Source organism: Ciconia boyciana, chromosome 2, assembly GCF_034638445.1.
Source record: "Ciconia boyciana chromosome 2, ASM3463844v1, whole genome shotgun sequence".
NCBI classification, from domain to species: Eukaryota; Metazoa; Chordata; class Aves; order Ciconiiformes; family Ciconiidae; genus Ciconia; species Ciconia boyciana.
The window spans coordinates 64526803-64670511 of NC_132935.1; the positions used below are offsets into that span (position 1 = coordinate 64526803).

Genomic DNA, 143709 nt, shown 5'->3' on the forward strand with positions numbered 1-143709 from the left:
TCTGTTCCTGAGTGGGTCGCCCACGGCTGCAGTCCCTCGGTGTGTCCCGGCCCCAGGGTGCCTCTGTCCCTGCCAGCATCTCCCTGGCCAGGAGTGCCAGCCCGGCTGAGCCATGGCAGGCCCAGCTTTGCCTGTGGGCAGGTGTCCCTACGATGGCAGGACTCCCAGGCAGGACGATACGGCTGCAGCCCTGGTCGGGGTACCTTGCTTGGACAGCAGGACCCTCTCTCCCATCCCTCAGCCTCCTCCCTCACTTGAACATGGTTCCCTGTTCCTGCACCGGTGGTCAGCTGGCCACTGAACTCAGATCTGCCCCGTCAGCAGCAGCAGGAGCAGCGGGTGGCAGGGCAATGAGACTTGTGTGTGCCCAGGGCTCCCACGCCTGCAGCTGCAGAAGGCACCTGCCATGCTCCCGTTCTCAGACTCAGCCCTATGTCATTTTTCAGCAAGCCAGAGCTTCCCTCTGCCACTTTATACAGAGTCAGAAAAGACCTTAACAGGAATGGTCTTTGTTTGGATGCGATCTATTTGCTGTAAGGTGCTGACCCTGCTCAGTACCCAGCCCCTGGCTGGCTGCCTGCCTCCCTTGATGCCCCGACACCCACCCCTCCATTTCCCAGTCCCAGGCTTGCAATGTTTATCCAGGCTGGTTGATGGTGCTATGTGAGCCACGTGGAGCTGATTCTCTCCTGGGCCTGGCACCAGTTAGTTCTACCCATGAGTACATGCCAGAAACCTATTTCTGAGCAGCCTGGTGTGCCCCAGAATGTAAGACAGCACCAGCCTCTCCCACAAAGCTCGCTCTCTCCCACAGTCTTACCCCAGTCCGATGTTTCCCAGCCAGAAATCTCTGTCACTAGTCAGTGTTTTTCTACCCCTGCCTTGGCTTCCAAACTTGTATCAGCCCAAGCAAAGATCCAGGGAGGACCAAGAAGTTTGCCAGCTGTCTAGTCTTGCAAGATTTGCTTTGAAGGGACCTTTGAGAGGGGGACCTTGAGACTTGTCCTCTAGAGCAGTGGCTTTTCTGGGGTGCAAGGGTGAGGGAATGTGCTGCTGATTTCAGATGGATGATGCTTTTCACCTGACTGCACCACCATCTTTCTTCTAGCTCGTACATCCTTTTATGCCCAGTGATCAGTGGCCACTGCCAAGCAGTATATTCTTCCAGTTGTGTATATGGATATCTGGAAAGTGATCCTGTAGCATCCCAAGATGGGGTGACGGATATACCAGCAAAACCGCCCCACCCCTGCCAGAGCTAATGTTGACACAGAAGCCATCTACCAAGAAAGTTTGTGATGGCTGTGCCTACTGCACAGCTTGGCTTCCATTAGGCACTACCAGAACTACCCAATGAGTAGGTGTATGGTGGACATGAAGGCTAAGAAAATACAGAGAAGATGGATCTATGACTGACACTAATCAGTAGCCCTGCTCAGCTCTACAAGCAGCTAATTTCTCTGTTTTCAAGCTTTTACTCCTTCCCTCCTTGCCTTCTTAAAGGGGCCATCCTTCAGACTCACTCTTAGTGACACCCCCCCATCACAAAATGCCCTGCAGTGGGTTTCCTTGGGTTCAGCATGGTTTCTTTTGCCTTTTTAGAAAAACGGAGAGAGAGCCTTGTTTGTGCTTCTCCTGCCATGGCAAGTCTCATCACAGTCTTCACGGTGGACCTGGCTCCACAGTGATTTCCAGGACATCTCACACTAGACAGATTTCACAGGGCATCAAGACCATGAGAGTGTACTTATTTGTAGCCCTGTTGCATAGATATGAGCAAAGCATGGGAACAAGGAAAGCAAAGACATTTTTAACTGAGGCAATACCAATGGACTTTGACCTTTGCAATGGAATAAAGTCTACGTTCATGCAGGTGCTCAGGGAAACCTGAGGGTGCAAATGCTGTTTGGTCCATTCAACGCCAGCTTCTGGCTGCCGGTGGCTAGTGCAGGGAGCTCAGGACTGGGTTTCTCCACCTCTTTCCTTTTTGTGTTAAGTGACAGTGGTAAACAGTAACGTCAGCCAAGCAGAGCCATTTATGTAGGGCCAGATAGTTAGGGCCCTGGATATGTGTAATGTAAACAAGCTGGGAGAGAGCTGCAAGGGCTGGGGGTAGACCCCATGCTCAGGGTCTGCCAGGGTGCCCTAAAGGGCTGCGGTATGGATATAGGAGTGCTGCAGCCTTGGCTGCCCTCAGGATTAACCTAATAAAGGGGTATAGAGGTGGCCTCAAAGATAAATCCTGTAGATCTTGACTCTGCTAATCAAAAGTCATGGGAGTTTCCATATGTAAGATTTGGTGCAAAACTATTCTTAGCACTTGGGGAATACATTTTATCGCTTAGAGTTTGTGATTAAATGGGGAAGTAAGTTCTCATGCCCCTTCATCTCCCATTTATCAGCATGGCTGCATTGAAACTAAAATAAATGACCTTAGGAAGGAGAACTTTTTGTTACAAAAATACTCTTACAGTATGTATGGGAAGCATGTGAATATTCCTGAAATACGATCAAAACAAAACCCAGATGACTCAGAGAGATTGAAGTAACATTATCTTTCCTTTATTCAACCCAAGCAGAATTTAAATCTGCTGCAGGCAGTCTCTAGAAACAGCACTTAATGCGATGCCAGATTATCCTGAAGAAAAGGTGCAGCACATTAATGTATGTATGTGGATTGTCTTTGATTTCCTTTAGCTGTGTGAAAGGGCATAATCGGATAACTGCACTAATGGTAATTGTATAATCGATTCATTCACAACGATTAGTTAAGTGCAGTGTTGTTCTTCCGTGGTGGAGAACAACAAGAAGTTAGACGATTGTCTCAATTATTAAAATAAATCTTGGCTAGTTTGTTTTGTAGGGGTCTTTGAAACTCGTATTAGAAAGATGACAGTAACTTTCTAGAGTAGTACTTCGCAGGTTGTTTATTGGGTTTTTTTTAATATTTTACTTTTCCTGCCCTTGCCCCTGGCCTCTCTGCCTGATTTTACATCTCTGTGGGCTTCGAGGCTGGTGGATTTACAAAGCATTCTTGTGCTTGTCTCACGTTTTCAGTATGTCCTGATGGTGCCATCCTTTTGAACCCAGCCTGTAAACAGACGGCAGATGGACCCACCCCAGCACGGTGACATTGACATAGGGAGTGACATTAACAGTCCTTGAATCTGAGGGGACCGTGTAGAATAAATATTTCAGTCAAAGCAGTAAAGCATACGTTAGCATTGAGAGCAAAACTTCCAATGGATGCAGACCCAGATTTTTTTCTTCTTCTCTCTGCTGTGCTGCATTTTTGAGTATTTCCTGATTCTTCTGGGCATCTGAGGACTCAGTTTCTCTCTCCATCCTAATTTCAGGGTACAGTTGGCAGAGAAGAAACAGCTTTCTAATGAAAATACACCTATTGAATGCTATAGTTGGGTCTTTAAGGTTTTTCCCTATCAGTTTTGTTAGAGACAGGTGAAGCTTTGAGTTTTATTTCATTCTCTTTAGTCAGCCAGACCTTGGCTGGTATTTCTTTGGAGTTTCCAGTGCTGTTCTGGCCTACTCCTTCGACAGTAGATTTCTCCAACTTCATAAACAGACACTTCAGGTAGACAAGAATGCAGATGTTCATTATACAAAGCAGAAGAATAAATACGTAGGTTTTTTTATTTTGACAATTCTTAATAATACCTGCCTAGAGAAATATTAAAATAAAACCATATGCTCATACAGTGCTCAATGCCTTTTAAAATGCTATATAAAACACTAATTCACTGTGGGTTTTTAATTTCAATTCATTTAAATAAATCTATAAAGAGTTTATAATTTAAAATGCTAACAACTATTCTTGCAGAGCATTTTGCTTGAGCATACGTAGCTTGCCAGTGCCTGACCCTGACTTACCCAAAGCTGTCTTACTTCATAAGAAAGACATTGTAAGAATAGATGGCTGGAAGCCAGCATCAGACAGATTTAATTGAGAAACAAGTGAGAGTGATTAGCCATTGGAACAAACCACGAAGAGAAGTGGAGGGCTTTCCATGTCTGGATGTCTTCAAATCAACAATCAAATCTCACATGGAAGACATGAGTAATCAAACAAACATTTCTGGGGCCTCAACAAAGGGTAACTATTTGAAAGCCTGTGATCTACAGAAGTTTACAATATTTAATGATTCCTTCTGGGCTTAAGTCTGAGTTCAGGGCAAATTAAAATACTGATAACGTGAGTGTGACTTTCTGAACCCTGAATTCCCTTGCAGATCTTTTTCTCCAAGTCTGCCAAACTCCAAACATCCAACTACTGAGTGACGATGGAAATAATTTTGAAAAAGCCCAGTTTTGAAAAGTTGCCAAGAAAATCATGGGCCCACATGTTGGACAACTGTAGACAACTGTCTGTGGACAACTGTAGGTGAAAACTTCTCACAGCAGACAGAAGCTGGTTTTATCCTGATGGGCCATCAAGGAGCCCGCCTGAGGGACGTTCTGCCCACCACTGGCACTCTTTGGCCCAGAAAAACCCTTGGTGACCCCAAGTATCAGACTGAGAAAATTCTTAGACCCAGTAAGTTATTCTAGATAGATATCAAATATAAATGCTGCCAGGATTTGATTATCTTCATGCTTGACAAGTCCAAGGACAGAAAAACAGATTGAGCAAACTGACTTGTAAGTCATCACAAGTTCTCCCAAAACACATTTTCCATCTAAGCATTGACTCATGTGATAAAACATTTTATCATTTGATAAAACCGAGCTGTCAGGGGTTAAGGTACAAGAACAGGCTATTACATGGGAAACAAATCATTACAAGCACTTATTGCATTGGATGTTTTTGGTGATAGAGTCTCCACTCTGAGACCAGCAGGCAGACACCGCTTGGGACTGCTCGGGGTGCGCTGCAGCGAGCGCTGGGAGCACATGTAACCCACTGCAATCACCCCTCCGTGACAATAACTTCAACAGCAAGCATAGAGTTCATAATCAGTCAGTATGTAAAATACTCATATGAACAGTGGCACATCTTCTGTCCATACGTAACAAACTAATAGTAATTAGAGGAGGAAGAGCTCAGTAGCTTTTCTCTTTGCAGTAAATTATTGTTTGTGAGATATTAAAAGAGCTGCAGCTCTTTCAACCCATTTTTATAATGTTTCTCTTGCAAAATAAGCAGATACGTGTTTTAATTTCAGGCTAGCACTCTAACCAGTGGGGTTTTCTTTTTCAAAATTAGAAAGAAAAATTGGTTCCTTTACTGAGTGGATTCCTGTGATCTAAAGCCTCAGTGAGATATTTCCCCTGTTATCAATATGCAGCTGCTTGCTTTTAATCGCGAACTTCTGAAACACTTTTTCAAACATGCCTGAAATGGAATATTTCATGTGGAAATAAATGAGTTTGTGAAACCGTTTTAATTATTTTACTCCAGTGAAAAGATTAAAATCTAAGTCTCTCTCGCTCCACATCCATGTTGTAACTTAAAAGAATATAAAAGAGATTAATCATTTTCACGCCAAATACAGAACAAAGTCTATTTTTTCCCTTTCCTCCACACAGTCTGAAAGCCATCAAATTCCCCCACCCACCTACTGTGCGTATGAGTTGAACATTGTCAAGTACAAGTTAAGGATCTGATCTAGCAATTGCTTGTGAACGTAGTCTTACAGAGCCGTGCCGGCTGCGGTGGGGAATCACAGGCTTGATTCAAAGCCTGCAGAGCGCTTCCATAGTACGCTGGGGATCAAGCATCTCAGGGAAATAAAAAGGCTCTGAATCTGCAAACATGGCCCGTATCCAATTGTAACTGCAAAAAAAAAGTTACTGCCTCAATTTTAGAAAAATTTAACATCATTTAACAATAAAATGGCCTGGTGAGTTTTTAGAGGGGAGGATGTACTTGTCTTGAGGGGTTGTTTGGAAATCAAGTTGGTGAGTAACTAGACCTCAAGATTTGTATCTTTTTGAGTTCATATGGTCCTGTAGTGCTGTTTGCTCCCAGTGAACGTACGAAGCCCTCTGCCCCGCTCCCAGGGAAGCCGGTCACTGGGAATAAATTAAGGAAAGAGGCCTTAAATGTAGCCTGCTGGCCCCTGGGCTATAGCTGGTGAATACCATGCCACACACTGCAGAGCCATGAAAACTTTGATTGCAGTTTGGTTTGCTGTAATTTGCACTTTGTATTTGTACTACGCATTTTAAATTAGGTGTGCATTAATGCATCAATTACCAAGAATGAGCAGCACAGAGTGCTGAGTTTTTTATGAAGACTTATTCAAGGCTAGCTGATTTTTAATGTGTGTGATTATTTGCAACCAAAATCACAGTAATCGAAATAAAATTATACACAAAACAGAATAGGAGGCTTTTATATAAGAATGGGGCAAATGATACAACGAATGCCAAATTGATTTCTAATGCTGGTTCAAATAAAGTGTTTGTAAGAGTTACTTATGCTTTGATCTCAGTACTGAAAGATGTGAAGATTTTGTTTATTAAAAAATACTTCAAAGCTATTAAACCCTCTGTTAATGGAGGGCATGCCCATATGACACTAAAATTGGGAGTTTGTTTTACGCAACATAGTGAGCATCATTCACAGCAAGAGAGGAATCCCAAATGTTGTGGGGAGTTCTCTATCTCAAAGTCCCCTTTTGCTCAAAGTCTCCAGTTCCCAAATGGTGAGGCTGTTCTCTGAAAATCATCATTTGAGTGGCGGCTTCTACAATGTCGGTTTTGCAAAAGGGTTCTGGAAACTGTGTGGTCATAAGCTCTGAGGCAACTCACAAATTAGGGCTACTCCTAAGTATGAAAATTTTGACATCTGCAGGACCACTCCTTTTGCCGAGCAGCCACAGGACAACAGATCCTAGATAGTAAGCCTAGAAGATAACTTGGCAAAAAAAAAAATGCTAGTTCAGTGCCATTTTTGTGTTCCTGTGGATATTTCTCAAAGCAGATGATACGTTTTTTTGGAAAAGATTTGCTTTGATTAATTGGTATTTCTCAGTCATTAAAAAGTTACTAAAAAAATTCCCAAGCAGCTGGCTGCGCAGGCTTTACACAAGAAATACTACTCAATACTCAAGAAATAATTCAAGTACCCTTGAATCCAATCCTAAGAAGAACTGCACTTCTCTAGAACAATTTATCCCCAGAAACTTCTGTAATGTCTGGTCGATTGTTGTCTGTTTTTCCTGGCTCTGCTCCATGCCTTCAGGTAATTGCTCTCACCAGCTCACTCAGTGGCTTCACCATGAGCAGATTTCCTGCTAAGTTTCAGATTTTTCCTGTGCCTCTCAGGTATTCTGGGTTTCCTAACGGAATTAGCCTGGGCCCCCCGGCTGTGATTTGACTGATAGGAAAAAGGGTTTCTGTTCCCAGGACTCCGTATTTGATGTTTATTCACCTGATTCTCCGTTCGTACCCGCTGCGTATATGTTTCAACTCATTTCATCACCTCCTTTTCTTTGAAACACTGCCAAATGCCACCTCACCTTTACAGCCTGCAATGGAACGTAAATGAACTTGCACCGAACTTGCTCTTGACTCCAGGGAGGCTGACTTCAGCGTCTGAGCTAACCCGGCTACCTGACCCTCAGTCTCTGCAGCGGTAGTGGAGGCGTTGCTGCAACTCCTCTCCTCCCTTCTGAAAGGACTGAAGGAGAGAGGCACAGAGATCTCCACAGACATCCCACCGCCTGATTTTTTTCCCAGTGCTGCAGACCACAGAGATGGTTGGTGCTTTACAGCCGAAACCCCAGCACTAGCTTGGGCTTCAGGGCGCTTTGCCGGGCAGGCAGGATGCCAGCCCAGGGTGGTAATGCAAGGCATGCACAGGGGCTGGAGGCTTCGGGCTGAAAATGCTAGCCCAAAGGTCAGGGCTTCACTCTTACCTTTCCTCCAAGCATCTTGTGTCCTTCAGCATGTCAGTTCAGGCTAGGCTTAAAAGATACTTGTGCCGGGAGATGCACCTAAGTACTTAGCTGGAGTATCCACCTGCGACGTACCTAGCTCCCCATGACTGTTAATAATCCAAGTAACAGTGTAACTAACGACTCCTTTTTAACTCTAAAAATCGTTATAAATGAGAGCTGTTTGAAATACATGGAAAAATTAATAGTAGCAAAGCTCTGCTTTGTAGAGGTATTGCTCAAGGATAAATGCACTAATGTTTGTGGGGTTCTCAGCCTCTGTGTCCTGGGGGCTGTAACAGTGACAGAGGCAATTCAAGCATGGGAAAATACTAAAACGTGAAAAAAATCTAAATCAATAGGTTACCTTCACGTAATTTGGAGGTAGGATGTTTGTTGCTTCTTTCAGAAGTTGACTGTGAACTTGCTTATCAAGATAGCCCAGCCTATAGCAGAACTAATCCTTTGTACAGCTATAGACTCAGTTGTGGCAGTAAGTGGGATCCACTGGGTTGGCCCCTGGGGTGTAGGTGATACAGAAATGACCCTGTGCTTAGCAAGAACTGAGCATGTAAAAGCCTCCCTACGCCATAGGAATGAGGGTTTGAACCACTGAGGCTTGATTAAAGCCTGAAATCTGTATTTTTTGTAGGCTATTTTGGTTTTGTTTTTTAAGGAAGGCCAAACCCTCAAGAAGTTTGTTGTTAGTTGTCACCTGCTTATTTCTCATTATTAAAAATAAATTTACTGCTCTGCCCTGAGGTAACAAGTAACAAAATGAGGTAGTGCATAACAAATGCATATGCCAGAGCACAACTTGACTGTGTAATTTCACTTGCGACGCTAGGCGAGATGTTAGTCTGTCGCTAGAACGATGCCAGATTGCAGCCAGTGAGGATGTGACTGCTAATTTTCCTCTCCCAATGGTCTGTACTATTTTGAAAAGAAGTTTTCTTTAATGAAAATTCCATTAACATTATTCTCTTCCTCTGCCATTAGCCAAGAAGGTTCCATTTACTTTATTAAAAAATCATTTTTCAAATAAACTTATTCTGATGTTTTCTTGTTCTGATGATGAGAAAATCTCTGAATAATGTGAGAGGAATAAAAATGTGCTGCCCTTTTATTTCCATAAGGTATATATCGTAAACGATACTTACCAGCTCCACCAGAACTGTTTTTGTGAGAGCATTTGTGGCTTTCCTGATAGCAGGGCTGTTAGACAACTATTTTGTCTGACTCGGAGTGGCTCTCTGACATGTCCCATTTGATAACTGATGAGACTGCAAGCCAGCTTAAAATATTCAGTGCCAGATCCTCAGACTGTGTAAAAAGCCCTGGCTCCATTAACTTCACTGGAGATGTGTCTGTTTACACCAGCTGGCATAGTGTGAAATGCAGCTATTGTCTGTGGAGGGAAGAGGATATGAAATGTCGGCGAGGCAGCCACTGACAAATAGATTATATTTGACAACAGAAGAGGAGCACAATGAAATCTCCATTGCTTTTTTCAATGCTGCTATTAAATGCTCTCCCACTAACTAATGCCACAAATCTTTTTCCTCCTACAAGCAGCAGGCTTGTGTTAGCCCAGATCACAATTTATAATGTGCTAACAATTTCTGAGGACCCTTCTAAGGAAAGTCTTAAGGTAACTCTCAGATATTTGCAGGTTGCAACAAAATTAGACCGAAGATCCTCAAGTATTCATCCCAGATGTTAAAAAGTAAAAAATGTTGTTGTCAATGGTAACAAAACAGCTCGTAGCCAAATTCCTGGGAAGCCTGTGCACCTAGTGAAGAGTTTGATAGGCTTCTTTGCTGTGGCCACACCATGTTCTGGTCCAAGACACCAAAGCCCCGGGGCGCACCATAGACGCAGCAATACATGCCAGTGATTGCCATCTGCTTACCTGGTGGATGACAATGTCCCTAATTCCCAGCAACAAGCCTTTTCTCTCTCTCTAAGCTCACTGATTCAGAGGAGCCGGTTTTGTTTTCTTTTTAGCAGATGCCATTCTCTCTTTCTTCTGCCATGCAGCAGAGAACACATTGCTGATTAGAAAATAAAGGTTTTTATTGCCTCCTCTCTGCAAATGTGATAAGGTATGACAAGGTATACATTACCTTTATCTTTTCTGGCATTCTAATGAACTGCCTCTATGGTTTTTGGCAGTCCGAGCTGCCCCCTCACTGCCATGGCAGTGGAAGGTGAGGCAGGAGCATCCGTGGCTGCAGTCAGCTGGATGCCATTGCGGCTTCAAGCAGAGGAGGAATCCCAATCTGCCTGAGCTTGTTCCTACCCAGAGACCCATGGGATGCATTCAGTCCTCTCCTTCACCTGATATGGGTCAGATTTATGTAGAATTACTCTTTTTGCAGCATTGCAAGGGGTCAATTTCAAGGTCTCCAGCACTGTTTTATTAATGAAAACTACAATGGTTGAAAACTGTGCTAATTAGGAGATCTTAACAGCCTTTGACTTAATCTTCAGATCTGTTGTAGGTCATGTATGGGGGAATACAGTTTCATACAATTATAAACGAATGAGGAGTATGTTATTAGTGACAATGAACTCTTTGTGGTTTATGGTTTACTGAAGAATATTTTTTAAAAGAAGACTTTGTGCTCTCAGGGCAATTTATGTTGGAACAAGAGTGTCTATAAACTGCAGGTGTCTCATTAAATTCTGCTGGTGATTAGAAGAAGCAGCCATGTGCAGAGATGTTCAGCAGGGGCTCCATGATTTGTGTTGTCATGCTCGGTTTTTCCCTAATAGCTACACACTACTTAGCATTGATACTCAGCTGCTGTGAGCAGAACTCTGCAAAAATAGTCGGGTTCCACTCAGACGTGAATGGCATCGAGCCAGCTATTGATTTATAGACTGACACATACTGCTTTATAATGACCGTGAGAACGTTTGCTCCTTACCTGTTAGCTTTCTTCAGGAGTACATTAAAAATAACTTTCCACTTGATAAACAGAAGCACACAGCATGATATTTTTACTGGTCATTTTCATAGAGAGATCTGCAAAGGGCTGCTTTATACAATTGCACTGGAGAGAGAGAGAAGTTGAGAAAGTTTGTCAGTATTCCCAGTTCTGGTTAAATGGTTTGGCCTGAAGGCAAGATGGATACATGCCCATTTCTTCCCAGCATCAACATGTGTTTGAAAACAGCAACTTGGCATAATGCTTTAAAAAAAAAAACCCTAAACACAAACCAGCAACCCTGTTGTATCTGCCACATATACTACTTCTTTGGGGAGAAAAAGCAATAATATTCAAGCTTCTAACAATAATGATACATTATTTAGAATCTTGTGATGTCTTATTTATCTGAACGACTAAAAGGTATTTATTTTCGTATTTCTGTAGAATTTATTTTATAATTCTCTGCTAGTTACAAGACAGCTACTTTTTAAAATCTTTGTACCTCCAGTCCTTAGCTGGTCTCTTTCTGTCCTTAATCGTGCAATTGTGCCTAAGATAAAGGAGGAACAGTGGGGTTTTCCCAGCACTGAGGTTCTGTTTGGGAGGAAGAATCTAAGTCACACCAAAGGGCACCAAACTCTTGGGCTTGATTCCAATTTTTTCTCATGTTGAGGTCTTGCAGTGGACATAGATAATACTGATATGCACTCATGCCCCTGAAGGTCATTTACAGAGCAGGCCAGAGGGGTCCAAATACGAATGCAAACTCAGGCATTGTTTATTACTCTGGTCCTGTCCAGCACCTGGCACAATGAGGCCCTTATCCACTTAGCCTAATAGAGACAACAAAATGTTTAAACCATGATCATGTTGTCCTAGAAGTTCACATGGAGATTAAGTTTTGGGATTCAAGAATTTTGTAGAGGATTCATCCTGTTGGCAATGCAACTCTGCAGTTCCTTGACATTCATGAAACTCTTGCTCTCCCCATTCCTCAGCTTCCTCAGAGCCTGTGTTGGCTTTGGCTAGGCCAAAGCGTGAAATCAGTGCTTCAGCTTAGAGTAGGAGATGCCTGCAAACAACTGGATGGGCCACTTGTTAGGTAGAGACCAAATACGTGCTTTTGGCTCCTTCACATAAAGAATAGCCACAGTTACAAGAAACATTTGGGTGTTTTGAGTAATAATAGTTAAGGAAGACCATTATGTTTCTCTGATTTTTAAACTGTGGTTGACATTTTTGAAAGGCTGCATGCTGGTACTGAGACATGGAGGTCACCTAGTCCAAACTCCTGCTCAAAGGAGGCCCAATTAGACCAGATCTCTCAGGGCCTTGTCCCGTCAAGCTTGAATATCTCCAAGGATGGAGACTCCACAACCTCTCTGGGACCCTGTTCCAGTGCTTGACCCTCTTCACAGTATAAAACTTTTTCTTAATACTGAGTTGGAATTTTCCATGTTCCAGCTTGCGCCTGTTGCTTCTCGTCCTGCCACCGCACGCTTCTGAGAAGAGTTTGGCTCCATCTTCTTTACACGATCCCGTTAGCTGTACACAGCAATCATTTCCTAAGGCTAAACAAGCCCAGTTCTCTCAGCCTCTTCTCATAATAATCTTCCCTATTCCTATGCAAGAGAGAGGCTGTATTTTTTTGGTATGGCTTGCTTCTTCTAATGAAAAGACATCATTATCTTCTGCTTTTAATAGCTCTTCATAGTACCAGAAGTGTCCACAGAGATACATACAAGCACCTTTTAAAAGCCCATACCTATTGATTTGGCAATGCTCCAGCTCTGCTCTGCACTCCAGCATCATTGCAGCTTGAGAACACGCACTCAGAGCAGCTAGTTTAAATATTTATAGCCCTTGCAGTTGCACGCTCCAGCTACCAGACTTTTATCCAAATGCCCTAGCAGGTGTGTGTGCCTGCATTGAAATCCCTGTTGCTTCCAGAGACGGCATCTGACCTGGCTGACAGCTTTGTGAACTCCTGGACTACAAATTAAACACAGCCTTGCTGTGCTTTGCTGTCTATAATATGAAAGGGTGGAGCTCAACAAATTCTTTCTCTTCCTTTACGCTTTCCAGAAAAACTGCCTTATTTTGTACTGATTATTCAGACAAATCTGTTTCCCACATGGAAAAGCAGATAGTATTAAATTCATCCCTACAATCTTTTTGCAGCAGGCTACGTTGTGAGAGTAGGTCTTTCTCAGCAAAGTTTGTGTGAGGCTGTCAAAATCCTGGATCTGTGGCAACGGGGTGAAATCAATAGACGAGGAGCTTCCATGGTGCCGCGTTTGTTTTCTGTTCTTTCACTGCCCTTCTTGACATGAATGCGGCGTTCCTCTGAGGCACCAGTCTCAGCATGGGAAAGGCTCTTGCAGCCCATGCAGGAGGAGCAGGATGGCGAGCGGTGGCGTCACCAGCCCCATCACCAGATGCCATTGCTGAGCCAGCGTCTGTGGAGTGATAGTGATGGACCGTGCTGTGGTCCTTGAGGAGCATCCCTGGATCACTTCTGAGACGGCACAGCTGTGCGTTGCCCTTTCCACAGAGATTTCCGCTGGGGAAAGAAAAAAGCTCTGGGCTACAGCGAAACTTCTGTATTCTCACGTTTATTAAATTAGCTTATTGCTCATATTAGTCCCACCTCTGCCCATTTGAAATGCAAGGAGCTCCTGCTCGCCTGCTGACGTGAATCAAGAGCACACACTGAAATGCCAGTGAGTTATGCTGGTGTAAATCCAATTGAGCCTTAAAACACACTAAGATCACATATGAATTCATGTAAGTGCGTATGCAAGGGAAAATGAATGCAAAAAGAATGAGGTGGGACTGAAGATCTGTCCTTGCTATTTAATGTAGACTCCATTTGCAGGCATTTCAGTCGTGCTTATCACTGTCCTGTCCAGCTCTTGGCTTCATTTCTTCGCTTTTGAAAGTTATCTACCAAAATGGCAATGGAAATTCATGCAGTATACTTGCATTATTTAATGCCGCTTCAGCTATATTGGTTTGGCTAATATAATACTGTTCATCCAATATTTTCTAAGAGTTGGAGACTAGAATGTTATGCAAGAAATTTAACTCTTTAATCACTTAAGAAAGGTCAGTGAAATCAATGGGTAAAAATGCAGAATTTGATTAAGCATTCCATGAATTTTTCATTATTTCTCTACACTGTGTGATGCCCGTTCATGTTCCTAATTACTCTTGCATTTTCCCAATTTATATGGAATATAATAGGAAAAATAAAAATACCGGGCATTTGTGGACTATTCACTGAGCATTTGTTACAAGAAGTTACAGTTCAACAAACAGATGCATGAGTATCTGTGTGCACACCCACTGTCTTTACTCCACAAACAATTGAATATGATGACTAAAAGAAAGACCATGGATATAAGTTGGTAAGGGTTTGGTTTTGTTCCTCTATGCTCCAGTCCAGATACACAGTTTTGCCAAGAGTCAGTTGGAGTCTTAATCCATGTGAAAGCATATCTAAGCGTAAGTTTGGCAAAGCGCTTACTTGTACACATGTGATCTAGAATCAGATAGGATAGTACTGGTATTGTTCCATTAAAAGTGAAATTCTGAACACTGGAGTAATTACATGGGTATTTATTTTGTTGTTGTTAGACATTGAGTCCATTAATCAGGCCCTGGTTTCAAGTCATACATATTTAGCCACTGAGAACTCTCTGCAAGATTAGAATGGTGCTTAATAACCCTTGAACAAGAAAAAAAATAATTTTTGGAAACAGTATTTTTCCAGATATTCACTTTCTTGGGATAAAGGAAAAAATCCATTTCCTAAGGACAAAGATACAACCTGAAATGTCTGACATAGAAATGGGAAAGAAGTAATTGGTATACCTGTGAAATTTGGAGTAGTAAACACGTTCTGCTTTTTAAAATTTTCTTTTGAATGGGAAAAGAGCAGAGGGCTTTAGATTATGCAAATATAGACAAATGTTAATTCATAAATGTACATGGGATACTGGTTGAAACATCTATTTTTTCAGCTACTTGCATTTAGCTAGAGAACATCTTCTTTAGAAATATAAGTTAACCTCCGTTCTTTCCTACAGCTTTGCATGTCGTACCTTTAAGAGAATGAACCCATCCTGAACTCAATGCAGTTTGGTCTTTTCCTGCTGTAGCACGAATCTTGGAGAGATTATAACCAATTTAAGCAGGATGGGGGATTCTGTTTCTAACTAGCTACAAGCAAACCGCTAAGGAACCAGCAAGGGAAAATGAGAGGTATTCACAATAGTCTCCAGCTTGGATTACATGTATCTCGAAAGCACTAGCAGGAGATGCTTGTGGAAGTGATTATGCACTGGATCATATGCACATCCTTCTGGCTGCCGTCACCACTTAGGCACATTTGTAGTGTAGGAAAAAGGCCCCTCCAGTTTACAGTAAAAGGAGCTCAAAGTGTATTGCAGAAGGCACCAATAATCACGGAGTTTAAAGGAGCTCAGCAATCACTCTGCTGCTTAGGGCCCAAGCCTGCAGGATCAAAACTTTAAACAAACCACAAGATTATGGATCATAGCCTTTCAGGGATTTCAACATTTTGCCATACTTTAATTTATAGACATAACACTTTCATTGAGAAAAGCACTCTTTTCTCCTTTTTTGGCCAGCATAGGTTGTTACTAATTAGGACAGTTTTCTGCATTTATGTAAATAGTAGTGCTAAAAGCTTTTGCTAAGTTATGTTATTCTGCCTAGCCTTCAGGCTGCAGACGTCATTCTACAGCTCCACAGTCTACTTGACAGATCTTTAGACACGAACAACAAATGGCTTTGGGGATGCCTGCACTATATCCCCTGTGCTGCTGTTCTTTTTTATTTTGAAGAACTACAATAAAAGTGTTTGGGATTTTTTTTCCAATCAATTTATTGATGTTCTCTGATTTTTCAGTACGAGGTCTCTTATTAGCTCCAGTTCTGAGTCCAGTTGTCCTGTATTTTCATGCTTCCAGGCAACTCATTCTTTCCCTCTCTACGTGTTGCTGCCTTTTTCTGCTACTGAAAGCCTAGTAGCCTTTCTCCTGATTTCACTGAGGATTCTGGAAAGTGGCAGCGACTGAGGCTTCTGCAGAGTGACTCCGCTTATTGCTTGGACTGACTGCAAGTCAGCCCCAAGAGAGGGATTTCATCGCTCATCTGTACTGGGCTTCTGAGAGCATCTGCCAAGATGCCTAATCTGATTGTACGCTTCCACCGATACCGGCTATGGGTTTTGTTACAGTTGGCTGTTCAGATGTGTCAACTGATATTACAACCACAAGGCTCAGATGTTACAGCCTGATACTCATTAAAAGCTGCAATTTATCACCTTCCTGCCTGTTACATACAACAATATGATCTGCTGAAAGACAGGCAACATGGTGTGTGGCTTCTTTAATTCTTTTTTTCTTTTTTGAAAACTACATAAAAATAAACAGGGCAGCTTTGCTCTACACTTTTTAACCAAGGGAAAAAACAATCAGTGAGGAGTCTCTAACTCCTTCAAGTTCCTGATCCCATTTTTCACCTGTAGGAAGTGTTTTGTTCAGTCAATGTTTCTAATCAAAAGAATACAAACCCTTCCCTTTCTTCTCCCCCTGTCCCAAATACCTGTTGTTACATCTATTGCTGACTTGAGCAACGTAAGCGAATGCTCTCAGTGGACAGGGCATCAGTGAGTTCACACTAGGGAGTAGTGGGCTCTTTATGAAAAACTGTGGCTACAGCAATGACCTGCTGTTCTGGGTTAGTCGCCATTAAGGCAACCTCAAAACACAAGGGAGACCACATAAATCCTTTGGGGCAAGGAGTTTTGCTCTGTTTCACATCACCCTAGTGCAGGACTATTGCTTGCAGATGTTTTTGCAGAGCATACAATGCCAATTGGCCAAAAATCTGCATCTAAGAAGTAGTCATTCAGTGAAAATCTTGAGCAAAGGGTTGAATTTATCTTTCCTAAAGATTATGAAGCAGACCTCCAACTGGACTCACCTCTTGTAAAATGTGGGAACAGATAGTATAATGAGATTATTGCAGAGTTGAAGCACATGCTGCTAACCGAGATGCAAAGAAGGAATAAACAATGACTTAATGCCATTCCTGTTCCACAGAGAGCCATAAATATGGGGAGAAAGTTGCTGAGTAAGGCACTAATGCAGCAAGTGGCAGAAATGAATCAAGAGGTAGTGCCACTTTTATAGGGCGAAAAGGATTCAGGAACAGACTGACTGAGCAAAGAGATGGGGCTGAGATCAATTGAACGGGAACAGCCTTCTTGGATTAAGTGGCCATTCCCAGTGCAGCCAAATGTTATTAGTGAATCTATATAAGAGGAGTCATCTTTTATGCGGAGGGAATGAACAGTGTGAAGAATCTTACGTAGTCTATGATTTTGCAAAGCTGTGGCGAACTAGATACCAAACTGGGATGCCAGCAGGCAGGTGCTTTGGAGACACCTGAAAGTGAGAGAAAGCAAGCAGAAACCATTGCAGCCCAGGTTATGATCACAAACAGTACACAGAAATGAAGTGGGAAGCAAAGCTGACTTCAGAAACTATATGCGGACCTCCTCTTTCCCAGATCTGACCACTGGGGCTGGGTGAAAGAGTCTCTGCAACAGATTTTGAGCTTTCATGAAATTTCTCATCTGAATCGGGATGAAGAGTAAACATCAGAAAGCGATGAGGGTACTAACAAGCTGCACTGCGTAGACCAGACAAAGCACTGCTTTTTAAACCGTGATTCATTTCACTCTTCATCTTTTTATTTTGCAAACCTTTTCAGTATGAATTAACTAAAAGTGGGAAAATAACTTGCAGATTTTTCCAGATAGAAACTGTCAAAACTGAGTATGTTAGACATTTTCAAAATTGATTTAAAAGCATTTTAAATTGAGGGGTTTGGTGTCTTGGGTTTATTTAATTAGACTCTTGTAGTGCATGATATAATTTTTGACAAGTTTTCATTTTCTGACCATTCCCCAGGACTGTTTCGCTGCAGAATTTCCCAGCTATCACTGCCAGCTGTTGCATTGCAAGAAACTGTGCCCACAGCCCGGGTTCAACAGCACACAGGACTCTCATTCAATACCCGCCCGACCCGGCCATGCCCTCTGAAGTACGTGCCAGCTGGGTGTCTCCTTATGCCAGGGCTATTTTTGGCGGGCAGTGCTGCCAAGGCAGTATGAAAAGGGCTTTGTCGGAAGGGACATGTGAGCCTGGTTCTTCGTTGTCAAACACCTGTATAGATATTTCCACCATAAAACATGGGTGTAAAATAATGCAGGTCGCACTTGCCTCCTTAAGGCAAACGGCAACTAACCCGGTGTCTTCATTTTCTTTTCTTTCTGTCCCGGGGAGATAAAGGCATGACTACTGTTTTATTCCTGCTTTGGGCATTGGTACCTTTCTAAATAAGCTGGAATATTTCATTTGCTTCACTGGTAGAATTTTTTTCTCCCATTTCACAGGTCTGAGTGACTTTACAAGGTGCACGGGGGGCAGTGAAGAATAAAGCCCTGTCAGATGCTCCTTGTCTTTCCATTCACCGGTGAAGATGTACCAAAGCCAGCCGGAGCTGGCTGCACCACTGATATGCAATATCACAGGCCAGCCAAGTACAAATAACCCGTTTGTGTCGCTCTTGAGAGGTTTCTGAGGATTATTCTCTGTATCCTGAAAAGAAGAAGTGAAACGTAATGACCTGGGAAAGTGTGTGGTGGGGGGGAAGCAGGTCCCTGCCAGGTGGAGGTGGCTGCAGCCAGGCCCTGGGGGGGTTGGAGAAATCTGTCAAAGGCAGCTTCCCTTCCTAAATCCGGCCAAGAAGAAGGACCTTCTGAGCAGAGTGACATTCCACCAGCGTTTGGCTGCTGCCGGGTTTCATTGCGCTAGGTTTTTCCCACCCGTTTTAAAACTGAAACATCACATCCAACAGAAATTTAGCCTGTTTGAAATGCAAACCTGAAAATGGGAAGGGGAGTCCTGCCATGGTGGAGTGTAACACTGCTGCGAAGCACGGAGTGTCTGCATGATGCTTGCTCTTCCCTGATGGTACCCGCCGGGCTTGGGAAGGAGGAAAGAATTAATGGGACCAGGGAAACAGGAGAGGGATAATGTATAAGATCTTTGGGTTCCCCAGCAGTGTTTGGGGTGTATACCGCATCTAGCAAGGATCAGTGCCTTCTTCAGTAGGGAGGAACACACGAACCCTGATCACACCAGCAGGCTCTGTGGCATCATTTGCACAGTTGGAGATCTCTGTGCCTTCCCTTCCCAGGGGACCCCACGGATTTGCACATAATAAGGTGAGTTACCTATCCCTGTGTCTCAGAAGGGTGGATTTCGTTGTGAGGGAGTCACAAGAGCACAAACATAAGCTGGTAATAACAGAATCACAGGACTTGGAGACAAAAGGCTACCTCAAGGCAGGATCATGGACATTACTAGATGTACATCGCTCCTGACAGGCGCTCACTCTTGCCCGTAGTTCAGAATCACAACTTACGAAGACTGAAGTTTTCCCAAATGATCTCTGCCATATCTCCACTGTTCCTTACAGAAAGCCTGTAACAAATGTCTAGCCTGAATTTTCCTTGCTACACTCTAAGCTCATGGCCTGTCATATCCACGAAGGAAATCTGGACAGGGCAGTTCTCTCCTGTTCTCTTTTTATCAGCCTCTTTCTGTTTCTGAAGAGTGTTACTGTGCTTCTCTTCTGTCTCTTCTTCCTCAGACTAAATGCCACTTTATTCAATCTTACATCATAAATCATGTTTTCACAAAATGGGCCAATTTTTTTTTACTTCATTTTTCCTATTTCTCCTTCGCCTCTTTTTCCTCATCTTCTCTCTACCTGATACTTTATCTGTCCCCGACCCTTTACCATGATCTGATTCTATCCTTAATTATTTTCTCCTCTATCAGTTTCAGAACTTTGTGACAGGGCTTGCTCTGGAATTTGGGTTTCTTCTTATCCTGCTTTGCCTTCCTGCTTTTGCAAAGGATGATCTTAAAGTATAGAAACATTGTCTCCCTGGTTAGAGGAGAAGCGTGGACTGAGCACAACTTTACCAGTCAGGAGCCCCTAAGCTGTAGCTCTGGCTTAGCGGCAGCTTGTCTTCGGTACAGCCCCAGGCAAGGCAGCCAACCTTGCCCTTGCTATGAGCTTCTTGGGGGCTTGCGTGCTTTTTAAAATAGCAGTAGTCTGTTGCAAGAAATAGAAAAAAACCTAGCACTAGTCTGAAAATTTGAGCTAGTTTTGGGTAAGTGTCAAGGTCTCCTAAGCAGCTCGCATTTTTCTGGTCACAGGCAGTCTTTAACATCACTTTAAAGAACCACGCCAGAAATGGAAAGTTTATGTATAATTAGTGCTCACAGGCTTCAGGGCTGTCATAAGGCTGAGGCGTATAAAGATGAAAAGGATTAGGTGTTGTGTTGTGTCTCACATTCACAAACCAGTATTGTCAGTCTTAATATTGAAGACTCCTGCTGAGCTGAAGGCTGCCATAGGCTGTTGGTTTTTCTGTTTGTGGGGTTTTTAATGTCTTCATGCCAAAACCAGCTCATGGGTATATTGCCCAGTATTGGGCCTAAACACATGCAATGTCTTCTGAACCCGTGTGTTAGATTCTCCAGCCACAGCTACGCACGTTTGAAAGGCAAATTTAATGATTTTAAGTTAATATAGGAATCTTTATTTATGTAACTGATTGCAAGATAATGAATTCTTATGAAAAATTTCCTTTTGTTCACTAAAAAAATACTGTGTGAGAAAACTCTGGGTCTGGATATTGTTCTGTTCAGTGCAAAGGACAGATGGTTGGCATTTCTGGGGAATTCTGCTCTCTGGCAAAGGAGTGCTCCTTATGAAGTGCACTGATGTTCAAGTGCCTGAGGGCTTGTTCACATGGGAAAATTCAGTGGCATTATTCATACCTCTCCACTGCAGAATATGAGTACCCACATGGGAACTCAACAAGGCTACAATTATTTTGCTCTAGAAAAGTCCTAAGTACCTTCATATAGTTTCTCCCCAGAAAGTTAGCTATGGCACAGGTAATGCAACACACCAGATAAAATGCATTTGGGGACATCAGAAAGGACTGCTTTGTACAAAAGCCACTCTTCATTCATGTGACAATACATTTCCCTATTTGACATGATTGTTTTTTCACACAGAGCGCTCTGTCCCTACTTTAAAAAAAACTCATCCCACAGAGAAATTAAAACAAACACCATGCATGTACTTATCCGCACCCACCCACCCACTAATTATTGATATTAGTTTTGCTGCACTTACTTACACTTTTCTTCTGTAAAGGCATCCTCACTCTGAGCACCACACTCAGACAGATGCTATCTGAGCAGCAACTACAGCTCTTGGTAAGCAAACAATGTGCTGAACGCTGATGGAGAGGGCTCGCGCTAGCTCAGGAAAATAAGCAAGAACAGAATCCAGGTAATATAAAACAATTTCACACTTGAAAGGATATTAACAGGACGTGCTGCACCTGCAGCCATGAATTTCATTTGCATAGGAGAAAAACAATCTCTGTGCTGTAAATGTAATACAATGGGTAGGAGGGATGGAAGAGAGAAAGAAAACAAAGACTGCCTCATATACAGTGTCCCTTAGCAGTGGCTGGGATGTGGCCTCTGCAGTTCTGCCTTTTGTGTCTACTCTGCCCTTTGCAGTTCTCGCTGAGTGACCCGAAGCAGGTGGTATAACTCGGAGAGAGATTTCAGAGTCCTCTGGTGCCCGGCAGCATCCACGTGCCCCGGCTCGGCACACTCCTGCACAGCCTTCTGCAGCTGCAGCTGCAGGGGGAGGGAAACCAGCGGTCCTCTGAGATTTGGGGAAAACCAGCGACGGAATATTTTGTCACAAATTACCTGAGGAAAGAGAAAAGAGCAGATGGTTGTCTTTCAGGAGCCACAACGAATGCCCTGCTGCTTCTCTAGGACTGTAGCAAAATGTCATCTGAATCCAAAATGCCTCCAGCCATTCAAAGAGGAAGGTATAGAAAAGGAGCAGCCGCAAAGGCTATGCTCAGGCTGAGGAATCCCCCTTCTTCTCAGACTGCTCTCGCACTTCTGCATAACAAGTGGTGAGGGTGAGGGGGTGCGAGAAGCCGGCAAAAGGCCGCCAAGCTGCACTCCCCCAGCCTCTCTGCTGCCCTAGTGCCTCCCACCAGCACAAGGTGGGTGAGCTAAAGACACCCCATCCCAGGGCCAAGAACCCCACGGACTCCCCTTTCCACTACATCCACGTACTACGTCTGTAGAGTGGGGAATCGCAGCCCCCCTCGTGCTTACAGGTGGACAGCCCCGACTTTACCGTTAGTGCTAATGCTAATGCTAATGCTAATCCCCTGCCCCTACTTCCTTCACTCTCCTGTCTGAGGCACTGAGCTAACAGCTACACAAAAACACGGCAAATAAACACTAGTGAATATAAAGATCTGTTTGCATGCCCCAAGATGGGATCTCTGAACAGGACTGGCACTTACATGGTCACGTTTAAAAACCTGTCTTCGTCTCACAGTCTCCTAGTACATACCATGCATTTTACAGTCAATGTGATTTTAAAAGGAATGGATGCATAAAGCAGCTGTGTCTACTCACTTGCAAGTTGTTATTGGCTCTCTGTGCTCCGCATTTTCCGATTTTCAGATTGCATTTTGAAAAGCAATCAAAAAAATTACAATCTTCGTCCCCTGTGCAGTTCTGTTCGAGGATGTCCCTCATTTTGGGTTCAAAAAAGGCCATATCCACATCAATGGCCACCACCTGTGGATCAAAACAAGCCATCAGATCTGGCATGGCACAGCCTGCGGGACAGGGCTGAGCAAGCGTTCTTTGCTGCTTGCTTTTGGAAATGCTGTGCTGGGAGCATCTGCCAGTGGAGAACTGGGATCACAATGAAAGGGCTTTATTTTGCTAAACTGAGCTGCACTCGTCTTATAAATACCACTTTTTAAACAAAAACAACCACTGCTTATGACACCAGGAAAGGGAAAATTATTTGTGGACAATATGCGTCCCTGGGGTCAACTGGATTGATTTGCCTTAAACCGAGACTATCCAACTTGAAGATTGATTTTCAGATTATTACATTATGTAGATGACAGCTCAACCTTTTAATTATATGAGGGTGCAAAATTACCCACAGGCCAGACGGTATCATTTCACAATTCACCATTCAGACTAAACCCCTGACTTTAGCATTGTGGAGAGGAGCAGTGGGATGTGCAGAAGTACCTGCACCTGGTACAGCTCCTCCGAACCTGCCACGGCATTCAGCGGGTTTGAGTCTGCTCAGCTGTAGAGAGATCCCTGAGGCTGCGGAAAGTCGAGACTGGCTTTGCCCAGTCCTGTTTGCTATGGTTTGACTCATTTATTGTGCATGGTTCTTGTTCTGCTTGTCCAGAAATATGGTCCATAACAGAGTCCAGCCAGCAGCTGGTCTCAGCAGAAAAAGCAAGGACTGAAGGGATCAATCAGTTTTCTCGCCCTGACACAAGGCTTGCAAAATAGTGAATACGCAGCACAAAGAGGTCTGCAGAGCTGCTGGCTGTGCTAGGTTTGAAACCATTCTGGGAGTGAAGGGCTGTAGTCTGTTTCTGCCAGTGTCACTCCACCCATGAATACTTCACCTAAAAAAATCACAGCAATAAACAGGGAAAGAAAGGAAGCCAGTCATGGGATGGCAGCTGCTCGACATGAGACAAACTGTGGGTGACCACAGCGAACGCAGCCTGCCTTCAGCGCCATGGATGCAGCAATCGGCATACGTTCAGAGCTGCGCTTAACACTTGACGGTCGGGGTCAGAGACTCTGCCTTCCAACAGCTGACACACATTTTCACGGAGGGAAATGTCTGGGACCTGGGCAAAGCAGAGTTACTTGGGCTCAAACGATAGCCTCGTTTTTAAGATAAATAACAGGGGAAGCTGAACTGGGTGGCTGGAGCAGCAGCTGGATCAACCCCAGGAACTAAAGATGTCTGGTCTGGTAGAAGGCCAAATAAACCTTCCACAGGCAAAAGAAAGCACAAGGTCTAATCTTTGTTTTATTCTACTTCTTTTTCCCCAGGGAAAATCTTAAAGAGATGAGGAACAGCTTAAAACTTCAGTATTTTTAGCTTCTTGGAGAGCTTGATAATGATGAGGTAGCCTAAAGAATTTCACACGTTTGGACAGGCAATTTTTTTTTCTTTTCTTCTTTACTTCCTTAAGCTTTCTGCAGTTTTGCTGTTCACTTCTTTGGAGAAGAGACAGTAAAAGCGGTGCAGGGTTTCCCCAGTCCTAGGGTCGCTGCATCGGCACCCTGGTGGGGTCTCTGCCAGCACGGAGCACCTCTCACAATCTGATCAATTGCTCCGCTAGGAAAAAAAGCCCTGGTTCCCAAACGTGCGGCTGCCAAAGGGTTCGGTGGTTTCATCAAGTTCATCTGTTACAAAAACGTGTGGGCATCCAGCCAGACCCTGCGAAGATAGATCTGGGTGACACTCTACCTATAAACAGCTACGTTTTGGTGGGGTTTGTTATGATTGTAATTAATGAGGAAGGTGCCTAAGGAAACGCAGAAAGGACCCAGCTTGGCTCCTGACCTGACTTAAAGTCATGTTCAAGGTGCTGTAGTCTTTCTAGTTCTTTCTGAGGTGCTGGCAGAATAGGAAGCTCTCCTGGAGCACTGTATATTCACCCAAATCTCCTTCCAACTCTGCCCCTTATGTAGCTCCATGGTAGCTTAACATTCCCCTGGATGACCTACCAGGCAGTGATCTCTCCCCTCCGTGCTGCAGGAACAGCATGGGAAGGCTGGAGTGAGAGCCGGAGGCTTATCCCCACCATCTGAAAATAATCCTCAAAGTAAAACTATTGCACTCCAGGCACATTTCTTTGGGCACTAGCAGCCTCATTGCTGCGATCAGGAATAAGTGATACTACTAAAGGATAAGGAATACTATTACGGGTGTTCATTATTATCCTATACAGAGCACAAGAAACAAGCAAGTGAAAAAATCGCTTAAAACAAACATGAGGGGCAAAAAAAGAGGCTGCCTTGCTGTGTCCCTGTTCTGGAACTAGTTGATAAAAGTGCCTAGAATTTCTGCTTCTCACTCTCCTTCCTTCTTCACCGATCAGAAGTTCTCTCCGTTGTCGTGCCCCCGCAGCTTTCTGTCTGTGTGCATCTCCTGTCTCCCAGCCCAATGGGGTGAAAACAGGTGATACCAACAGGCTGTAACGTACAACTGGGAGAGCCATGAGTGAGCAGCAGCTCACGTTTTGTTTTTTAATGACTTCTCTTAGAAAATACTAAATTAGAGTACTTTCCTATAGCAGAAGGTGACTGCTGTCTCGTTGGACCCCAGAAGTCATGGGAGGATCCTGGAGAAGCAAGCCTCACCAAAAGCACTCATAAGGGAAGACACATCCAATATTCGTTCTTTTTTCCTGAATGAAATCCCTTTTCCTCTAAGCAGGTGGTAAAACAGATGCTCTGGTGGGTGCTCGGCCACAGGCAGTCACAGCCCTGTGTAACTGAAAAAGATGGGCAAAGCCTGCCTTGAGGAATCTCTGCCGTACCTCACTTTGCCTAAACACCAGTACGCATTTTTAGTTTCTTGCTGTAGCTCCTCACCCATTCCCTGTTCAGCTGCTGCGCTGCACCTGAATAAACAATGGAAGGGAAGGGAAGGGTGAAGGGGAAGCACTCTAATCGGTCTTAATGGCTATATGTTTAGGCAATGTTTGCCTAGCACTCTGAAGATGCGAGTGTTATATTAACAGTCAGTGAGTACTGAAAATAGCATTCAAGTCTCTGAAAATGCTTTATGTTGACTCAGAGTGCATAAACTCCGCTGATGTCACTGCAAATTGTGAGTCTGGTTCAAACACTTACTTACTGCACAGTGCCTCCAGTCCATACACACAATTCCCACCGAAACCAGTGGAATTTCTGTCCACGGAATGAATGCAAGATATGTTCAGCAATGCGGTGCTGAGCTACATCACTACTTAGAAAACATGCATAGCTATTCAGGTCTGAGTTACAGCTGTACAATGAAAAGTCAAAGAGTAACACTACCAGGGAGTTTCATGTCGCTGCCCTTGGATCATTTCCAGACCAGATAAGCTGAACACTAAAGCACAAAGATGCGTGTGTTTGTATGTGGGGAGGTCCCCTTGTGCCAGGTCAGGGAATTCAGCCTTAGCTTTCAAATTGAAACAGCTTTACCTTTCAGCATCACTACCAGAAATAGTTGCCATGACTCAAATTACAGCTTCATTTACAGCTTTTGAGATCTCCTTGCCTTCAGGAGGTATCCTTCACCACATTCAAGAGACCCTGTCGGTGCCAGTGCCTTTGAGGAGGTGAAACAAATCAGAACTGAGCAAACAGTTCTCGAAACAAGCAGCAGGATCTAACACTCTGAAACGTGGCTGCATGTACTACAAAGAGGAAAAGCAGTAGAGAAGCTCCCCTGTTACTTGTAAATGCATCGGTTTTGCAAAAACTTGGCCAAAAGCTGCACGAGGAGGGAAGTGTCATTTTTACACAGCCACTTTCAGACTAGGATTTGACCTCAAATTGCTGCAACACAAGCCCAAAGACTCAACTTACCGTAAGATCGTGCCTGATAGCAAAGTTTTCTGGTTTGATGTCACACAGGTGAAGTCGGTGAGAGAAATCATTATCAAAATGCTGCACCATGTCCAGAAAGCTGAGTGCAATGTCAGTGATGGCTCTCACCTTGCTTCTGTGGCCAGCAAGGGAGGGACTGACCATGTTTTCCAAGGGAAAAAGAGTTTTGTGCCAGGCATGTCCAGCTGTGAGATACTCCACAGCATAAAAGTGTCCACAAGAGCCAAGAATTCGTAGCACGTGTTTGCTGAAGTCCTGCAGCAAACTGAAGTAGATATATTCTTCCTGCTGGAGCAAGGACCACATGCTGGCCACCTGTGCTTTCCAACGCGGTCCCTTCTTCCTTGTCCACAGGGGCCCCACAGTATTGTTAGACAGTTCTAGCCCCAGGACATTTTTGACCTCCAAGGCTACCATCAGCAGAAGCTCTGTTTCAGGAATATCCTGTGTTTCCACCTCCTCTAGCATAGTGAGATGCTGGTAGCTGGAGAAGATTTCCTTTTTGGATTTCAGGATGATGGGCTGGCCTCTCCAGTCAGCCTGGATGACCTTCTTACCTCTGTCATAGTAAAGGCAGTGTTTGTACACCAGCTTCTGTGCCACACACAGGTCTTCACAGAGGTCGCCAGTCAGGGCTCCGCTGCTGTAGTCAAGACACTGGAGTGAAAGAGCAGAATATTCATAGCAGGACCATACACCCGTGGACCCCTTAGAAGAAAGGCAAAGAATCAGCAATAGTCCTAAGCTCAAGAGTCTTGCAGCAGTTGTGGTACCGCAAGCACACACCTTCTACAATCGTTGGGTTATTCAATGGTTTCTCAGAAGTCTCTAGAGACGTTTTACTAGGGGGAATCTTGCTTCAAAACAGGGATTCTTGGGATGGTAAAGGACAGGCTTTTTTGGGGCAAGGAAATGGACTAGATGACCTGTTACTCTTAAGTTCTCGCCACATAAGAATCCAGCAAGACAAGCTTTGAACACACTTGGCTGCGCTATGTGAGATTCTGGGCTGTAACATTTTCAGGCACAGGAGATAACTTCCAGTGTAATTCAGGACTTCTCTGGAAGGTTCAGGGCAGCGTAACTTCAATATCCCCACTTAAACTAGAGGAAAATCCATGGGTAGCTGGATTGCTGGGACCTTCCGCAGCCCTGCGTGTTTCAACCTTGCACTCAAGGGCACCCATGCCCTGAATGAAGCTGTAAGAACCTCCTTCTGCACTGCCAGGAAACACGGAGGTTGCACTCAATGCCTCTTGGACCAAGAACTTTCAGAATTTTTAAATATGTAAATGCTGTCAGACAAAATTACTTTTCCAGTTTTTATATGTACTTATCAGAAGTGACAGTCTAATATGAATTAAATACTTTTTTTTTTTTAATTGGAAAAAATCAGCCCATGGGAACATGGGAACTGCTGCTTCATAGTTAAGTGGTCACTGCAAATTCATACAAGAACTGCAAGGATTTCCTCACCAGTCCTTCCTTCAACCCATAATTGTTTCCATACCATAATTTCCAAAAGTGTAGGCAGTCAATATATTCCTATGGGCATTCAGAAGTGCAGCTGCAGGGACTGCTTTGGGCGAATCAGTAGAGGGGGTGATCAGAGGTCTCTGGTGAAAGGGGAATAGACTGTGGTGGTGTAGGAAGCCAAACATCTGGGAGGCGGCTTGACAGTGTCAGCCTTCTTCATTGCTTTCTGGCATTTGAACCTTCATTTAAACAAGTTGGCAGCTCCCACTGCATGTGGAGTACTTGCAACGGCTGCCTGATCCCCACCTCATTTGTGACTTGCTGTTACATACACAAGACACATGATCATAAAATTCAAGTGATGTATTTTCTTAGGACAGTCTCTGAGGTGTGCACCAGAGGAATACGTTCTGATGCCAGGCAACATTCAGCGTCCAACCTTAAACAACACACTGGGGAATGGGTGGAGGATTAAGTCCAAAATCAAGGAATGGTGATAAATTGACTAAAACAGCTCACTGACGGCAGTTCAGACACGCATAAAATTTATTTATACTCTGATGTTCTCACAGCCCAAATGAGAACATTCAATGCCAGCAAGGAGAGCCAGGTAGGCAAACTCTAGCATGAATGTCCTGACCCTGAGTCTAGGGTGATGTACATGTACGTGTGTGAAACACACACATCTGCATCCACATCCACGTCAGGATGGTCAAGCAGACTCACTGGGCTGTCCACAGACTTCAGAGCATGCAGATCAATGTTCTTGCTTTTGAAAATCCACTCCTATGAATGTAATACAAATTTATTTTCCCTTTTTTAAGTAGGAAATGTAATTTTCTCAACAGAAGTAGTTTAGCAGTTTTTACCATCTGGAACTCTAAGCAATTTTAGAAAGAAGATTACAAACAGAAGGAATTTTGGGGGTTTTCTTTGGAGCGTAAGTATAATCACATTTAAAATCATTGCTCTTGTATTGAGAAGACCACAACCTAACTCTTCTTCTGCTACAGTAAGATAATGTGGGACTTAGTCCTGTAACTGGGTCCACATGGGCGAACGCTTGCCCCTGTGGACAATTTTACTGTAGTCCATCAAGTTCACTTTTAGAGGGTCTGTATGCATGGACCTCTTGCATCTAGAGGAACACATGCCCAGAAGACCTGCAGTCAAACATGAATATGCAGCTTATTTTCTTGTGCTGCCATCATGTCATTCTTAACGGCATTCTTAACGGCATTAATGAGAAAAAGTAGTTGTGGAAAAAATAGTCTCGTTTACATTTCCCAGACATAGGAGATGAGTCATTTCTGAACCTGGCGGCTGTTTAGGATTTGTCCGCTGTTGCAGTTGAACCCATACATCTTTGATTATTAACCTAGTATCTGACAAAGAGTCTCTGAACCTGATTCTTCTTACACTGAACTTGCGCAGTGTTTTGCAAATGAGGATCTGTGAAACAGGACTTGACCAAGGAGTTCCTGGCCTCACAGTGATGAAACACAGATCTACCTTCCAGAATTAACATTCTCTGCTGGCCACCAATGCAAGCACGAATTTCAAAAACGCCTCTTCAAATAAGCAATCGAGAAGTTTGAACAATTTTCAAAGTGTCTCTCTCTACTCACAGAATGTAGTGAGTTGTGAGGCACTCAATGGCTTTAAAAACCTCCTCAGTTTCCTGTTCATTATAACCTAGAAGGCCAGCAAAGACTGACTGCACCTTCACATCCCCACTACTCCCCCCCATTATTCCAACTTTTAGTGTTTTATGTTTTGCCATAAGCATAATACACTAAGTGAGATTAGCTCCCCAGCCTTCCCTCTATAATCCTTATTTTTTCAGCCCCCAGATGATTTTTGTGGTTTTATTCCCTCTCTGTTTCTTCTCTCCATTTTTCCCTCCACCAACCTTAGAAGCACAGACATCAGAACTGAATGCTGTTGTCCAGTGCTGCCAAGACAGCCAACAGCCCTTCCCTAATTCTCCTTTTTGGAGACATTCAGAGGTCACCTCAGGCTTTTAGGCACAGATTGAACTGGTAGTTCATGTTGAAGCCATTATTTGACCTCTATGTCCTTTCCAAAGTCATACAGTTTTACAAGACAGTCTTCCATCCTATTGGCATAGCTTGTACTCTTGTGCTCCCCAGTGTACTAGCTTGCATTTTACTGTATTAAAACATATTTTGGTGGACTGAAAACATTTAACCAGGTGATTCAGATTACCCTGCAATGAAAAGATGGTCTGGTTATTATTTACCAACCCAGGAACCTTTGCACTAACTGCAAACTTCACCATACAAGATTTTATAACATCACGATGACTGCTGATGAAAGGAAGAATCAATTCCCCAAAGAAATCTTCCAGAAATGGTCCTCCACACTGCCATCCCTGTCTTAATGACTGCATTTTGAGATCTGTCGATGAGACAGTTTTAAATCTACCTAATGAGAGCCCTTTGAATGCCACTAAGTGCCAGATTTTTTTAAACTAAAATATGAAAGTGATACTAAGCCAAAAGCCTTAGAGAAAAGGAGCTATACTACACAAAAATGCAAACACAAGCATGGTTTGGACTCGCTCGTCTGTTTTTGTTTAAAATTGGCTACATAATTTTTAATATCCTTAGTACATTTATCAAGATAAGTTAAAAAAGATGGGTTTAAATTCATGTAAGAGTTTCAGTTAATGTAAACCCCACTAAGGATTTATATAAATTTAAATAACTTACTGTACCACCCTCACTTTTGTGTAGATCAGGCCTGAGACTGAGTCCTGCCCTGTTATCAAGGACTTCTCCTATGTAAACGCAATAGTGAGCAAGGTTTTGGAAGGCATCAAAGTTAATTAATTTCTCCAGAGAAAACAGAAATTGATCATTATGATTTAGTGTGTTCACTGTAAATGAAGATGAGACCGGTGTTAGGAAAGAGTAAGTGGCCTTCTAGAGAGTTAAAGTTGGTCTCTGCAAAATGCCCAGTGCTACTTCAGCCTTCCCAGTGCAGTACACATCTGCCCAGATGTATGTTTTACTCAGAAGAAGGAAATAAACCTTCAGAAATACCACTTGCAAGGGTATACAACCATGCAGTTTTCACCTACTTGCTTAAAATAGCTCATCTTCTACTGAAAGTATGACAGACTAGTAAAATAGTTTTTCTTGGAAGTTGAATTTTGCTTAATAAAAGGCGTGAGACTCAAGCTATCAGATTATTTGCTTCGTAGATCGATTGCACTTTCTACAACTGCGAAACTCGTGCCATGCTCAGAAGATGTATAAAGACTTATTTCAGGGCTGATGAAGACGAGCTCATTTTCTAATCGTTCCACTAGAAGGACGATCCCTTTCTAACGTCATCTGGGAAAACTGTCGCTTACAAGCCTTAACCATACTAGTGAAGACTCACCTACGGAAACAGATGAGGACTCACCTATGGAAACGGATGAACACAGCAATCTCAGCTACCCTTCCTCTGGAAGGGGGGTCTGAAACTGAGCTATAGCACAGCGACAGAGACACCTTTCCAAGCTTGTGCCTGAAATCTGATCCCTGCCTGGGCTTTTGAAGTCGTGCCTGATGCTCTCCAAACTGCAGAACAGCAAGCCTCTGTCCATCTGTTTACTAGCGAGCGTGATGGCAAGGGCCTGGACCTTCCTGAGCTCGGTGGCTCCTTGCAGGTCCACGCCTCTGTGCTCTTCCCAGCCATGTAAGGAACGGGCAGGATTCATTCTTTCAGCTGCAACCCTGAGAGCTCAGCTGTGCTTCAAGCTGACTGCTGGGGTAAAGAAACTGAATCTCACTGCCATTAAAAACGCGCTGTCAGGACTGCTGCCTATAGTTTCTCTTCCTTTATTATACAGAATTTAGGGGAAATCTGCGATCGGCTTTTGCTTGCTGCAGTAACAGATTATTTAATTTCCATTCGGATTCCTCCCTTCCCACCTAAGCATTGGCACTATAAATACCTTAATTACGAAACAAAATTAAACTCAAAGCATTAACCCACGCTGCTCCTCTTCTCGAAGTGTTTCCTACACAATTCTAAATCAGTTTCTTTTCCTTTTTTTTTTTTTAGGGAGATTTTAATGACTAGTCGCAAATCCTTTCTTGAATTTTGAATAACTACATCTTAACTGCCAGCCCCTGCCAGACGTAAAGGAGGCGTTGCGAGCTGTGTGGCATTTCTGAAAGACGACTTTCGCACAAACACCCTTGCGGCTCCACACCACAAAAAGACCCGGAGGGAGGCTTCCTCCCGCTTCGCAGCGTGCGGGATGCCGAGCTGCCCCTTCCGAAGCGCCGGGGAAGCGCCCCCGCACCCCACGCCGGGTGCCGGCCTGCTGCCTGCACCTGCCCTCGCCCCGGGGAGGGAGGAAGGCAGTGCCCGCCCGCCCGCCGAGGCAGCGCCGGGGCCGCCGGCAGCCGCCCGCCCGGGCGCACCGGGGGCGCGCCGGGGCTGCGGCCCCGCGGCGGGACGGAGCCGGGCAGGAGCGCCCGGGCGGCGCGGCCGAAATCGGGCGCTCGGCTCACCGCAGCCCTGACGGACGCCCGGCGCCTCATCCTGCCGGGCGGCCCCCGGGGATGCCCCGCGTCCCGCCGGGGCACGTACCAGCCTGGCCAGGATCCGGCGGCTTTTCTCGTCCGTGCAGCGCTCGGAGAAGACGCTCCTGTGCAGGAGGAACAGCAAGGCGCTCACCACCATCCAGCAGGCAGCCCACAGCAGGAGGAGCACCAGGGTGCATCGCCGCCAGATTTTGAGCCGCAGCCGCTTTAAGCCCGGGATGCCCCTCATCGTCGCGCCCGGGCTGGGCTTGGGCGGCCGCTTCAGGCGCTCCGGCCCCCAGCGAGCGGCGGCGGCGGCGGGGGCCGCCGCGCTCCCCCCCCCGCAGGCTTGTCCCGCTCCATCGCCAAGCGCCCGCCGCCCCCCCGCCCCGCCGCCGCGCTGCCCGCCGCCGCGGCACCGGCCCCGCTCCCGCCCCCGCCGCCGCCCGCCTCCCCGGGCCGGTGCTGCCCTTACGGAGCCCGGAGCGCCCCTTTTGAATTGAAGCCACGTAGTTCCGCCGGCTTTTGTCTGCTCGCCCCGGTGCCAAGCGGCCCCTGCAGCCTCTTGGCGGCTTCTGCCCGCGCCCCCGCCTCCCCCTCTGAGTTTCTCACCCGAGAATAAAAGGGGTTTTGAACGGTGCTGGAGGCTGCTGTGGGAACCCCCCCCTTCCCTTTCCACTTTGGAAGAGGCAGCCTGGAGACGGACGTTCCTCCTGGTGAAAGCTTCGCCTCCCGTCAAATGGCCGGGGGGGGAAGGTGCTTATTCTGGAGTAACTTCTGCAGTTGGACCCGCCCGGGGCTAAAGGAGGAAGAGAGAGAAGCGGCCCAGGTGCCCGTTCGCTAACGCACCCTCCAGGCCCCCCGTGGGGTCACCCCCTCACTCCCCAGCAGCTGCCCCAGCCTCCCTGCCCGCCCCCTGTCCCGGCCGCGGGGATGCGGCTGCCTCCTGCCCGGCACCCCGTGCCGTGGCTGCCTCGGCAGCCAGCGGAGAAAGCCAGCCCCATTGAACAGGTTGCCAAACCAGGGCAGGGTGTACCGGGTCCAAGGGGGCTGGGGACGATAAATTGCCTCCCTGCCCTCTGGCAGAGAGAGTTATCTGTGGCTACGTCCCTCTTTGAGGACGGGTCAGCTCCATGCGACGGTCTCTAAGATATTTGACTTTGTTAACGTTTCTAAGGGGTCAAAGACCCAGATGTTTGTTCCTGGGAGGCAAGCGAGATCCTGGCATCCTTTCCTCAGTCCAGGTGCCGACTGTCTCTCTTCCCTGTCTCTGTTTAGACCACTGCATTCACTTTTTTCTCCCTTGACTCCCACTGGATAGCATCTCACCATCACAGTTTTCAAAGGGAAAATTCATATTCTAAAGTACAGCCCAATGTAATGAGGGTATCTGATTCAAAGTTTACTGTCAGGTATGATGAAAAAGGACCCGATTCATTTTCTTTCCCTTACGTGGATGGTTACCTCAAGCTACTTGCAATCCCATAGCAGGAAGATGTATTGCAGTTAATGAAACTACTCGGAGGGTAAATTATTTACCCAAATGAGTAAGAATAGCAGAATCTGGCCCATGGATGGAGAACTGCAGAATAATTCAATAGACTTATTTTAATGCGCATCTTGTGTAAGTCAGTTGCTCTGGTGTGCATTTCGTTAGTAAATTAATGCGATAGGGGAAAGTTCACTGTTGGAGAGCTGAGTTCAGGGATATATGCTCTGTACCATCATGTCCGGCTTAATGAAAAATATCTCCCTGTACAAGTCATTAAAAAGAAAGATATGTCTATTGACGTGATCAAATTTTAACTCTCAAAACAGCGAGGGGATGAGCGCAGGTGCAGCAAACTTGCTGCTATCCACACCTCTTGCATGGCTAGTACAGTGCTCCCCTACATGGCAGAGCAGGGCTCAAAATACAGCTTCTAAGTAGGTGGCAGGCTGTGGCAGAAAAGCAAATGGAAAGATAAAAACATTGCTGAAAATACTACAGCTTTCTAGAGACTGGCAGTGGGGAGGGGGAAGAGCAAAACCCCTTTTATCTCCAAAGAGTCTCAGAGGCTGAATCGTTATCACTAGCCACATCTTCTGTCGTTAGTGTGTCCTGCGCTCTCTCTCCGCCATCTCATCTCTTCATCTGCAGAGGCTGTCTGTGGCCATCCTTTTTATACTTGCTTTGTTTCCCCCTGATCCTTTTCCCGAGAGGAGGCTTCCTTTTGAGGCACTGGCGATACAGTCTGTTTCTTGGGAACGTAGCAAGCGGGAAAGACAGACTGGGCAACTAGGAACTGAAAACTTTTAATCCTATTTCTCAGTCTGATACAGTCTTTCAGAAGCTGTCTCTGGTCAGTTTTGGGTGTTCATCTTGAAATTCCTAGGACAATAGGTGGGGAAGGGCAAGCGGGAGAGTTACTCAGCCGTTCCCCTGCAGGGAGTACCAGCTGGGCTTGAACACAGCCAACCTTCATCAGCTGCTGCTGCCACCTAGGCGGAAAAACTGCAGATCTGCCATAGCCATGTCTGGTGCAATATCGAGATGGAGAGATGTGTCCCACGTGGAAAAGGGACGCAGATGGTAGGGGAAACTCAGGCATCAGAATATCTCCCTGCACCTAAGCTGTCTCTGGGTAACAGTTTAGGCACTACCAAAACTATATCTATTTTACACTTTATTTTTTAAAGTGTGGATCTTGACTTCTCTGTGTGTCAGCATTCCCCAAAGGATATTATGCATTACTATTTAACGTCCATGAAATTCTCTATATGTCTTATTTGTGTTTTAATGAGAGTGCTGAAAACGAATCTTAACTACTCCTGACTTTGAGCTAGGAACAGAGTATGGAGACTTCAGGTCTGGTTAGGTGTCATAGCTGAGCTGCTCTAATTGCTACTGAAAGAAACAAGCGTGTTCGTTCCCTCCTCCTCCTCCTCCACCATCACCTCCCTGTTCTCCTCTTGGTCTTGCCTGCCTAGTGCAGTCCCTTCCCCCAGTGAAAGATACGTCTCGCTGCCCAGTGGGTTTTCTCAACTCACTAACAGGGCAGAAAACTTTAAAGCTGGTCTTTGCCGAGATTATTTTCAGATGGGTTAGAAAGGCCTGAGGATGCCAGCAGGCACGCTGGTAGAGCTGTTGCAGGGAGGCATGTTGCAGGGCCCGGCGCTCTGGGACGCTGGGGGCAGAACTCTCCGGCTGCCTCAGCTGTGCCACATGTCTGCACCTTAAGGATGCAATGTGATATGACGGATAAGGTGATCTAAATGGAAATGGTTGCTGAAAGGAACAGTCCTGTCCCCATTTTCACCCCAGCCATATGCTTCCACTGCCTCCTTGGCAGTTGGGTCAGGGTAGTTGGCCCAGCAGGCAGCACCTGTAGGTTTCTGAGTGCACTTTTCATTTCCTCCCAAGGTACCAGCTAAAATTCGCTGGATTTTGGGGTGTGTAAGGAGCCCACATCCTTCCCTTTCGTTTGGGAACAGCTGCTACACATAGCAAGTGCAATTCTACCTTTAACATACAGGTGTCTGCTGCTTTGAAATTATGCAATAAGAAGAAACAGACTAAGAAAAAATAATAGGTTTTAAGATAGTTTTAATAAAGTTTTTAACAGTTTTAATAAAAAATAAAAGTGCAACGTGAACGGAACCTAATGAAGCAAACGCAAGCTGCATGACACTCACGCTAGACTGTTTACCAGTTTCACTTTATGGTAAATCCCACAGGAGGCATTTGCAGGGAATAAAGCCCTGTCTTCCCAAAATATTTTGATATAGCACTCAGACAGGGAAAAGGGCTTGTATCTAGTTGTTCAGTCTCTGAACTTTCAAATATCCCACTGACTTTAGTAGGAGTGAAAAGTTGGACAAGTCTGGTAAATCTGTGTGTGTGTGTACACATACCTTCGTGTATGTACCTGTATACATACACAGATATACATAGACATCTTCAGAACAGATAAAGAATTGACCCAGAAAGCTTGGATTCAGTAAAAGATAAAAGCCTAGGTGTTTTAGGATCAGGGGGTTTAGCCTTTAATAACAATCTGTTGCTAGCTGCAAAATTCAAAGCCAGTTTTAGATTTTCCTAAACTTCAAGGTTCTTCAGACTAACAGAGTTAAATCTAGTCCATCCTCTGTAAAATATGTATCTAAATGTCTCTCTGTCCCATAGCAATTTTCTCTTGAAAAAACCCTCTGCATCAGAGAAACTTTGCTTCCTGTATATATTAAAATGTGACTATTTCACGTTATATTCCTGTATTCCTTAAGGAAGCTATATTCCTATTCTCATTTTATCTGAGAATTATGCTTGATGGAAATTAATTAGTAGAAGTTGAATTAAAGCAAGCAACATCAAGGGCAGTAAAAATAATCCTGGACTAACTGTATTAGTTCCTACCCAATTAAATTGCTGAAACGTTTGAATTACTGCTGAGAGCATGACGACAATATCAAGTTGGTCTCCTCTTCATTGCTGTGTTGGGCACATGACAAAATTGCGCATCACCGGTGACAGTTCAGAGCTGGAATAACCACAGGCTTCAGCGGCCAGGAGTGAGATGCCTTGGCACAGCCAGGTGGAGGAGCCTGGCATGGTGTCTACCTGTGCTGCCTACCTACGGGTGGGCTCAGCAGCTCCTCAAGCCAGGACCATGAGGAGTCCTCAGCTTGAGGAGCTGCTGAGCCCACAGGTTGCTTCAGACACCTTTTCTTCAGACACCTTCAGACACAAACTGCGTTGCACAGGCTCAAGTTGTATTAGGCTGTTAGTCCTTATTTTCCCAATTACTTCAGTCTTTATCAGAGTTTGAAAGAAAAAATAAATGAGTCATTAAGAACTACCTTGGCACCCAATGAAATGTAAAACTGGTTCATTAGCAATTATTGTTCTGTTTGGTTGATTTCATCACCTTCTGTCATTAGCACTAGGTTGTCTATGGAAAGAGGGTATGTTTCTGTTCATCTTTCACAAGGCACAAATGAATCTCTTATTTTCCTGCTAGTAGCTCAGGAAACTTTCAAGTGCTGTTCAAATCTACCTTGAAAATATATTTTAACATATAAATATTTCTTTCTGATTTCCCGTGGCGAAGCTGAGTTACTGAAAAACATCACAAGGTTTGACATACGTTTGAACATGTCCTTTAGGCAGTGAAATTCCCCTGCAGAGTACTGAGTCTACCAGAGGAATCCAAATGTATTTTCTCATTTATGCCATTAATCAAAAAGAATATGTTGCAAACTACTCACAGAAGTTTTACTGCATCAGCGTGCAGTGAGTTTATTGGGTCATATTGCAACCCAGAAGGAGAAAAATGGCACAATATAGAATACAGAGTATAGCTTTGTGGACAAGGGAAAAGCCTAGAGTAATTCACTGATTTAAACAAGGGAAAGTGTTTAGACAGAAAAAGCTTTCACATATATTTTTAATATATTTTTTCCCGTTTGCTTTTTACTTTCAGCAGATATCTCTTAGGCATAGTTGCCCATGAAAGCCAAAGATATTTATTTTCCTCTTCCCTTTTACCGCTTTCTAGATTCCACACCGCAAATTTTAATTGTCCTGCTTTTCTCATATATCCCCTTCCAATTAATCTCTTTATTAACCTCATGCCAACTTTTCCCTCTCATTTGGAAACAGTATCATCTGGATAAGCCAGTGAGATACCTTGGCAATGACTGTGGCAGACTGCGGTTTACTTGTAACTCTTCGGATTAGATGGAGTAATCAAGATGTAAAAATATCCTGGAATTTTTGTCCACATATCAAAAATGATGCCTGACACAGCATTGCCTATTGCTTCTCTGCTACATTCCTTGTCTATTTGTGCTACCAGTCACCAACAGGAAAAAACAGCTTAATTAGCTGTAAGATGAAGCTTAATCAGTTTGTAAGTGGAATTATAAGTGAAATTGTCTTTGCCTGGGATTGGAGTCAGTGACTTCAGAACCATTTTTCTAGTCTACAAAAGTCTTTTCTAGTCTTTCCATTGCTCTGCAATGGAATCTGCTACCATGTGGTGTGTTGTACGTCTGTCCACAGCGTGTGAAAGGGAGAAATGTCTGTCCACAGCGTGTAAAAGAGAGAACAAATAAGGGAAAATGCTGCAATTCTTTTCTAGTCTTTCTATATGCAGTTTCTATTCTGTGCACCAAGTTCAGGCCAAGTGATCTCATTATACCAATACTGAATCTGGCTCTTTGTAACCTCCCTTTATGAAAGTCTGAAGCAATTCCAGAAATATTTTGAAGTTGCACTAAGATTATGTAGAAAGAAAAAAACCACCATCTAATAAGCTAATTCCCTGGGGCCTCTTGCATTGTGCTGTTATTTACGTGAGTGATCTGAAGTAATTTAAACAGGCAGATTATTTTATGCACTATACATACGGCTTTCACAGGGTGAAAATGATCACAGGTGATCATTTAGACATGTGGTAGCTCAAAAGAGTATGAGAGTTAAGTGTCACCTTTTCTAGTCCAATGACTAGATTATACATTCCAGTGTATTGGTTAGGAAGACGTTTTTATGGCTGATACTGTCAGAGAAGTTACTATGTTGTCATATAGATTAAAATCGGTTCAGCTCTATGGCTGCAGACTCTCCGGAATTAGTTTATGTTAGGAATTTGCACCAGGCTGATTTTAAATTTGTTTCACTGGCAGGCTGATCTAGTGTAGCCAAGGCCCACCCACCTGCATCTTGTAATGCCATAGTGTTTAAAATGCAGCCCAGCTGTTTCCAGAGGTCTGCATGCTCTCTGTTACTAGAAGAGAAATGGAAAGCAAATAACTGATTCTTGGTGACCGAAAAAGGCATCTCCATCGTAGGCAGAAGTGACCACCAAGTAGATGCTTTCGATATTGCACATGAAAGGTTTTGTAAACTATAGTACACCTTCCAGGGAGAATCTGTCCTGATTTTCTCCATTTACATAAGCAAATCTGAATTTATAGCATTTTTCTGATTGTTTTGCTTTGTTCTTTTGGCTCAAGGGCTGTGTACTGTAATACTCTAAGTTTAAAAATCAAATTAAATATAGACATCACATATGATAGATCATAGCTCATTTACAAGTGGGTATGTCCATTTCTTGATTTCTATTCTAAAAATCCAAATCTGAAATAGAAAAAAAATTAGGATTTAGCAAGATCATGGATGACTTTCAGTATCAGTTCTGTAAAACTTAATTACTTTTGGTTATTTCCTTGAAGCTGTTCTTTGCAGTTTCTTTGCAAATGATGAACGGCTGGGCATGGACCAAACTGCAAAACAATCCATTAGTGAAATTCAATTTTCTATCAGTGTTTGCCAGTAATTAGCTTTTCTTTAGGTAATGTATTGTTAGTTTGCACTCATCCAACGTTGTATGACGTTTGTTTAGGGAAGAGTAGACAATTTAGTTGCTGTACTGCTTACAACGTATAGCTCATAATTATACCAAGGTTAAATATCCATTAGTGCGAGTGACTCCCTTATGTTACTCCCGAGCAAGAAATCTGCGTGTGCGATCCTGTCTAGCTGCCTGAGCAGCGGCAGTGCCGCTGCTGTGTGGCGTTCCTCCTGCTACATAGAAACATCCTCCAGGAACCTGAGTAGTTCTGGTGGCCAGGCCTATTTCTGAGGGGGTCATTGCTACACAGGCATCAATAGCCAATATAATAAACAAGGAGTGCCATGGCACTGCCTTCTGCTTCGAGCAGAGTTGTCTGTGGCTGGGAAGCCTCAGAAGTGGATTTCTGTAGCTTCTTCCTCAGGCGCAATCTTTGTACCCTACTTGCAATGCACTTCCTCACGCTAAAAGAACAGACAGAGAGGAGAATTTGCTTCTCATCAAAGCCAAGCTGGTGTGTGCGGTTTACTTGGTAGATGGGTCTTTCAGGAGATGTGACATTCCTCTCCGTCGCTTCCTATGCTATTTTAAAATCTGGCATTGAGTCAGCTCTTCCTACCAGACCACATTGGTTTTTGCGAGCTGCCTTTTGATGAGAAACTAAATTGGCTGAGAAATACTTTATAAGGCAATAATGTATCTTTTGAACAAACTTAATTTGTTATGGGCTGGAGCCAATGGCCACCGCAGTTAGTGGGAGTCATCCCATGGTTTTCAGTTGGCTTTGGCAGTATAAGTATCTTTCAGCTTTAAGGACGTGTGATAACAAAAATCCCCACTTCAGTTACCTACCCACTTGTCCCTATCTGCCCTTGTGCAATCGATAATAAAAATTTTGCCTTTTTTCTTAAAAGCAGAACTTCATAGAAGCTTGAAAAATGCCTTTGCGTAATGAAGCTTTTGCTCCAGAACTTCTTATGATTCAATCGCCATTACTATTCTTAAGTTTTTTTCTGAAGTGACGTGTTGTCATCCTTTTCCTGTCTTCTGTTTTCTGTCATTTTTCTTCACTATGATCTCAGTATCCTCCCCACTTATATTTTTTCAGTTCTCCTTATTCTCCAATGATTTACCTATTCTATCCTTCTTAGCCCTTAGTTATCTACCAACAGCATCTGTCAGTCATCTCTCTGCTCAGAGGACGATGTGTGTTGTAGAAGGAAATCCTTCTTCCACATCCTTAGCAAGTGGCTTCTTCAGACAAGAAGAGGCCTAATTCTGACCCAGTATCAGTAGAATTATTTTTTATTTACACTAAGATACACAAAAGGAGGAACAGACGGAGATGCCGTTGCTAGACAATATTCGATATTCCTTGGTTTTGTGACTCTCTGTTTCCTGCATATAACTAAATCATGCTTTCAGCCCATGCTGTAGAGACACGCACATATGTTCTTACCAAACAAACTCATAGCAAGTCTTCCAAAATTAAACACAGGAATTGCATTATTCTGGATGTGATCCTCAATCTGGGAAGAGGGGAGATCCACCAAAGGATGGGGAAAGGAACCACGGTGAAACCACAACAGACGCTGAAGAGCAGTGCTGCAGAGCTGCAACCCTGGAGGAAAATTCCAGCTGGGGAAGCGCTTAAGCTCCATTTCCTCGAGGAGAGCATGCAGCGCTGGCCAAGTCTCTTTAATATTTCTCTTTCACTTTGGCAAATCAACAACTTATAAAAGAGTGAAATAAAGTCTCCCAACACTCCAAAATACATTCAAGGATAAATTGAAAATGACATCTACTCACGCACACGGCATGTTCCATGCACTTTCAGCATGGATAAACTGGGCATGGTATTGGGATGAAAAGTTGGGATGAAATACAGGGTAATTGAGATTAAGTTGCAAAAGGGTAAAGGTTTTGGCATTTGGGCTCTGTGGTCATTCCAAAGAAAAGTGCTGGATTGAAGCAGTCTCCAAGGGCTGTGGTTCTCATTTGCAGTCAGGCCACATCTAGCCGGACTATTGACCCTTTGCTTGCCTGTCTGTTACACTTGCTTGTTACATGACACACATCCCACTCTTCCCGTTTGAGCCGCTGCCTTGTTATATTAATGGAGAGCATCAGGACAAGCAGGCAGAAGCAGGGAGTGCTTTAGTGACTCTTAGGCAGAGGAACAGGCTTTGAACAAAGGGATGTAGGTGCATTTTTCACTCGCTTTAGAGCACTGGCACAGCTGGCCTAACACTTCAGCAAACAAGGAATCAATTGGCATGCCCACTCAATGACTTTCCAAGATACGTTGGCTCCGCAGTTTGCGAGCCAGTCCTCCAAGGCGCTGTGGAAGAACAGTTTACCAACAGCCTCTCCCATCGTTCTTTCATCTGTGCCTCAAAAGCAGAAGAGGGAACAGTACCTGCCCTCTCTGAGCCTAAGGTCCCCAAAATAGAGAGACTGCCTGTTCCTGGGCAACGTTAGGGCAGTGCAATGGGGAGCATGCTGCCAAAAGCACCTTAATATTTGGGCAATCTGCACATTACATTTACAAGAGTTTATTTTTGTCTGGCTCTCCGCCACTCTCTAATTAGAGACAGTCTCTCCAGCCCTCTATACAGGTTAGCCAGTCTTCAGGTTTATTTTGGGTTCCTAACAGCGACATTTCCAACATGTCACTGCTGCATCCTGACAAGAGGACACGGAAAACACAGATTGCAATATAGTGTACAGACTCAGCAAAATAGCATGTACAGGGAGGGGCAAAGCCACCTTGTATTAAGTCAGGAAAAAAGGTGTGAAGAGTTATGCAGCAGTGCACAGCAAGACCCTTGTATTCTGCTTTGTGCTCTCATGGTTTGCAGATAAATCTAGAGCCTAAGATGAGAGACCTCAAGATCTATGCTGTCCTGAATTGGCTTAGTTAAGCAGCTAGTGGCTGCTGAAGGCTTAAAGTAATGAAGTTTTGCTACTTTGTGAAGACACTGGAGGATTTGAAGTTGCAACAAGCTTTTGAGTGTGGTTTTTAACAGGAAAGTTTCAACCTTATTGATATAGGGGCAATCAGAGTTGCAGAAAGTTCGATGCCTCAACCACTGCACCAGGAGGCTGGGGACAGGAAGAGGTTCATAGGAGTCAGTGAGGAAGGAGAAGAACCCTGAGAATCCTGGGCATTCTGAGCATCCAACCCACCATTGCAGGGCACAGAGCAGAGCTCCTCAAGCTTGTGCCAACCAAGTCAGAAAGTCAACCTAGCACAGCAGCACAGAGTCTCCCTGCTGTCGTGCTGTGCTCAGGCAGGCTCATCTGCCTGCTGCACAGCGGCCCGACCCTGTGGGACTCATGGGGGATCAATGCAGATGACTGTTCTGAGCTGGATTGCATGGAGCCACAGCGCGAAACGTGCCCTGGGAATATAAACCTGCACTTACCAGGCTCAGTGTAGTGAGAGGACACTGGAGATGACAAAAGGAGCAGCCAAAAAATGGTGGGGCAGAGGAAGGGAAGGAGCAGAGAGAGGGAGAAGGGTTCTTTAGTGTTTATTATTACTTGGGCTGCTGAGCCACATGGGCCCCCTTTGGTACTGGTGCCCCATTGTGCAAGGATGGGAAGAAGGATCATTGGACCAGACCTCTAGACTTGGATTCTGTTCTTGTTTCAATTGCAGCATTCCTCTGGGTCCACATCTTTGTCCACAACAGCAAAAGCTGGGTGCATAGTCCAATGTAGGGACATGGCACACTTCAACAGGATTCTGACCAGGGACTTGGGCACACAGACACCCCACACTGTGCTCTCTCACGTAAACATCAACACTTGCTACACAGGTTAAATGTAATCTGCCCTGTACTTCGATTAATTACCTATTAAAAAACAAAACAGTGTTCCTTTTGTTGGAGGATCAAACTCATTAATTACTATATGGCACACATGCATATGTAGATTAGGAAGGCCATGAGCATACCTGAATATCCAGCACTCTACAATTACATACGTCACATAAGCAGCTCTGCTTTTTTGGAGGCCAGAGCAAGGTTACTTCTGGAGCCATAGCGCTAACTGGAAAAGAGGGACAGTAAATGATACTTTGATTTGGTTTAGTTTACTGCTATTCCTCTAAATGAGTTTGGCCTCTGAGGCCACATTCTTCCTACCACTTGGTTTTGAAAAGGCAGAGGTAATAGGCAAGACTCCCATTGCTGGAATATCAACGGCAAGGCAATTTCCAGATGTAAGCAGCTCTGTTCACCTTTAGTCAACAAAGTCAAACCTGGCAGAAGTGGGTGTAATTCCATTGTTGGATTTGGACCATAAACTTTATCTCCTTCTGCGTCCAACACAAATAGTAGCCTGCTCTGTTCCCAGGGAAGATTTCATACTTGGCCAAAAATAGATGTTGTGATCAGAAGGCAGAGAGAGAAGTCACCCAGAAAGCAATAGTCATCTTTTCACTGACAAACAGCTAGCAAAGCAAGAACCAAGCTTAGTTATATAGCCCTCCATCCCACAACAAGGTTCTCCATGGAAAAGTAAACTGCTTCCACATGCCTTATTTCAGAACTGTGGCCATCATGAGTGGAGAATCTGTCTAAAATAATGGGGAAGAAAAGCAAAGCCTTAATGCAAAGAATGATGTTCTGGAACAAACCCATAATTAAAATTGAGAGAGAAAAAATCTGAAAAAGGAAAATTGCCATCCTGTAAACTCCTGGGAAAAGTTTTATCTGAAGTCTGGTAATATGAGGAGTTTTTCTTGAAGCTCCTAAATGCCAGAACTGTGTTTCACATCTCCTTCTCCATGCTTCAGACAGCTTCTAGTGCTAATGGCTGCAAAACAGTTAGAAAAGGTGAAATGATCCAGTGTCTCTGATTTCAGATGACATCTAGACAAAGACTGAAAGACAGAAAAATATGACCCAAAGGGACCTCAAGAACTCCTTTAATCCAACCCCACACCCAAGACAGGCTTAATTAAATCTACCTTATGCTGATAGTTTCTTGTCTAATTTGTGCTAAAGACTTTTACAATACTTCCAACATTGGAAAGTCCACAATTTCCCCAGGCAATCTTATTTCAATGTGTGGTGCGTTGACCCTGACTAGCATCTAAGCCTCCACCCAGTCGCTCCAGCAAGATGGGGGAGAGAATTAGAAGTGCAAAAGTGAGAAAAAATCTTGTGGGTGAAGGTAAAGACAGTTTAATAAGTGAAGGGGAAAAAAAAACCCCAAACCCAAACAAGTGATGCAAAGGCAATCACTCACTACCTCCCACCAGCAGACTGATGTCCAGCCAGTCTCAGAGCAACAGCTACTTTGGAAAAACTCCCCCCCAGTTCTATTGCTAAGCATGATGTTATATGGTATGGGATATATCCCTTTGGTCAGCTAGGGTCAGCTGTCCTGGCTGTGTCCCCTCTCAGACTCTTGCCTACCCTCAGCCTACTGGGGGTGGCAGTGTGAGAAACACTTCATACCATAGGATCATAGAATGGTTTGGGTTGGAAGGGACCTTAAAGATCATCTAGTCCCAACCCCCCCACCATGGGCAGGGACACCTTCCACTAGACCATGTTGCTCAAAGCCCCATCCAACCTGGCCTTGAACGCTTCCAGAGATGGGGCATCCACAACTTCTCTGGGCAACCTGTTCCAGTGCCTCACCACCCTCACTGTAAAAAATTTCTTCCTTATAGCTAATCTAAATCTACCCTCTTTCAGTGTAAAGCCATTACCCCTTGTCCTATCACTACATGCCCTTGTAAAAAGTCCCTCTCCAGCTTTCTTGCAGGCCCCCTTCAGGTACTGGAAGGCTGCTATAAGGTCTCCCCAGAGCCTTCTCTTCTCCAGGCTGAACAGCCCCAACTCCCTCAGCCTGTCTTCATAGGAGAGGTGCTCCAGCCCTCTGATCATCTTCATGGCCCTCCTCTGGACTTGCTCCCACAGGTCCATGTCCTTCTTATGTTGAGGGCCCCAGAGCTGAACGCAGTACTCCAGGTGGGGTCTCACGAGAGCAGAGTAGAGGGGAAGGATTACCTCCCTCGACCTGCTGGCCATGCTTCTTTTGATGCAGCCCAGAATACGGTTGGTTTTCTGGGCTGCAAGCACACATTGCCAGGTCATGTTGAGCTTCTCATCAACCAACACCCCCAAGTCCTTCTCCTCAGGGCTGTTCTCAATCCATTCTCCGCCCAGCCTGTATTTGTGCTTGGGATTGCGCTGACCCACGTGCAGGACCTTGCACTTGGTCTTGTTGAACTTTATGGGGTTCGCATGGGCCCACCTCTCAAGCCTGTCAAGGTCCCTCTGGATGGCATCTCTTCCCTCCAGCGTGTTGACCGCACCACACAGCTTGGTGTTGTTGGCAGACGTGCTGAGGGTGCACTCAATCTCCCTGTCCATGTCGCTAACAAAGATGTTAAACACAGAAATCCTTGACACTGTGCAAGCACTGGCCAGCAATAGCTAAAACACTGGTGTATTATCAGCACTGTTTTGGTCACTCGTCTAAAACACAGCACTCTACGGACTGCTATGAAGAACATTAATTCCATCCCAGCCAGACCCAGCAGACAATGTTTTGTAACCCTTACTGTTAGAACATGTTTCTGGATTCCCAGTTTCAACTTTTTTGGTGTGATGTAAACCTGTTTTTCTTGTTCTGTTCACTATGGAGAAATGATCCTTTTTGCTTGCTGCAACAGCTCTTTAAACATTTCAAATGAATTACCTTTAAATTTCAAAACATTTAATTTAGTCTCATGCTTTCACTTGAGATTCTGCCTTTACCCTAAGTTTTCCTTCAAGTATCAGTGCAAACAAGCCGAAAAAGCCAGAATAAATGTTGACTGATATCTCTTATAAGCCTTCTAAGACTCTTTGTTCAAGCCTGGTCAGACTGTAGATTCTTGGAATAACAGATTAGTTTTGGTTGGAAGGGATTTTTGGACATCACCCAGTCCAGCACCCTGCCCAAAGCTCTGGCCCTGCCTCCTGCATGGACCTTAGACCTATGTTTGTAGAGAGATTGTCTCTTGGTGACCCCACTGTCAGGGCACTGGGTGGGCGAGGAGCAGTGGGCACTCCCCAGGTGGTGTGGCAGGGCATGTCCTCCCCAGCCAGGGACTGTCCCACCACCGCTCTGGGTGGGCTAAGGCTGGGCCAGCATGTGGACCCAGGGGTGGGCTGGTCTTGGGTGACCCATGGCTGGGCAGGGCAGGGCCGTGGGGAGCTGAAGACCAGCCTTGCTGGGGCAGTGGCTGATGGCTCTGGGGGTCTGAGATGGCGTCCTGGCCATGGGCGGGGGGGAGGAGTGCTGGGGGTGAGCAGGGACGAGCAGGGCTGGCAGTGCTTCAGGGTACGGTTTTTTGTTTCCAGTCCTGTCCCTGTCCCCTGCGTGGGCTTTGGACCCATGTTGCACTTTTGCCTCCAGACCGGTCTCTGGCCCCATCTCCTTTTGCTCCTCACAGGACTCTCTGGCTGGACCCTGGACCTGGCTCATCACTTGCCATATCTGGGGCTGTTGATGGACCCTGTCACCAGCCCCCGGCTCTGCCTGCCATGTTCAGACACTGTGGGACTCTGCCCCTGTGCTGGGTCACCCTTGCTGGGTCACCTCAGCCAGTTCCCACTGTTCCCCGGCAAATATCTCCATGGGTGGAAACTCCACAGCCTCTTGGACAACTTGTTCCAGTGCTCAGCCACTTCCACCTTATATCTACTCAGTATTTCTCTTGCTGCAACCTGTGACTGTTGTTTCTTGTCATTTTGCTCTGTAGCTCTGAGGGTGATCTGACTCCTTCTCTATACTCTTCCTTTAGTTAATAGTAGACAGCCATTTGATACCACTTGGCCTTCCTGTCTTCAGGCTGAACAAACCGATCTCTCTCAGCCATTTCCATACATCATGTTCTCCAGCCCACCTAACCATCTTGGTGGCCTGCTGCCACCAGTCAATCCAGTTTGTCCATATCTAATTTGCTCCAGTTTGTCAATAACTCTAATCTCTCTCTTGTATCAGGAGAAGGGCAGAAATTAATTTGGAAGAAAACCTATTGTGTCTCAGAGGTCTATGGACTTCATCCCACAGAGCCTATATGTTAATATGCACATCTGCAGAGAGGATACAAAACACAACAAGGGTTGGTATAAGGTGTTGATGTACATAAATCTTACATAAATCCTACAGATACATCAAGCTAGTTATGAGCATTCAATAACAGAGTCTGGTGACATCTTAATGGCTTTCAGACTCTGGAAGAATGGAAGAGAAGTCTGTTTTTTAACACAGCAGTAATGAGGTATTCCCAAGGATCATGGGCCTAAGAGAAGAGGGTTAACATGTACTTTTCAAAGCTCCTTTACCTCATAAATGTACTCTGGGACCTTAAGTTGATTTCATGTGGTCTATGATGCAGGTTGGTTGTATGAAACACCCACCTATCTTGTGAAGCACCTGGGAAAAACAGAGAACCAAAACCTCAGGGAATCCCCTGGACGTGCCAGCTTGACCCATACACACCCACATGTGCAATCTCTAGAAGTTAACACACTCTGCCTTCCACATTTGAAAATACAAAAGAAAGGAAGAACCTGCAAAAAATGCTGTCTTGAATCTTTCAAGTCATTACCCAGATTAGCGTATCTGAGATAAGCAAAGTCAATGGAGTCAGAATGTCCACAGAGATGCATGTACATGGGTGTGATATAAATAGGACACACTGAAGTTTAGAAGTGATTAAAGCAATCAGTGAGGAATTCCTTAAATATCAGTTGCAACCTGCCTATGCTAGCGCTTTACATTTACTGTCACTAGTCCAAAAACTATTGTGTGCAGGAAAGCAAATAAATCCAACAAAGCTGCACTGTTCTGCAAGTCTGTATATATAATCTTTCCTTTCCATCTAGCAGTCCACCTAATGCAGTGTGAGTGCCCAATGTTTAGAAAATTGGGCTTGTGACCCACCTACACAGAACCATACAAAATAAAGAGGAAAAGGGGAAGACAGAGCGGGAAATAGCAAGACAAATTAAAGAGGCTGAAGACAACTAATCTACAGTTTTTAATGTTTTTTCATTTTTTCCCCTCAAAAGTGCAGTAAAGTAACAGTTGTGGTTTAACCACAGCCGGCAACTAAGCCCCACACAGCCGCTCACTCACTCTCCCCACGGTGGGATGGGGGAGAGAATCAGAAGAGTAAAAGGGAGAAAACTCGTGGGTTGCGATAAAGACAGTTTAATAGGGAAAGCAAAAGCCACGCACGCAAGCAAAGCAAAGCAAGGAATTCATTCACTGCTTCCCATGGGCAGGCAGGTGTTCAGCCATCTCCAGGAAAGCAGGGCTCCATCACGCGTAACAGTTACTTAGGAAGACAAACGCCATCACTCCGAACGTCCCCCGCTTCCTTCTCCTTCCCCCAGCTCTATATGCTGAGCATGACGCCATATGGTATGGGATATCCCTTTGGTCACTTGGGGTCAGCTGTGTCCCCTCCCAGCCTCTTGTGCACCCCCAGCCTACTCGCTGGTGGGGTGGGGTGAGAAGCAGAAGAGGCCTTGACTCTGTGTAAGCGCTGCTCAGCAGTAACGAAAACATCCCTGTGTTATCAACACTGTTCCCAGCACAAATCCAAAACATAGCCCCGTACTAGCTAGTATGAAGAAAACTAACTCTATCCCAGCCAAAACCAGCACAGTAACTGTTGTGTATTTATCTTACTCAGGAGAAAGGACAAAGGAATTGAGCAATGTGAGACTTTTAGATGCCATACACCTGCAGACAGGGACACGACTGCCACTTGAAATTCATTTCAAAAGAAATTAGAGTGAGATTTTGTATGTTTACTGTAGCTTCCATAGAAGCTTTCTGTCCCATTTCATGGTTTTGCATGGAATTTTTCAGTGAGGATGGCCACAGCTATTAAGGCAATGGTATCTCTGTCGGCCTTCCACAGCCCACAGCTCTCAGTCCGCTGCTGTCCCACAAAGCTGATTCACACAGTTGTCCTCTCCTCAGACCAGTGCTTCGGTATACCCCCCACGCTATACCCCGTGATTCAAAAGCAATGGCACAAGTATCTATGAAAGATTTCTTTAGAACAAAACAATTTCAAAAAGAACATATTGAAAAAAAGAAATAGAGCAGTTTAGATGTTTAGCTAAGATGCTTAGATGAAGCATTAGCTTCGCCTGGACCAGAGAAGGCCCAGCATCCTTATATTTTCTTTATAAAGCTTCTTGCTCTGCCACCTTCTGTCCCTAAACCATTCCTGATAAATGTGTCTTTTCCTACCCTTCCTTTCTCCTCTGTTCCCAAAGGATTTTTATGTATGAACATATTCTTTTTACCTCCAAATCACCAGTCTTGTAAAACAAAACTTACAAAAAGACAATTTACAAGGCCCTCAAAGCTGATAACTGGGCCTGTTATCCTTCAAAAAAGTTTTTGTTGTTTTCACTTGGGTAAGCCACTGTGTGGTTTCCGTGTTTGTTCTTCACATAATCCTTTGTGGATTTTAGATCAATATAGGCTTGCAGAAAACTTGGATAATACAGCACACAATATATTTCACTGTATGCTTCCCAAACTTTTTTTTTTTGCAGCTCGTGTCCTCGATTCATATTTTTGGTTTGTGGGGTTTGTTTTGAATGTGGGAAAAAAGTACCAAAAATTACATCCACGTAGGAACATGATAATGGAAAGAGGTCACCAGGAATCATCCCATGTCATGTCACGTAATACCTTTCGTAGATGCAACAAACTGCTTTTTAGAAGCAGTTTCTTATTCTTTTTAAATCTTTTTCTTTCCTATTGCTCCTGCACAAGGTTTCTCTAAAGTAAGTGTGGATAGAAGCTTTATTCCTGTTTCTAAGCTACAGTTGTCCGTGTGCAGTTGATGTTGCCATCTGCTCTTCCACCAACACAGAGCAGTGCCGGGTGCCCTGGGGCCAGGGGCTCCCTGGGGCCTGGTGGCCGGGAGCGGTGGGGGTCCCCATGGGGCCCATCAGGGCAGGGCCTGGCAGCCAGGGCCCGTCCCAGCCCCCAGCCAGGAGCAGGGAGCCGGGGGGCACCGGGGCAGCCCCAGCCCCGGGCAGCGGGCACCTCCCTGGGGAGGGGACGAGGCTGGGCCAGGTGTCAGCCTGTGAATCCCCAGCTCGACATGGCCCATGGCCAGGCCAGGCAGGGCTGTGATGGGGTGGGAGCTGTAGCTCAGGCAGGGCCCAGCGCTGGCAGCCCAGCCAAAAGCAGCTCCCATGGGCCGGGGGCAGCCCTGGCCGCAGCCTCCCCGCTGGCTGCCCGGGAGCCTCTCCCCACCTTCGCCAGTGGGACGGGGCAGCCCTGGCTGCTCCATCCATCCCTGGCTGGCCGCTAGCCCAGGCAGCCAAACCTGCAGGGCAGGGGATGCCCTCAGGGCCTCACAGCCACTACCGATAACTATTTTCCTCACCCTTGTGCGTTAACCCCAGCGTAAAAAGTGCTTGCAGCCATGTCATTCCTCAGTCTTTTCAGCAGGTTCCTGAAGCCAAATTCGTACGCTCAGAGACTCTTTGTTTCTCTGGTCATCTGAGCAGCCCCCCAGAGACCTGCTGTTGTGGCTTCAGCTCATCGTCCGTGGGTGACTGGAGCTGTGCCCGGCAGCCCACGTGGGACGACACTCACCACAGCCTCGTGCAAGGTCCTGGCACCTACCACAGCCCCAGGCACCACCCGCCGAGTTCCCAAATTGTGCAGCTCTCTCCCATGGCAGCTCCTGGTAGCTCACGGACCTCCCGTGACCAGCTGGTATGCCCCGCTCCTTCTCGCTCATTTCCAACTCATGAGCTCGCGGTTACCAAATTTCAGCCCGGTTCTATTTCTGCAGTCTTCAGGGTCATCACCTTACCCCATTTTCCCTCTCTGTCCTGACTGCATATCCCGGCCTCATGCCCTCAGCAAATTTTATCAGCACATTTCCTAATATTTGTGGCACTGAGGACCACGCTGCCCGACCGGTTTGACTGAGTGGCGAACCTCCCTCAGTAATTCAGGTAACAAAGACTTTTACGACAGCCTGGGTCCAACCACCATTTTTACAGTTCTTTTAAGAAAGCCCATAAAACAATATTAGTCACCAAATTATTATATCCGTACATGGTTAACAGCTATACCTATCAGAGCTATTCAATTACTCGTGAACAGAAGCAGCTTTAGCAGTTCCCATCTTGTAAGGCCTTGCTTCATTTAGGTCAGGAGCAGGGTAACAGCAAGCCTTACCTGAACCTTTATCTTTCTGCTTGGCATGACTTTATGCCCTTCCAACACTGTTAGGAGCTAAGGAAGCTGGGTGATCTTCACTTTTGCATCTTACCGTTCATGCTACACTTTCCTTTTCTAATCTATCTAAACCACATCTAAATCTATCTAAACCACAAACGTAAGAAGGCCATGAGGACACTCCCATCTTTGCTTGGAATAATTCAGTTGTCCAGACAGGCTCTGGCCAAGATCTCCCAAATTTCTCCCGTGTTACATTGCTCCTGATTATCTCCCGTATTATTTCTCATGTTTGCCTCATCTTATTCATGCCCTTGCTCATCACGTTCCACTGGAGAGCGGGCAGCTCATCACCGCTCGCCTACCTGGAGGCGATGCCCTCACGCAGGACGGAGCCCCGCCCACCCCCGCCCCGGTAGCTGGGCGCGGCCGCTGGGGGCGCTGGAGAGCGCCGCCCCCTCCCCGGCAGGGAGGCAGCGCCGCGGCCCCGCCCCGTCTTGCGGCAAGCCCCGCCCCGGGGCCGCGCGAGGCCGCCGGGCCGCCCTCTCCTTGCCCGCGGATTGGCCACCGCGGCGTGCGGCGCGGGGCGGGGCCGGCGCGGGGGTATTTAAAGGGCCGCGGCGGCAGCTGGCGCCTGCGACAAGGAGTGCGGTGCGGTGCGGTGCGGTGCGGTGCGGTGCGGTGCGGTGCGGTGCGGTGCGGTGCGGTGCGGTGCGGTGCGGTGCGGTGCGGTGCGGTGCGGGTCCCCCTCCCTTCGCGTTGTGGCGCCGTGGCCCGGCGCGCAGGGCCGCGCCTGGCCTGCCAGCGGCCGCCTCCGCGCCGCGGCCTTGCGAGGAGGCGCTGGCGGCTGCCGGGTGCGTGGCGTTCCCACTGGGCCGGGCTTTGCCTGGTGTCCCGCGGTAGGAAGCCCCTGCCCGGCCTCGTGTCTCGGCCCAGCCGGCTCTGCCGGGCCGCGGCAGCGCTGTGGCTGCTCCTCTGAGGGAAGGTGCCGCTGTCCCCCCGTCCCCTTCCCCACGCTTGTTCTCTCTCCCTGTGAGGCTCCCTCTGTCCTTAGGAAACCTGCGACGTGCCTCCCTCCCGCCCTGAGGCTTCCCTCTCTGCGGTCACAGAGCTGGGGGCTACGGTGAACTTTGTCTTTTGCCGCAAAACCTTGCAAAGTCCCAAATTTAACCTTTAAGTCAAGCTCAGCCCGAAGAGCAGGGCCTGTAATGTGGGTGTGGGGTTGTACGCTGCTGTTTTTAGTGGCTTGTGGAGGGCAGTGAGTGGTCTGTGCTGGCTACAGACCTCTCCTGACTAAATGCTCTCCTCGGGGGCACTCATCTTGCCTGTGGGTAAGGAGGGCAAAGTTGTCCTAGTGCACTGATAGTCCCTTGGGTTATTTTATTTCATAATATGACTGTTACAGTGCTGTGAAAAGGTAGAACTGTGGAGCCTCTTCCATGCAGCTAGGAAGGATTCAGTTTTCCAGTCTGAAGGACCTAGAGGAAATTCTAGCCCTGGTGTTTAAGAGGGGAAGTAACATGCAGCCTTGTACTGTGCAGTAAGCTATATTTGCTTTTCCAAGTTTGAAGCTGTTTGGGGCAGACTTTTTTGCAGCTCTGTAGTGAGACTTGAGTGATTCAATGTTCCTCTAATTTTTAAGACTGTGTAACTGTTTAAGATGATACTTAAAGTAGCCCCTGACTTAGCAAGTAGTCCAGATCTTGTTTGTGTTGGGCAGAATATCAGCCTCTGTGTAATATGTTGTATTTTGTGTCTGTGCTATGAAGCTAAAGCCCAGATGTTGCTATAGGAACTGGTGAGTAAAGGGGAGTGTCAGATGCACAGGGCTGATGCCTGTGTGCTGCTTTCTCTGAAAAGCTCCAGATGAATCATGCCTGAGCTCTAACTGCATGTGAGTATGGTAGCTTCATTAGGGAAACCAGGCTTCAGTGAGAAGCATTGCTTTAACTTTGTTATGTCTATATAGGCCTTTTGAAGGTGTTCAGTTTTTACCGTTCATCACTATGGAAGAGAATGCTTGAGCTGTCTGGTGGTTTGGGGTTGTTCTAATTGATGCTTAAAATTTTAAACTTGATGGATGCTGTAAATTAAATAGAAGGCATCTCCAGTCAGTGAAAGGACTTTTGTATGTCAGACATCAGTGATCTGTGTAAGTACAACCCTGCTTGAAAGAAAATGTGTTCTGTAAGTCTTGTAGATCTGGGGTGGTAGGATGTGCTTATATTGTAGTACGTTGTGTGGGACAACCTGCAGCTTGAAAGTATTCATTTCAGCTATGTAGAGTAGTCAGTGTTCAGGAAATCCTAAGGCAAACAGTCAAATGTTTTAACAGCTACTGTACTTGTCTTGTGAATTCCTTGTAGAAGTGGAAAAAAGGCTTGAAGGATCTGGCATAAAGCTGACTAAACAACTGCTGTGATTCAGTATTTTGGTGCTGCTGAGCATGCTTGTTCGGGGTAGTACACAGACATTGGAATTATTCTCATGGTCCAGGTGCTTGGATTTGAGGCATGTTTGTAAAGCTCATTATTTTCCTGGCTTAGAGGAGGTGCTGTATCTTTAGTTCTAACTTGAGAACTAAGTTTAAGCTTGTTGGTTTTGTTGGCTGAATGGACAGTATGTCTTAATTATGGATTTTGGACTGGTGAGGAAGGCGGAAGACTGAGGAAGGGAGAGGTCTTGGGTTTTCTCACATGAGCTTCAGTTGAAACTAAAACAAAATGAGGAAGTGGTAGTACTGAACTAGTCACTGACCACTTGTTTATGGCCTGCTGGGGCTGGCTTCTGTTCCTGTGGCTTCACTCTGACCTTCTTTGGGAAGCCTGAGTGGTGGGTTAGGACTTTAAAGCTGAAGAAAACACAATTTTTAAGCTGCCTGCTTTTAACCTCCTTTGTAGAGCACAAAGTAAAAGTGTGGTGCTTCTAGGACCTAGCAGCTAGCATTCAAGCCTCTGGCACACTATTAGTTGAACTCTTATAATAAAATGCAACTTCAAAGAATAGATTTCATTTGAGTAACATTTTGCCTGTAATTCTGCAGTAAAGTGAAGTACATGACTTGATTGAAGTATCTCTATAGAGAAGTTTGTTCAGTTTAACTTCCAAAGTTATTTTGTGGGGAGAGGCAGAAACAACAGTGTTGAGATTAAATACTTTTGTTTAGCCACTTCACTGTGTGATTTTTGTGAGAGGGAGTGGCCTTGAGTTTTATATTCAGAGCTTGGTGTGTGGCTTTAGCAGTTGAAAGGTGAAAGTCTTCTGTGTCTGCTTGATTACTGACTTGCTTCTGAAACCTGTGAAGGCTAAATTATTTTTCTATCACAATCTTCAGCAACACCACTCTGGTCAGAAAATGTCTGCTCTTGAAACACTCTTTAAATACATTGATGAACACCAGGAGGTCTATATTCAGGTAAGTTTTCTTTCAGAGTTTTGTCCTGCAGCACAAGATAGCTATGGGATATTAAAAGTTGATAGGTAGTCAGCTTCAAGCTTGTTGTTACACCTCTATAATATGCCCAATAATAGAGTAATGCCAAGTAATTGGGGAGAGGGGAGAGCAGGCAGCAGGTGTGACTGGTTTGAGTCAAGCCAGAAAACTTTGTTTCTTAAGTTTAGACATAGTTCTGTTCAAAAACATAAATCTCCACGGTAGATTTATTAGGAAATGCTCTATTACTGTATAGTGCAAGCAGTGACTTATTTAGAGGTAGAAGTTTGACACTAGCTCCTGAATGCCAAACTGGGTTTATGCTGTCTTTCCCCTTTTGAGATGAGAGAGGAAAGACATAAATAAGGCCAGAATAAAGCTTTCTCATATGAAACTGTTCATATTGGGGGACAGAGGGAGAGGTTACCTTCTGTACTTTGCTGTTCAACCCACTATTTAATTGCCCTTTCTATTGTAATCCCTTTCTCCTGTGCAGGAATTGGTGCTATAGCACTGTAAACTCCACTTGGCTCCACACTCCAGCTCTTGCTGGGTACAACTTGACTTCTGACCGTTGCTCTTGCTGATCTCACATGTGTGAGGCAGGGGGAAGCTAAGGTAGCCTTTCTGAGAAGCTGACATTGCTTCTGACATTAGCTTGTTCTGGATTCTTAAAGAATGGCAACCAGAAAGGCACAATATGCACAAGCTGTCATACTCTTAAGCCTGCCTTCTGTGTCTGTAGACTTTGTGCTACACTGCAGGGACAGCGAGACTTTTAGAGAGCTTTTGAGTGTAATATCAATGGTTAGAGTGCTCCTTTGAGCAGAGGACAGAGCTGACTTGCCTCAAGTTTAAGCTTGACTGAAACAGTATTAGTTGAACTGCAAGGTTGTTTTATTTGTATAGTGCCTCCCATGCCATAATTCATGTGTAGTGAAACCTTTAACTTTTCTATCTTTCTGTAGCGGCTGGCTCAATGGGTGGCAATCCAGAGTGTGTCAGCATGGCCGGAGAAGAGGGCTGAAATCAGACGCATGATGGAGGTTGCTGCAGGGGATATTGAGCGACTGGGAGGCACAACCCAACTTATGGATATTGGGAAACAAAAGGTATGTGAGCATCTCCATGTTAGCTTAGTAGAAAAAGTCTCTTTAGAAGACAAGATGTTTTGCACCAGGCTGGCTTCTTATGATCCCAGTAAGAAAGGCACTTGGACTCCATAAAGTGTCATTTAAAATGCTGCTTATTAGAGCTACCACTATAAAGAAAGAAGATAGTATAGATAATCTTAGGTCCCTTCAAATGCTGGGAACCCCAAGCTGTGCAGCATCTAGCAGGCATCCAATCTGTGTGCAGTGTGGTGTGCAGATCCCATTCATGGAAATGTTACCCCATTTTATTCAAGCTGCTTGATTCTACCACCAAACAAAAGGGATATTTACATGAGAACTTCTTGCTGCACTTTTAAAGACAAGGACATGCAGGTGGTGTAATCGCAAGTACCAAGTGGGAGCTGCCTGCAAGCTACAGTCAACTGGCTATGTTTACGCTGCAGCCCAGGGATGTGCACAGCACAATACAGGCAGGAAGGTGAAGCTGTGTGTGCAGCATAGCGCAGCACAGGCTTGGGTGTACTCAGGCTAACTATGTGGATCACCAGTTCCTTAATGTCTGATGGTCTTCTGGTCAGGATCACCACACAAGGGTCTTGTGGGTAGTGGCCTAGAAAGGCAGTAGCCTGTTGGGGTGTGGGACAATGTCTCTCCTGCCACATAGTCTGAGCTTCCTGTTAAAACCCATGTTTATAGTAAACCTTGGGATCCAGATCAGTTAAGCATGTTGTATTACATTTTGGACTGTGTATTAGATGTATTAAATATTTTTCGAACTGAGCCTGAACAGAGCACCTGCAAACAAATGTTAGACATTTTTAACAGCAGGCTGGCGTTGGACCTTAGATCCATAGGCTGTAAAGATACTGACTGAAGTTTCAGTAGCTCTTCCAAGAGACTTTTAGGCTCTTCCAGAAGTGTTACATTTGTCACAAGATTGCACTGCTCCCTTACAAGATACAAAAGTATCCTTAACAGGATGAGTCCCCTCCTTATTTTTAGCTATCTGGACTGCTGCTTTTCACCTGAGAAATGTATTTGCTTATGAGTGATAATGTTAGTCTCATCCTAGGGAACCGTCCACTTCATATGCTCCTCCTTTGAAGTCCCTAGTCACTGCATATCATGGAATAAGACCCATACCAAAATTGTTAGACTAGCATTTGGATAGTGGCATTCAAAATCCTGTTGTACTGGAATGTTTGCTAGTTTTAGATTGACATTGTAATTGGTGCTAATGACTGCTGGGTGAAATCTGTGTATCAGGACCCTCTGAGCAGTTCTTGCTTTTGGCAACTGGAATACACTTTTTTGTAGCACTACAGGTCCCAGGAGGGAAGCAGCTGACTTCATCTGCCTGCTTGGGAGGGAATCTGTAGGATAATTCTAGCTCTGCTACTACCTACAGCCTTAAAATCCCATCAAAAGTGTTTCCATTAATTCAGACAAACTTGTTCCTTTCATCAGTGTAATTTTTGGGGGGCAAGAACTGATTTTACAGACTTTATTACAAGTAACATTTCTATTTAGAAAACTTACAGCTGGATTAAAGTTTTAGTATTTACTTTTATATTAAGTATAGACAAAACTAGTCAGTATATTATGTACATTGCTGCTATATCAATGGAGGATAATGTAAAGCAACTGGTGAACTTGTCTGATCTAACTTAGTTTACTGCTGCACAGCAGTTAGTACTGTGTACTGATTACTGTAAGTGTAAATTCTTGCAGTAATGCTTTAATCACTTAGAGCTGCAGCTGGCCAAGGACCATGTAAGCAGTTGATAACAAATTGGAGCTTGGAGCCCATATGAGCAAAAAGTCCAAGCTGATCTTTATTGCTGAACAGTGTCCAGCAGTATGTGTTGGCTCACCGGAAGGGAAATACATGCTGAGAACAGCATGTGATAACTGCTTCTGGGGTATTCCAAAGGACTAAGCCAAGTTCAACTCTTGAACCAAGTTCATCAGCAGTACCCTGCCCTTTGCTTAACAGCATAGGCTGGAATAGAGAAATAAAGTTGTTATGCTGACCTTATTTGGGTGTAGGCACGTGTTATACTCAGTGATACCAGTGATTTATCTAGAGAGCTATACTGTGGACAGGATGAAAGTGCAGTGACAAGCAATGCAGAATGCAATATTGAATGGAGTTTTTCACTTATGCTTAGGTCAGCATTAGATATGGCAGTTTGGCATGCAGACAGCTTGCTCTGCTAAAATCTGATGTAGGACTGTTAGTTTAAAGCTAACAGTTCTGAGTGGCTTGGAACACTTTGACTGTTACTGGGACTTGTCAGGAAACTTTATTGGCATGGTGCTGTCATGCCTTCATTGGCACACTGCTTCTGGCCATCAGTTTAAGTAGCTTATTTTTGTTTAGCTGTCTATGCCCCTAATCTCATAACCTCTGTAATGTTAAAGTAATTCATTCATCTGATAAAAATGTGCCACTCTGACATTCCACATTTGCATAAAACTTCTTGCCTCCTATTTCTAGCTGCCTGATGGATCAGAGATCCCTCTACCGCCAATTGTTCTGGGAACGCTTGGCTCGGATCCACACAAAAAGACGGTGTGTGTATATGGTCACCTGGATGTTCAGCCAGCAGCACTAGAGGATGGCTGGGATAGCGAACCCTTCACTCTGGTAGAAAGGGAAGGTAAGAGCGGTGGACTTCACACTGAGCACTTCTGTAACAAGTGTGGTATTTTTCAACTCTTCTAAAGTTGTACTCTTGACTGAAAGGGGAAAGGAGAGTAAGAACAAACATGGGTGTTTATTTAATGCTGTTGAGATAAAAGATGCAGGAGGGGAAATGGTAAACAAGTAGAGCTGCAAAATCTCAGCTGCTCTTGAGGCTTGTTTCCTTTTCTGATAGTCTAGACTGTACTTGCATGTTATCTTCCTTGTAGCTACAGCAAAGTCTTAACTGCTGCCTTCTATGGTAACAATTTGCTGCCAGAAAGCTTTCTAGAACTAGTTTCTTGTGCTGCTTACAACTTGCTGCATGTAAGGTCATGTCAGTCTGCAGGGATTTTTGAACCACTACAGGGGACAAACACTCAACACAGCTTCTTTATGCCTGGAGACAGGAGTGGTACAGCAGCCTCCCTGGGTTGCCTTGTGTTTGCATGCTGTGCTACAATGAGTACTGCAGAAGCTGTGTTTTACAGAGCTAATGCCCAGATGAGTGCCCCTCTTCCATAAATGGGGATGAAGAAATCATGCAGTAACTCCTGTTGAAACAACACATTGCCAGTAGCCAAGAGGAGACTAAAACTTTCTTTTCTATCTAAAGCTGGTGCTGCCAACAGCCTCTCCCTTGTTTCACTTGCTCAGTATTGAGTGTCAAAGGTCATATGAATAGGACATCAACCATTCTTGTTGTATAAGCGTTAATCATTGCCAAGAAAAGTATCTGTGGTAACTAGTATTTCTACCTGGGCACTTAGTTATAGGCAGCAGAGTCCAAGTTACTGAGCTGGATTATCTTACCTGACAGCAAGAGCAGTCTTGCCTCCAGCTGTGGCTTATCTCTGTGCAGCCTGGCAGTGTAGGAGGCATATTTACCAATGGTTCCTTACCTTGCAAACTCTGACCTGTTCTGTCACTGTGGTTATACCTAGTGCTTAGGGGTTGTAGCCACAGCTCTGAGTTGCAGCAATATCTGCCTCTACTGTGATCCCATGTGCTGCATTTCCTGGGACTTCCTGTAGCCTGTAAGACTTGTCTTTGACTAAAGCCCTTTCTGGGGAGATCCAGATTTATCTGGAGAATCCAGAGAAGTTATTGGTCACTAGCTACTGAAGTATTACTCTTCAAATAAAGAATTATTGAATTGAAGCTAATACTGGATAGGTTCCTCTTAAAAGGAGGTAGCTTGTTTCTATACCCTTACTGCTGTGTTTGTAGAAAATGATATTATTGTGAAGGATATGGGAACAGTAGCCCAAGGCAGAGTTACATCTTTTCCAGGCTAATGTTCAGATCCTATCCAGGGAGCAGCTGGGGGAAGAGGTGGGGTAGCTCTAAGTGGGAGAACTATTGCAGTCCTGTACTTGTCCCACTTGCACAGGTGTATGAAGTGGGATGTAAAACTGCTACTTCAGAAGAATCAGAAAGGAAAGTTAATATAAGCAGGGCTAAAAAGCTTATCCAAAAGGATGTTTTCTCCTGCAGGCAAGAGGTGACTGAAGCTTCATGCTAATTTTTCTTCACAGTGGTTAACTTGTACCCTGTTTCTACAGGAAAGCTGTATGGGCGAGGATCAACAGATGACAAAGGTCCCGTGCTTGCCTGGCTGAATGCCTTGGAGGCTTATCAACAAACTAACCAGGCATGTGTCCAAAATGTATCCTGCTTTTTTACATACAGCTGAGTCTAGCAATAAATGTTATCCAAGCCACAAACCCTTGTGAGGCAAACCTGCTTATTCAGGTATCAGAGAAATGATGCAATAGTCCTGTAAATTCCCTGATGTCCTAGTAGGGTTGAGTGGACTTGCTGACAAGTTAGTCTTGTAGATGCTTGGATTGCACTTTAAACATTTTTGCTTTAATGAAATGTGTAGGAAGGAAAATACATATGTGAAGTTCTAGAGCAGGAGGAATAATCAAATGTGATCACTTTCATGTAAGGATGTCAAATTAGCTTGGCCTTTAGCAAAGCTTAATGTCTCACTACCACTGAGCTTGAAGAAGGGATTAATTTAGTAACATCAAACTGGGAGCTTTGCTGTTTCTGTTCAAGAAAGTGCCATCAGAAATAGCTCAGGATATCTGCTTTATCTTGCAAGACAAGTTGCTATTACTTGTGAGAAGAATTAGCAGTTCTCAGGTGCTGTCTAGGCATAGAATATGGTAGACTGGATAGACAGGGCAGCTCTGACTCTCCTACTGTGGCATGCAATTTCTGTGGTTAACATTAGTTTTCCTAGCCCTGTGACTTACCTTTGGCAACAGATCTCTGCTGCATTCCCACAGTTAAGAGGATTGGGAACAAGTTGTTCTAGAGCTTAGTTAAAACTTTTGGAAGAGTTTGAATTCTGTCAAATGAAGGGTGGTGTAAGTGCCCTCAACGTAAGCACAGTCCAAACTTTGTAATACTTTGTGTATAATTAACAAATTCCACTGTCATGGAACTAACTTACTCATGTCCATTTTTCTTTGTATGTGACAGATGAAAATTACTGATTGCTGAAGGAGACCAATGTTCTCACATACTTAATGTGTTCTTGTTTTTCATTTTCAAAGGAGTTTCCAGTAAATGTTAAGTTCTGCCTAGAGGGTATGGAAGAATCGGGATCTGAAGGCCTTGATGAACTGATTTTTGCTCAGCGAGATGCTTTTTTCAAAGATGTGGATTATGTTTGTATTTCTGACAACTACTGGCTAGGCAAGAAGAAGCCTTGTATCACCTATGGCTTGAGGGGTATCTGCTACTACTTCATAGAGGTAAGTGTTGAAATACACTGCGAAACCAGTATTATTAAGCTGACTTTCTACTGGAGAAGTGTGGTAGCTCTAACTTTTTTATGCCAATAGCTTTTCTTCAGAAAAGGTGAAACTGACTACTTAAATAGAACTTGTTTTTACTAATTATTTAAATATCTTCCTTTTACTATCCTATATGATACTTTGGTGGGAGGGATAGCTTTCAAATGTATGAAGCAAGATAAGCTAGTGCCTTCACTGGAGGATTCTCATGGCATTAGATGTCTTCATCCAGATATTTCCTTGAGTGCAGGAAGAGATGTCACCACTGAAGTCTCCAAGGTTGGGACTGTCAGTACTAAGGGCTTGTACTCCACAGAGCAATAAACATCTGCTTTAATGTACAACTGAGTGGTCTGGCTTCAAAAACAGATGCATTCTCAAAATACATGCAGCGAAAAGCTAGGGTAAAAGTCTGTTCTGTGCATTTGGCAGTGTCTTCATGCTAAAATTAACCTCAATCTTAATTCACTTCAAACCAGGTGGAATGTAGTGACAAAGACCTTCACTCTGGAGTTTATGGTGGTTCAGTACATGAGGCCATGACAGATCTCATTACTCTAATGGGTAAGAAAAAAGCAGATTTCACTAAATGTGTCTGAAGTGGGAGTAAGAGCCATTAAAGCATGAGTTTGTTTGCAGTGAGAGGGGCTCCTAAGGGCTGCTTACACTAGCAAAGCAATGACCAATGAAATGGTGCTTGCCAGGTATGCGTAAAACAGGCTGATGCCTTAGATACAGAAGTATGAGGAAGGTCTTGCCAAGAAGTTGTCTGTCTACTTTAGCTTCCCCTAAAATCTTGCTGCAAACTTGTATGTTAATTAAATTGGCTCTTTTCTGCAAACTCTTCTACAGATGCCATATTGAACTCCTTGGGAATCCTCCCTTCAAACAGCCAGCCAAATATGTAACAGTAGAATGAAATGCAGTTGCAAGGAAGTACATATTTTGGATAGCTGCAAATTCCAAAGTGCCTTCCATGCTTAGTGGTACAGGCTCTGGGAGGTAGAGGCCAGAGTTTTATTACATTTACAGAGTTTTCAGAAGGCAAAGACTTCTATTTCCCATGGGAAGTGTTCCCAGCAATGACATCTTGTTTGTTCTGATTGAATCCTGATATTAGGTGCTTGTTTACAGGTTCTCTTATAGACAAGAAAGGGAAAATCCTCATCCCAGGCCTTAATGAAGCAGTGGCACCTGTTACTGATGAGGAGCTGGCACTATATGAGAAGATTGATTTTGACCTGGAAGAATATGCAAAAGATGTAGGAGCAACAAAACTATTGCATGATACAAAGGTATATTGTACTCCTTCCTCTCTACCCTGGCTAGCTGTGTTAGTTCAACCTATTTTAGTAGAAGACAAGCTTCTGTGGATACTTGTGGTTACCAAGTAACTTAGTAGGCAGAGAATTCATCTGCTGTCTTTAAAATGGTGAGATTGCTTTGAAGATAACTTCACCTACTGTATAGTTGACTGCATACTTAACATTAGCAGTTCCTCTGCAAAGTGTTAGGTGCTTGGAAACTTAGTCTAGGTTATCCCATGTTTAAGGCAAACAGTCTAGGCAACTTTAAATTTGCTCCTTAGTCTATGTATAAGTAGCATTTCAAACTTGTACAGAACTTTCTTTATCTAGTACTGTTCTCTTAATGCTGGATAAGAACTGCTAGCACTTTTCCAGAGGTCAGATAGCACATCTACACAAAGCATCTGTTTTCCTACATCTGAGAAATTCAGTGAGTTATCAGAAATAAAGTAGTTGCTCATAGAGTTGACTTCTCATAAGGTGAGAAAACAGCTTGAGATCTAGCTGTGATGAACTTAAGGTTGACATACTGAACATCTTCCTAGACCTGGCAAGCAGGGACTGTTTTGTAGCCATGGACTAGGCAGCTACCCAAATCTTTGAACAGGGTCAAGTTCAATAAACTCATGTCTGAACTTCTCAAATCTTCATCCTGGGAGCTCTCCAAATGAATGCTTTTAACAGTGAATCTTGCAAGGTATAGGTATTGCATACTAATTTTAAAACACTAAACCCTTGATGTAAATATGTCTATCATAAAAAGCAGAAACAAGTGTTGTAAAAGACAAGTTTACATGTGCAGGTCTGTCTTCTGTCCTAGTACTGTCAGGAGGAGACTTCAGACTCAACTCAAATAGGTATAAGTAACAATTTTATATACTCAACCTTGTCTTTACATGCTCAGGTTTATATCAACTGAGAGCACACAGGCTTCCTTGTTTAGCCTTGTCTATAAAGTAATGGATTAAATATAGCTTGTGTATATGAAGGAGCTGGCAAGATGCTCTTCATATATGATACTGAACTAAAGCCGTTCAGTCTTAGCTAGATTGAAATTGTAGCTTAACTTACCAAGGGAGTTCTAACTAAGCTGCATGCAAGAAGGGTCTTAGGACTAAGGGGAGATATGGGAGAGAAGGCTGTAATCTCCAAGTGAGAAACAATGTGCTTGAAATATTTGAACAGTGACAGTTAAATTCTCTTTGAGAGAAGATTAGAAGCAGGTTGTACCTGGAACAAAACAAACTTAACATTAAAGCCCACAATTTCTAAGTCTCCTGAATCTCTGCAGTGAAGTTCAAGTTTGAGATACTGTAGCTATACAGGACACAAATACGTTGAATTCACAGTATCTAGTGTACTGAACAGCCATGTCCAAGGCAACAAGGAAGAAATGCAGAAGTGTATCTGAAAGGCAATAGCGCTCACTTTAATCAACCTGGAGTTCAGGCAGTTTAATACAACTGAGGATATAAATAGGAGCACACTGTATGCCTCTGCACAGTGGTGTGAGGCTTTTAGAAAACTTGTGATCTTTATAAGCATGTGACTTAGTGGTGAAGGCACCTGTCTGCCTTGAGGCAGTGGGGACTGGAGCTTCCAATACATTCCCTACCCACTGTGCTTGGGCACCTTATAAATGGTATTTATGTCCTTGTCAGAAACAGACTGGTCATGTCCTATAAGTTCCATAGAACTAGGAGAAAGCCAAACTAGAGCTACTGAATCTCTTAAGGTGCTTGAAAACCCAGCTGTTGTATCAAAATGTGTGCTTATAAACAGAAGCTGTTACTCCCATTAACAGAGTGGTCTTGAATGAGCTGCATTTCTCCATGGGAGAAAGCACTGTTTCTTGCAGAGTCTTTTAGATTGAATAAATTATTACTTTGGGGAACTCTGTCAAACTTCATGTAACCTTGCATCTTTCCCTTTGCTTCTGCAGAGACATATCCTTATGCATAGGTGGAGATATCCTTCCTTGTCTCTCCATGGAATTGAAGGAGCCTTCTCAGCCTCTGGAGCCAAGACTGTGATTCCTAGGAAAGTGATTGGCAAGTTCTCAATCAGACTTGTACCAAACATGACTCCTGAAGAAGTCACAAAGCATGTATGTTGAGATGGATTGATGGTTTCAAAACAACTAGTGTCTCTAAACTTCTCCTGTTTTCATGCCTGGGGAAGAGTATTTCAGGTTTCTAAAGCTGTTCCAGTTACTTACTTCGCTACCATCTTCCCTGTTCTGCACCTCAACTCAGATAATTGGGGGACTCGCTGTATGGTCCTGCACTGGACTGTTGTGGCCTGGCTATTCTATTTCTGTCAACTAACTTGAAAGGGCTCAGGAGTAAATGCTAATTTAATTGTAGGGCAGTTGTATTATCAGAAGTGCATATTCAAAAAAGCATAAGAGTTTGACATATTGGTTAACTTCTACAGTATACTGTTAACTTGCCTAAAGGAGATATTCTGACTTCAGAGCAGAGATACATGGGAATAATATGAAATAATAGTAATAGGAAAAGTATTGCTGCACAGTAGTAGTGACCTGCAAGTCCCTAAGATGCTTTTAGTATACAGTCTTTACCAGTGTTCATACAAATGCTGACAGTAGATAAGACTGTTCAATCTTTCTTACAGGTTGAAGACTACGTGAGCAAAAAGTTTGCGGAGCTGCAGAGCCCCAACAAATTCAGAGTATACTTAGGCCATGGTGGAAAACCCTGGGTGTCAGACTTCAACCATCCCCACTACATGGCTGGTAGGAGGGCCATGAAGACAGGTCAGTGGGTTTTCCACTTGGCATTGGGAGGACTAAAAAGCTCTTGTTCCAGCACCTCAAGAAATACTGAGGAGGTCATGTTTGCAGTGTTCTGCACTTATTTAATAAGTTTGTCTCACTAAGTAAGGAAGCATGTCATATGCAATCCTTAAATTCAAGTCTGAGGTACAGGAAGGGAAAAACTTGATATGAAGCTCATTCCTATTATACTGGAACAAGTCCATTGGTATGGTGTTGCTTTTGCATAAGGATGAGACTGTCAGTAGTTCAGATCACTTGCTTAGCCAAAGCCCTCAAAGTTTAGTCATCCTAGCATCCTTCTTAATCAGTTATGCTAGGGCAACTAGAGCAAATCTAACTTCTGTGTTGGAGTGCAAACAAGCTTTCTTGTGTAACTGAACTCTGAAAGTGACAGTACTCTAGCTCTACATCTGGGGGGCAAATGCCACAAGTCTGCAACCTCTGCAGTCTGGCTGATTAAAACAGAGCAAGATTTGGTCAGCACATGGTACAGAAGTGGTTGGTAACTTGTTTGCTTAAGCGGCAATAAGGATGTGTTGGAAAACCAAATATAATTCCAAACTGACTGGAGTATCACTTTGTTCTAGTTTTTGGAGTTGAACCAGACCTGACGAGGGAGGGAGGAAGCATTCCTGTTACCCTTACTTTTCAAGAAGCAACTGGCAAGAATGTCATGCTGCTTCCTGTTGGAGCTGCAGATGATGGTGCCCACTCTCAAAATGAGAAGCTAAATAGGTATGAGAATATTTATCCCTGTGCCAGGCTGAGTTGTACTGTGGGTCTTGGCATGTATTATGAAAAGGACCAAGAATAACTGAGCTCTTGCTTTTCTTTAACTCTCTAGAAGGCAAAGTGCCATTTTTCCCTAGCAGAGAATGACTGTTTGGGTAACTAGTCTGTAGCTGAATCTTGATCTCATTACTGCTTCTGGTTTTATACACTTGAAACCAGAAGCAGTTTTTATACTTCGGTCTCCAAGCTTGGCCACCCTGTACCCCAAGGATGGCATTTCTCTCTTGCCAGGGGAGATGCAGGGAGGTTGGAAGTGGTGCCTGTTGCCTGCAACAGTAATGCCTGTAGTGTCTCTGTGCATAGGACTGATACTGCAAAAAGCACAACTGCTAGAAATATAGCTCAAACTAAGACGATGCTAATGGAAGTGTCTTCTTTCCAGGTACAACTACATCCAGGGGGTGAAGATGCTTGGTGCATACCTCTATGAAGTCTCCCAGCTGAAGGACTAAGTTAGACACCTTACCTTCTGGCTTATGGATCAGAAGTCTGAATTTTCTTATAAAATGTCATCAATTACCAAGTCTTACATGGCTCCCTTTTTTCCACCAACACTCCACTGCTTTGGTGGGGGAGAGGGAAGCATGCAGTTCCACTTCACAAAGAACACAGTCTACAAAAAATACTACTTTAAATGCTTTCTTCAAATGAGACAGACTATTTCTTATCTGGCCAGCAGTCCTGAACTGCATCTTTGTCCCCTCTGTATCACTTCAAAGTTGTGGTTTGCTGTATTCATCTACTTTTCCTGTAAAGCAGGAGGAACAGTTTGCTCTCAACTGCTTAAGCAGCCACAACAGTTGCAGAACTGCCAGCCAAATTTAAGGTTTTTATTCCTGGGTATGTCTTGGAAGTAGTTGAAGTGACAGATTATGGGGCTATACTGGAATGTGTTCAAGCTGTAGTGAGGCATCTGTCTTGCTGAGTGATTTGGAAGAGCAGTTTGTCTCTTACAGTTTATACCTGCCTGCAGGTTTCAATTATTAGGTTATAACCTAATTCACTGTGGTAATGACTACTGGCCATCTTTTTGTAAAGCTGTCTTTGTGTTCCCTAAAAAGGACAATAAATAATCATGCTCTAGAGTTTGTCTCTTGGTCTGTAAGGATTAAACAATGACTTGGGAGGGAAAGCAACTTCAGGTAACTTGGGAGGAACTCTTCTGTGGCTATAGAGGCAGATGAGCAACATGGCTACACAGACTGTACTTCCTGGGAATCCAAATATTTATTCCTTAGGCTCTGGCTCAATAACAGCTTGTTTTGAAGCAGATGTTGCGAAATCCTGCTCTCCTGAGGGAAAACAAGCTCAGAAAATGTTCCATTTTGGCTCTGTAAGCCAGGTCATCACATTGTAGCACAACTGATACTGCAAGGGAGTGGGTGGAATTTGTAGGCATAAGTGGGGAGACAAGAGCATCACTCATTGCAACTACTGACTGACATCCAACTTCAGGCTGTCTTTTGGAAATACTCAGTGTTTTTGGCATTATGTCAAAAAACAACCCCTCTTAAATGTGTGCTAATCTGAACTGGATTTGGCTTGCTGTTTCTAAATTCCCTGACCAGCACTAGCAGGCTGGTAAGCTAGGTAAGTATTTCAAGTGATGATGCTTTGCTCTGAGAACTGCCTGAGAGCATGGTGCAGTCCTGTAGCTTGACAAATAAGTGAGCACCGTGTGATGCTTCCTCCCTTGGGGGGCAGAAGGAAGGAATGTCTTGTCTATCTGGTTTTCACTGTTGCTTAATCTGGGGTCTTAGTAGTGGATGGCTGTTAGGGCAGAGAAGCTTCTGTTCTCACTGTGAAGCTTCTAAAGCTTCTCTGCTTTGTTTGTTTTGTTCTGTTTGGTTTGTCATGGAAGTTGATGGCTGGAGATAATCTGGTACCATTAAACTTTGCACTTGCAGCTGGGGTACAGGCTGAGACCTGTCACATGCCTGTGTCAGTACTTGCTAGCACCAAGCATATGTACAAACACTGGGTATCGGGCTGTCAGGTTCTCACCTTTCAGTGACAGCGGCACTACTCTGATACAATGTGCAGGCTGCACATAGGACAAGACTGGCATGCCTGAATATTTGAAAGTCACCTGTATGCTGAGATCAATTAGTTATACAGGATAACTAGTCCTAGCAGTCAATGTGTTTAAAGCAGCTTCCTCAGTTACTGAATTGACATGTCAGACTTCTCTAAACTTACATGAAAAGACAATTCCCTGGCTGTTGGTGAGTTCTATATTGCTTGTTTTCTACCTATCAATTTGAAGAGCATCACAACTTAAATCTAGTTCCTGGACTGAGGTAATACAGTTTATCACAATGTAAAGAAAAAGCTTAATTTGGCAGGAGAAAAGCTGATAATGTCATGAACTATGTTCAGAAAGTGAGCATGTCTGTAGCTGTCCTTCCATTTGTAACTATTTTCTTGAGAGAATCACTTAATTGTCTCAAGTTCTGCACTGAAGACACTGCATCAGATCCTATACTTCCTGAATAAGTATAGCATGGCAGTTGTGAAGGATGCCCAAAACAGAAGAAAGTGTGTTAAGGGGGTTGTAGAAGGGGCTGGGAATAGGATCCTGTTGGATAGACGGCAGAAATACTTTGGCATGGGGTGAGTGCCAGAACCCTGTGAAAAGGAGATTAAAATGGGACTTTGGCTGGAGCAAAATGCAGGGGTGTACTTAAGCATGCAGGAGTAACTTGTTAAAGTAACAGGCCCTTTGAGACTTAATGGGATTTCAGATTTGTTTAGATGTATAATTTTGAAGTTGGAAACTATCAGTATCTGTAACCTTCCTTCAGTAAAGCTTGCTTTAGCTGTAACCTCTCTTGTCCCAACCTAAGGTGACCACAAAAGCAGTGGTACTGGGCCTGAATGAACAACACAGACAAAAAGGATGCGTGGTGCCAGCTTGTTTCTGTAGCTGGCCTGCTTCAGACCTGACTCCTTGAAGGCTTCTAGAAAACTAGGATCTGTTGCAGAGATCTGGCTTGCTACATCTTGGAATGCTTGTGCATTGTATGAAGAATTTGCTTAGCCCAAGTTGTTTGAATAACAGCACTATTGTACAATACAGAAGTGTCTGACACAGTGTGAGCTAAACATGAAAACCAGAATGCATCGGTGAAGCACAGAACCTCACAGCACCATCTGCTGGGCGTACAAAGGCTGCTCGGTATTTTCCACACAGAACTTCATAGCATCGTTTTTTACCTGTTACAGTTTACTGAAAGGCTTGGCCAGCTCCAGTTAATATATAACATGAAAGCTTGTATAATTAATATCCCTCAACTGATGCTTATTAAAAGGCTCCTAAGTGAACGGACTTAACTGTGAGACCAATCTCTGGTTAGGGGGAAGTACTGCCAGGAGGGGGGCAAGACTGCAGATGTTTGAGGGCTTTGGTTAGGCTAGGTAGCTGCTATGTATTTTTACTGTGCTAACTAACTCCTGTGTGATGGTAAACACTGGAAAAATGTTCTGGCTGGTTTTGCAGTTTCTTCCTTGTGGTCTTTGCCTACAGTCACCATGGTCTGTCTGGAGTAGAGTTATGCCGGGAACAGCTTTACAAAGGTGAACAGCTACAAACTCCTAATTGTCCTGAGTAGAGACGTGCCAGCTCTATTTATAAGCAAGGCCATCAAAAGGAACGTGGTTACAAACTTCTCTAATCTCATAAGTGTCTGAATCTTGGCTGGGCCTATAAGGGGCACCAACACATGCCTGCTTAGCTTAGATTTATGTACTGTTTAGACTATTGCTAAAAGATGTTCTTTTCTTTTACTTGTCTACCACTTGCCTCTTAGTGGTAAACCAGGTAGGAGGCCAGCTTACTGGCAGTTGACCCAAATGGCATGTGGCTGTAAATTGGTGAGATGTTTTTGCAAGCTTCTGTTTAGCTAAGTTATGTCAAAGTATGCAAAATCCCTTCAAACACTAAAGTAAAAGTAGTTGGATCACTTTTGTACCTTCTCTGTGCCCCCCAACCCCAAGATAATTTTGCTTTTCTTGTCCAGATTCCTTCCCAGTCAAACTTGATGGAACTGCCCCACTCTGCTTTAATTGAAAGTTGGAGTTCTATTAAAGATGGTGAGAAGGTTTGTATGTCCTCACTTAGCTGTTTTTTCCCCTTGCTGAAGTAACTTAAATGAGCAGCAGCATTTTCCCGGAAACTAAATCTGGCGACCTGGGAGGGTTACTTGCAGAAGGAAAGGGGACTTCATAAATGGGCAGCTGGAGGAAAAAAAAAGGAGTATCTACATGCCACAAAAGCAAAACATATTCTTCTGTCCCGTTTCCTGCTGTGGAATAATAGCTTGATTCCTGATAGGAAACTGGGAAGTCTCTTGGCCAGCGGCATGCTGCTGTCAGCAAGTCTAGATGGCTTGTACTTCCACTTCTCCCACTCCAAGAATGGAGGGAAATCTACAATGTGCATTTTACCATCACTTGTCCACAGGGTGAAACTACTGCAAAATTGAGAATGCAGACCTTGGGCTTGTAATACCTCGTTGCTCACTAGATTTCTTGTGTTTTAGCAAAATCCATGACAGTGCATCTTGATATGCAATACGCACTTAAAAGAGCAGGTAGAGTTATTACAAGCTATTATCCCTAACTGAATAAGCCCTAACTGCCTTTTTAAATGTCACTTTTCTTTATTTTTGCTGTACTGGGAAACAATAGCATGCACACTAAAAACATGGCCCTGATTTTCAACTATGTGGCAATCTATTTTAGGCTTATCGAGCACAATGCTTCCTAATTTGAACCTGTTTTTAACTTGCAAAACAGAATTTGGTTTAGCATAATGAGTTTGGATGTACTAACTAAATCAAAACTTATTTTTCCATAAGGTTACATGATAGACTGTCTTAACTTAAAGAACTTCAGCTCTGTGATCTTGACCTTGAAGCAATGTGAAGAGTGGAGATAACAGAGCTAATCTAGATAGGGTTTGTGAGTTTGTTCATTCTGTCAAGGTATTAGCTTAAAAACATTACAGATTTTTTTCAGTGTCATCTGAACTCATTCAATTAAAATAGAATAGACTCGTGTTAAATATGCTTTTACATTATGAGGAGTCAATCTGAATAAATCACCTTCCTGGTAATTAATAAAGTTATGCAGCGGATTTAAATCACTCTTCAGAGAATCTGCTTAGGCTACACAGGAAAGCTTAGTGGATAATTTTGATTCTAGTCCCTTGCTAGCTTGATTGTACCATTCTACATCATGATGTTAGGTTATGACAAACCCTGAAAGCTAAGACATGTTTTGCTAGTACTTTTAAATATTCATCTTTATTAATTTTGCATATCCTTAGCAATTTTGAGATTTCTTGAGGGTTGCTTAAAATGCATGCTGATGAAATGTGCCAGCTGATACATTGGTATGCAGTGTCCTCCTGTCTGGGCAGGCTTATGTTCTCAGTCATGGAGACAGCCCGTGGACCTCTCTTATTTCTGCCCTTTAGACTGAAAAATGAGAACAAATACAGATGAACGCCGCTTTTATCATTATTGTGCTATGCTCTCCTTTGGAAAAGCAGCCATCCTTTATGCAGTGCATTTGAATTGAGACCTGTTGCATCCTCAGAGGATGTGTGGTCTTTCCACAAAAAGTAAAAGCTAACTCCACCAAGGTAACTTTAAGAGTAACTATATAGCTGTAATCTATAGCAACAAATTTGACCCACAGCACAAAGTGCCAAATATTATTTGAAAGTGAAATACGTTCAGTTATTAGATACTCAAGCAAGTCTTCATAGAGAGACCCTTCTGTGCTAGCTGTTGCTTGTGAATACATGTGTCCTACAGGTGTCAATCAGCTGGTCTGTACTGAATGACTAGCCTTAGTAAAGTTTAAGAGTTCATGAGCAATATGTATGAATAGCATTTAAGGATGGATCATTTGAAGGCTGCTGTTACTATCTACACGTAAATAAAAACATACGTCAAGACCCTTAGCATTTTTATATAAAGGTGAATCTTTGGAGGACTGTTTTCTTGCTCTTTTGGACCAAGTAAGTAAATGGAATTGCAAATCTGAGCTGTTAATATATGTAAAACTGTAGCCAGTTCCTGAATTTCAGGATAGCTAAGATATATGATCAAATTAAGTTTCACATTTCTGAACTACTTAATGGATTTAATGTCCATGTAGTGAATAGCAGAGTCAAGGTTAGAGACTTGAGAATAAATACTGTCTTCTCTTGGACTGTTTTAAATGCTGGTAGGGAGAATTCTGAGATACTGCTGCTTAATTTCAAGAAAACCTATTAAACTCTTCCTTAGACTTGCAGCAACTTGGAAAGCAACAATATAACAAAACTAAAAGTGTTAAAGTAGTAGAACAGCTGCAAAGGACTTTTGCAGGCTAGAATGCTGTATAGTATTTGTTTATGAAAATGCCTTTAAGGTGGTGTTTTAGACTGTTTTGCTGTATTAGTAATGGGTTGACATCTTTCTCTTCCATTATCAACTGTGTACTCGTGCATCACTAGAAACCTTTTAAATGCAAAAATTCTGTTTCTTTTGATGGACTTCTTAATAGTACATGCAGAGTACAGAATATCTGGCCTTTGTTCCCTCCCATAGTCTCTGCCATTGCTGCTCTTTCTGCTCCCCCTCTCCTGCTATTTTTTCCTACCATGGGCATGAGGGGAGCCAACTCTGCAAGGGGGGTCCACGGAGTTTCCCAGGAATATGACGAGGCTTTCACTTTATAATGTGATAGTTATATGTTGACTGGACTGAGTCTCTTCTACTTTTTGTATTAAGACTGTAGTTCTTCTAATGCTAACATGGAAAATGCTAGCAGGCAATGACCTTTAATTTCAACTTTACTCTGCAGTTGCCGCTGCAATAGTTCTCAGTTTTTGGAGGTTGACACAGCAGTATCATAATGCTAAACGGAGTGGGAGAAGGTAACTTTTTGTTTCCAAATTCCTCTCCATTAACCTCTTCACTATTTGAGTGAATAGTAACCTGTATAAATTCCGGCAGAAGAGCAGCTATTTCTGCAAGTCCACTGGAACATACCCTTTAATTTGCAGGAATGCTAGAAGTTAAAGGCACCAGACAAAAGACACTCGGAAATGGTTCCAGGCGAATCTCTTTAGGTCTTTCTATTGTATGTATTGAACACTTAGCTGGAGGACTCAAGTTCAAAGCTGTAAGAATACAATATAAATTCAAAATACAGTATAGGCTGCATGTCATCAGTTTCAGGAACTGGTTGTCAAACAGAGCATTAATAAAAAGGGAACAAAAGATTTATTTCTGCCCAGCTTTCAGTCTTGTTTGTATTTCAGAAATATCCTGTAATGTGTTGTCAGCCATATCCTAAACCTTTGTAGAAGGAGGCACAGGGCTGCTTGTGATTATTTTAAGTCAGTTTTAATTCTGACTGGACGGATTCAGAAGTACAAATCATGAAGGGGAAAGACTGCATCATGAGCTCAGGCACATGTTGGTTACCAATTCTGTATGGCAACAGAATTCAGTATAAAGAGATGTAAATAAAGATAACTTGGAGAGACTGGGGAGAAAGCCAGGTAGAGCAAGTTTCAGAAATAAAGTAAAAGGTTTCATGAGAAAGGTATAAGTGAATGTCTAAATAATGTTCCTTGAGTATGGACAGCCAGAGTTTATTAGCTTCCAACCTTTAGTCTGCTTATGTTCCTTTGCACTGATCTGGAAATTATGTTTAATGGAATTTGGCTGGTTATGAACTTCTGTAAGTTTGTAGAGCTGCATATAATTTTTGGAAGCTTTACTTGGAATTGTCTGACACTCATAAATGGAATTTAAATACCTTGAGACCAGTTCAGAAGTACTTATTTGTTAAAGTTAATAGGAGTTTTGAGGAAGGGATTTGAGAAATGGGAGAATAAAACATTGACTTTAACTGCAGATAAGTTCATGCATTGATTGGTTTAAAATAGAAATACACTAAAAAGTAGCAAACACATCTGAGGGTTTTTTCCCATGGAAAACAGGAGCACCAGATTTATTGAGTATTAAATTAATAGAAAACTATTCTGTATTACATTGCCTGCTTGTGAAAGTGTTCCTATAGGATATGACAGGTAATTGAGTCATCAACATAAAATATTAATATTTAAGATGATATGTTCCATTTTCTTAATTTGTTGTAGTTCCACATCTATCTATGTGCAAATATGACACAGATTTACTGGGACGCAGCAGTCACCTTGAAGCCATTCTCAGTAACAGCTGATTAGTGTTATCTGTTCCAAATGTAAAACAAGTTCAGCTTCTCTGACCTCATTAGAGGGAGCTGAGAGTGCCTCAGTAATAAATGCTCCTCTAGCTCCTTCTAGTAATTTGATTTATATGGAAGAAAGTTTTAATGACACAATCCCTGCCACTAACAGACCAGCAGTCCTTAAGGATGTAGAAGAAAGATTGTGAAAATAATTACTTAGCACTAAAATTAAAAAGAGGGTTGGAACAGCGAATTGTTATTTTTTCAATAGCACACAGTCTGCAATAGAACAGTCTTTTCATCCACCTAAATTCATAAACATCAATACAGAAGTGAGGCTAATATATCCAGAAATACATAGTAATCTGTTCATAAACTTAGATATTAGCACCTGTTTGCTTTTGAATTTGAATGACTAGAGTCTGTGTCCATCAAATATAACATTCTGGCACACTGTTTATTGTCTCTTTAAATTATTGAATGTAAGAATTTGGGGTGACAAAATGACAAAGCAGTTTATGAATCTGAGAGCCTGCTTTAAGTTTGGATCTAAATCAAAAGTAAAGGATATGGTGACTTCGAACTGTGCAATGTCCAGAAACTTGTTTGCTTTATAAAAGAGCAATATAGTAAATCTTAATTTCACACACTTTGCATAAGATTATAATGCAAAAATACAGATTGTAATTAATCTGTTCCAAATACGATTTTATCTGTATTGATAGAAATTAATGTGTCAACCTGAGTCCTTTAAACCTACTAGGCCATTTTACAACTCAAAACTAACAAACACAAAATAGTATAAAAACTTTTCTTGTAGCCTGCAATTAGGGAGAACTGGTTACTTCAGGTAAGACAGGTATATTGGCAAATGATGCATAAATTCATAAGCTTAGTCTGTCACTCATTTTTCACAGGTTTATCAATATTCAGAGTTTTCAAGGTTGGCAGGAGCAGAGAATTACTTATATCTTACTATTAGCAAAGGAATACACCAAATGCCAAAAAGCCCACTCTCTAAACCCCTTATTTCAGTACTTGAAGTGGCACATGTCACCTGGATAACATCCATTTATCTTTCAGTTTAAAGATCAAAAACTCTCCGTATGTTTTCTCAGTGCTCTGAATTTGAGAGCTTGATCCCACTAAATCTGTTAGCTGGTTTAAGGCCCAATTACTAGTCACAGGGACGAATGAAATCTTCAGATAAGATGACACCATGCTGAGATAATTCAAAAGGAATCAGTCACGCTACTTCATGCTGACACTTTCTTTTTGCTTGAAATGTGGCTCCCTGAAAACTCACTATTTAGGAGAAAAAAAGCGCTTTTCCCCCTTTGCTTGCAGGATTCACCTAAAGCCTCAGCTATGTGAGTTGCATTATCTTTCTAATATCTCTGCAGAGCATCTCCTCACTTCCCAGCTACGAAAGAGCAAGTCTAGGTAGATAGAAGGCATGTTTACACGTGGCTGCACACCAATGAACGATCTGACATCTCTGACACCTTTATATTCAGCTGAAATCACTCACAAGGTACTAAATGGACAGTTTGGACTCCTTAAGTCTATAATGTTTCAGATTTGATTCTTCTATATGAGTTGCTCATGTAATTACGGCTTTGGAAAAGGAGGTATGTGCTGCCTCTAGCAATACTTCTAATAATAACTTCTCCTTTACCCCAGTAGTGAATGATCAGGTAGATGAAAGCAGGCTTATTGCAAGTGGAGAAACTAGGGCTGACAAATATATTTGTACTTCTCTAAATGTGACAGAACTGGGTCCATTTCATTACGCCATTATCTTCAGTCTCCACTCTCTTGTGCTAAATTACCTGCTAAGTTGTTGTGTGTGCTCCTCAGGTAGGTTTTTGTTGTGGGAATCTACTTGCCCAGCCAGTTTCCCTGTAGGTATCAACGTGAAAACAAACTATCCTAATCTCTGTAGCCTTAGTGAGGGAAGGCACCATGGGAAAGTAAGGGGACATCAGAATATGTTTTTTTGCTTCTTATGTGCTTTTCTGTAATCTAAGACATTGACCTGTGACATGAAAAATACAAAAAAACCTGCTAAACAAAAAGTTTGCTTCTATTCTGATAGAGGCATAGCAAAAGACACAGGTATTGTGGTTTTTCCACATAGAGAAGTGAAGAAAAATGCTACCTCTAAATTTTCCATGTTTCATTATGGGAAGTTTCTATGTAATTGCATGCTATGGATGGAGATAAAGGATATCCAGCTGTACCATCAACTATGTCTGTCTCAGCATGTAGGAAACAACCAAAGAATTCAATGTGGTCATGCAAATAAATGCAAAACAAAAGGTATTGGTGTGTCAGACTGGTGTGGCTTGTGGTTAAGAGTCAGATTTTGAAAACCTGGAGTTGTTTGGTGAGGCTGCCCAGCAGCATTCTGCTACTAGGGAGGGATTTGGATGATGATCAGTTTGGGGTGAGCCTTGGAGGACAACCTGGAGCCCTGCAGTGGGGAGCAGCACCTGTAGCAATGCATTGGACATGGACCCATGCTGTCAGGCGGCTCTGCAAGCTAAGGGAGCAAACTGAGGGCTCCCTTAACATCCAACTCGGCGTGGCAGGGAGATCCCAGCACCTTCTCTCAAAGGTAGGTGACTATAACCTTGTATTCAGGGGCCTGAGCAGAACACTGACATTAAAAACAGATGAAAAGCAAAGCTGGTGATGGTGTTGCTCATCTGGAGTGCAAAGAGTCTTGTGGCTCAAGCATGCGTCCAGGCAATGTGTATCCGAGATGTGATTTCCTCCCCAGCCTTCCTGTTTCCCAGCTTGCAGGAAAGGGTATATGTTTTATTGCAAATGGGGAAAAGATACTTTTCTTTCTGGTCAAGCTGTGTCCCTGTTAAAAACTGGCTTCCAGGCAAGAGGAGAGGAGCACAGGGTGGAACCATTCTTCGCAGAGCAGTTTGTGCATTTGACCTTTCATAGCTAATGGCTTAAATGCTTTTAAAAATATTATTATTATCATGGGATTTCCTCTGTTTCTCTTTTTTAGTTCACCCTAAAACTTAATTCCCTCTGAAGTGCAGTGAGTGAGAGGATACAAAGTTTATGCATCTCCATGAATTATCTCAAATATTTCAACCAAAATTTCATAATTTATAAAAGGATTTAGGCACTTGGAGTGTGGGATTAATGACTTGTATCCAAACCAGTGATTTTCAGAATTGTCATTTGCTTAGAAGTTGAGATATAAAAATATTAGCTCTAAATGTTTAGGTTCCCATAGTACAAAACATGCAAAGCCATCATTGCCTTTTAAGCCATGTCAAGGCACATGCTACACTTCTGTGGAAAGGCCTTTGACATATGAGAAACTTCTCTCCTTGAAAAGACTGTAAGGAAGAGAGCAAAGATACTTGTCTGCAGGGAAAGTATTTTAAGTCTAAACCCTCTTGGAATGAATAGGGAACTATTTTCCATAGAAGTTGTAATTAAGTTTATAGCACCTCAGCCAAAGAGCCTGCTCCACTAATCACAGATCCACTTCAGTTGTTAGCAGGCTCAGAGCCTATGCACAGGTGTTTAATAAGATGTCCAGATATGAATTAGTTTTCTAACCAAAGGCACCAGTCTTGTAGTTATCTGCCTCTGGCTTTTGTTGAGATGCTATCACATATTTCACAAAACGGCCCATTGATAGCATGACTTGCATAGCACCACGTGAATGGTGCAGAGCCTCAGCTTAATGAGCATCTGCTCTGGGCTCTCGAAGCACGCGCTTTACCCTCCGTATAGTCAGGGGCACTTTGACAGAAGAGATGTGCTATGAAATATCTCACACTCCTCCTTAAGGTATCAATCACAAAGACCTTGCAAGGGTAATGTCTGTTGCCAGGAGATGCAACAGTATTGTGTGTGTGTATATATAGTTTATACACACATGTATATATTCATGTATGTATAAACAGTGGGTTCCTTTATTTTTAAGCTATTTAAGAGCAACTTACATTTGTCAAGAGAAGAACCTCTCTGCTCACTTTGGCCTCTTCCCAAATACACTTCAATGACAGGAAGGCTGCAATGGAAAAATACTCATAAGCCTTTCTTCAGAGGCTGCTGCTCCCGGGACACCCAGCTGAGATGCAGAAGTCAGCGAAGTGTCAAACTGAGCTAACTTTGGGGTACTCCAGACGTGTGCCTTGGGGGGCACCATGCACACCACCACCTCCGTGGCTTCTGCCCTGCCTCTGCCAATTCCTGGACCTCACAGAAAGTTGGGAGGAGGCAGCGTGAAGAGCTGCATAAACCTAAGTACTGCATGGTTAGTATCAGCTTCACCCCGTGAACTCATAAAGCCAGTCTCCGATGTCTGTCTGGGAATGACTGCGAGTTACCAGCTGGAAAAAAACCTCACTTGCATGAGGAACATTAATCACTCCTAAGGGAATGTTGCTGTTAGTTGGCTGAGCAAAGCTGTCTGAAGGATATCAAGATGGGAATAACCTCTTGCCATCGCTTCAGCATGATCAACAACTGAAAATACTGTTGCTTAATCATTAAGCAAAATGAATTTACAATCTTGCTCTTGGAAAAACAGGACGGTCTCCTACCTCAGCATTCAGTGCAGTGTAGTGGAAAAGGCACTGGACAGGAAGAACTTGTTCATTCCTTTCTGGGGTGTATCACTTAAAGCCCACATGCTTGGAGATCTGTGTACAAAGAGCCTGCTGAATTAGCCACTAGGCAGTGAGAAGGCTTCGTGTTACTGCTCTTCCTTTCACAGAGTATCTTGAATCTTTGTGGCCCTGCTCCTGGATGGTGCTGAGCATTGCTGCTGCATACAGAGGACAGCCTGTGGCCACCAAACCTCTGAAGCACTGTGCGACCTCTTGCCTGGGTAAGGGGGTCTTTTCTAAATTAATCTCCTTCCACTGACGTATCCAGCTGTGATTACCAATGTTCAGGTAACAACCATTAATTCAGGGTCTTGGGGGTCTTTGCCTCTCTACCAGTGCAATCTCGCTCCACTGTCTGACAAGATTTTGCAGTGGGCAGTATTGCTTAACTTGTGGTCCCAGGTTTTGGGATCAGCTATGATCATCTCAAAAGATGATGGCTGGGAAATACTCTTCAAGCTGCAGCGTGAAGTGGGGAGGATTGAGGAGGTGGAAGGGCTTGCTGCTGCTGCACAGGGAGCAGAAGTAGAAATCCTGGTAGGGAAAAGGTATTTTGGGAATTGGGTGAAGGGGCCTCTCCATTCCACATTTATAATTCTAGAGACAATGATAACTTAGTTATATGAAGGCTGTATGTTGAGAAATGGCAGTAAGCTGCAATAATAACCAGGTACCACTGATTATGATATTACAGTATCATTCCCCTTTTCCTGAAATACACCTTGAAGAAATGAAAATTAGCTGGCTTGAGCTAGATGTAATTGCTTAGAGTGACAACATTGAAAACCATCATAGCATTTCTCTGTCTATGAAACGTTGCTCCCAACAGCATATTTCTTGCATATTTGCTCACTCTACTTAATATTGTAAACGCTTAAGATAATTTTTTTAATCAAGGTAACAAGACACTCTAGTTCTGCTGAAGTGTCAATGAAATTAAGTTACTCTTATTTGTGTCATCTCTTTGTAATCAACTGAGGCTGCCCTGACCTAGTAATAGAAACACAAAGTAGGAGACCATCTCTGCCCTGGGTAGCTTACATTTTCAAAGGACAAAAGAAACAAATTTTTTTTTTTATCCCACTGTTTTAGTTCTGCTCTTATTTTCCTATAATTGATCTATTTCCTCCTGCTTAAACACTTACTGTATTCCAAAGAGGAGTTGTCCATGCCAGCACTCAGCCAAACTATTCAAGTTGGTTCTTTAATCTTTCCTCATAAGTTACCCTTTCTTGTAGTTAATAAGCTACCATCAAAGAGTATTTTTATTAAGGAGATAAAGCTGACTGCATCTTAAAAGGCTTTTAAACAATGTTGGCAATGTTTATGATACTCCATAAATGGAATAATGACCATAAAAAAAATAAATCTCCTACACTGTGGACTCTAAACCTTGTTCCAAGTTATAGGTTACAAAATAAGGAGCAATTAGCAATGAAATAATAAGCCACAAAGTAATCATCACTCTTTTCCACAACAGTACAGTTTCTCAGTAGTATAACGTGATAAATAAGCAAAGAGTTGAATGAATAAATTTAGTAGACCTATTTCTAATCTCACTCCTACTATTGTAATTCAGGAGTAACTCCAGTGTGAAATGTTTAAAGTTAGGATAAAGGAAGGCAGGATTCATGTAAAAATACAATTATTTTAAATAAATGCAAATAAACATTTAATTTTCCCCCAACTTTTGCATTTCATTTGTGAAACAGTTTATTATTAATCAGAAGAAGAAGAACTTAAAAGAAGAAAAGGTCTTTGTAAGGCTCTGAGGCAGGACCTTAACCTCCCTTCGAAGACTGATGCTTGTTACTGAATCTCATCATGGGAATAGTGGTCCTTTCAAAATAAGCAGAGGACCATAAGGATAGAAACTTGTATGCAAACACAAGCACCTAAAATTAGAAATTTGCTAGAAATTCAGAGGCCCTCTGGTATGGAAGAACTGGCAGCAAGATGATGATGAGGCTATCCACGTCTAAGTGAGTACAACACACTTAGATGTGGATGTGAAATGCCATCCCAGCAAGTCAAAATATAGTAAATATTCTTCCTGTATATTGTAGTTTTCCTTTTGGTGCTCACTGTGTTCTAAGGGTGTTATGAATTAGTAGCTCAGCCTTACATACTAGCAGATGTAGTTCGGTACTTAGCCGTACCTCCCACAGTTCTTTGCTATTAACCTTTTTGCTATGAAAAGAGCAAAAGACAACGTACTTGTCTTTCCAAGAAGGAGCTTTATATACCAGTGTTTATCCGTTTTCAAACCAATGAGCAGTCAAGCTCAGAAAATTTTCTTCGGTGAATAGTGATTTACTTCTCCTCAGTGGGCACAGAGTGAAATACTACTTCCTCGGAGAAATTCTTCTCCTTAACAGAAATGTATTCTCTTCTTTTCCAGTTTTCAAATCAACAAGCAACAAACAAAGGCCATTTCTTTTCTCTAAGTCCTCTAAAATACCATTGTAAAGCAGCAACGCTTATCAGCAACACTCAAGTGCTTTCTGATGCTGGGATTCTTGCTAGGATCTGGGACTTCCACGGAGAAAAGGAGCAGGAAAAGGAGATGGGAAAATTTCTCATGGTTTGATGTGGTAGTGATTTGAATATCCGACTTGGACTATTATATGATAGAGAAGCAGACTTAAGCATCTAAACCAAAAGTTAGTTTTTAACTTAAAAGTAACCCTTCATAACTGCAGAACATACAGTGAACTGAGATAAAATGTCCTTGTTTAGCAGGTCGAAGAGGAGATCTTTCCAGTTCAAACTCTCATCACCAGCCATAAAGGCAGCTGCAAAACAAGAGTACAAAGAGGTAAGGACTTTCTTTTCTAATACCATCTGTAATATAGCAAAGCAGAACGGATAAACAGGGTCTCATTTTTTTTTTTCCTCTAAGGCTTGAGCAAGAAGGGCAGGGCTAGCCATTGCTGTTCTTTGGAACGCCCCTAAAGCAGCTCATATTGCAACACTTCTTAAGAGCTGACTGCTGGAAACAGCACTGGCCGTTGCAGCGTCACCTGCCAGCAAGTGCCAGATTTTCCCTACGCTTTCCACCAAACGTTTTCATTGCTGTGACACAGTTTATTGGATTTAATGCCATTTCTTTAACCTTCTTCAAATGCGGCCAGGCTTTGAGTGGGCGTTCATCCCCCTACACGTCTGGATCTCTGCAGCTCCTGGTCATTACAACGGCAGCGGCTGCATGTGGTCAGGGCTTTGCTGGAGAACTGCCATGTGAAGAGTCCTCCTCCTCTGCCAAGGGTCTCACCTAGTCAGCTGGAGAGGCAACTGAGGCTTGATTGCCTGCTTCCACCAAAGGTGGGCCACTTATCAGTGAATGTTGTTAAAGGAAGTTAAAGAATAACCCCGTTATCCCGGTTATCTTCCTTGATGGTGATTGCTTAGAGGGAATGTTCCTTTCAATGGAGCCCACTATTGGTTTGGTAAATTAGCTCCTACTGCCCTACACATCTTCATCTCCTTTCATGTCAAACGGTCTTTATATTATTTGCAAACTAGGCAACTTCTGACTTTGTTTTTCTCTGAGTTGGTTGCAAAATGTTCAATTTTCATTGGCACCCCCTGCACACCCCTCAAATGCCGCATCGCAGGGAGGAAAGCACGTGAGGCACGCGCTTCAGGAACAGCCAGGAGGGCAGCAAAGCACGTTCAGGAGCTGCTTCTCAAATGTTTGTAAGTTTAGTTGATATTTTATCAAAGAGTCATCCTAGTTAAAGAATCAACTTGGATTTCTTGTTAAATCACCCCCTAAGAACATTAAGTTTTCTTTTAACAGTACTTGATGAGATGGGAGGAAGTGAGACACAAAATGTTCTTACTACTAAGGAATGAAGGAAGAGAAACTGCGTGACTGTCATGCATTATTGCTAAAAATAGTCATACTACATTTTTCTATAAAGCAGCAACTGCTCTTTAAAATGAGATCAAATAAAATACACTTGAAATTGAACACTGAAGGCTTTGATATTTTTTTCCCTCTGGGCTTTATCATCCTTTCAAATCATTTTTCCCCTCCTCGTAACAATGAGCTATTTTAGCCTTGCCTGAAATCCTTCTACTGTTTTATTAAACCGACTCCCTTTTTTACACAAGCTTTCCCAGTCGTGATCCAAATGCTTTCTAGCAGCATTGGCTGTGTATTAGTAATGCATTAACATGAAGTTCCATCTGCTGCTGCCCTCCCTCCCTCCCTCAAGTACAGCACAACATAGTTGCTACCTAATTTCTTGTTTGAATTATTAGTATTTGGTGCACTCCGCTACTCTGGAGGACTGCGTAAGTATCTCCTCACATTCATTTTCCCAACTTTGCCACTGTTCATGCTTATTTTTGTTTATGAAAGCAACTATTTTTGTGATATTCTATAAGCTTTTATTGAAATCTGTCTCAGTTTCAAAAATATCACAATTATTTAAAATATTCCTAGGACGTTTTGAATATCCTAGGAATTTGAATATGTTTTTTTTCCTCCACAGCATTTTACTTTTCTCCTTTCATTTTTTTAAACAGTTAAAAGCTAATGAAACTTGACTTGAAGACATATGTCTCTTCTCTGCACCTTTCCAGGTCATTTGCATGTAACGCAGATATAAAAAGAGGAAGATAGCACCATCACAGAACACGTCCCCTTTATAAGCAGCCCTTTTGCAATTCTGACCTTCATGTAATATTACGTGTTTCTTCAAGTCACCATAAGGTGCCAACTATATATATACTCATTCTTTTTAGAGTGAAAATGCATAGAATTCAGCAAAATTGAATATTTGAACAGAGAGAGGGAAAATCATATATGATGGAGACACTGATACTTATCCATTGCATGAGCTTGGTTACTCTAGCAGCCATGTTCTGACTTGTGTCATGATCCTCCTTGTTAAAGGGTGGCATACCCAAAAGGTATTTTTTTTGTAACTGAAGCTGGAGAAGCCTGTCTAGTTTTCTATGGTAAAGGTTAAACAAGGGCATATTCAGTGGCTTCTGTTGCAAATATTTTCCAAATCGAGGTTTGGAAATGGCAGGGTAGAAAGAATGAGTGAAATGTGTGAAACTGAGGGATCTAGCAGGCTTTGTGGTAAATGAAGGTAACAGCCCTAAAGTCTCTCTAGATGAACATCTGATTAAAATCCTCACATGCTGGGATCTCTCGACCTGTCTGTTGGCAATGCCCATGGCAAGACTAGGATTTATCCCACTTTTGGATGAATGACCACACTGTACAACGCCTGTTCCTATCAATCTCTTCTGGGGATGCAGTGCCTTGCACTTTCTTGGAGCCCCTCACAAATGTACCCATTGCGGGTCCCGTCCTCTCCTCAGTTTGGGCGGGAACCAGCTCCCCTCTGCGAGACCCAGCTCAGAGGTGGAAGACACTATGTCTGTAGTAAGGACCAGCGTGAAGGTAAACTTTGTTCTCCTGGGACCCGCTGCTGGCTAAAGCAAGACTGAGCAACATCACGCAAGCAGTGATTGCCTCGTCCCCCAAAAGCGCACAGCAACAAAAAGAAGCAAACAACATAAATGGCCTCCATGCTTGGTTTTTACCCGATACCGATCATCTCCCTGTACCTTGGGCCCCTTTCAGACATGACCTGCAGTGTCTCAGCTCAAATGCCCTCCCGTATCTACCCAGGCACCATCCCAGCAAGTGCCAGGGTCTCGTCTTTGTTCATCGGGGAACAGCTACCACCACCCTAGCCCGGGATGCCTGGTCTTGTCTGCCCTGCGCAGCCCAGGAAGTCCTCCTGACCGTGTCGTGATCGCACTCCTGCATGTTATTGCCCTCTCTAAAATGGGCTTTTGTTGCCAAATATTTGCAGCCACTTGCACAGTCCAAGGCTGGAAGAAATAGCCAGACTGGGGATTTTAAGTTTGGGGTGCTTGTTGCAAAACTCCTGTTGTTAAGCTTTACCTGCTGAAGCTCTATCCAAAGATGACTAGAGCCTAAGCTACCAAGCTCCAAAACCTCATTCTCCACCACATCTTTGTTGCTAAATCCCAGAAGCTGCTTTGGCTCTTCTGAAATGTCCTGGATTTTTTTTCATGCTTGCTTCAGAGATTCCTGTAATAATCCTTCTTGGTTTAGGCCAAGTTGCTGCTGCTGTGACTAGTGATGGGAATATTTGAAGGGGATGGTTGATTAGATCCACCTCTTGGAGGTAGGGTTTACCTTTTCATGGAGAAAACAATGTGAGAAGAAAATGGTACCTTGATCATCACTTATGGGTTATTTTCCCAGCAGGTATTAGCATTTAAATAATATTCCTACATTTAAATAATATGCCTACATTTAATCTCTCCATCCTAAAAATCCCACTCAAATTTGGATTTTATTGTCTCAGTTAACAAGTCATCTCCATAGCAGTGCTTTGCAGCCTCACTGTCCTGCAAAATTGGCATTTGGTGTCTTTCAATACCAGTGTTTCCAGTGTCAACAGATATCAGGAACTGGACACTGGGGACTACATCTAGTGTCATAGGCCTTCTCAAAGCTTTACTTCAGAGAGTGATCTGTCACAGGCAATGTGGATGCAACCTTGCTTGCAAGGGAAGGGTGGAAAATGGGGCCCATCCTTCATACAGCCAGGATCTCCAGCCAAAATGAACGTTTCCCTCCTCTTGTTCATCACGCCTGTGTTTTCAATCTTTCTTCTCTGTCAGAGAAACATAATTGAAATTATTAATATTACCATAGCCTATCACCTTAGCAATGCATCAAAGTTGAGGAATTATGGATGGACCTGCAACTGCACATTTTGTTACCAGTATAGAATATTTTTAGAATCACAGTGTTGGGTTTTGACCTTGGAGTCCATCCTGTTGCACAACCCGATACAGCAGCTATTCTGAATTTAGCCCAGCCAAGTATTTAGCCATGCAAGTATTACTCTCCTAACACCGATTCAAGAAACTACATCAGGAACTTCAAGGAAACAGGAAGTGAAAACTGCAGAAAGGAAGAAAAACACTTCTTAAAATCTTATGGTTTTAAAATCTTCACTTATCTTGTCAAAAACAAGATGGCAGAGAGGTTTGCAAATACTAAATGGCTTCTGCACTTATCAAGTGTTTCAGTATTGACACTGTTCTTATTCAACCACAAAAGCTATTTGTTGTTCAATACTCTCCAGCGTCAGGATTGTTCTCCCTTATTCATGTAAAATACGCAACGTGTGTCAGTGAATCCATTCTTCTCCCTCCTTCTGGAAATGAAGAAAAAGAAAGATGAGTCCCCTGGGCCATTAGTGTGTGTTGGTGTTTGCAAGTCTTCCCCCAGGGTTGTCTTCCCAGAACGTACAATTTGATGTTTGTGCATTGAAAAACGATGCAACAAATATTTCTTTAGAAAATGCTTCCCTTCATTTACTTATGAAGCAGAAATTGTAAAGCTGTTTACTCTTTGGTCATTTTGTCACTTTCTTCCAGAAACTTGACTTGAGTCGACTGCAGGTTTTATGTGATGATATAATTCAGGTATACTTTCTCCTGGCTTGAAGGACTTAAATGAGACTCAAATAGGCTCAGCATTTTGCAGTTGTCTATGCTTTCTAGCACTGAAAAGAAGTGCATATTGCAGGATGTCTCTAACATGTTGAACTTTATCCTTAACTTTCAGGTAGCATCCATCTCAGCCTTGCACTACTCTTTAAGGCAGGAATGTCCTCACCATCATCTTCGGTGTTGGAGATGAAGATCTTCCAGTACATTGATGTACATCAAAGTGATTTCATCAAGGTAGGAACTATATCGCAGCGAAATGACTGGAGCGCAGAACTGGCGTCCCGGAGTCCTGCGCTCTACGTGCCAGATGAGTGTTTGTGTCGTGGTTTAGCCCCAGCCGGCAACTAAGCCCCACACAGCCGCTCGCTCACTCCCCCCTGGTGGGATGGGGGAGAGAATCGGAAGAGTAAAAGTGAGAAAACTCGAGGGTTGAGATAAAGACAGTTTAATAGGGAAAGCAAAAGCCACGCAAGCAAAGCAAGGAATTCATTCACTGCTTCCCATGGGCAGGCAGGTGTTCAGCTATCTCCAGGAAAGCAGGGCTCCATCACGCGTAATGGTTACTTGGGAACACAAACGCTATCACTCCAAATGTCCCCCCCTTCCTCCTTCTTCCCCAGCTTTATGTACTGAGCATGACGTCATGTGGTATGGAATAGCCCTTTGGCCAGTTTGGATCAACTCTCCTGGCTGTGTCCCCTCCCAGCTTCTTGTTCACCTGGCAGAGCATGGGAACCTGAAAAGTCCTTGACCAGTGCAGCAACAACTAAAGCATCTCTGTATTATCAACACTGTTTTCAGCACAAATCCAAAACACAGCCCTATACCAGCCACTATAAAGAAAATTAACCCTATCTCAGCTGAAACCAGGACAGTTTGCCAATAAGGTAATGAGCAGGGTTCCAGATCTGGCATCAGGTGTGCCACACATGCTTCACAAAGGAAGGCTGCAAGGGGAGAGTCTGTGCTGGGGACCCTCTGGGTGGAAGAGGGATTTACACGGACCTCCGTAAACCAGGTGGCTGTGGGCAGCCTTCGAGTGTGTGCAGAGAGAGGCTCTACTGAGCCAAAACGCACCCACATGGGAGAACTGGGAAATCTTTACCAGTTAAGAAAAAAAATATAGCATCCATGACACTGCTGTGATGGGATGGAAATGAAACCATCTTCCAATGTGACACTTGTCGTGTTCAAAGGCCAAACACCACAGCATCCCGGGTGATTTAACTGCACTTCTTTCCTTCCTGTGCAGGATCTTAAGGAATGGGTGGCTGTGGAAAGTGATTCTGTTCAACCAGATCTGAGGAAAGAAGTAATACGAATGATGGCATTGGCAGCAGACAGACTTTCAGCACTGGGAGCCACTGTTAAATCAGTAAACCTGGGGTCACATCAGGTGCTTGTCTGATTCTTGCACTTAAAACATCATATTTGCACATGTGGTTTACCTATTATTTTCAGTGCTATGTATATGCAGATGTATGTTATGACTTACTGATATTTTTGGTAGCTAGATAACAATTTATCAGTAGTCCTGTAGCTACATGATACCTGCTGAAATCAGTCCCTCCTCAGACTGAGAACGGACTTGGGAGACCACACAGACAATCCAGATGCAAGTGGATGTTCTCTGCATAGCAAGGACAGTCTGACGCTTTTAACTGGAGGGAAGCAGTTTGCAAAAGTAAAAGGCCTGAGTTTTTTACCAGGGCTTGTTTTTACGTTCCTCCGAGTAATGAAGCATGATAGTTAATACATCAGTTCATCACCAAAGTCTCTATATGTGGGAGGTGGCTTTTACAAGGAAAGTGTGGCCAGACAGAAGGGGCTAGCCATCTTGAGCATCATCTTTGGTTTTGGGAGCTTCTGACAAATGCTCCAAGACATTTTCTTAATGACTGTTGGAAAGCAACAGAAAAGAGTTAATCTCTGAGAAATCTTTGTCTCTAGTTTACTTACCTTACTGTAGCTGGGGGCTCTTTCCTGCCCTGGGCTGTTAGATTTCTATTCTAACAGGAATTCCGAAGTTCATGAATAGTGATTCCCTTTTCCTTCCTCTGAGGCTTCTGGGGAGGATTGTGAAAGTCCTAGCACAAGGACCTTGCAGCACAGCAATACTTTAATATTTCAGGTTACGTCATTTAATAGTTGTAATTAATGCATTTAAAATTAAAACCTTAGCATGCCCTTGGCACGCGGTTATGATTGCCAAAATATATAGCGACAGTCTGTATCCATAACAGCAGGGAATGGATTACCTGGTGTTGGAGCGGAGACCACAGATACTTTTCTCTGCCTAGGGCCAAAATACTGTTTCACAAAATGGGTTTTTCCTTCCATTGCTGGGCAAGCAGCTACGCTTTTGTGTTGCAGCAGACCGGTACAGACGGATGCTGTTGGTGAATACAAGGGAGTGCACACATTCCTTCACTTCTTATTTCTCTCCCCTGTGAGGGGAGACACCCAGGTTCTCTTGGCCAACGTGGGGATTCTTCTGCACAGTGGTAAGTTACAGGATTAGTTTAGAGCCTTAACCTGTTTTGAAAGCAGTCTGAGATAGCTGCTGCTGCCTCCTGCCAGCAAAACTTTATTTTGTTTCTGTATTTGAAATTACAGGCCTCCTGCAATCTGTTCATGGTAAAATCAAACCCCAAATTAGACTGTGTGGCTTTTGCCTATTTCAGTGTCACAACATATGCTTTTGTCACTCCAGCACACAGTCAGCTTTGTCTTCTCCACTGCTGGGAAGTAAGAGTTTAGTAATGAGGGCGTTTATGACAGTAAAATGTTAGAAGAGCTCTATAAAGTCCCTGCAGAACCTAAACAGGTGGGGAGAAAAATCTTAATTTCTCTGGGTAGGTTAGAGCTGGATTCAAAGTCAGGTTTGTAGAGCTGATCAAATCAGAGCCAACTGAGTATGTGGAATTATTTTCAATACTGAGAATTCCAGGGTTTTTTTTATATAACACTTGCAAGTTTTCAAAGGTTTGTTTTTCCTTTGTTGCTTTTTTTCACATTTCTCTGCAGTTGCCTGATGGCCAGGACCTCCCACTGCCTCCCGTGATTCTCGGGGAACTGGGGAAGGATCCACAAAAGCCCACTGTATGTTTCTATGGTCACGTAGATGTGCAGCCTGCCAAAAAGGAAGATGGCTGGAAAACTGATCCTTACACACTGACCGAAATCAATGGTATGTATCTGGTCATAACTCTTGTACTGTTACCTGAATACACAACTCTGAGATTCTGAGTAGAAGGAGGCTCCCTGTATGTTTAACCACAGCATGAGGACCTCTCCCATGGAAATCTGTGGGACAAATCCAGCGGCTTTGAGTCTTGATGACTGTGCTGTGAGTAGTGAGACGCATCCGTGATTGCTTAATATTTGGTGTGGAAGAGCCACATGACGTTAATGCTGCTTTATAGAGTATTCAACAGATAATCCATTTCTGCTTTAAAGTTCTTGTTGGGTTATTGGATCAGCCATTATCCTCCTCGCACTTCCCATTCTTGCTTCATAATCCTTTAGTACCTCCACCTGCCACGCTGGAGCTAAGAAGCATTGCTGGTGGAAGAATGAGACCTCCACCTTAATGTACTCATCCTTCCACTACAGACAGCTGAGCGTGAAAAGCTCTAGTCACTTGAAGGACCAAAATTAAGGATGGAGGGTCAGCAGGGAGTAAGACCAAGAACACAGAAATCCTGATTCCCCGGCCTGTCCTATACCCATTAAATCGCCCTTTCCCATCTGTTGGGACCAGTTCCAAACACCCTTACTTGGGTAACTCTTCTGCCTCCAGTGGGGACTGCCATAGATAAATCTGGTAATGGCAAGCCACAGATTTATCCTGTGTATGAAACAGATTTATCTGTAGATTAAACTGAAATCTGTCCCTGTATATAAGTGTACAGTCGAACGCTTAAAAAAAATTATGTACCTAGACTTGTAGCTTCATACTTCTACTGTGGTATTTGTCTGTGGGTATTTTGCTGCTTGTTACCTGGGCTGGCTGATGTGCACAGAAGCTGCGTTTTGTGCAAACTTTCCAGGCATGTCTGGTGTGAACAAACAGCTCCTAAGAACAGAAGTGAAGCTCAAACTGGCATGTAGCAGAAACCACAATACAATGTACATAAAAGGGGAAAAAAAAAGTGTACCAGTCCACTGGGCAATACTCATCACCTTATTTAAAACAAGTCAATGAAATCCTGATTCTTTTGATGCTTCACTTGACACACCACTACAGCTTCTGTGGCAACAGGAATTTGCTGATTACATTGAAGTGACGAGAGAAGTCTCACAGATTGCTTAAAAACTTTCCTCTTTTCTTTTTAAGGAAACCTCTATGGGCGTGGAGCAACAGATAATAAAGGACCTGTTTTAGCTTGGATAAATGCAGTGGAAACATTCAGAGCCTTGAAATTAGTAGGTATCAATGAGGAATTATTATTGTTGTTTTATAATATAATCTCTCTGGAGGGATGCATTTACCTTCCTGTGAGTTAGATGGTAGGTCTCTGTCCCAACAGATTACGTGCATTTTAAAATATTAGCTTATTTCTAATGCTTTATCCAGGGCACTGGTCCTACTCCAGTAAGAATCTGTTCTTGAGCATTTCTATTTTGAACAGTCTGTATGCAATGTAATTATGGTATTGCTGTCATTGCTCTGCAGAGGAAAACACACTGGGGGAAGCATTCAATATATATTACATACATTAAACAGCTTTGATACCCTATTCTCTCGAGAGCTTTTAAAATGGTAAAATAACATACATCACAGATTGGTCATGAAGACTCATCTCTGCTGTTACATTCTGCCAATCTTTGGTTTCGCCTACCTACAAGTTACCTTCAATTTATGTGTATGCGTGAAGAGAACAAGTATCAAAAAACGCTCACACATAATGGGCTGTTCTTTCAATGATGTATTAGATTTATCAAAGCAAATGCTTTGAATGGGTGCACTAACCGAGCACAAATATACTGACTTATAGCACAACATATCTCTAAGAATCAAACTTTTGCCTAAACTATTACAACGACCAACACAGTTATCTTTAAATCAGCCTGCATATTTAATAATTTTGGGCTAGTTGTATCCCCAATGCAAAGCTAAACCCACACATAGTCTAAGCTTATAACTTGGTTAGCGAGCATCCTTTAAGGTGAATTTGCACAACACATTTTGTTAGATTGCTGAGAAACAGTTTTGTGCCTCTTATGACATTATGGCACAAATTGAGTGTAAGTCTTGACTTTAAGTCCTTTTGCAACGTTCTGGAAAACTGATGTTTTTCTTGCATCAGTAGTACTGAATTGACCTCGGTGTCTCTTACGTGCTAGCAAACCCACATGTTACTTGCCTACAGATTAGCTGTTGTAAGTTGATATGGCTATGGGGCTGTCTTTTTGCATCTTTCCAGTTCTTCAAATCACTAATAGCTACTTTGACATTTTAACAAGCAAGCAAAAAGAAATCTTTGTCATTTGAAGCCTTTCCCTAGAAAACAGCACAGACCATCAAACAATACTCATGAACAGTTTTGTTTCTAGATTTTTTTTGTGGTCGTTCAATGAACCATTGGTGAACCCATCCATAACACAAGTTCATTTAATTCTACACATTTGTTCCTGCATTTAATCTGAGCATTGAATCAAAAGATAAAACATCTTAAAAGCTGTAATGAGAAAATGAATTGGAATGGGAAACTAAGCTCAAATTTATTTCTCCTATGGGACGTGTCAGCATTTCTAACTCACACTACTCCATAACAAAAGTTCTCTTAATTACCCTTGGAAATACATCCTTATGAACTAGCAGGCAAATGGATTCATGAGTGCTAAAAGGACAATTATAGTAGAATCACCAGCAGCATTTTTACCGCTGTGTGACTAACTCTGGCGACAGATAACATGTTGGGAAAACTGCAGCAGTGGACCTCTGCCAGCAGTTCCCGCATGGGCACTAACAGTGGAAATGAGAGGCAGGAAATTTTCTGTGAAAATGCAACTGTTATTACATAGGCTTTCCAAAACAATTTAATAGTACTGAGAGAAATCCCATTTTATGAGACAGTCCAGCACGTTTTCTGGAAACACAAGGAAAAAAGATATCACTTATATTCTCCTTCAAAAATGAAAAGTACAGAAAAACATGAAGAACAACAAGTTTTTCTGGGAAACTGCACGTGTATATTTATCAATGCCCTTTTGTCCTGGTTTTGGCTGGGATAGAGTTAACTTTCTTTCTAGTAGCTGATATAGTGCTGTGTTTTGGATTTAGGATGAGAATAATGTTGATAGCACACTGATGTTTCAGTCGTTGCTAAGTTTACACCAGTCAAGGACTTTTCAGTTTCTCATTCCCTGCCAGCGAGAAGCTGGGAGGGGGCACAGCCAGGACAGCTGACCCAAACTGGTCCAAGGGCTATTCCATACCATATGGTGCCATGCTCAGTACAGAAACTGGAGGAGTTGGCTGGGGGGCAGCGATCGCTGCTTGGGGATGGGCTGGGCATCGGTCAGCGGGTGGTGAGCAATTGCATTGTGCCTCACTTGTTTTGTACATTCTTTCATTATTATTTTTCCTTTGCTGTCCTATTAAACTGTCTTTATCTCAACCCATGGGTGTTTTATTCTGATTCTCTCCCCCATCCCACCGGGGGGGTGGAGGGTGAGCAAGCACCTGTGTGGTGCTTCGTTGTGGTTAGACTGGGGTTAAACCACGACACCTTTCTATTGAAACAAGCTATATATCCTATGTCCTTCTTTTCCTAACACAACATGTAATGCAAGCCAGACTGCTTTTGATTTTTTTAAGATTTTTTTTATTTTTGAAAATGCTTGTTCCTTACCCAGACTTTTCTAACGTTTAGGCTATGCCAGTAAACTTCAAGTTTGTAATTGAAGGCATGGAAGAAGCAGGGTCTTTGGGGCTAGAAAAATTACTTGAAGAAGAAAAACAGTGCTTTTTCTCTGATGTTGATTATATTGTGATTTCGGACAACCTCTGGCTCAGCAACAAGAAGCCTGCCCTCACATATGGGAGTCGGGGAAATGCCTGCTTCTTTGTGGAGGTAAAGGACACAGGTTCATTTGAACTGGGCCCCAACTAGAGAGCAGTGATGTACCTGTAACCACATCTATATCTGCATGCAGGGAAAGACTGAGAGCAAGCTTAATATTTACAAATGCAGACCTTTCTTCCATATCCTTTTTTGCTTATGCAGATTTCCCCCCTCACTTCAGTTCAGTTAGTCTTATTTATTTTCATTAACTCTTCTTCAATCATCATTTCTCCACCTACACTGTCTCTCCTTGGTCCCTTTCCTACCCCGTTACTCTCCTGCCGCTCTCCCAGTCTTTTCTCATCACCCCCTCCGCATGTCAACTCCATTCTCTTGCAGCATCATCCCTACACCCCCCAACTCTCTCATTCACTCCCAAACCATTTCTTCTGCAGCTCTGCCCTTTTTGCAGCAGATACTCCTTAGTGCAATATATCTGCCTAAAGAGACTCAATTTAGTTGGATCCCTGGGTTTAAAAGCCACACAAAATTTTTGTAACCATTGGCAGAAGCAAATAGTAGTGCACGGTAGTATATTTAGCAGCCAACATGAGCTACTGTGAAATGAAGAGAAAAAATTTCTCATCTGGAAACTTCCTGATGAAGCATAAAAGGAATTCAGAGAGAAGATTAAAGAACTAGAGAACTAAAGAAAAATCTGCATTAACCTTTATGTCTGAAATAGAATGAAATTTGTTTTCAAACAAAAGAGCCTTGGCAGCCTTGATTCAATTCTTCTAAGTCTCTGTTAAGAAAAATGATGCTATTAAAACATCAAAAATGATCTCTGCCTGCTACCAGATAGTGGGCTGTAATGAGGTTTTGAGAAGAATAAACAAGTTTGTTGCAGGCAAATAGTTTGATAAACCTGCGTATGAAAATGTGTCTGGAAAAAGAATGCATTAAATAAACCAAATGCCCCTCTCTATTCTAAAGCTGTATGATTCAAGAGACCTCTAAATTCTTACTTGTTGCAATCTGGAATTAAGGTTCAGCATATATTTTCTTAATGCAAAACAAGTAAGGTTCTTTCTTGCCTTTGTTAGGAAGATTTTGCATTAAATAAAAAGGATGGAGAACTTGAAGAGTTTATTCTGCAATGTTAGAAACAGTGATATGCAAGTGTTTTACTTACTATGCATTTAATATTAATGAAGGAAAGGAGGGAATGGAGAGGCACCCTGGCTTTCAAATACCTGTAAGTGCTATAGACAGCTGAATTTCTCTCTCTAGTGGTTAACAAAAGAGCCTTGTCTTCTCTTTACCAGAAGCAGATTGTCTCTGACATGATGTTTTCCATTTTATATACAGAAACACATAATCGTTTTCTATTAATTTGTGGCCTTGTTTAAAAAACTGAAGCCACCAGCTGCTGTGGAAAAACAAACACTTGCAGAAGAATAAGGTAGGGAGTGTTTATATGTAACCAGTGTTTTTGGTACAGGTGGAATGTGGTGGCAAGGACCTTCACTCTGGAACTTTTGGAGGCATCATTCATGAGCCGCTGTCGGACCTGATAGCTCTGCTGGGTAATAACATGCGTCATTGCTCAGGAGTCACTGGGGAACAATGGCTAGCAATCAGCCTAACGAAGATCAGTGCCATGTTTAATTGACCTGAGTAAGGCAAGTCTAATTGAAGCAAGATTCCCAGGTTTCCAAATCTCAGCATAGCTATGGTGGCAGCAGCTGAGGAGGGGAATGTCCCCGGTAAGGCCAGGACCTCAGACGTGTGCCTGTTAAGCAGATGGCAGTCGTGTCAATCAAGAACGTTTAAGGATTGCTCGCAACTTGAATACATACCTGACTTTTTAATGCTGATTTGTATCTCAGTAGGATGATGTTTTCATGTCAGCAGCTGGGCTGACACACTACACACAAACAGCAGCTCAATGGTTTTCTTAATAAATATGAAAATACATCAGTGTAGGTGCCACAACTTGATGGATGCAAACAGTTGCTAGGAGTTCGTTGTTAGGCTTACTCATTCGATAAAGAGTTAGGTAGAAGAGAAAAGGTGTTGTGACTGCCAAGTGGAAGAAATAGGTCCCATGTGCACTGTTATCTCTATGTTACTTTGTAGACAGCCTCGTGGATCCCACAGGTCGTATTCAGATCCCTGGAATCTACGACAGTGTCGCTGCCCTGACGGAGGAGGAGAGGAAATTGTATGAATCGATTGAATTTGATCTAGAGGAACACAAAAATAATAGCGGTGTGAAAAAATTCCTCTATGGCACCAAGGTAATATAAAATCTGTATAAATGGTCAGCAGAAAGAATTTAAATCACCCATTTGTAGCATTTATGTATAAAGGCAAACTGAAAGATATTTTCAGTCAATGGCAAACTCAAAACAAAATAAAGGAGCACAGAGCATTAAAAGGTAAATAAAATTAATCTGCTGAAAATGCAAGCTATCGCATCTGGGGAAATATGAATAATCAATAAAAAGGAAAAATGCAAAACTAAGTGTCGCTCCCCATCTCTTGCACTGCAGATCCTCTCCCCCTCACCTAACCAGTCAAAGAAAATAAGCATTAAACCCCCTGCATATGGGTTACATAGTAGGAGAGAAGCTGTATTCAGCTCTGAAAAAAATGGGAAAGCAGCTTTAGGCAGCTGTGGTTTGGGGTGGTTTTTACGTGTTTAATTCAGATTTTGATGTCTGCTGAGCACACCAAAAAAGCACCCACAGCTATAAGCCTCTCTTTGCCAGCATTTAAAAATTATATCCTAAATAAAAAACAGCAGGTAAGGGCAGGCTCAGAAAGATCTCTCTGCACCAGAGTGGCAGCTGGGAGAAAGGAAAGAAGTGATTCATTTTTTTAATCACTAACGTAATTATCCTGGTGTACGCTCTAATATGGCTGCTTTTATTTCCATGAAAAAGCCTCTGAATTAGCCTAAGCTAGACTGTAATAATCAGTAATACAGAAGTATAATGTAACTACACTAAATAAGTTTTGATGCTTTACCTATATGATGATGAAGTGGGCAAATTTTATGTGTACATAAAGCTCTAGTCTCATAAACCTGGAGTAGAAGGAAAGGAGCCTTGCCCTGGGGTTCTGCATGAAGACTGATTTATAAATTATATATTTCTCCTTTTTTCCTTAGAATAAACATTTTCTCTGCCGCCGCCTTATCTTCTCCAGAAAAACAGATCAACTTGGTTACTGAACATTGTCGTCTTACCTCTTGTATTAGTTAATGATCATTAGTAGAATTTCTTCCCCAGTATCATCTGGGAGGCACCTGGCGAAACTGGTCACAGGTTTCTCCTGTGAGAAGTTCTGAGATCAACAGATGGTCAGATCAGAAGTTGTTCTGATTTTTCTTTGCACTAGAAAAATTTGCTTCCAAGGTATTTTAAAATAATGCTCCACTTCTCTTGTTGTGCATGAAAAGCTGTTCTCATCCAAATATTTCTAAAGGTAAACAATCGTTGACTGAAAGAAGTAGTACTTTTTAAAATTAAAAGATATGAGCGTGGGTTTAAATTACAAATCAAACATCTTTAAAATACAGAGGTCTCCAAATACAAATTTCAGGATGGAAAAAGGTTGTTTCTTCACATCAATTTATATCAATTGTGAATTTATATAAAAAATGAATTCAGTGTCATCCCTTATATTTTCAATGTCGGTTTTTTGAAGGAAGAAATACTTCTGCACCTGTGGCGTTACCCTTCTCTCTCTATTCATGGGATTGAAGGAGCTTTTCATGAACCGGGAATTAAAACTGTCATTCCGGCAAAAGTCATTGGCAAATTCTCAATCCGTCAGGTTCCCCACATGGACCTTTCGGTTGTGCAACAACAGGTAAGAGACAAACCTTTTCTTTGGCCTCTACTGTGTAAACTAAGTCCCTCTTAGCACCTCACAAATTTACACCCAAAGTAGTAAAGTGAATGTTTCTAGCATTTATTTGTTTCTGAGAGCAGAGGTGGGAATGCGGGTGTAAGCTTGAGCTGCAAGAAGCTGAACGTTTCTGGCTGCAACGAGTTTTCCCTGCAGGTGGTGGAGCACTTGGAGGGAGTCTTTTCCAAGAGGAACAGTCCAAACAAACTGAAAGTGTCTATGCCTTTGGGCGCGAAGCCCTGGCTCACCGATGTTAATGATCCGCTATATAAAGCAGCACGAATGGCAATAAGAACAGGTATGTTCCTTCTTCTTTCAGTCCTTAATGTGTCTGCAAGCGCGCAGAGGAATTGTGCTCGTCCATAGAGCAAGCGGGGTTTCCTGATGCGGTGCTACAGTCACTTACACCGCATAGAGCTATGCATCTTATCAATTTTGATAGAACAACTCAGCCATTGAGGCCTCCACCTCTTGCTGAATTGGGGTGTATTTAATAGGAGTAGCCAGAAGACCTCGTTTAGTTCTTTCGTGTACTGATTCAAAGCCAGAGGTTTGTAGAGTGCAACTGATTCATGAAATCAATTGGCTAGGCACTCAAACCAGTTCCTACTCAGAAGCCCTTTATGTTTGAGCAGATAGCTGATATTTGGTAGCTGAAGACAGCACCTTTAATTCACTTAATGAATCAATTCTTTCCCTGTATTTCAGTTTTTGGAGAAGATCCAGATTTTATTCGGGATGGTTCAACAATTCCTGTTGCCAGAATGTTTCAGACTATAACGCGGAAAAGTGTGATGATGTTTCCAATTGGAGCAGCTGATGATGGAGAGCACTCCCAGAATGAGAAAATAAGCAGGTTTCTTTTATTTGTCCATTTGTGCTATACGAGAAGGTGGGAGAACCGAAGTCCCGGGGACCCACACATAAGCACTGCCAGATGGGAAGCTTTGTCCTCCACGGGACAGTCCCAAAGCACTGTCTCTGGCAAGCTTGCTGCTGTGCCAAGCAGAAAGCAAAATTCCCAATCTAACGCATACCGCTATATGCTTTTCATGAAGTGTTTACTCAGTCTTTAAATACATCACACTGGCAATTTCCATTTCACTGCCAGTTAAATTTGTCTCTGGTCTGAAAGACGAGGATGTAGACGGGCACCTTTCCATCACAGCATCAATTTCAAAGTATTCCAGTCGGACATACTGAGGCTAGTGGTTAAGTAAGGGTTTAATGGTTTTCAGTATAAATTGATACAAAGGTGTATTTATATTACAGGGACTAAAATTAGTGTAATTATATATCAAAATTAGCTTAAACTTGCCACTTGTGCTCATTCTTTGAGGAGCCATGGTAAGACACTGTTCAGCGTGGTGCCTGAACATTTGTGCAGCTTCTGAGTCAAGTCATGCTGAGCTTGAACTGGAGAATCCTACAATAATTCTAAAATTATTTTTTGTTGTCCCTCAGTATAGCCTCAACCCTTGTGGCTACAGACTGTGGTAATTAGGGGACATAACACTGGAAAAAGTTTCCTCGGTGAATCCTTCAGAAGAATGCCAATTGCAGGATGTCCAGAATTTCTGCGTACTTGGTCCTTTTTTTTGAGTGACCAATCTTGCAAATTCCTCTGAGGACTCTGAAAACTTCACCAGACTATGCCACTAATTTGAAGAGCAGAACAGCCTGACAGGGCTTCATTCTCTTTCTTTCCTTCTTCATAGACACAACTACATTGAAGGAACCAAAGTGTTTGCAGCCTTTTTCCTGGAGATATCAAAGCTACATCAGCACTTACATGAAACTTCCAACACGGAGATTAACAACTGATAGACCATCAAAAGAAAATCAGCAAAGCACTTTTTTAGTCTTAAACTTTCTAACTTCCTGATCTGGAAAAACATATAAATCACATATTCAGTGGGTCTGAATTGGTGGAAAAAATAAATGCCATGCTCTTACTTGGCATACTACTAAATGGTATGCATATGTGATCCGGTCAATCAGGTGATCTTATCACTAATGCTATAAAATAGGGTTAGGGATAATTCATTCTTGCTGAGTGGAATATGTTACATTTTAGTTTTAAAATTCAGAGCAATGGGAATTTTGGCATATATTTTATTAACATTACTTTATTTCTGTTTCGTAGCATGCCCATGTTCACGCCGCCCAGCTCGTATTTCAGTTTCTGAATATGAGCAATTTGCAACACTGTCGTTTCCTCCCCACTGTATACAAAATTTCACTATTAATTATTTGAAGAAAGGTCCACTATCATGTTAATCTTTCCTGTCCTTCACAGAAGGCTGTAAATAGGACATGCAATACAACTACCTTGCTGAATTTGATGCAAAGACTTGTCTATGAACATTTACGTCTGGGAATAATCACTGAGGTCAATAAAACTGAAATGGTAAATAAACATTTCCAGGTCTGGATTCCGCCTTTTTGCCCCCATTTAATCCAAATCTCCTCTTATTGTGCTGTGAGCAGTTTTAAGAATCACTACATAATATATTTCCTTAATGTGACTTTCTTTTTGTGCAACAGAAAAAAGTTTTTGTAAACATCAGTTCTGGCCAAAGTCTGTTGTCAGAGGAGCGTTTTCCCACCTAATTAACAACTAGTTGTTGCGAATTACTTTTAAAGCATCAGTTTACATTGATAATTAAATCAAAAGCAAATACTGTATTTTGAAATTAAAGCAATAGTTGAGAGTTCTGTTTGCTGTTTAGGCAAAACACCTAGCACAAATGACATAATTCACAGCTATGTATTTTTTTATTTCAAAATGTGATTTTTATTATAACATGTAGTTATTTCACACAACCAAAGCGTCTGAACCAGATTTAAACAAAAACTTAGTAGTGTTAAAAACACTGTTAAAACAAATTACACTAATTAAATTACAGAAAGTAGTTGGTATCCTTCCTTTCTTTCCTGCTCCCTCTCCTGCAAAAACCTGCATGAATAAAGGTGATTAAGGGCATAAAGTATGGATGTGGAGTCTATAGAAGGGAATATTGTACCACAGATAACGTGTATGAACAGCTGATGTGGAAAGTTATCAATATAAAAGCCTTGGCTGAATTTAAAAATGTAAATAAACAAGCTTCTGATTTTTAGTAGCTCCCCTGAAATTCCTGGGAGCTGGACGTAAAGGTAGCCGGCTTTTTAAGAGGTCTGGGAACAGTAATAATCTGGGATACTTAGGTTTCAAATCAGGTTCTCAATAAACACCCATTTTCAGACTTCCCCGGGGCTGTGAGGCTCATGGTTCAGCTGGTAAGAACTGAGTAAGGATGCTGGCTGGGGAAAAGGAGGACCCAGCTCAGTCTCTTACTTGTGTTGGCTCTGCAGACTGCAACTGCAGTGTAACTTTCGGTGCCCTTGTCAAGAGAGAGGACTCCAACACAAAACAAGGACCGAGACTCCAGATCAGAAGACTCAGTTTGCACATCATCAACTTGCAGAACAGGTCCTCGACAGTCTCTCAGCTCCCTTCGCCTGTTTAAACCATTTAGGAATGAGCATGGTGAGGAACGCTGCTGCAGGGAAGAGCACTTTGGTGCCTGCACAGGACTTGGCAGATCGGTCCATGCTTAAAAGCTATAGCTCCAAAAAGGTAAATGATTGAATTTTGCTGAAGTACTTAAGGACATACAATTGACATAAAACATTATTTGCAATCTCTTGTTTTGCAGTGGCTTTAGAAAGTGACTTCAACCATCATTGAAAGAACAGCTACTCATAAATATGACCCTTTTGGCAGAAGAGAAGAGCAGAAAGCTCTGTGAGATGTTGGAGGTGGTATATTTCCTCACCCAAGAGGTATGGAGGCTGTGTTTCTAGGACTATAACTAACTGCTTTGGAAAACAGTATAATCCATGCTGTCTAAGGGCTCTACAACATGAAGAAGTGCAACTGAAGGTGGGCTTATGCTAGACGTAGTTTCTTCTGTTGTTCTTTGGAACACCTAATAAAATACAGTCAACAAAGACAGCGTCATTTTATAAGCACAGGCACTATCAGAGCAGTGCACTGAAATAAGGTTCTGCTCTGAAACAGCCACTTACTGTCAAGTTAAAACCATGTGTTTGAAACCAATGAATTGTGCAGACCATCTTCATGCCTCCTTCAGTCCCAGAAGACAGAAATAGCAGAAAACAACTGTGGATTCTCCTGGCCATGAAAGAAAGCACTGGGGAAGCCACTCCCCCCCCACGGGGGTATCCAGAGCTACTCTCTCCCTGTTACATCAAGCAGGGCATCCATCAGTCATCTTGTCTTTTTCTTTTTTTCTCGTGTGCAGCATCTCATCTGCCTTTTGAAAAAAAAAAAAAACAAACCACAAAACCAATTTGGTGTGCATTTTACTAAGGTCTGTACTGTTATACACGATTGCTAGCAGTATTACTTCTTGGTTGCATTAACAGCTATTTGTCACCATAGTAATTTAAAGATACCTCTAAAATAATAGTGTTAGAAATAGGATTCAAGTTTATTAGATATTTTCAAGTCCTGACCAACTAACTACGGAAATCATATGTACACTTTGTGTGTGTACATATGCATGTATGTAGCTGTATATATATATGTATATGTATGTACGCTCACAAGATGTAATCCTGACATTGTTGTTAAATAATTTCTTGTTCATACTGATTCAGGTTTTTCTTATTAAGGGTTGAATAATGGCTTTTGGTTTTGGCCAATTTATGTGCAAAACTACAAATGCTACAATATGTTTATTAGCACAGTTTACACAAAGTCACAGAAAAGGGACACCAAAAAGAGGTGACTTTTCAGTGTAAATTGGACTGGTTAAATTTTATTCTAGACTAATTTTTACAGTGTGATAAAGGTCTAGTGTTAATTAGTGTTTACTTCAGGGTACCTTTTCACAGTGAAACCTAAGTACCGTTCGTTTCACATATCATATTTGTATAATCATATAAGGGGACACTTTGCTGGTTAAACCTACCCAGCTAATGAGAAAACAACTTTGTGGGGATGTGCAACAGCAGCATCTATACCTTGGAGAGCTTGATTGAGGTATCAAGACTTGGATGCCTAGTGCCACTGGGGATGTCCTACGGTACCTGAGAAATGTGCCCCGAGGATGGCAGACACAGCTCAAGTCCTGTGTGAACACTGCCAGTGGAGTAGCAGCTGACCGAAGGCAGCACCTCTGATAGCACTAGGTGCCTGTACATAGTGGGTCAAGGTCTGCCTGTCTCCCTGGTACATCGCCCCAAGTCTTCCCTCCTGTAGGCTGTACATCCATGTTGTGGGGAATCAAACGCTCAAGGGTGGGATCATATTTTCCTACTAATTATTAATGTGAAAGAAGAAATTGAAACATTTTAATTTCCATTTAAAATCAGTGGGCTTAAGTGTGAAAGTTGCTTTTTTAATATTAGATAAATGCAGTTTTTAATCCTTAAGTAATGTCTCAAAAGAGAAGACTAAAAAATGTAGCAGTCGGCTAAAATCATCGAGAATGAGTCAAATAAGATGCTGACAATAGGAGCTAGAGGCATAGAGAGATGAGCAGCCTCCTGAGACTAAGAACTAATCAGGTCACCATCTGCTTAGCATGTGAAAGTGGAAGATTAGGCTTACTCACGTAGTTATGGTTTTCCTTTTCAGTAGCATTACTCCCAAGAAGCTTTGACTCTGACTCCTGCTAGTTATTCCTCTCAGAATATGGCATTTAGCTTGTTTGACAAAACGTTATACAATGCCTTGCTAGTTAAGGATGTCCATAGTCCATGTTTGGACAGGGACGATTGTGCAACTGTGCCTTTACTGGTGACACAGGAGCCTGTGCCACAGTGGCTGGTGCCAGCAAGGAGCCACAGTCCCCTTGTTCCTGCTGGAAACTTCTACCTGCAATAACATGTAAAGTTAAAATACTGATGCATGAAAAAAGTCCTGAACACAGTCTTCTCACTTTATAAATCCTGTTTAGTCTCCCTGGCTCATCTCCATGTTGCTCATCACTAGGGTGTGTGTACCTGTGTGTGCAAAACTCGCATATGGGTAAGTGTGAGTTTTGCACGCTGCATGCCCTTGTTCTCACCTACCTCCAGAGTCTGTCCTCTCTGCTAACAGAAACACTCACTACCACCTATTTTCTACGTGGGATTTTCTAGGATCCTAAAAAAATCCGCAGTTTCTCATCCCTTCTCCTTTTCACTTGCTTTCTCAAATACATCTGGTTTTAGAAGACTTCTCCTCTAGAAAGATGCTGACTCTGGAATTGGTCAGAACTGCACATATTACCACAGTTTTGGTGCAAGTTACTCTCTTACAGGGAAAAAGTGTGGTACTTTGCCAATACTTATTGCCCCAAGGTGAAACTTAATTGATTTTCAAATTTATACCTTGTATCATAGAATCACAGAATATCTCGAGTTGGAAGGGACCTATTAAAGATCATTGAGTCCAACGCCATATATGTCCATATATGTCTGTATTTTGAGCTGCAGACACATCATGTCCTTTAAGAGGTAAATAATTACACAAATATTTTAAACAGAAATATACGAATAGAAAAGTATGAACAGTTCCTTGTTAATAGAGTGCATTTTTGTCTATGTAGCTCTACTGCCAAATATTTCAGTGATCTTCTCACTTGCATTCTTCAGAAGCATGTATGAAGAACAACTTCACATTACAGGTCATTTTGATAAACAGTAAATGCTTTTTCTGGGATACTGCTACATCAGATTACATAAAAACAGACCAGGAAATTCAAAATGACCTGCTAAAAATGCAAGCACGGTGGTATGCATTTTTGCAAGCTCTTTGCAGATTTTTTTCAACTGAAGTATGCGCTTGAACTGAACTCAAGACACTTAGACATAATTTGGGTATTTCCCCTGGTTTCTAAGGACGTAAGTGAAAGAAAAGAACCACTGACTGTTGTAACAGGGCTTTCCAGCCCTGCCTGAGGAACAGCAGTTCCCACAAAGCTTTTCAGCTGATTCTGCAACCCACACGGGATGAGTTGTTTGAGATGGAGGGCGACAGAGGAGGTTCCTAGTTGCTTTACTCTCACAGAGTTTTAAAAATTGCAAATGCTACCTGAAGGCATGCTTGCATTTTGTTACATAATTCCTCTCAGGTTCTTTGTGTGAAACTTGCCACGATCACTTACTCCTCAAGGCCGAAACAAGAGCTGTGTTTCTTTGTGGACTAAAATAGGTGTGTAAAAGTGCTTGCAAAAACATAACTAGGCATTGAATTTGGATTCTATATTTGCTACAAAACTTTACCCTTGGGAGGGGAAAGAAGCCAACAAAATCTTGCTTAAGCTTGAAAGTACACACTGCACGAGGTGCATCCTGACAGCAAATGGTCGTGTTCCTTATCCGATGAGCATTTCAGAACTTCAGTGTGTAACTAGGAAATGTTTTCCGTAAAGCTGACAGTTTACACACGTTCTTATTTCAGTGGATGTAGCTCTAATAGGACTTGGATGCAGGTGCTAGGTGGATAAGATGCTGACTTAGTGAAGATGAAAACTAAGGAACAAATCTGTATTTCATGCAGCGTAACCTTCTTCGCAAGTTCTTCTCTGATCTGATAATCACATTAAATCTTAAAGTTAATGTATTGATGCATAATGTACCAGACTCAATGTTTATATTTGAGATATTTGTCTTTCACAAACTTGCTTTGTGGGTTTGCAAGAGATGAATTATACAGTGGCAGAGCTGTAAATACTGGCAAGCTGGACATCTTCACACATATCAGATAATACAGGGTAATAAATTAATCATCTTTTTCATTTTACTGCAATGAATTACCTTTTTATTAAAAAACACAGTACAACCAAACCAAATCCTTGGAGGTTTAGCATTGTCAGCCTCCAGACAGACTTATATATAGCCGTACTTAAAGGAAACCAGACATTGTGTATGTATGCATAATACTGATGTTGCTACCTGTCTTAAAATCATTTCAATGATCTCTCACTGTGAAATAACATGAAGTGCCAGCCGATTGCATGTTCCCCATCCTTTAGATGCAGTTACAATTTTTTTAATTAGTTTTTAATTACTTTTATCTGTCAGACTAATTCAAAGATCATGCTAGCCATGTCTTTCTATTTGTGGAGCTGAAGGGGATTTTTTTTCTTTTTTTTTTCCCCCTGAACTTAGAATTGAAACTGTAAGCTCTGTAATAGAAACTGGAAAATTTTCAACACGACACACTCCTGACATGCAACCTTCTGGTGTGAAGAAACAAGTGGTGGCAGAGCCCTCATATGAATTTCATGTAAGTTTGTATCACTCTCTTTTCCCACTAAGAAATTCAAGAGTTAGTATGGCTTTACTCGCCTCCTGTGTATTATTGCCTTCCTGACAAGGCAGCAAGTTCTGTACGCAGGGTCACCATCACCAATTTGGCAGCAACCCTGGCATTCCAGTGACTGCTTCAAATCATAGTGTTTCATTTAATCACAGTGGAAGGATCAGTAAGATCTGTCAAGTACATCCTTTCTCAAGTCTTTTGTTTTGGGTTCTGGATGCTGAAAGTTAGTTATATACTCCCCTTTCTACTGAAAATCAATGGAATGAAAGAAAACACATTTTAAACAAACCAACCAATCAACTCATGATGAAGAGATGTCGTGCTATCTTCATTACTGGTGAACAAGCTAGCAATGACAGCCTGTGGTGCCTTTGCCAAGTGGCCACTGTAATGTGCGCACAGAAGCGTACGGATCCAGGAAAAATAAATTAATCTTCACCTGCAATTCTCTCTAGGGTGGTGGTCTATCTTAAAATGGAATTTGCTGAATGGAACAGCCTGAAGACTTAAAAGACAGTGTCCATGGGTCAAAAATCTGGTTGTCTGACTCAAGTAACCTTCATGTTTGGCAGCAAGGGGGAAAAAAAAAAAATGAAGAGATCTGATTTATTAGTACATTCATATTGATCTATCTAGAAAGCCATACCCACAGAAACATAAAAGATGTCACTTATTTGCATGCTTTGTATTGTGTATGCAAAACATTTTAATTGTTTGTGCTTATATACAATTGCTTTATATGACCATGTATTACTACTTATTTTTGTGATATTGACTACTGCGATATTGAGTAGATAGCTGGTTGACTGCTGTTCTAGACTGTTACATATCATAACTCTTACACACTTCTCTTACCACTTCTCAGCTGTACTGTAACTTGGCTTTAGAGGAACGTAACTCAAGATTATTCAGTATCTGACTAAAGGTGACGTTTGGCTCCTCAAGTGCCTCTGTGAAGACACCTCTCAGTGCACATGTAGATATCCACGGCTTCTGTGTTGCAGGCTTCAGGGATCTGTTACGCGGCCACTTGCAGGATCTGCACTTTAAAGATAAATACACTCTACTGGTAGCTTCCAAAGCTGTCAGTCCAAGCTTCATAACACATCATAATTTTGCTAGAAAAAAAAGTTGAAAAGTCCACATAAATATTGCCTTTGCTTTGCAGTAGAAAAGGTTTTTTTAGCTACGATCATGTCTTCAGTTATCCAAATATAAAAGCAGAAAGGATAAATGTTAAGCCTGTAGAAATTCAGCTTCACTTCTCATAAGATACACATTGTGTTCCTCGCATTTGGAAAAGAGGCTGGCATGATCCACCGAGGTGGAAAAGTCCAGATGTTTCATTTCTTCAAGAGCTGAATAGAAAGCCTGTGATGTTACTGCAGCAGCAGGCCCTGACGATGCTTCTCATGGGCCACACAGAAGGATTTGCAGGTACTGTTACTCTCTTTTGTTAGAATTTGTGATTCTAAGTATTAGCCTTAGGACAATGGGGAGAACTTCAAGCATTATCCCATTTTTTCCAAGTTCTTGTAACTTCTACATGCAAACTTAAAATACTATTTGTAGCAGTTTTCACTGGAAAAAAACATTTTCTTCTCTTGAAGCTGCTTAAAAATTTCCTTTTTCTAGATTTTATGAAATTATAAGAAATTCAAACAGATCCCTTCTAAGCATTCATTAAAGCCTGCATTCATTCTTTCTCATTTTTCTCAAACATTTATATTGCAATTATATGAACAAGAAAAGTTGGGAAACCACATAATTTTTATCACATTTTTACTTGTGTGCATAAGGTTCTCTACCTTACAGCAGAAAAAATTTAACAAAAAGGTACCTAGAAGTGGGCAAGCATTTTCTTTATGTGAAAATGGATAACTATTTGTACTGCAAACAAGTTACCTGGCACAGCTGGGCTGCGAACCCACAGGATAACATGAAGTGAGTAAGAAGGTGCAACCTTTCACGGAAGAGCGACTGTGGGTGCCACAAGTGCTGTAACCTTGCTGGCATGTCACACCGCAAAGGTGCACTCGTGCCCTGACGCGACCGCACCTCCTCTGGTTTCCAGAGCTAGCGTGGCAACGAGGTCACGGACCAGGCTGAGCGGAGGCGTGGAGGCTCGCTCTCGATTCCTTTGTACACGAGGGGCAGCGAGGACTGAAATGCCGGCTCGGTTACCTCCCCGGTGCCCACAGGGGCAGCCCCACTGCAGTTTCCGACAAACCTGCGTCAGAGCTGCCGCGACCCTGCCTTAGCCAGCCCCAGCTAAAGCAGGATGCTGGCAGTTGCCTGGCCCCTTCGTGGATCTGCCGAGCCAGCCAGAAAGCTACCTGTGTTTTTCCCCGGGTTGCCCTTCTGCCGAGGCAGTGCCCAGAACCAGCTCACCCGTGAATCACACCAGTGCTGTGCCAGCAGCCAGCGAGGGCGCGGGATTACACGACTATGGAAAACTGCATCAGTTTGAACAGCATGCAGCAGCAGACCACGCAAACTGGAATACGGCATTTTGCTCCCTAAATCACAAACCTTGACACTTCCAGCAGTCATTGCCCAAGTACCTTAAAAAACCCTAAGCATAGTGTTCTATTTTTCAAGGCCTGTGAAATTTTTGTGTGTGATACAGTACAACGTGATGCAGACTAGCGTGTCTTTCAGTTTGATTATCTAAAAATGCATACATTTATCTCATTAACTTATTAGAGTGTTCACTTACGGGAACCAGAAGGGAACAGCAAGGCCCTTTTGTTCAGTCACAAATATACACAAAATAAGATTTTACCCAGTAATTCATGCACCGAATTAAAAAAACAATCGAACAACAAAAAGCATTGAGAAAAACATTTAGTCCCACTTTTCAGCTGAAAGAAAAGCCACCACTTGGTAAGGCTTTTCAAAGGTTAATTGTCTTTTCCATGGGGAAAAAAAAATATTTTGCATTTAAAAAAAAAAAAAGGAAGGTGTACATGTGTATACATGCATGGGTAGCTGACATTAGAAAAGTTCCTGGTGTTTACATCCTAATTATTCTGTTTCATGTTTTCTTATGGGTGTAATTGCATTGTCAGAATAAAGATATATACATATTTTATTCAAAAACTTGCTACTCTGGAAAAAAATAATGACATTTAAGAAACTCTTATGGACAATACTGTCGACTACTTGACTGCCCTATAGACACTATGCAGTGTCCTTCGGAGGGCCTGTCAGAGACATTACCTACATGACCATCGTCAAGTCATGGGGTTATTTTTCTCAACAAATTTTATGTGCAAGAAAACCCGTAATTCAGAGTTGGCAAGTACGATTATTGTGACTGCCTTTATCCTGCTAAATGACTTATTTCTGGTAGTAATAATCACAAAGCTGTGTGTGTTTTCTCTACACGGACAAACATGGAATATTAAGTAGGAAAGGTACACAGAGTTTTAAGTTACACAGCTAAGTAAAGAGCCGGTACTACTCTTTAAGTGAGCAACATTTTAGTGAAATCAGCATTTTGGGATGGAAGAAATATAGCAACTGCAGAACCATTCCTAATGTCATATTCTGTTAGAAAATAAATACATTCTATGTTTACAATCCATTTATAAACTAATCTATTAACTAATTAATGCTTCACTAAGTACTCATTGACTTATTTATTCAGTTTGCATTTTAATATATTTTAATCAGTATAAATATTTCAGAACAAAGAGCAAGCATTTAAATTTTCAGCATGACTTTAAAATTATGTACATACCTAAACCAGAACATCAAATGTAGGTATGCCTGTAAATATTTAATCAATAGAGCTTAAAATTACAAAAATTAATTATTTTCGTTACAGATTTTTTTTTTCTTTTATTAATAGCAATTCTGCCTTAATTGCTGCTTCTACTATACCAATGGCTCCCTCTTCAGGCTATTCCTAAAAAAATGTTGCCTCTCTTCATTTTCTGTTAGAAATATTGACATTTACAAAACTCCAGCTCTCATGATCATGCCTTCTACCCCAGTATGTTCCCGCTTAGTAAGCAGATGACAAAAGAACTGATGGACCAGTCATGCTGACCTGGATACTACAAATACTGAAATACAGGTGTTACTTGAGGCCCAGACCTACAAAAATTCTTAGGCATATAAAAGGAAATTGTAAACCGCAGAGAAACTGAGCTTGAGGGACATCAAATGGTTGTTTTACCTATTTTCCCATGCTGAAAAATATCAGGAACAATTAGACTGTTCTCAATTAGACTGTTTGTAATCAGATCCTTCTTAGAACTGCCAATGGTTTCTGCAGTCTCCCGATAATCTATTGAAGTTCTTAAATGACCTTACAAAGGTAAATATATATATATATATATATATATAACTTTTATATAATGATATCTTTACTACAAATTAAGGAGTCTTCCTCTGTGTCAATTTCTTATTATACAGAGGACGATTAAAATAGGTACTATAACCCTGAGGTACTGGAAAGAGATATTCTTCTGCTACCTATGTTCTGTGTGATACTTTATCTGCTGATACTCTTATGTTTTAAACTTCGTTCATTCATTTCAATCTTTACCAAGACTCTAGTCATTCATCTGGGTTCTCCATTTTCATCTGATCAATGGCTCAGGCTGTAGTGACTGCTCATCTTCATTCTTACAGTCTTTACAACCCAATCCACAACAGGCAATGCTGCGTCATAAGGCTAACAGATTAGGGGATGACTAATTGGCTAAATGAAACGGTAAGTTGTTAGGCCTAATTAGTAAGCCTGACTGTGCCTTAAATACACTGTATGACTGGAAAAAAAGTCAGTGAAACTCCAAACATATTCACAATGGGTTGTTCTCTCCTCCTGACACTCCCCCGCCACGGCCTTGAAGAATGCTGAATGCTGTTTAAGATACTTCGACCTACTAAAAAATACCGTGCACTCACAATATAAATGTTAAATCTGCATTTTTTAAAATCATAAGCAACTGGGAAAAAGCAAGTACGTCCCACGACAGATAGTGAAAGACTCTTTAGACCACGCTTCTTTAATTTTGTTGTTAATCATGTGACTTAGCTTAAAAAAGGGAATATAAAGTGTTTCAATATTACAGTTTCTTCACCACCTTACGAACTGTAGGATGTTTTACTAATTGCTTCCCTCTCTCCCTTATTCATCCGCTTCCCTTCTGAATGGCATCCTCTGAAAAACACTGAAAGTGCAGCCAATTCTTCAGACAGTTTGTATCACCTTCAAACGACAGCGTTAGTGAATGACTGCTGTGCACCGTCTCATCTAACCCGTTCTTTCCCACTCCTTCCAAGCACCCATTCCCTAGGGGAGAGCAGATTCTCACGGCGCTATCTGTGCCAAACCACACCGTGAAACGCCAGTTCGTTTTATGTACACCCCTGCACGGCACAGGCTTATAATCGTGCAAACCAGCGCCAGGAGCTGCCGTGGCAGAGGCCACGCGTACGCAAGGCTTTGCCAGGCGCAACCGAAGGCGCACCGTCGAGCACTTCACACACCCCATCTGCTGCCTCCGGCAGCACTGCCTGCCTTCGCCCGCCCGGGACGCACAGCCTCTGCCAGGAAGGGCAGCGCCAGCCCCGGGCAACCTTCGGGGCTCCCTCCTTCCCTCAGCACCATGCAGCCCGTCTCCCGGGCCCTCCCCGGCGAGGGAACCGGGTGGATCGTGCAGCAGCAGGAGACCGCGGCGCCCCACAGCGCCAGCGCTCCCGCCGCCAGGCCCGGGCAGGGGAAGATGGCGGCGGCGCGCGCGCCTGCCCGCCCCCCCCGCGCGGCGGCCGTTGGGCGCAGCCCCTCGCGCCCGTAGCGGCACGCGAGGCTGGGCGCTCGAGCGGCGCCACACCGGCTCCCGCCCCGGCGCCGCGTCACGTGAGCGGGCCTCCTCCGCCTCCCTCCCCGCGCTGCGCGCCTCGCTCTGGGCGTGACGCAAAACGGCGAATCTACGGCGCGCCACTTGTGACCAAGATCATCACAAGCGGAGGCGGACGGCTCCCCCCGCGCGGTAAGCGTTGCCGGACGGGACGCGGCCGCTTCGCCCCCCCGCTCGGCGGCGCGGGGCGGGCTGCCGCTTCGGACCCTCGCGGGGGAGGCTCATGGGGCCGCGGGGCCGCGGTTGGCCGGCGGGCGGGCCGGCGTCTCCCCTCGGGCTTTTTGGGCCTCTGTGCTACCGTCGTTTTTTTGGTCCTGGTGGGCGGGCGGCCAGCAGCGCGCCGCCGAGCCAATCCCATCCCTTGTTCCGCCCCCGCTGCCCGCCGAGTGGCCGGGGCGCCGAGGGCGGGAAGAACGCCCCGCGCGCCCATTGGCTGCCGCAGCCGGCCCGGGCCGCGGCTCTTCCCTTCCGCTCTGCCGCAGGCGGCCGGCGGGGGGGAGCGGAGAGCGGCGGGACGGGCAGGGGCAGCGGGGAGAGCGGGCAGGGCGGGAGCGCGCGGGCGAGCCGCGGGGGGCGGGCGGGGGCGCGCGCCCCGGCCGGCTGCGTTGCGGCCCCGGCGGGCGCGTGCTGTGGGGGCGCCCCCCTCCCCCCGCAGCGGGGCGAGCCGGGGCCGCTGCGCATGCGCGGGCCTTCAGACCGGGCGGGGCTGGCTGCGGCGCGGCTGAGGCGCCCGCGGCCGCTGCCCGCACCTCCCTCACCGGGCGGGACAGTGAGGGGACGCCGGCGGGGGGCGCTGGCCCTGTCAGCTGGCGCCCCGCGGGGACGGTACCGGGCAGCGCCCCTTAAGCGCTGCGCGGCCACGGTCGGGCGTGTGCGTGACCGCCGTCAGTGCGGCGTCTGCGCAGGCGCAGCGGGGTGGGGGCCAGTTGGGGAGAGGGCCGGCTCCTGCGCCCCCGGCCAGGCCCCGCCCGGCGGCGAGCTGCGGCGTGCGGTGGTGTTGGGTTCCGGTGCCGTACGCCGCTGGGTCCGTGGCTTGGTCTGGCCCCGCGCAGCCGGGAAGACGTGACTTTTGGCCTGGTTCAGCTGTACCTTGAATGCTTCTTGCTGCTCAAAACCCACTTTTTCTTACTTTCCCCTCCTTTCCCGAAGGTCATTGTAGCGTGAGCGTGGGTGAGCTTGAGAAGTGCGGTTGGCAGTGAGTGACAACGCATGTGACTGCAGGAGCTTTGTAAGCAGTTCTTACGAGTGGTAAAAAACCAGTTGTAGTCGTTTTCCCTTTGCTCTGGTTAAATCACTGAGCAGAGCAGTCTCCGAGTCACGATTGCCTTCTGCACGCTCACGATCTTGCGATTTTCAACATGGTTTTGTCGTCCCTAGGGAGTTAGTGGACTTTCAGGGGACCTGTCAGATTGCACTAAGGAAAGCAAATTCACATAAATAGCATAGCAGTTTCTTAATAAATTTCTAAATAGGTGTGCCTCTTCAGTGGAAAAGATCATTAAACCAAAACTAACTGTTCTAGGTGGCCTGTGAGGCATAGGTTGTCATCTTGTTTAATTTGACTTGTTATGACAGGTTTCCTGTTGCTCCTTCAAATAATTAGTGTGGCCTGTGAACCACAATGTTCATCTTAAATGTAGCGGTAGTTAAGGAGAAATGAGGAAAAAGCATTTAATTTGTGATCTGTATGCTGTAGCTGTTGGTGATCTCAGAATTTTCATAGTTACAGTTTTAATTCTTGTTTTCCTGTACCCTCTTTTCTTCTTTGTGTAGTTGTCCTGATGCAGATGTGCAAGACCTTGGGTTTGTCATGTGTTCATGTAAATCTATATCATACTAAGCATGATGGTTACACCTAGGGAGTAGTACATAACGGGAATCCAAAAGTGCAAGGGTAATAGCGGCAGGAGTGATTTGCTGATGGCGCAAAACAATAATAGACTAAAGTATAATTTACACATTCGGGATAATTTGCTGTGATTCTTACCTTAATAATCTAAAGGCGTGGCCTGTGAAGACTATAAATTCTCTTTTTCTATTCCTATATCGGAACATGAGTAATCAAGATGTTTGCATGAGGCTGGAGCTTTGGATGTTGGGATCTGTATTTTCCCCAGGTCATGCCTCTGTATGAAAGATGAAGACAATTACAGGCTTCAGTTTGGTCTCTCCTGCAATCTCTTAGACTATTCACAGCAAGTTACATTCATCATAGAAGCAACATTACAGTCATTCCACCCTTATTTCATAAATTATTTCAGCATGGACATATAATCAGATTGTAGCTTTTATATATAAAATATGGAGCCTGGCAGTAATTGTATAATCCATACATTTAAAAAAAGTCAAAAGCACTGATGTGACAGCGTGATGATGGACTGTGACTTTTTCAGTATGTTCAAACATGTCAGTTTTATTAGCATTTTGGGAAATGTAATTCAAACGACCTGAGTTAAAAACATTGAGCCAATCCTTTACTATCATTCTTCTGTGGGAACTATTGTATAGAAACGGCAACAAAAATTTCTAATTTATTTGCACGAAAGTTTTCTTTGTTAGAAACTTTTTTAAAACTTAAGCTGTGTTGTCTCCTTTTATAGAAAAACATTACTTGGAGAAAAAATATGTATGAAGCAGATGCCAGTCACAATACTCCATTAAAACAAACCTTTTGTAATGAAGAACAGCATTTTTGTATTAGTATGCACAACATTAAGAAAAACATAGCTTTGCTTTGCCTTTGTTTTTTTATCTTTTGAATGTATACAGACTTGGGGTTTTGTGCATGAACTAAAGTTTACAGACAGATTGGCATATGAAATGTGGTTGAACTGGAATTGTTGCGTGGCTCCTACATTTGAATTTCCTAAGATGGTTTAGAATGTAAATATTCTCTTTCTTGGAGAAACAAAAAGGCTACACTGGATGGATGATCCATCACTCAAATAAAAACATTGATTAAAGATATGTCTGGTCTAGTCATTCATTCAAATTAATGCCACAGTATTATGGTGCATGTTAAAATTACTATGTTCACTTTTTAGATTGCGCATCATGCAGTGTAGGTTATTCTTTTGAAGTGAGCACATCACGAAAGGTAGGGATTGGGGGGGAAGACGAGATGACACGATTCAACAGATGTAGTGGCTGCTATTCTTGTAGTGGCTTTTTTTTTTTTGAGGGTTGTGGTGATGGGGAGAGAATAGCTGCTCCGTTGTTTGCAAACCTAGCCACTAGGCGTAGTGGTCTCTATTCTGTGCTTTGTGTTGTATAAGGAGTCAGACAGAAACGGTACTTTCATTTTGACAGATTAATAGTCAACAGCCGGCCAGTGGAGCGCTCTTGGTTGTGCTTCTACCCCAGAAAGGTATTGTTTTGCATTGGCCTTGCTAGCTCGGGGTAGCACAGCTGCCCAGAGCTGCCGCTGCTGCCTAAGGTGCAGCTGGATGCAGGGCCTGGCCAGCAGCAGCACAGGCGTGGAAGTGCTGCTCCCCGCAGGAAACGACTTGAGTGGAATGAGCAGAACGAACGACAGCGGTTCTTGGACACAAACACGTGTAGGAAATGAGCAGTATGCCTTGATGGTGATGCTTAGTGCTACTAAGAGGCATGGGATTAACCGTGGATGTCTTGGAGAGAATGAATTAGGAGTAGGGCCGCACGGGAGGTGGCATTGCAAACCGCTAAAATGTTGCCTGGCCCAGGGTGTCAAAGTTCACATGACATCTCTCTGATAACATCAGAGTGGTTTAATCTTTGGTCTGTCTGCCTTTGCAGTGGACATTCTTATGGCATTACACAAAAGCATATGAAAGTTTTAAAATGAAATATACCTATACCTACTTTTCTTCTCAACTGGGTACTTTTTTTATTTTTGTCATTTCGGCCTGTGCTAAGACATAAGCTCAAAGTGTGTATTAGCCGGTGTGTATAAAACCAGTAAAGAAGCAAAAAATATAAGACATTGTTCTTGTAATCTGTAATTTCTCACCTGCAGAAATTCCAAAGGTGTCTTTTGCTTCGCAGAAAGAAGTTGTGTGTTTAAACCAGGGGAACCATACCCGCCTTGCTGCTCTGCAGCTATGAATTCTGGTGATCCTGTTTCTGCCATCTGCTAGTGAAGGGTTTGTAGTTACAGAAGGGTCTATAGCCCATTCTAGGTGTTTATGTTAAATATACACAGAAGTTTTCTTATTTTACTTAACTTCAGTTCTTCAGCATGTGAAGACGAAAGAAGGTTGTGTCCTGAACATATAAAACGGCAGCAATCTCTAGCTTTAGAGCAGAAAGAAGTCCAGTTGCCTTCTTTCCTCAATAAGAAAAGGAAAGTTACAGTAAGTGCTGGCCAATTCACACACCTCTTTACAAAGAAATAACCCAAGTGCCATTTAGAAACAGAAGGCAGTAATGATGTTCCAAAAGTAAAATGCTTGTTTGCATGACTCATGACTGCTTTCCAGTCCTGCATTAGCAGAGTTGTTGATTGCTGATTTTTTGCTTTGCTTTGTTTTGTTTGTTTGTTCTACAGCAGGCTGACTTTTTTCTCTGAGTAGTCTGGCCTGCTACTGAACTACTGTCTATAACGTTATGGGTTACATTTAACTGGGCTGGGAGGCTGCAAATGTTCTTAGTTTCCTTTGGTCCTTAGTGATACAGGCATAAATTTTAATTGCCTCTGCCCTTCTGAGTCTAAAAATACAAGCTGTTACGTGTGTGTGGCATATGTAATGGCCAAGGAGGAGGCATGCAGAGTAGTTAGGGTATGCAGTATTTGAGTGTCTAGATCTGGATGTGTACATCTCTATAGATTACTGTTTTGCTACAAACATATATATAGATGCTTTCCTGTCTGGTACTTCTTTGTCTCATTGTAGTTAGAAAGAAAGCTTCTTGCTGTCCTTAGCCCCATCTTTGGTATTTCAAAAGTCTCTCTCAAAATATAGGTACAAAGATTTAAAAAGTACACGTAAATGTTAAAATTCCCTGCAATTACAAGGTATAACAAAACTCATCCAAATAGTAATACTAAGTCATCAATTCATATAGAAATAATTTTGTGTGATATTTTTATTATGGAATCCATACAGTTATGTAATATACAAATATTTCTGTGGGAAACATTCCAACAAGAAGTTTGAAAAGTGTGGAGGTCCTGACAAGAATTCAAATTTAAGCAAAGACAGAAACAAACTTTTCTGGTGCCATTTGGATGGCCTTAAGAGCTCTGGTATGGCTTGATACTTCTCTACATGTGAGCTCCCTCTTAAGGCAGGTTTTCAAGCTTGGGCTTGCTCTGGAAGAGCCTGTGGCCTGCGCCCGTTTCCTTTCAGTGGGTTAGTGGTTGGGTTGGTTTGCTTTTGGTAAGTTAGTAGGACATATTTGCTATAAACGTATGAGATGGTCCACCCAGAGTTGGTTTTAAGACACGCCTTAGCAGGAGACTTGCTTACTTTACCTGTACCGGTGGTATGAAGCATGTTGGCATCACCTACTTCTGTGCTTGAGGGAAAAGCCTGAACAGGGGTGACCCAGTGGTCTTGGTTCACACAAGGAAGCATCAGGCTCGCTCCCATGTACTGCCTGGGGTTTTGGTGCCTCTAGGGAGCACCGCGCTGGCTGTAAGGTGTGTGTGCTGCAGCCGAGTTGCACGCTTGCGGTGTGCCCAGAGCTCACTGGAAGTGCCGGGTCTCCTCCTCGCGTTCTGCTCGCGTTTGGGCAGGAAATCCAGCGTGGCCCAAGAGCCTCAGATTTCCTGGTGGGTGGGGTGTGGGCAGTAAGCTCAAGGCTTCTGAGCAGCATGTCTTGGCGTTCATTAGATGCCCAGCATACATGCCCATCTTTCTCCCCAAGAACCATGGCATAGAAATACAGCGTTTTTGCATTTTGCAATCCCATGTGGTCTGTTAACAAGGAGAAAGAAATGCCTGTTGCGTGCCTGTCTTCCATTGAATGTGTAAGTGAAATAATCTGTTATATTTAAGTTGGATTGTTCCAGGTACTTGGGAAAAGGATCACAAACTCCAGAAATACAATAAAGGCAAAATGTTGCGCTCTCCTAGTTCCTTGCTGTGTAACACACCTTCTGCAGGGGTGTATTGACACTGGATTTGAGACACTGGATGTGCAGCAAGGACAGCAGTGATCCTTGTGTTTTGTTTTCTGTTTGATTTGTTACTTTTGTCATCTTCACTTCCCGTTTTCAATGCCAGTGAAGTAAAGGCTGTTTCTTTTCATGCTCCCCATGTGAGGCAAACCTGGATTTATCTTACTCTTTAAAGGGAAGGGAGTTCTCGCCTTATGTCATATAAATTGTTAATAGCTTATACATTTCTGAGAAGTCAAAAAGGAAAAATAAAAAACCTAAAAGCATCCATAAGCTGCAGCTTGTTTGTTTGTTTTGGCAGCTGCAGAATAAAGTGCAATGAATACTAAAATTTACTAGTTTAGCATGAGTATCCTTTACTGGGCACAGCCTGATTGTTATAAGTCAGAGCTAATTTTTTTTGGATTGGATCCCGTGCTAGCATAATATCTAAGTTCAAAGATACAGTACATAAAAATGTTTTCTGGATATTGTCTTCAAAATCTGCCAACTTCTTTTCTGTTGTTTTCAGTTTTATTGGTACAACAATGGAATGATTTGAATTGCATTTGGTTTTTTTCTCCCTGTTGTTCACATTTTCATTTTAAATTATTTACAGGTCTGAGGCTTGGAGATGAGAGCCTAATGAATGCTTTTAAAAATAAAACCTTCTTTAAGCACGTAATGCTTCATGTTTTGAATTTATAACCCAAGCCTTAATGAATCGTTTCCTAGTTACTCTCATCTTAGAATTTATGAGCTGTCCTATTTACAAGTTTTACCTATACAATGGAAAGATAATTCCTGTTTACCTTAAATGAAAAGAACTGTTCTTGTTTACAAGCTTAAACGGCTAATTAGGGGTAATATGGCAATAAATACTATGTCAGACCTTTTAGCAATAAGAAGATGCGATATTTAGTTTTAGGGCCTTTTCCTGGTGCGTTCCATGTAAGAAGACAGTGTGTTGTGGTATTTGATATCTCACATACATATCCGGTTAATAAAAAGTATTTTAGGGAAAAACAGTAGCCTATAGGTCCTTACAGGAAGCAGGTTCACTTCTGTTCTACATGTAGGGCAATATGTTGGTGCCCACATACTGTAATGTTGCTATAAGCCTTGTTATTGTGAGGCTTCAGATAGATGGCAGACATACGAGAGAACCCCGATGACTTCATGTATATGTTTATGCGGTGTTTTGTTAACAGTTAAGTTATTCTGCTGAAAAAAATAGTAGGACTAGCAGTAGTTGCTTTGTTTTGAGTGTACATTAATGTAATTTAATCAGGAAGGAAAGAAAATCTGGGACTAGAATTTGATGTCATTTACCTGACTATAAATTGGAATATCTCCATTTAGTTTAACAGAATTTTTTCAATTTGCATCAAAATGATCAAAATCAGAACCTGACACAAGCTCTCCATCTCATAATTTGTGCATACAAAACCAAAGAAATAAAATTGGATTTTTTTTTTTTTTGGTTCAATTCTTACCCTGAAAACCAGGTTTTTGAGCAGACCTTTTGTAATACAGTGTTGTTACTTGTTGGTACCAGGAACTTCGCAGATACATTGTATGAAGAAACATTTTTTTTTTTTTTTAGTTGTTTCTGATTAGACTTCAATTGTCAAAGCTACAGACGTGTGAATTTGAGAGCCATTCTAAGTCTAGGTAGCTTGAAAATTCTTGACAAGTATTTTCTCTGACTTCTTTGTGTCTGCCTCTGATGATACCTGCAGAGGGTTGTATGTAGGCTTTGTTCCCTGTCTGATTTTCTGTGTGTCACCCAAGGAGTTTGCAGTAGGGGTGGCAACCTGAGGAAGGAAGGAGAGGAAGAGGCTGAAGAGAAAGGTGACGTAGGTCTGACATTGGAGGTGTCCCTTCTGCTGCTCCAAAGCAGACTTCTGATGAGCTGTAAGGAGCTCCTTCTCTCTAAACTGAGGAATATTCCTTGGGTACAAGGTTATTGGGTACAGTAGACTTTCTTTGGAGAAGACAAGTAAAAACCTGACAATGCATTTTGCCAGCTCTTTTTGGGCTACTCAGTTTCTGTTTCCAGATGAAAAACATGCCAAGCTCTGCAGGTGGAGGTTGACTGACTTGCAGGGATACCTGCTCTTTTTCTTTGTTCACATCACCCTGATTTTAGACGTTGCTGGTATCAATACAGTGTATTTTGGGGTACAGTGTTGAATAAACTTTTTTTGTCAGAGAATGGGTACCTTTGTATTTTGGATGCAAAGGGTAAATACCCTATCAGGAACAGATTTCTGAGGAGGAGGCATACAGGCAGAGGTAATGCATTACACCAACCTTTATAGATGGAGAAGTAGGCAAGCTTTCAGGCACACAAGCCTGTCTTCAAATCTGCTGCTGATACCAAGATAATTAAAATATACTTTAAATGAAAACAAAGTTAATCTCTGAAGTTTATACTTAAATGTATGGAAGTGCAGAAATGTAAGGAGTGTGTCTTTTCATGGGGTCAAATAATATTTTATTTATGCATTTGTTACAAGTACTCCAAGGTCATTAGACTTAAGTACAGAGTTTTGGATGACACCTAATCTAACTGACAGTGCTAAGAAAACTTCAGTTGATATCGCTGTGGCCATGGTTTAATTTTGATTTTATTTTTTAATTATTTTTCGTCCCTGTAAGTTATGTTTCTAAGCTCAATGGTATCTGTTTTGAGAGGAGAAATCTTTCACATAATATTTAAATTTTGCTTGAATAAACCACCTAGAAAGTGCAGAGAAAAAGAATGGTATATTCCCTAAAATCAAATTGCAGTAGCAATTTTGTTTTGTAAAACATGATGTTCATAGTGCTGGAATTGTCTAAACCATCAGAACTGCCAAGCATAAATAATTACATAATTTCACACTTTCCAGTGAAGTCAGGCCCTGATTAAGAAGTTGACAGCCTGAGAGAGTCCGCTCTTTGACAGTGTTGTCTGTATTCCCTAAATTTGTAGAGACTGCCACTGGGAAAACAAGACTGAGCTTTAAACCTTTTACTTTGAATCAGAGCCCATATTGACAAATGGAGAATATTCTTTTTCTTAAAAAAGTTTTCATACTTTAAATGCACAGATATTTCAGCTTTTCAGCTTTCAGCTAGTGTAGATTTTGCTGATACCAGGTATTCTCGCTGTCTTGGTCCTCACTGTCTTTCAGTATGTTTGATATTCATATTTCTTTTTTATGCCTTCTTCCTTGCTGTGCTTTTTTTCTTCCTTTTCTTAAACAAATAGATAATATGGTAATACGAACTCTAATAGGAAAAAGGCATTGTTTAACTCGGTTGGGGTACTACTAATCCAGTCACCAAATGTAACCATAACACAGCATGCATTTTAATTATTAAATATAATGGAAACTTTGCATTTTAAATCTACAGCTATAAACCACTTGTTTGAAAATGCACAGTTCAGCACTATGATTTTAGCTTGTAGTGAATTACAGGGCAGTATTCTTTGATCAGTTATTACAAGTTGAAGATTAGTAGCATTCAGTGCTTGTGTTAATTTTGAGAATACATATAGGAGTCACTGCAGGTCAAACTGAAGCTCAGTCCTGTGTATTTTTAATGATTTAGTCAGCTGGCTGGATAAAGCAATGTAAAAATGTATAGATAATAGAGTCATGCCAGTCATTCCAGATAAGGGTAATTTAAAGGAACATTTTCAAGACTAGTACTCCCCCCAAATTCCAGTACTTTGTAAAATATGCTTTATTATTAAATGCAATGTTTTTGAGGTTTTTCTTTTACTTATTTGTTTGAACAGTTCTACAAAGTGCTCCTAATGCACTTGATGTCTTTCCACTAAGTAACAGCTGAAGGGTAAAACAACTGGTATGTGTTTGCTTATGTTTGGTCAATAACTGTTTCTGTAATGAATACATTTTTACCATAAATAAATACAATGAATTGTAATAGAAAATCTTAGTGTCTGTGCACTTTTTAACATAAAAAATAAAAATAGTAATTTGGATGTGGATTCTGTGGATTCTGATAGAATGTGGATTCTACTGAATCATCATGAAAACTTACTAATCCCTGCATGAGATGTGCAGGCTCGAAGCTCTGCTCTGTTTTCAGAAGTAGTGGACATCACGTTATTGAGCAGCTCCAGTAGGTTTGGAGGAGGGGGCTTTGCTTAGGTGCCTGCTTCAGGATGCTGGGACAGCTGGCATGCCATAGGTGCAAGAACAAGGCTCTCCAGATTCGTGAGGGGTAGCCAGTGCGGTAGTAGCTCAGCAGAGCCCATGTTTTCTTCCTTGGGTCCAGGTTTCTAGGCCCAACAACTCTCCTTTTCTGGGTTCAGGACTTGTGCTCGCTGTCTTTCTCCTCTAGCTGAGGAGGCTATCCCCCGTGGGTTGAGCAGGAGCTGGTTTTTTTCTTCTCTCTGTGTATTGTATGTGAGATACCAGTACCTAACGCAGGACTCCAGATCTCAGTTCCTGTTCCAGACATTTTAAAGCTTGGCATTGAGCAGTTCAGTAGTGCCTGACATCCCTGGTGGATACAGGCTTAAGTAATTTTGGACTGTTGAATTTTTGGAATCGAGTGCAGATTTTTGTTCCATAGGGCCACCCAAACCCTTAGAGCATCCTTGTCGCCTGGTTCAGCCTTCCCTTTTCCTTCATCTTTTTCCTTTTGGTGATCTGACATAAACTCCATAAACTGGTAAGTTATTTTACAATTGTAGCCTTTGCTGTTGAGTCTGGTTGTTTTAAGGATATGTTTGTCATAGAGCACCAGCTTTCTCATTCTTTCCCTTGCTCCTCACTATTCATCTCTATTGCAAATCAAATTATGATATCAAAATAATTATTATATCAATGTGTACTAGATCCTTAAAATTCTTACTTTGTGGTTCTTTTTGCTCATGTACCTTTTTTGAGTGTGTGGTGGGAGGATGTGCAGGTAATGTATCTCTACGCTTTTTTTTTTCTGTTTATACATATTTCAGAAATATCCTCTGCTGTCTGTGTGTGTGCCAGATTAATTTAGTTCAGCAAAGGATCTTCACGTGAAGACTATTTTTTTAACCGTGACCATCTCCAAACCTGAATCACTGTAGAGAACCAATGAATTTGTAAACATTACTCATTTGTATTGTTCCAGGGATGGGTTGCAAACTATGTACATTGGCCTAGTGAACTGTAGTTAAAGAATTGCTAAGAGACCACCTTTTCTGATGAATAAAGTTAGTTATGGACTAAATAAAGGCTACATTTGAAGCCATGGCCTTGGCTTCCTCTAAAGGAAGGAGTGCAGCATCACCTGGAGTAGCCATGAGCATCTCTGGACTTCAGGGCTTTGCCACCAGTGACTGCAGGCAGCTCCCCAGCTTAGCTTGCTTGCTGCTCCTGCCAGCTTGACCAACTCACCAGCTGCATTGTGAGAACCAAAGTAGGGTTTTGCTCCCTTGCTACTTTTTTCTATTCCTTTCAGACCATGGGGACTCTGAAAATTAAGGTACATTTTGCTTTTGTGCTGTTTGTTGTGCTCTAGGGGAAAGTTGAAAATAAGATATTGGTAGTAGGAAATAGCCTAGGTTGTAGCCTACACCTTAAGGTCATAGGTTGCTTGTCTCTTGTTGCCTTATTTCATGCTTCATTTTGGAATCTACCTTCTTATGTATGAATTGTTTTCCATGCTGTATTAAATAAAGTCCTTTTTATACCCGTTAATCCTTTGGCTTCCATTAACTTCTGATGTTTTTTGGCTGCCTTTATCTTTCTGTTGCAGTTTTCATTGCACTATACGTTGTCCAATCTCCAGTTCCTGAATTCTCAAGTCTTAGGTCTTTTAATTGGGAGAAGCCCTTTTTTACATGCTATTTTATCTGTTGTTCATTTTTAAGATGTGCTGCTGTGTTTTGTCTTGTCTTTTCTCCGACGCAGACGATTTTCATGCTTCTTGCTGTTCTCACTCATTTTCAGTGTGTCCAGTCCCAGTTGGACAGATTACTCCAGGAGATAGCAGTAGGATAGGGAGGTTTTCCTCCCTGGTCTGCCAGCCTGAACCTGGCCCAGGTCAGCAGCAGCTGGAGGTCAGTACCTGGCGCCCATCCGCCCAGGGGCTGCGGTGCAGCCAGCTGACCATCTCCCACCGGTTCCTCGGGGTGGAAGCTGGGTCTGAATTACAGTAGATGGCCCTTATTTACTGATTTAGGTGGCTAAGCATTAAAGTTTTTAGTCTGATTGCTTTTCTCCTTCTCTCACATCCTTTCTTGCCTTCCTCCTGGAACAGACTTTTTTAAAAAAAAAAAATTTGTAAAAGGAAAAGTATACCAACTCTAAGTATGAAGTGAATTTTTACTGCCGAGTTATAAATTCCAAAAACTAGGGGGTTTATAATGGAAATGCTTAGGGGGGAGAGGGGAGGGCGCACTATAATACATATGTAACCTTTTTTCCCTCTCTTTAGTGAATAGACCGTTTAAACTAAATTAAGTAAAGGATATAAATTCTGTTGTTTCAGTTTTTAATATTTCATGGCTGATTTTATAGATAAAAATTACATTTAACAATAAATATGAAGAAGAATTTATACAGCCTGTTCTAGTTTGATATGGAACAGCAAATCGCATTTCTCTGTAGCTGTAAAGAAAATTCATTATAATGTCTTTGGTTGTAAGAGATGGCTTCATTGTGATTAGTTACACTGATAATAAAACAACCTTTTTACAAATGGCACAAGATACATGAGATCTCATGTGTCTGCCTTTTAATAGCATCGAATTTGTGCATTTGCTACCTTTATTCTGTAGTCCTTTTTTCATTTATAATTGGGCATATTAAAAATCTACAAGTAATTAAAAATAATCTAATATAACTTAATTTTTCTTTTGAAGCATTCTGGAGAAGGAGTTATTAATGCAGCTAAGCATTCTTAATTGTTGAGTTTTCAAAATAAAAACCCTAATTTTAATTACAAAAACATGGTTTTATGTCATTTTGTTCAATTCTGAATGACAAATTTTGGGGATAAAATAATGAAATCTGGATATCTGACATTACTTTCTGAATCCTTTTTAAGCACCTGAAGAAATATCTTGACTTTCAAATGCCCTATTCCCAGTGACTTCAGTTGGATTTAGACATTTTTAGGTATTAGAGTAATTTAAAACACAGGTAGTGGCATTAGGATGCCATTAAGCAGTTGAGAGTCCAAGTGTACACATTTAGGGTGTGGGGGAGGATTTTGTGAGGAGTTCATAGCCATTAAAGGGGTATTTATTTATTTTGTCCATTGTACATGCATTTAAGAATACTTAGATCTCCTTAGCACAATAATGCAGAATGAGTTTGATGAGGAAAGTATAGTGGTTGTAATAAGACCATATTTATATTGCTGTGATTTGTGCTGTTACAGGGTTTAACCAGTAAAATATTCTGTATTGTTTAGTTTATAGAAATAATATCGGATATTAGATTCTGGAAAAATGGTGCATATGCAACAAAATGATATTTTAAATTGTAAAATGGAATTACATGGCTACTGTTAGAAGGGAATTCCTTTCCTGCTTCATGTAAAAAGCAAAAGAATTTGGTGCTTTAGAATGAGGAAGGCTGCAGAGCCGACAAAACAGAAGTTGCATTTGATTATCAAATATTTATGGAATTTACTGGAAAATGAAAATCTGAATCATAGTGCTTGGAAAAAATAGGATGTAATTATCAAGTCTCCTGGAAAATACAAGATGGAACAGCACACTTAATATTAGGTTTCACTGTAAAAGACGTAAAACAACATTTTTGCTCCTGTTGTCTGTAAGCTTTAATTTTAGACTGTTGTCTCTTTTCCATTGATGATTACAGCTAGCAAAAAAAGTCCTGTAGCACTTGTTAAAAGTGTTTTCCCAGGGCAAATACCAGGAAAATGACTATTGATGACTGAAACACAGGACTAAATATTCTTTTTACCACCTGAGAGAAAAAGGGGCTACGCCAGCACCCTTTGCTGTAGGAAGCAGCCCGTTTGGCCTGCAGTCCACTTTCCACGCCTGCATTGCTCCATCAGAGGAGTGGGCCAGGTCTGCGATTTGGGCTGCTCAGTCAGCTGGGAGCGCAGTGCCGAAATGCTTCCCTGCGTGCGGTCGGGAAAACTGACTTTGTGTCCTGGCCGTGCTCTGCCCTGATAAATCACATGCAAGTCGCCCATAAGGGTGAGCTTGTGGTCCCTCAGATCCTGGGGGTGTTTGAGCTGAGTGATAGCCTACTTAGTAATATGTCAATTTTTTCTCCCAGGAAAGCGTTGGAGCAGGTGTAATTTCTTACTCTAGGTTGGTCTCCGGGTACTTGCTGGTGGTTGCCACGGAGTATGTTTTCTGTGTTGATTAAAACCTATTGATCTCAGGAAAGTTTGTGGGATTGATTTTAACTCGGTGCTTTTCAGGGAATTAGTAGTATTTTTAGCAATAACACTTTCCTAACGTGTTCCCAAGAGAGAGTGACATGTCAAGGAAATACAGAGGCCACACGCACAAGTTGCAGCCCTGACCCAACTTCTGAGGTCCCCTCGCCCGAGGAAGCGCCGTGTGGTCCTGCTGTGACCTCCTGCGACGCCGGGAGCTGTGTCCGGGAAGGGTCCAGCGGCATGCTGTACTCCCTGCCCAGGAGGGATTTGGGGAGCAGGAGGCAAGGGATGGGGCCACTGAGTTGACTGGCACATGTCTTCCCAGTCTGCGGAGGAGGAGGGCTGCAGTGCCACCCTGATCGTGCCAGCCGACGGCCAGGTTAGCAGTGGCTCTGTGTGGCCACTGGGCTCCAGGGAGAGGAGGAAACTCCCCTCACGTTGGGCTCTGTCGCTGATATTTCCCAGGGAGCTGTTTGATAGCATGGGTGCCAACCGGAGATTTGAGTTTGTGATAAACCAACAACTGAAGGAAATGCACTGTAGTCTTGTGTAGCTGTTACACGGTGTACTTCAAAATAATGAGGAGATTTTGCACACTAGATACCCAAGTGACAGAAAACTAGTAAGCAAGGTGCAGTTCTTAGATATAACAGAATGAAGCTGCATAATTTTTGTAGGTATTGGGGAAGGGGTCAGGTCCCCAGTGCAACTGTTCCTGACGTTGCACTGCATGCACCATTCCTGCAGGAGAAATGAAAATTTTAATTGCCAGGTGAGTCCTTGTTTGGGGATGCACTTGAACACACGTGCCTCACGTCAAGCCTAGGAGGAATCCTGCTGACACTGTGCACATGCTTAGGCATATTGCTAGTTCTGGAAGATAGCTGAATTTCAGGGACTGATTTAGGTAGGCACCAAATTTGTTGCGTTGAAACAAATAGACATGGGGGAAATGGGTACTATTGATAAGCAGTGGCATTTGAAACCTTCATGGTAGTTGTTCCCAAAGCATCAGTCCTGTGAATGCTCTGGACAAGAGGTAAATGGGGGTTTTATAGGTGATGGTGGTGTCAGCAAGGGGCTGACCCTTCTTCTCCTCAATTCCTTCCATCCTTCCATTCTAGCTGGCTAGGACCCATCCTGGGGAGATGTGGTTTCACTGTACAGGCCATGGTCGAAGATGGATGCTGCTGAGGCATCCCCCAGTCCTTCTTTGCTGGCTGTACAGAGCCCTTTGCTGTATCGCTGCCTCCTCCCTCGTTCACTCACCTCTGCTCTCCATCTGCTGACCAAAAGTGCATTTGCTGGGGAGAAGCAGAGCTTGCTCAGCTTTCTGCCTCTCTTCTGTCGTCTGCTGGAGTGAAGGCACCTTTTGTAGCTACATGGCTTAGCTCCGGTGAAGGGCTTGGGGATGGGGAAGGGAAGAGGCTCTACGTTGTGCCATAATAGTAGTTCTTGCCTGGTATCACAGGTACCACAGAAGTCATGAATAATTTTTGTATCATCTCATACTGCCAGTGCTTGGACTCACGATGCCACTGTCACACCTGTATGCCTCCCATTGCTGTCTTGTATTGGTTTCCATCTTGACAAGGACAGTGATGGAAATTAGAATAAAATGCAGTGGTAACCCCTGCAACTGTTCAGAGTGCAGAAGTACGTAGCTTTAAAAGGTGTTCAGCAACTTCAGCTGAAGCATGGGTTTGTTCACCTGAAAGAAAATAACAGTTATGGAGAAAGCCAAGCTTTGCACAGCTGTGCGTGGTTTAAGTCGTAGTGATGTGCACAGCTATGCATGGTTTAAGTCTTAGAGATGATCATCTAAGGTTATCTGGGAAAAAAATCCCCCTATGTGTTGCAGAGGAGATGGCAGCACTATTGTGATTGCTTGCACGTATTATAAGAAACCATTAAGGACAAAAGGTGTGATTTGACATGCAGCTTTTCCCCTGCGCGTTAAGGGTTTATCCCCTCTGTAGCTGAGAACTGTGTACAGCTATCACCTTTTAATACTAATTTCTAATGATGGATATTAATTTCTTTTTGTTAGCGATCCAGTGATACAAAGAAGTGAAGGCTGCTGCTTATGCTTTGCTGAAGTGTGCTGGAGGACTAACGTGTTGTGGCAGGGATTTGGAGCAGCATCTATAGCAGAGACCTTCCAAGTGCGCCCCAGTGCGAGGCAGCCCCCTGCTTCCACCGTCGCCCTCTGCCTTATTTAAGCAACTGAGCTGGAAAACAAAAACCGAAAAGAAAGTCTGGGTTTCATATGTCTCATAGGATTGAGCTGAAATACTTCCAGTGTGCTCACGTCTATTTTATTGTACAGAAAACCAGGTTTTGTCTTTATATAAGCTAATAGTTCAGATTGTTGAGTATGTCTATGTGAGTTAATACCGATAATACAAATATATGCACATATGTAAACATATATGTTCCAGTGGGTATATATTCTAATTAATAGTAATATCTTATATTAGATAGATGATAGATATGATAGATATGATATGATAGATCTGTAGATATGCTTGCCACAGAAACATGTAACACACTTCTGTTTGATCTGCTTTTCTCAAATGAAACACAATTACTTCCTTGTGTGCAGCGGCCACCAGGTGTCATCAGAATGCTTTTATTTTTATTAATTTCTCCTTTTCTTTAGAAGCGTATGTACACTTTGTATTCTTCTCCAAAAACTTTGTTAACCTACCACACAAACAATCCTAACTCCTGATGTTACCTATTCAGCCAAAAACTCATGCAGCTCTTTTCAGCTGAGCTACTTGAATAAGCTGCTGACAGGAGGAAAACGATGCACAGTAACACTGAGAAGCCTGTGCATATACACACAAATTATTACATGCATTCTTTGCCTCAGTCATTCAAAAGATGGAGATACATACAGTAAGCTAAGCCATGTGGGCCTGGCTTACCTTAGTGGAATGTCATTAAAGAGCTACAGGCAAGGCAATTAAAATGATTACTCAGAACATACTAGTATTTAAAGCATGTTGAATTAACCTTTCTGTCTTCTGCCATCCTTCCTTCTTTTTATGCCTTTTCTACAGTTTTGGTGTTCTAGCTTCACATTAAATGTGTTTTTGTGTTGGTTTTTAAAAAATTATTTATTTATTTCGCTCTGGATGTTTGGCATACTTGCATTAATTGTGGATAAAACACATCCAAACTATTATCAGCCTACCTTTAATTTAAAATGGTGTTGGTTAGGTTCTTTTTTTATCTTCAGTGAATAGCTACGTAATAAATAACTGAAAAATGCTCAATAGCTTCTTTTCAATTTTTTTTTGTTGTATAAAAAATGAAGAGAACATTTCAATGCCAAAAAAATGCATCTTTTTTGTTTCTTTTTTTTTTCCTACTTCCTTGCAGTTTTTTCTAGTTCCTACTTCCGTTTTGCATCTTGGTTCAACTTACTAAAAAATAAAATGTGTTCTGTGCTGTCACCTGGCGAGAGCTGCCCATTTGTGTTTGCCTTTTCACCTGTGCTGCTGCTGCTACCTCCTCGAGCCTGCTCAGGCTATGTTAGTAGACAAATGTGTTCCAGGCTGTGATGATGGAGGCTTCTTGTTGCTTTTCGTGTGATATGGTAGTATAAAACAAGGGGCCAACAAAGCCATCTTTTTTTTGTCTTTTAGGTTTAATTTTGAGCAAAAGTTGATGAAAATTTAGTAAATCTTGGCAAGTATTAAACTCCAGAATAGCAGTCTACGAAATTCATACTCCTTATATTTTAAAGGAGAACAGAGTCAGGGCTTTTAGGACCAGGTTTCTAGGGTAAAAATTCCAAGACCCAGTTTCTAAGTGACAGCAATTTCAACTTAGTGTTATCTTTTGCTGCCGAAGTGCAGGAAAAAGTTAAGACTTCCAACAGTTTTTTTCAGGTGTCAGTGTGAGATGGTGCCTGTGCACTTCCTCTGATGAGTTCTAGTGTGGTCCACAGTACGTAAGAGGGTCCTACAGCCTATGGTAGAAAAGAGATTCAAATTGCATTTACTTTTTGCTTTTCTCTAGTTTTAATTGGTGAAGTTGGTGAGAATTGCGTCTCGCATGAAACCATGTCATTCTGAGAGTTCCCACAAACCGTGGGACTCATTACTGTATGTGAAAATGAACATTTATTTTCCTGCAAGTTTCCTTCATGGACCTGATAAAGTCTCTAAAGTGTTTTGAGAATACTTAAACAGCGCTTTTCATCCATAAATATCACGGTGCTATGCGAATATGATCTTTCTTGGATCCTCAGAAATTTCCGTTGCATGTTTTTATTGCTATTGTTATATATATGCCTTGCTCTGGAAATAGTTAAAATTCTTTGGATTTACAATTCAAAATACACTGACCTTTTTAAATTTTCAAAAATTGAAAATCTGGGGGTTATTCAACACTTTTTAGGAGATACTAGTGCATTTCCTCTTATTCTCTGTCTTGGACATGCCATTGATTCTGACAGCACTTGAAATGAGTGTGTATCCATGTCTTTCTTTTTTGACTCTTCAAAGCTGATCTAATCGGTGGTCATTGCTGCATTTAGCAGCATTTGGCTGTTTCTGAAGTGAATGGATGATGGACTAGGGAGTTTTTGTGTGAATTAAAGAATAAATTCTTTATGTCAGGAATTCATAAGAACTTCCTTTACGTTGGCAACTTCTGCCCCCCGCCCCGAATGACTTTCAGTGGTTTGGAAGCGGAAGCAAGAAGGATGAGAGTCGTAATGCAGGGTGCGTTTCCCCATGATGCCGTTACAGTTCTTTCTGATGCCTGCGAGAAAATGAAGTTAATGGGTGCATATAACTTGCCATTTTCAGTGATACTCAAGTGATGACTATCAGTGGGCTTTTTATTTTGTTACTTTAACTATTGTAGATACATCAGTGTGGAATTTTCAAAGTCTTTAGTCTTTGAAAGCGTGTAGCTTGTTTGGAAGTCTCCTGTAAAGGTTCTGGTGCCCTAGGAAAATGAGTGGCTTTACGTGAAGAACAGGCTCACGATGCAAAGCTGGAAGTTCCAGCATTCTTGAGCTGCAAGGGAAAATACAGGTTTGTAATGGTTAGCGTCAAATACTCCTCAAAATAGTGGTGATCTTTGTTCCATTTGAACCAACAACCATATCGTCTTCTGTATTCCATTATTGAGGAGACTGTTCTCTTGGATTAGTCTTTCTGAAGGAAGTGAGGTAACTTTGTAAGGCCGTAAGACAGACCTATGATTTGATTTAGGAAGGATGTTATGCCCTTGAAAATGAGAAGATGTTTATTTGACACAAAGGTTGTATGTGGAGATAAGTTGTTCACATTCAGTTTTGTGCAGGCTATTTAAGGAGCTCATTAAAATGATTTTGCTTCATTGTATCCATGATTTCATTGAAAGAATTAATTGTCTGAAAAGGTGGAATTTTGACTGGGAAAAAAAAGAAACTCTGTTTTCCTTATGTCACATCCTTTACATACACTGCAGATTGGATATTGAATACTTGGAGACAATAATACGCTGACTGAGAAGTGCTTTGGGAATTCTAATGCCTGGATTAGCATAAAAAATAAAAACCAAAGTGGAATTTAGTACTTGTAAATATACTTTCTTGGAGTTCTTCTGTACACATCCATACCCCTTCCCTTAAAGAGCTGACATATGACCAAAATGAGAAGTATTAAAAATGTATTGAGCATCAACTTAAGGAACTTTGCAGTTCATTACAGGTTTATGGATCATCACTAAATTGCTTGTCCTTCTCATCTAAATTTAAGATTACTACTTGCTAAATTTAATCTGAGGATTAGGGCAATGCAAGTCTTACATTGAAAATCTTAACTGCACTGTCTCCACCTTTTCACATAGAGGAATTATATACTATTTTTTGGACCAGAGGAAAAAAAAAAGGAGAAAACACTCAACCAAAATGTTCTCTATTTCCGTCAAAGAAAAGATCTTCTGTCTGCAAATGACTGATGCTTTTGTATAGAACTGTAGCAGATACTATATCAATATACAAAAAAGCATTATAGGAAGAATACAAAGATCAGTGGTGTTATCTGGTAAAAAATGGTGGTGGCAGCTCAAGAAGTGGTATTTTTCTCATTTTTTGTATTCGTTTTCTTCTTTATGGGTAGTGAGATGGTGCTAAATTGAGATGGTGACTGTGGGATGTCTTTTAAATTAGATGAAATATTGAAACAAACCCACCACAGTTCTGACCATTTGGAAGTCCCAATGCATGAAAGAGGAGAATCTTTAGCTATATTGGTTTCTGTGACACAGCCAAAGTATTGTGTATTATGCACTTGTAATTTAAAAATATGTGTGTCTCCTCATATGTTTTGTAAAGATTTGGATATTTGGCCTTTGCAGATGTAGCACATGTAACATAAACATTTTGCTTTTGAAGATCTTAAAAACATGTTTCAGTTCTTTTGGATACTTGGAAAATTATTGAAGAAAAGCACTATGTTAAAGACTTAGCTAATATTTCCAGTAGAATTACTGAGCTTAGCTTTTTCTGTGCACAACTGGTGAGGCCACAACAGGTTTCTTTCCAAAACTTAGGAACAGTGTGCTGCAAAGAACCTTAAAATGTGTTAGGTAATGTATGACTGTCTCCAAGCAGAAGAATTTGTTAACCTGAAGCTAATGTGGCAAATTAATTTTTGGTCATATCCTTTAAGAACCTGTTCAGCTGTACTTGATTTATATGAACATTAACAAAAGATTTATGTTACAAAAAGTCAACCCACTTTTGAGTTAGAACAGCTTCATTTTGAACATCAAATATGATGTTAAGAGAGGGCTGTTTGACAGAACCAGGTTTTAAACTCTGGAAATACTGCAGATTTGACTGCTGTCTGCTTAGCTTGGGCTTGATCCTGTGCTCTGGTGGTCTGCCGTGTTGTACCTGGAGATACTATCAGTGCAGTCTTGGAGCCTATATAAATCCTTTCTGGTTTATTTGTGCAATACATTAAGTGGTTACATATCGTTGCGCTTTAGATATCTGTTACTTGTGAAAATGTAACCAGAATCTTTAAAAGTTGAAGGTAGAAGGAAAAGCACGAGAACTTGCATCTTGCATTGGTCTTAGTCTTGTTCGTCCATGAATAAAGTAGTTCAAGAGCTGTTCTTCCCCACTTCTACTGCTATATGAGTTTGCCAGCATTACATTGATATCAAAAGGCTTACTCAGTCACACTAATAAGTAGGACTTAGACTTAAGCACATGCTTAAGCTGCTGTGGCTGAGGAGGGTTACTTGTTGCATCTAGAATGTGTTTTTGGTTACCAGTTGATTTAATCAAATTCCAGATGCTAATTCTTTGCTCCTGATGACGATTCCTGTGCCAGACTAAGGTTTGATCCAAGACTAATTTTGCAAAAAGAAACCCATTTAACCTTATGTATCATGTGGTCACTGGGACTCTACAAACTCGGAGTGCTGCTGATGCCTTCTCTGATGCATCAGTTCCATATTAATACCAACTGTAGGCTAGCCCTTAATTAGTGTAGTGGCTTTGATGAGAGCGGAGGTGAGTTGGCTTATGCAGGTTGAGGATTACGACCACCCAGGTTTGTGACCAGTTTGTTGCTTTGTCATTGCCCTCCTGTCCTGTGGCAAATCTGAGAAGGGGCTTTCAGGAGAGAAGCTTACAGCAGAGGAAGCACTATAGGCTCCTTTGCCTAGAGGACGCTTATGGTATGCTGAATGCATCCTTCAAGTAGTGATAGTCATTCGTGCAATAAATGCACGCAGGAAGCTGAGAAGGGGTCTGCCCACAGCTCCCTTTGGGTGTGAGGCACTACTCTCCCATCAAGGAAGCTGAGGCATATGCTAGTGAAATTGTGTTAGAGACACACCTGTGTTATCTAAGCAAAGATCATAGCGGGGAGAAACAGACATGGTTCAGTGTTGCGGTCTAGATCTTGTCTGAGATGTGGAGAACTGACCACAGCTCAGCAAATCAATCACTGACTATGGTCCCAGCAAAAAGTAGTGACAGTAGCCATTAAGTATGTACCTCAGAAGATGTGCTCTTGTCCTAAAGGCAACTTTAAGAGAGAACTAAAAGAAATTGAAGGCAATTTAATTCCTTAGATTAATTAATATAGGAGTAATTTTAGAGAAACAACAGCACCCGCCTCATAGTTGTTTCCTTTCATACAGAATTCCTTTTGGATTATGGTTTCATGCAGGTGCATACTCCCATGTGTTATTTTGACACAGTTTATAGGGACGTGGGACAGAGGCAATCTAACTCTGGGAAGGGGGAAATTATTTTCATGAAAACTCAGATGTGAGGTAGAGATGAAACTGGTAAAGGCGTATCATTAATTGTTGCTACACCTAACTTGTGCTGTGCAGCTGAGGAGCTATTGCCTTGATAATACTTGTTATTAGTTGTGGGGATAGACGTGAGGCTGTTGACTTAGTTAGGAGTACCGCCTGTAAATGAAGCGGAGTGCATCCCCTGTCTGTGTGCTAGAAGTTTATCGTGAAATGAAGGCAGAGATAAGTGTCTCCATTTACTGTTGACTTGGAGAACTGGAGGAATTAAGCAAGAAGGCTGGAGCGTAAGGCTCCTTTGCATATTCGTATTACATATGTGACTATTTTAATTTCATACTGAAATTATTAGCAACACCTATGAGATTTGTGTTTTTGCATTTTCCACTTGCCTAGCAATTAGTTTGTAGTTGTGACTACAGTTTACAAAGATAAAATCAGGGAAATACAATTTTTTTTTCCTAAGCACTTGAAAAAATCCTTAATTGATGCAATACAGTTGAGTTGAAGACAAGGCTGGATGCCAGAACTGCGACTGTGATCCAGGATTTTTGGTAGAGCACAGAGCAGGAGGAACTTCTATTGGAGAGTTAGCGAACAAATGCTGAGAAGTAAAGCTAAGCCTGCAGGTACTGTATGCAAAAATCAGCCATCTTTTTTGAGGTGTGCAGGTGGCTAGTGGAGATGAGCTGAGTCTGCGCTGGTGTGGCAGAAAAGGCATGCTCTGAGACTGCTGATACCTGCCTGTGACAGCTGGGAAGCATCCACCTCCGGTGACTATTGTATCTCTGGCTGAAAGTGGCCTGTGATTTCTGTCAGAGGTTGATCTAGGTGTGACAGCGCTTTAAGGTTTGAATCAAATTATAGAATGGCTTTAAACGGGCATGAAGCATGTCAGAAGAGAGTATGGTGTGGAGCCACCAGTCCCCTACTTATTAATATGTCTTGAATGTATGAATTTTTGTTGATGGAGAAACCCCTAATTATCCCGATACAACCTGTGATAGTGGAAATTTCCAGTGCAGGTATTAGTTCACTGCTGGAAAGGTTCTCTGATAAATCAGATGGTCTGAGAGGAGAGTACCCTATAAAGAAGGTGGAGAATTGGTTTGAGATTGCAAATTGTCTTACACAGCAAAGAAAAAACTGCTGTTCTTCCCCAGGCCATGCAAGGGAAGAGTGGTAAGGTCTCAGGGGTGGGCTGGGAACCTGCTGTGGAGGTGCAGTGAGGCAAAGGACCCACGGCTGCTGCGTGCAGACAGTTAAGGATGGACTTGCGGCACGCATCACTGAAGTAATTTCTTGATATTTCCCAAGTTATATAAGCAAAGCTGTACTGCAGTTAAACAACATAATTTTAATCTGATCTTTTTTTCTGTATCCCAAACAGTGGTCATAAACCTTTTCAGGGTAAGCTTGCACTTCAAAGGCTTCATCCTCCTCTGCTATTAATTGCTGTAGTGTTTTTGAACATACTGACAATATGCTGACTTACACCAGCTGAGAATATAGACCTGATTGTTTTACTTCTGACTGATTGTGATAGTTTCTATCATGGTTTAGTGAACAAAGAAAACTAATAGTGTATAAGAATCAGAAAACCACAGTTAGAGAAGCAATATCTGGATCCTCCAAAGGGCTGTTGTGATCTAGAGGTGGTTATTCTCTAGGTATAGCTAGCTTGGTATACGTTTGGTCAGTACTTTAGCTCAGTGAGAGACCTACGGTTGAAGAACTGTTCAATGTATGCAACTACTCTGCTCTCAATTCCCTATAGGCCTTCCATAAATTATTATTAAGCAGAAAAGCTTTTTTTTACTTCCATAGGTAATAAGTCCAATTGATTTGAGTATATTTTCCCAGTTTAATACTTTCTTACTTTGTCCTCAAAAATAAGCATTTTTTTTTTTTTTTAGCATGTACTTGAATAGTTTTTTGTACCCTGCGTTGTCTGTATCAACATTGCAATTACTTAATCTTGTCAGGAAGTACTTACAATTGTGGTCATGGCCTCATTCAATGGGTAACTGAACAAAAAACTGGATACTTGGATCTGCAGCAAATTGATGTTTAAATCATAGTGTAAAGCACATAGATAAACATTTAGTATTTAATCATCTGTTAAAATGAAATGCATTTTCAATTCTCAATCGCTTCATATCAAAATGAAAAGGTAATAAATGTCAAGATTTGATTTCCCACCCCCATCCCTCTTATAAACTGTGTTGGTAGCATCAGTTTTCTAGTGGCGACATCTTTTTGGGAGCAGGAAGGTCACACTGGGCAGTTGAGCAAAAGCTTTTGGTAACTGGATTTGGATGGTTAGAATTTGTGCTGGGGTTCAAAGATGCTGCCCTTCTCTGCACTGCTGTTTCATGACTTTTTTTTTCTTTCTCCCTCCCCTCTCCCCAGTTGGGAAATGAAGTTTTAGAGGATATTTTAGGAATGATGGGGAACCATACTTCCGGCATATTCTTTTAGAACATGGCTCTATTTGTGTTTCCCGTCTTTCTCTTTAGCAGGTAATCTAAGCAGAGGAAGGAAAGAAAGCTTCATACTTAAAAATGTTTAACATTGATGTTGTTTTGTTCTGCTTGTTGTTGCAGTCATGGTCATTTCCTCCTTGGAGCTTTTAAATTTGGGAACCTGGATTTCTAGTTCAGGAAAAGTTGAACATCCCATGGCTGGTTCCCTGAAAGCTGTTAGTGTTTTGTGTCCTAAAAATACTTCCACAAACAAAGGTTAGGCTTTTCTGCTCAAGTTTAAGCATGTAGTAAATTACTTGATTACACAAAAACTGTTGAAGCCAGTGCTCACTCACACGGTGCTCATCACAGTGAGAGCTCTGTAACCAAGTCCCTAGAAGTTGGTTTGATTTTTAGATGTCATAAGTTTAGACACCATGCTGAAAATGTAGCCTCGTGTCTTTCATTGTGTCTGTCTTCCTGCCATGATTTTAATTTGCTGTATTGCTTTTTTTTTACTTGAGTATTTTAACTTTCGGTTGTGCATAGAAGACTAACAATAACTCTTTTGTTTTACAGGTACTAAGCCAAATGATCTACAATTGATAATATCAATGTTAAGAATGGATGGGGAGGAAAATAAGAAGAGAGATGATGTTGATGAGAGTTTACAAACTGAGCTGACAGAAGAATCCCAGAGAAATACATCAGGAGAAAATGCTGGATGTGACTCTTCATCTCAGCAGAAAACAAGGCTTATATCAGATGAAGTGTTCAGGGACCTTGAAAAGAAAAGAAAAGAGAATGGCACAAACAAAAGGACACTGTCAGGATCACCAAACCTGGATGTTGTTGAAGCAGACAAACCTGAAAATGTCTCCAGAAAAAGAAAGCGGAGTTCTTCAGAAGATAGTGAAAGGAAATTGCACAAAGTCGTGGCTGGAGAAGCAGGTAGTATAGTAGCTGGAGCTGTAAAGAAGGAAGGAGTCGCTAGTTGTCTTGGTGATGACATATTTAATTCAAATTTCCTGTGCCTACAGTGTGATTTCAAATGTGCTGATGGTGCCATATTGAAAATTCACAAGGAAAATAAACATTCACAAGAGGTGCTAGCTGCTGTTCCTGATAAGTTATCTTCTTCAGAAAAAATCAGTGTTGGCTATACAGTTGGAAACATAGACAAAGATCTTAAAGGCCAAATGAGTCATCAGTGTTTACCTTCCTGCTCTGATATGGAAAAACATAAACGAGAAAGCTCCTCTAAACAATCCAAAGAGCAAACGTGCCCTCACTGTAGTTGCACAGCTGAATGTAGTTCAACATTACATACGCATGTTAAGCAAGATCATGAGAAATCTAAGATATTTTGTTGTGATCTTTGTGGTTTTCAGAGTGCTGAGGAAAATCTCCTAAATTCTCATTTCCTTGGCAAGACGCACCTTCGACGCGAAAATCTTGCTGCACGGGGAGGATTTGTACAGATATTGACAAAAAAATCTTTTAAAAACCAACAATCTACTGCAACCAAAGAGAGGAGTGTCAGAGCAAAACATGGGACCAATAAATTAAGGGCAAGAACTGCTGATGCAAAAGAATTAAGTGTTTGCAGTGCACTGAAAGGCTCAAAAGTAAGCTTGTCTAAACAAAACAATGGCACTGGACTTGTTGAAATGATACCATCTTCAAATGTTCCCACTGAAAAAACAGATACTATGACAGAAGAAACGTTGCTTTCTTCCGGTATAGAAGGAAATTATGAAGTCTGTACTGAAAAACTAGGAATACCAGGACCCTCAGAAAATACCTTGCAGAAAACAGAACTCCCTCCAACTACCAAAAAGCTAGTTGGCAGTTTAAACATGACAAGGAGATTTGATAGACCAGAACATAAAAGAAATTTTGTCTTGTTAAGGTCTTCATTTGGACAGAGTAGGTCTTTTAGATTAAAAAGGCAGGTTAAAAGAAGGTACAATTTGTTGGGTAATAGTAAGAGAGGCAAGTCTGAAACTCAGAGAGTACACATGAAGCCTATCTCCAGCACACAGCTTAAACCTGGTGATTCAAGCCCTATGTTACATACAGAATTAGAAACAGATGCTAAAAGTAATTGTAATACTACTTCAGAAATTCAAGATCTTACTGAAGATAAGCCAAATACCCTTTCTTCCAGCACTACAGATACTAAAGATTCTGATGCTAAACTTACTGCTGATCATGGTGTTCTTCATACTTGCATTGATTGTGGTCATGTTTTTCAGAACAGAAAAAGTTTGGAAATTCATTTTGCAAAGCTTCATACAAAAAGGATCCAGTTTCATTGTCAGATGTGTAGTTATTCCTCTGGAGTCAGGGAAGACATGAAGCAACACTGTCAGGACAGTAAACACCAGATGGGTGGTTGTAGCTTTAATTGTCAGCTCTGTTCATTTACCAGCTTGAATGTGATCAGCCTTCGAAGCCACATGAGTGAAGTGCATAATATGTCCCATAGTTGTCCAACTTGCATTCTTTTTTTTCAGATGGAAGAAGAGCTGATAAATCATCAAAAAAGTGAGAAACATGATGGTTCATTATTTCAGCAAGCTACTCCATTGAGTAACAGTGATCAGACCGTGCAAGTGGTAACTTATGCTGACTCAGTATCAAACAATAGCCAAAATCTTGCAAAGGAAATGGAAGTATCAATGAAAGCAAAAACTCCAGACTCTTCCTTCATAAATCATAGAAATGAACTAAAGCATTCTGTTCTGAATAAAACCCAATTTCAATGTAAAAAGTGTTTTTATAAGACAAGATCTTCCACAGTTCTTACAAGGCACATAAAACTCCGACATGCACAGGAGTATCACTTCCTTTGCAAAGCATGTAATCTCTACTCACTGAGTAAGGAAGGAATGGAGAAGCATATCAAAAGAAGCAAGCACCTTGAAAATGCCAGGAAAAACAACATTGGACTACGTTTTGAAGAATGTATTGAAAAAGTTTGTGTTGGTGTTGGTGGTATTAAAACAGTGCTGGATCCTTCCATTTCTGGGAGTGGGAATACAGAGTTAGATAAAGAAATAATACATGTTTCATCCTCTTCTGTGGAAAACATATCGCAAAATAAGGAATTCGTTCCACTTGATCAAAGGATTGTTGACAATGAATTGGTTTTATCTAATGCACCCAAAAGAGGGAAACCCAAAGGCACTATTTCTAGGACATGTACCCATTGTGGTCTTTTGGCCTCCAGTGTTACAAATTTGACTGTTCACATCAGACGAAAGCACAGTCATCAGTACAGCTATTTGTGTAAGGTTTGCAATTATTACACTGTAACCAAAGGAGATATGGAACGGCATTGTGCAACCAAAAAACACAAAAGTCGTGTTGAAATAGAAGGACATGGAAAACAGAACTCAGAGATCATCGTTAACCCTGAAGGAGGTAATTTTGAATCCATGAACAAGAAGGTTAACAGCCCCATGACTGCCTTGTATGAGCATGTTGAGGATGGTAGCCAGTCATCAGATTTGGAAAATTCTGTCTTAGACAATCAGGAAGTTGAGCAAGGAGATGCTGAGCTAAAAGTTGTAAATGCCAGTAGGCTGCCAGATTTGGAGCATACTAGCAATCCATTAAATATAAACCAACGTATATTTTTGGAACCAGCAAGGGTTACTCAAGATGGTGACCCATGCTTCCAGAGAAGAGCAATGGGTGCAAACGACAAGAAGTGCGTACACTGCAGCTTCATTGCTCATTCTTCTTCTTCTTTAGAGCTGCATGTGAAGCGAAAACATACAAAACAATTTGAATACTACTGTATGGCTTGTGACTACTATGCTGTTACTCGCAGAGAGATGATTAGGCATGCAGCAACAGAGAAACATAAAATTAGAAGAGAATCTTATGTTTATTCTTCTTCTGGGGAGGAAGCAAACACAGCAAATATCACTAAAGAAGGCACTGCTTTGTCTCAAGAGGAGCACCATCACAGTGCAGGAGAATCGAAAACTGTTTTAGGTGACACAAAATGTGCCAATGACACAGCAGAAGGTGATCATATGAGTAAAAGCTTAACTGAGTGCACTGTCTTAGATGAAAATGCATCTCCAGGAATGCCTAAAGGCGGCGATTCCCAAAATGCAGTAGAAGGTGAACTTGAAGAGGAATCTAAAAATGGAGGAGAAAACCTTTTTTGTGAAGGATTCCAGCAAACTCCTCAGAAAGATAAAGTTGTTAAACTTGACAAGGAAGTATCAGTTGTTAAAGAAACTGATACTTGTGAGTTGCAGAAAAGTAGGCATGGTCAGGAGCTGCTCAACTCAGATGGTGATTGCATTGCAGAAAATCAAAGTAGATCAAGCAGCACAAACTTAAATTCAGGAAAAGGTGAGGAAAGATTGGAAGCAAATAGAGAAAGCCCTGAAGTAGAGTGTAGAAACACAGACATTCTCGAAAAAATATCACTGGAAAAAAATAACCCACTTATGTTAACTCTTCCAGAAACAAGTAGTGCAGTAGAGCAATCCAATTTTGCTGGAAACATTGGAGAAACAGTACAAAATATACATAGTTTAGAGGGTGACAGAAGTTTCAAAGAGGATCCTACTGGGGAGGAGGAAGAAGCCCTTATGGAAGCACAACATGAAGCAGAAGTAACTATAAATAACAATGTTTGGGAGGCAGATGGCTCAACAGCTGAGGGCATGCAAGAAAGTAGTAATGAGGCTTTAGGAACAGTTATCAGTGCTGATGATAAAGGAAAGGCAATGCAAAATTTTGGCAAGTTTGATTCTTCTATAGTGAGGTTAAAAAGCCATCAAGATGGGGAGGCCACTGACCATTCTGCTGAAGGACAGATATCAGGTGGAGCGAAAACCAGTGAGCTCACAGAGAAAGCAGACCCTTCGCCAAGCGGTGGGAAAAAGAAGAAGTTGGAAGGAATTTCCCTTAGCGAATCGACACGTATTCGCTGCGATGACTGTGGTTTTCTAGCAGATGGTTTGAGCGGACTAAATGTTCACATAGCCATGAAACATCCTTCAAAAGAAAAACATTTTCATTGTTTACTCTGTGGAAAATCATTTTACACAGAGAGCAACCTTCACCAGCACTTGGCCAGTGCTGGGCACATGCGAAACGAGCAGGCAAGCGTGGAGGAGCTGCCCGAAGGAGGCGCTACCTTTAAGTGCGTGAAGTGCACAGAGCCCTTCGATTCGGAGCAGAGCTTGTTTCTCCACATCAAAGAGCAACATGAAGAGCTGTTGCGGGAAGTGAATAAGTACATTGTGGAAGACACTGAGCAAATAAACAGGGAGAGGGAAGAGAATCAAGGCAATGTCTGCAAGTATTGTGGGAAGATGTGTAGAAGTAGCAATTCCATGGCCTTCCTAGCTCACATCCGTACCCATACAGGTATGGAAACGCTCTCTTTGCAAGTGGTCTCTTTCAAACAGAGTGAATTATACCATTGGTCTTTCTCTGCTTGTTAATCTCTTTAACATTTCTTATGAACTGGCATTCATATCGCCTGATGAGCCCCCGATGAAATTCAAAATTACCTAAAGGGGTATGAAAATACAGTGATCAAAGGGCAAAAAATGTAAGAACATTTTAAGCGCAGTCACCCTTCTGCTTTTTGTTTCTTATAGAGAGATTTCCTTCCCTTTAATCTAAATTGTAACCATTAATTGGTTCTTACATTTATATAATGAAGCCGTGGTGGTTTGAGAGAACAATTAGCTGTTCTTTCTAACTTCCTCTTCCTTGCAGTTGTGTAATATCCAAATTGTTTATTTCATTTCAATTCAGTTACACTTTCAGCATTACATAATGCTTCAGCACAGACATTTGATATTACATCATTCCTAAACAAATACCAATAAGAAGGATCAAGAGGTTTTTGTAGAAATAA

At 42.5% G+C, this 143709-nt stretch overlaps 4 protein-coding genes across 15 annotated transcripts in view; 3 read left to right on the forward strand and 1 right to left on the reverse strand.

Annotated features, from left to right (window-relative positions):
* Nucleotides 1–21531: 21531 nt before the first annotated feature.
* Nucleotides 21532–32778, reverse strand: DIPK1C (divergent protein kinase domain 1C). The gene is made up of 4 exons (XM_072851324.1): nt 32596–32778; nt 26485–27162; nt 22480–22644; nt 21532–21747 (listed from the first exon to the last, which is right to left on the reverse strand). The coding sequence occupies exons 1-4, from the start codon at nt 32776–32778 to the stop codon at nt 21532–21534; spliced, it is 1242 nt and encodes a 413-aa protein (XP_072707425.1).
* Nucleotides 32779–52754: 19976 nt separating this feature from the next.
* CNDP2 (carnosine dipeptidase 2) lies at nt 52755–68136 on the forward strand. 8 transcript variants are annotated; one of them, XM_072852829.1, is made up of 13 exons: nt 53683–53999; nt 54075–54257; nt 55440–55520; nt 56507–56650; nt 59154–59316; nt 60905–60993; nt 61910–62110; nt 62632–62716; nt 63287–63447; nt 65402–65566; nt 66097–66238; nt 66847–66994; nt 67434–68136. In XM_072852829.1, exons 3-13 carry the CDS (start codon nt 55461–55463, stop codon nt 67501–67503), a joined length of 1428 nt encoding a protein of 475 aa, XP_072708930.1. In that variant the 5' UTR covers nt 53683–53999; nt 54075–54257; nt 55440–55460; the 3' UTR covers nt 67504–68136. The 8 variants fall into 8 exon arrangements, with proteins under 8 accessions (XP_072708934.1, XP_072708935.1, XP_072708929.1 ...); XM_072852833.1 differs by lacking the exons at nt 53683–53999; nt 54075–54257 and adding an exon at nt 52755–52771; XM_072852834.1 differs by lacking the exons at nt 53683–53999; nt 54075–54257 and adding an exon at nt 52755–52766.
* Nucleotides 68137–80148: 12012 nt separating this feature from the next.
* On the forward strand, nt 80149–100244 carry CNDP1 (carnosine dipeptidase 1). Its single transcript, XM_072851325.1, has 14 exons — nt 80149–80226; nt 82678–82756; nt 83073–83262; nt 87578–87696; nt 88715–88858; nt 90490–90652; nt 91802–91890; nt 94344–94544; nt 95980–96064; nt 96618–96778; nt 98193–98357; nt 98553–98694; nt 99105–99252; nt 100115–100244. Exons 4-14 carry the CDS (start codon nt 87619–87621, stop codon nt 100218–100220), a joined length of 1482 nt encoding a protein of 493 aa, XP_072707426.1. The 5' UTR covers nt 80149–80226; nt 82678–82756; nt 83073–83262; nt 87578–87618; the 3' UTR covers nt 100221–100244.
* A 12318-nt stretch (nt 100245–112562) lies between these two features.
* The window catches only part of ZNF407 (zinc finger protein 407), a 355565-nt gene continuing 324418 nt past the window's right edge, over nt 112563–143709 (forward strand). For 2 of the 5 annotated variants that reach the window (XM_072852839.1, XM_072852840.1), the window contains exons 1-3: nt 112657–112727; nt 137949–138083; nt 138387–143210. In XM_072852839.1, the coding sequence (XP_072708940.1) occupies nt 137951–138083; nt 138387–143210 (4957 nt within the window). In that variant the 5' untranslated portion in view covers nt 112657–112727; nt 137949–137950. Of the gene's footprint in view, nt 112728–113744; nt 113824–137948; nt 138084–138386; nt 143211–143709 lie in introns of all 5 variants that reach the window. The other 3 variants (XM_072852837.1, XM_072852836.1, XM_072852838.1) reach the window with 3 other exon arrangements.

Coding starts and splice junctions, on each gene's coding strand:
- DIPK1C (XM_072851324.1), bottom strand. CDS start 32,778: ATGAGGGGCATCCCGGGCTTAAAGCGGCTGCGGCTCAAAATCTGGCGG. Junction 27,163..32,595: donor GCCGGATCCTGGCCAGGCTG/GTACGTGCCCCG, acceptor CTTTCACTCCAG/TGTCTTGACTACAGCAGCGG. Junction 22,645..26,484: donor CTATCAGGCACGATCTTACG/GTAAGTTGAGTC, acceptor TTTGATCCACAG/GTGGTGGCCATTGATGTGGA.
- CNDP1 (XM_072851325.1), top strand. CDS start 87,619: ATGTCCTCACCATCATCTTCGGTGTTGGAGATGAAGATCTTCCAGTAC. Junction 94,545..95,979: donor ATGCCTGCTTCTTTGTGGAG/GTAAAGGACACA, acceptor TTTTTGGTACAG/GTGGAATGTGGTGGCAAGGA. Junction 98,695..99,104: donor ACGAATGGCAATAAGAACAG/GTATGTTCCTTC, acceptor CCTGTATTTCAG/TTTTTGGAGAAGATCCAGAT.
- CNDP2 (XM_072852833.1), top strand. CDS start 55,461: ATGTCTGCTCTTGAAACACTCTTTAAATACATTGATGAACACCAGGAG. Junction 56,651..59,153: donor TGGATATTGGGAAACAAAAG/GTATGTGAGCAT, acceptor TCCTATTTCTAG/CTGCCTGATGGATCAGAGAT. Junction 66,995..67,433: donor CAAAATGAGAAGCTAAATAG/GTATGAGAATAT, acceptor TCTTCTTTCCAG/GTACAACTACATCCAGGGGG.